This window comes from Symphalangus syndactylus, chromosome 8 (assembly GCF_028878055.3).
Source record: "Symphalangus syndactylus isolate Jambi chromosome 8, NHGRI_mSymSyn1-v2.1_pri, whole genome shotgun sequence".
Classification (NCBI taxonomy): Eukaryota; Metazoa; Chordata; class Mammalia; order Primates; family Hylobatidae; genus Symphalangus; species Symphalangus syndactylus.
In genome coordinates this window covers 20,798,934-20,942,764 of record NC_072430.2, presented here as the reverse complement: position 1 = coordinate 20,942,764, position 143,831 = coordinate 20,798,934, and the positions used below count along the sequence as shown (strand labels likewise).

The window sequence follows — 143,831 nt, the reverse complement described above, 5'->3', positions numbered from 1 at the left end:
CCTGTCCCCAAAGGATGGAGATGATGCGTCTTCGTTCATAAGGTCACGGCAAGTGTCTAATAGACAGTGGAGCCCAGAGCACTTTCATCAGGTCTAAACCAGTGCACAAGTGATGGTCTCTTTCTTCCCATCATGAAATTTAAAGACATCCCAGGTGCCTCCATGTATACATTGTTTGGGATTTTTGTTTTGTTTTTTTCCAATCTGTGAAATGATTTAAGAGTTCACATACAGATCCATAATCCCTTATCTGAAAGTCCAAAAGCTTCAAATTCCAAAAGACTTCCCATATTTGGTGGGACAATCTGACCTCCCTGAGTTTGTTTCCCAGCTAAACCTAACATGAGGCTTTTCGTGGTTTGTGTTTGTCACCTGCTTATGGTTTGCTCCAGAGATACTAGTGTGTTTGGCTTTGGGGTGCTTTCCAAACTCCCCTAGGGGTGTTACATAATGCAAGTTATATGCATACATTATAAGATATGAAAGTCCTGAATTCTGGAATAATCTGGTCCCAGTGGTATCAGAGAAGGGACTGTGGACCTGTCACTCCCCCACTAAAAGTTATGGAATTATTAGCTTTAAAGGGAGTCTTGAGGATCACTGTACGCATGTCAGGAATCTTCTACCACATCTCTTATAGACATCTTCTAATTGCTGTTTGAAATCTTCCAGAACCAAGGACCTTACTGCTTAAGTCCCAGACACTCATTCCATTGTGGATCACTTCTTCGAAGGACTTCCAGTAACTGCACCAGTGCAAAATAAAAACATGGAGAAAAATGCCATTACAGGTACTAAAATATAAAGCTATTCTCTCTCTCTCTCTCTCTCTCTGTCATGGAATTTTTTTTTACTTGCTATTTAACTTTGTAAGCAAAGAAAAATTACAATGTTAAATGATTAGCATAAATTCTGTTCATCTTGACATTGTGCATTTCCAGTTTTACATGCAAATAGAGACATTTAACTTACATGCGGAATCACTGGTATTACGCAATTTGTATTTTGTAGCTTATATGTACATATGTATTTGTTCTTACCAGTACAGCTAAGACAGAAAACCAAATTAGCTGAACTATTCTAATTCAATTCTGTGTGTATGTGTGTGTGTCTGTGTGTGTGTGTGTGTGTATGTGTAGAGACAGGGTCTTGCTGTGTTGCCCAGGCTGGTCTCAAACTCCTGGCCTCAAGTGTTCCTCCCGTCTCGGCCTCCCAAAGTGCTGGAATTAGAGACATGAGCCACCATGCCCAGCCCCTTCATGTCTTGCTATGGGCACATTCTACCCAGACTCTACCTTCATCTTCCTGAGGAGTAAAGCAGGACTGAAAGGAAAGGGACCATTTTTCCTTGTCTTTCTATGCCGTCATCGTCACCCTATATGGTTGGTCAATACAGGGAAACAACATGAATGAGAACGGATATGACAAGATGCCTTGATTGTTCCTGTTTCTTAGAACACCACCGCCTACTTTGTGTCTTCAAAGCAAGTTCTGGTATGAAAGGAAAATGTGACCCCTTGGGGGTGGCAGAGCCCCCTATTCAGTCGTAGCTGTAACACACTTACCTTGTGCTCACTTTGAGTCTCACCGATCACTGACACATCGTGGGTTCATAGAGATTCTTGAACACTCTGTGTCAATGAGCAGCAAGGGACAGAGACACACACGTTGCCACTTCCCTCCTCGGGTCAGTCATGCTCCCGTGTCCCATCAGACTTTACTTACAAAACAGATTCAAAGATAAAAGTGTTAAGAATTTCAAGAGAGCAACAGCACAGCCTTAATCCAAACACTAGGCCTTACTGAGCAAGGGGTCCTGTGGGGCTGCCCAGGCCACTCACCCAGGAAGCTGGGCCTGTGGGGTGCATAGCGGTGGGTTGTTCCTGTCCTCTCTACATTTGGACTACCCAACTTTAGGGCCCCTGAGGGAGCCCAAATCTAAGTCACTTAAGGGTTCTAAGTGGGGGAAGTTCATGTGTGCAGTTGTCAGTGGCTGAAATGGCTTTCTGTGCTGGCCTTAACAGATGAAAATGCAATGTCTGGAAATATGGCTGCCATTTTATGACCATAAGGAGATAAGCCTAAGGACCAAAGATAACATGTCAAAAAAGGCAGAGCAGAAAGGAGTTGGATCCTCATTATCGAACCACAGGACTAAACAACCATTTAGCTTCCTTGCCTCAAGAGTTCTTACTATCCGAGATGATAAATGCCCTTAAAGTTTAATCTACTTTTGGTTGGCTCTTCTATTAGTGCAGGCAATAACATCAAACCCCATAACACAGACACGACCCCACATTTGCAGGAGCTGTGTCAGCCTTGATGCTGCATCCCCTATTCTGGGAGGTGTGTGTTCAGCAACCTGACTTAGACCACCTTCCTGGTGGAGAGGAAAGTCGAGGTAAGTGCCTAACACAGGTCTCTAACTTATCTACCTGTTTTGTTCCCAGGGTAGTAACCACCTCGCTCTTCCAGTTGCATTTCAGGCACTTCAACCAACCTAAGATGAGCACAATCTATGTGCCATTTGCCAAGACCGGGAAGGCAAAGAAAACATGGGCCCTGACCTCAAGTTGCTCACAGCCACCCTGGAAAGAAATGTTGACAAAGATTGTCATTAGTGTCTAAGATTCAGTTCTCCGGAAAGGAACTGTAATATGGGGAACCAGATTCAGAAGGGTTACTGAGTATTGCTCTCGAGGGATTCACCAGTAGGAAAAGAGGAAGATAGAATTGGGAAGAGAGAAGTGACCCACACTGCGGTACAGCTGAGACCTCAGACAATCCCATGTGAAGCTCTGGAGCTGGGGAGGCCCTTCAGAGTTGCCCCAAATTATGGTAAATGGGCTGGATCTTCATATCCCTAATCAGCCAGTCATCAGCCATGGGCTGCCCCTGGGAGACAGTGTAACAGTGGGTGAGACACAGGACGGTTCTCAGTGAAGGACTCAGGGCAGGGCTGGGGGCACCAAGGGGAGGTGGGGCCACAGTCCATGTGCGGTTACAATGGACAAAGGAAGGCAGCTCTGACATGAATGATGATCGAGATTTTTATTTGCATGAATGAGTGAGATAAAAGTGATATTCCCAGCAGGGGGATGGGTGTATTGCCTGAAGAGGGAACCTTGATTAGGTTTTATAATATTCATATCAGTTAGGTTGACCATATAATTTATCCAAACTAGGACACTTTCAAGAGAGAAAGGGAACATTATTAATAATTACATCAGTACAACGGTTTCTGTGCACTGTTCTCATTTTACAGACGAGGAAACTCAGGCACAGAAAGGTTGAGAAACAACACTATTTGCTAACAAGTAGTGGCGAAGAAGCAGGGCCAGGTTTCACACTCTGGCAGTCTCATTCCAGTGACTAATTCTCAAGACACTGTAGAGGTAGAGGTGGCAGACTTTGCAATGGATTGGCTAAGGGGTGTAAACTGGGAGGGCCAGAAGGGACCCTGACATTCAGGTTTGAGCAACTGGGAAGATAGCGGGACTCTTGACCTGAGAGGGTGTCAAAGTAGGGGGAGGGAAGGGAGGAAAAGGGGATCTCAGACCTTCAGTGAGTGGCAGTGCAATCACTCCACTGGCTTCTTTTATTTTTTGAGATAGGGTCTTGCTCTGTCACCCAAGCTGGAGTACAGTGTCACAATCATAGCTCACTGCAGCCTCAAACTCCTGGGCTCAAGGATCCTCCCACCTCAGCCTCCAAAGTAGCTGGACTACAGGCACATGCCACCAAGCCCAGCGCATGCTCCATGCCTGGCTAAATTTTTTTATTTTTTGTAGAGACTGGTCTCAGTATGTTGCTCAGGCTGCCCCACTAGCTTCAGTGTAATAAGTGGAAACTGAAAGATAGCTTTCTCAAATTACTAATGTTTATTGTAGAATCATCCAATATAAAATAATATATTATCTAGAATTATTCAGTCTTTCTAAACCAAAGCTTCCCAGTGATGCACCCCCTGCCCCCACACAAACACTTTTTTAGGATGGGGTAGATAGCCACACTACCTTACCCTTAGGTGAGTATCTCAAGAGCCTGTTGGTGGCCCAATAGCTACGGATGCTGTCACTTCTCACTGTGGACTGCATTTGCTATAAGGGCTCTCTCAGAGCAAGGAGTTTCCAGCCAAAGGCTCACCCTCTAGCATTGGGACAGGAGACACAGCACACAGGTCTGTGGTGGCAACAAGGGTGCCTGGGCTATGAAAGCTCAGAGTTCTGCTCCAAGTGGTACATTTCCTTCTGGGATTGGTCCCCCAGTGACATTGCTGCTCATGTCCTTATGATCGGTTACATGCAAACTTGCAAACCCTCAGGGTTGATCTTATATACTGTGAGTGCACACATTGACTCGGCTACCCCCATCCATTTGGCTGTGGGATTTACTGGCATGCAAATCGGGCAACCCTTAGAACAAGAGCTGATAAAATGTTATGGCCAGAATTGAGACTTCAAGTCCCAAATGATACACTTCAGCATGTTGTAGAAGGCAAGCTGAGAAGAGAAGCAAATTTGGAGAGAAAGACTAAGGATTCAGCCCTGCATATGATTAGTTTGAGGTACCACTGAGGCATTCAAGGGAAATGTGTGCCCATGAGAGGTTGACTTTGTAGTCTGGGTGTTTAGAGAGATCTTGGTTTTCTACAGAAATTCGGGGATCATAAACTGGTTCATGGTCATTATCTTCTGTGTGGAAAGTATTGGCATGGAGAGTACCTAGAACAGAACTATGAGACCCTACAGCATATTAAGGATACAAGAGGAGGAGCTGGCAAAGAAGTCTGAGGAAGAACAGGTCGGGACAGAGGGGACCCAGGAGAGGTGACTGTCAGAGAATGCCAGGGAGTGGGTTTTAAGGAGGAACAGTCAATAGTATAAATGCTGTGGATAGGTGTACAAGATAAAATCTCCAAAGCATAGGTCACATTTAGAGAGATGCAGGTCACCATGGCAAGGACCAACTTCAGTGAGGGAGGTGGGGGACAAAAGCCAGAAGATTGGTTGAAGAATGAGCAAGAATGAGTAATAGGAGTTACAGAGAGTAGATAATTTGTTCAAGTAGTTACCTGTCAATGGCTGGTGTGGGGTGACAAAAAAAAAAAAAAAAGCCCTAGTAGGTGGGGCATGATTTCAAGAGAGACATTTGCAAAGATAAGAGAGCTAGGCCTGTTTTTCGCTGATAGGAGCTAATAAGGAGATAGAATGGGGCAGGCTGAAGACACAGGAGAGGGAGGAAGCATTGAAGAGGCTGAGATCCACAGAAGGAAGACATTACGGCAAGAATGAACAATTCCCTGCTCTCTCCATGAGCTGTGCTTTTGTAGATGTCTGTAAATTCCACAACCTGAAGAATAGGTCAACTAAAGGGACAACTACAGAACCACTCAGCCTGCATCATCAGTGAGGGCCAACTATGAAATAACGATTCTCAGTGAGAAAACTGAGCACAAAGAAGAGCAGTGGGATGGGGGAAGTCCTCCACCTATCCATCCATCTATCTGTCTATCTACCTGTCTATCTATCTATCTATCCATCCATCCACCCCCTCAGCCACCCATCAATTCATCCATCCATTGATCCATCCATCTATTCATCTATCCATCTATGCACCCACCCATCCATCTACCCCCTCACCACCAACCCACCCATCCATCCACCCATCCATCTATTTGCATATGAATGAAAATATGGTGAAACTAAGCAGCAGGAAAGACACAGACCTGGAGGGGTTAAAGACTGGGAGGATGAGTGAGGCTAACTAAGGTGTGAGTGCTGCTGGCTTCACTCTCTGTAGTCATTAACTTGCTCTTAAGTCCCTACCTCCATTAGCTGGGTGATCAGCAAGCCAGATCAATGGGACCATGGATCTACTGCTCTAGAGCTTTCCTTAGAGCCAAAGTCCAGCTGTCTAGACTTGTGATCTGCCCTTGGGTCAAATCTGTGAAGAATAGGCTATGTGGGGTGTCCGGAATTCAGTCAAGAGCTCTGATTTCTTGTCCTAGTTCAGTCATTTATGTGTGATCCTGAGGATATCTGTGCACCTTCCTAGGTTTCTCTTTCCTCATTTGTAAAATGGGAGAAATTTGGGCAGGCAATAGATGATCCCCAAAGCCCTTTTCAGCTCTGAGGTTAAAAACTATTCTAACCCAATTAAAAACTGAGCAAAGGACTTAAATAGACATTTCTCCCAAGAAGATATACAAATGGCCAACAAGCATATGAAAAGATGTTCAACATGTTAGTCATTAGAGAAATGCAAAGCAACACTTCAATGAAATACTACTTCACATGCACTAGGATGGATATAATCAAAGAAATGGAAAATAGCAAGTGCTGACAAGGTTGTGAAGAAACAGGAACCCTTGTATACTGATGGTAGAAATGTAAAATGGTACAGTCAGTGTGGAAAGCAGTTTAGTGACTCCCCAAAAAGTTAAACAAAAAATTACCATATGGCCCAGCAATTTTACTTCTAGATATATACCCAAAAGAACTGAAATAAATTCAATTAATAAATACTTGTGCCCAAATAGTCACAGCAACACTATTCACAATAACCAACAGGTGAAAACCACCCAAATGTCCATCGATGAATGAATAAACAAAATGCAGTACATCCATACAATGGAATAGCATTCAGTCATAAAAAGAAATGAAGCACCCATATATGCTACAATATGGATGAACCTCAAAAACATTGTGCTAAGTAAAAGAAGCCAGGCCACAAATTATATGGCTCCATTTATTTGTCTTTTGTTTGTTGTTTGCTTGTTTGAGACAGGGTATCACTATATTGCCCAGGATGGCCTCAAACTCCTGGAATCAAACCATCCTCCTGCCTTAGCCTCCTGAATAGCTGGGATTACAGGCATGTGCCATAGTGCACAGTAATTATATGGCTGCATTTATATAAATGCAGACTAGTTAAATCCATAGAGACAGAAAGCAGGTTGGTAGCTGAAAGGGGCTGGGGAGAAAAAGGAACAGGGAATAAATTACTGGACACAGAGTTTTCTTTTTGGGTGATGAAAATGTTTTGGAATTGGATAAGGGTGGTGGTTGCACAATAATGTGAATATACTAAGTTCCACTAAATTGTGAGCTTAAACTGATTAATTTTATGTTAGTGTGAATTTTGCCTTAATTTTTTTTTTTTTTTTGAGACAGAGTCTGGCTCTGTCACCCAGGCTGGAGTGCAGTTGCACCATCTCGGCTCACTGCAACCTCCACCTCCCGGGGTCAAGGGATTCTCCTGCCTCAGCCTCCTGAGTAGCTGGGATTACAGGGACACGCCATCATGCCCGGCTAGTTTTTCTATTTTTGGTAGAGACAGGGTTTCACCATGTTGGCCAGGCTGGTCTCGAACTCCTGACCTCAAGTGATCTGCCTGCCTCAGCCTCCCAAAGTGCTGGGATTACAGGTATGAGCCACCAAGCCCGGCCAATTTTTATTTTTATTTTTATTTTTTTTAAAGAAAAAGAAGCAATTCTAGAATCTCTTCATGACAAAACAAAACTTATGCAACTCTTTCAAGTCCCTGTTTTGGAAGTAGTCCTGGCCACTCCAGGCCACCTCTCCCTCTCTCACATCTGATTAATGGGCTTGGAGTTCACAACACCAGACATCACATTCCTTCCTTAATAACCAAGTCCAAAGGTCTCTCTGCTTTCCCTTTCCCCATTTCCATCTCAGGATATCTTTAACCTTTTTTGGAAGACGCCCTTCCCTAAGTGAGTAGAATGGAGACACTTCCTGAGCACCTATTTTGGGAATTAGCCCAGAGTATAGACAAACAACCACCATATAGGGAGACATTCTTGGGCGAAGGCATTCCATGGCCAGAGGTGAGAGGTGAGACCACAGAGCTTTGAGGAAATGGACACTTTAAACACTGGCCAAGGCGGCTGTCCAGGTTTCCTGTGGTCTGAGAAGTGGCGGGGAAGTTGATGTCCCAGCTTTGTGTAGCTGCACGGACATGGATATGGGAATCAGTCACACCCTCGCTTCTTATACAAAAGAGGGGACCCTTGAGCAAATGGATTCATGACCAGAAGGTGTTATTTTCAGCCTTCTTTTGGAGTACAAATGTCAGGCTGGAAGGCAGGGAAAGCAGTGGAGGAATAAAAAAGAATAAACTGGAAATGAGGGAGAGGGCTAAGCAGAAACGGTATGGCTAATTCAGTGGGTGACCTTCAACAAGTCCCTTCACTTCAAATTTAAGTCGAGCTGGTTGGATTAAACTAGAGAAAAGGAAGAAAATTTTAAATGCCAGTGCAGATAAGTTTGTGGTTAAACAGAAGCAGTCACGCAGTTCTGTTGATGCTGAAACTGCAGTAGGCCTTGTGAAGGGAACTGCAGGTCTTATGAACCGAAGGGGGCCAGGGATCAGCGTAGTCACAGACCATAACACTCGTGACTAGTAAAAGAGGATTTCAAGACAATATCATGTAGTAAAAGGCATGCAGTGTGAAAGTCTGGTAGGTCTGGGCTTGAACCACTGGTTTTATCTGTTAAAGATAAAACACTTCCACGCCTTTTACTACCTTACTTGCCCTACCTACAAAATGGGACACACACACATATATATATACTCATATATATACACACATACATATATATATACACATGTATATATACACACATATCACACAAACACACCCACACACTTATTAAGGTTGTGGATATGAAAATAATGAATGTGACATGACTAGAACATAGTAGATTTTAAATAGAATAGTGTCCATTATTTTCCTGGCTCAGCCCTTCACCTTCCCTCTAGGTGAATTTGTCCTAGACGCCAGTCAGACCATGATGAGTCAGACCCCTGGAGGGGCCACCCCCTTAGGCATATCAGAAATGTAGGATGAACAACATTTAGCCACCTTCCCTAGCAACCCTTCTGTACACACCAAGAGCCAAAAAAAAAAAAAAAAAAAAAATACCATAGCATTCCTGTTCACTTTACTTCTGGGAATGTATCCAAAGGAAATTACTGGAAAAGAAATGAAAAAATCACATATATACAGATACTCCCTGACATAGGATGGTTTGACTTAGGACGTTTTGACTTTACGATGGATTTATCAAGGCATAACCCATCATAATTACAGGAGCATCTGTAGCTGTTTCTTGGGTTATTTATCATGCACAACAGAAATGTCTACTAAGAAGCCCAGGAAATATGGCTTGTTGATGCTGTGAAATACTGTTAGGTTAGTGCAAAAGTAATTGCGGTTTTCGACATAATGGCAAAAACCGCAATTACTTTTGAACCAACCTAATATACATTTACAATGATCAATGTGATAACTCTGTAGAAAGATGAAAGCATGTAAATGTCAAGTTTTTAAAAGTTGGCCACAAAACTGCATGTACACTAGGATATTAACTATCCAGCTTGTAGCTAAAGAGTGCAAGGGGCTGTGGAGAAATGTAAACAGTTGATGCACTGGAGGAATAGCATTATGGGTACGATATTTTTGGCATGATAAAACTGTTTAATAATAAATATCTTTCTTATCTCTTTTAATGACATGAACTAGATGATTTCTAAGACTTTTTTCCTCCTTAGCACTCTATAGGTAATTTGCTTCTCTTTATTTCAACTTATGCTTCTTCATCTGTAAGATTACCTGGCAGTTTTCTAGCCACAATCCTTAGATTTGTTATCTAGAGCCACATAACAAATTACCCCCAAATTTAGCAGCTTAAAACAAGCATCTGTTGTCTCATACAGTCTCAAGCATTGGGAATTGAGGGGAGGCTGAGCTGGGTGGTTCTGCTCAGGGTCTCTCATGAGGGTGCTATCAAGCTGTTGGCTGGGGCTGCAGTCATTTGAAAGCTCAACTGGGGCTGGACAGTCCATTTTCAAGCTCACCACATACTGGCAAAAGTCCTCAGTTCCTTGTCATGGGGTATCTCCTTAGAGCTGCTCACAGCATGGCAGCTGGCTTCCCTCTAAGTGAATGGCTCGAGAGAGAGCCCAAGACCAAAGCTGAAGTCTTCTATAACCTAATCTTGGAAGTCACATCCCAGCAGATAGTGAGTTATTGTTACTGCTATGTTGCATCAGCATCCATTTGAATATAAACTGAACTTTCTTTTTTTTTTTTTTTTTGAGACAGAGTCTTGCTCTGTCGCCCAGGCTGGATGGAGTGCAGTGGCTCAATCTTGGCTCACTGCAAGCTCTTCCTCCATTCACGCCGTTCTCCTGCCTCAGCCTCCTGAGTAGCTGGGACTACAGGCGCCACTGAACTTTCTTATACCAGAAGTAGGGTTTGGTCACCCTGGACACACTTTCCAGTTCTCTACTCTCCAGTTCCTCAAATGTGGTCATTCCAGATACCTGCCTTACTAACCACCTCCTGGTGAACACCTCCCCATGGACAGCTGGATACAACCTACTTGACGCACCCCACTGATTCCCGTACCCCATATAGAGAGCACAGATATGCTGCAGTGACCACCCTCTCAGTCACAGTATAACTCCATGAAACCTGTGCCTGTTTCCTCTAAACCCACCAATTAGAACTTCCCAGGAGGAAACCTGCTTGGGTAATGCCCTGGATCCAATAACAGCTTGGACCTACAGACCCAAGTGGGTGGGTGGGGAGCCTTATAGCTCTCTCTTGCTCCCCACCCACTGTTTGAACGCATTATTCTGGATGGCTTCCTGCTTCCCATTGGCCCTGCGAGGCATGCTGCCTTCTTCTGTCTGGGATCTGTGAGTAATAAACTGCTTCTGTTATTTCATGTGTTTTGCTGTGTCATTTCCTCTAAGTCTCATCCAACTACCACACCCAAACCCAGATTCTTTCCATCAGGGATCTTCCGGAGAATGGATATCTTGGTAGGAATAAACTGGACAGAGGTCAGACAAGAGCCACAAGGGTATCTGCCAGTGAAAACAAATTTTCAGTGAGAGGGACACCTGGTCATGGGTCTAGCACTTAGGCATTAGGTCGTCTGCCAGAATAAAGACATATCCCATGGAAGGCACCCTATAAATATCCAAGGCCAGATCCCTGAAGCCACATCACAGCAGGGGTAGAGTTTACAGCCACTCTCATGAGAGGGACCTCAAGACCTAACAGAGGAAAACACAACACACACTTCTACCATGTGCTATTGGTCACAGAGGACACTCCTGGAACAATACAGATAGGGGATTACACAGCTGTGAGCACCAGAAGGTGGGGTCACTGGAGGCTGTGTGTGGGCTGCCACATCACACCACAAAGTCATACTTCCATTCTGCATGAATGGCAGCTTGTTCCTCTACTCCTCCCATAGACTGCTGGCCTGTTGGACATCACATTACCCACCACACTGTACTAAGTAGGTGCCCAAAAGATCCTTATTGATCAAGTGTATGTTTTTCTGCATGTATTCAAGGCATGTGTGTATTAGAGACAGTGTCTATAATGTGTCTGCCTCACCAGATGCACCCCATGAAAAGGCAGATGCACTGCTGTCCCCGCTTCTTACAAATGAAGACCTTAAAGCTCAATGTATCCAAGGTTATTAGCTGATCCATAGGAGAGCTTAGATTCAAACCCAGGTGGATCTGTTTGACTCTTAAGCCCATGCTTTTCCCACTCTACAGGGCTAGTTTCCAAATAAAACCCTCCCTCTTTCAGGCAAGAATTAGGAGCTGTCTGTTAGCTCTCACTGATTCCTACGTGCCTGCCTACCACTCTATCTATTGCCCATTATGTGCTGGTAAATGTTTAACAACCAGCAATCTGGGGAAAAAGAAGTCCTGGTCTGTAGCACTTGCTGATTGCCATGGTGTAAATATTCCCACCATGGCCACTTGCAAACTACCAACCTGATGTCCTTGATCAGAGAGTTGGAAAGAGAGGCATGATCTGCCATTGTAAGCCCATATAAGCCACCTCCAGCACACCACTGCCCACTCTGGAAGTACATGAAACTTCCAGAAAAAGACATAGAACGATCCCCAAACCCATCCTGAACTGTTAACATGTTTTTGCCTCTCTAGTTGTTGCTGCTCTGCCTCGTCCTGTGTTAGCCATCTGGTCCATGACGTGCACACAGCATTTGGAGCCTATAGTCAACCTGTCCCCCACCCCCACCAAGCCTAGTTCAACTCTACAGCTCTGGCCCAGGGCTTGTGTATATGGGGCTTAGAAATACAGACCTATTCCTCAACCCCTCTCATAGTTTGCCCTAGATGAGACCTCCCATATCCCAGCGACCCCCCACCTGACTCCTTTTACATTGCCAGCTGCCTAAAACTCAGTGGGGGTGGCTAAGGCTCTACCTAGACCACCATCACCAAGCCTTCATTCATGGGAGGTTGAGGAGGCATACATTATTAGGCATCCTAGTATCAGGGCAGTCAAGAGCACATACATCACACACAGATGCACTCCAGAAGAATGTATGAAGCTGACTGTGCTTCACCACTGTCTGAATCATATCATCTGACCCATAAAATTCCCCAACCCCACAGGAGCATGGGGTTGGGATTTAGGAGTAGCTCTTTCACCCTATTCAACTCACCTCCCTCTAGCTCCTTAATTTACACAAGCCTCCTCATGTTGCTACTGGGGACAACTCCACCAGGTCACCCACCGCAGACATTGAATGAGCCCCATCTCCCTTCTCTTTACCCTCTGTCCTCATTGCCCTAGGTCCTTCCTCTGAACCTCTGGTCACTCTTAGTGCCATCCAGTTTCAGGCTCAAGGAAGAACCCCCAGGACCTGCTGGTGGAACACTGAAAGAAATCCAGACCTTGTGAGATGTCTGCAGGGGCCTCCTATGATTGTCATGTGCTCTTTGACTGCAAGAGTCTGTGAGTCCATTTTCTGGGTCATGTTCCCGAATGTCCCATCTTAGCTGTGTAAGAGATCTCGACAAGTGGATGGAGTTGGGGGAAGCCAGCCAGCACCCACCCTGCCGCTCACAACCTGGGCAGATTCTTCTGCTTTCCAGCAGCTCCCAAGAATGCTTATCTCCTTCTGAGATCCAACAGAAGGATGAGGAAGCTCACCTTGAAGGCACAGTCCAGTTTCCTACTTGAAGAAAAATCCTGAATCATTTTGTATCTTGAGTTTTCATGTTCTGTTTTTTTCCTGCCGCTTTTTCTTTTCCCTGTAAGCTTTATAAAAATAATTTCTCCTGTAGAAATTCTTATAAGGAAATGAAGAGGTTATTGACTTCAAGATAAAGCTTACTGGAAGCCCTTTGATATTTCATTTAGGAAACCCTTCACTGTCTGATATTCTAGACATCTGAAAACTCTATTGTGGGAAGACTTGTTGGACCTTGGAATAAGTCAGCTTCCCTAAGGATGGTTGCTTCCCCCACAGTCTCTTTTCAGACAATGTCATCCATTCATGCCCTTCTCATCTTGGAGAGGATTGTCATTGTTCTCCTTATCTGCAGTTTTATGTAAAACTCTCAGGGGTGGAAGTGAGTGCCCAGAGGGTGAGCATCCCAGGACATCCGCAAGCAGAGTTTTGGAAACAACAGTCTAAACAAATTAGAGCATCATCGTCTAGACTTTGGCAGGCTTGGGGAAACTGACCAAGCCTGAGCAGAGGCTAAAGGACAGACTAGTGGAGGAAAGAGGATGTCCTGGGGAGGGTGAGACAGACAGAGGGTGGAGGGGGAATAACCAAGGTGGGAAGTCCACATCCCTAGCCAGAGCCCAGATGGACTCTTTGCTATTTTAAAATGTGCCTGGGATCTTGTTATAATGATGGTTAGTTGACAAATGTGGAGATGATGGCCTTGCAAGGAGAGTTCAATATTTCTATTTCTATTTCCTAAGAGAAAGGGATCTGCCACACCATGCAGGGCCATGTCAGGAAGCACCAGTGCTGGTCAGGAGGCAGGAGGAGTGAGGGGCAAGCATGACCAGACCCTGAATCACGGCTTTTGTGGAAAGGAATGGTCCAAACATGGTAAATATTCTAAGTAAGCTGAGGACTGAATGGTTGGAATAATTTCAGTGGGCTCTGGACTATGGGTGTGATCCTCAGTTGTCTAGTATCTGGCCCTGAGATGATTTAGGGTACCGGCAATATTGGCTTGGTACGTAAGGGTCTGATAAAAGAGGTGGTTGGGGTGTGGGCTCTGGACTGGTTGTTAGTATTTCAAAGGTGTGCTGGCAGGCAAGTTGTCTGTTATCTCCAGGAATTAGCTAACCCTGGGAGGGGCAGACTCTCTGAGATCTGCAAGGCCCCAAGACATCAACACATCATAAAATACAGAAAATAACAAGCAAGATTAATGCACTCATCCTGGGATGCATCCTGGGATCCACAGGAAGCCAGGCTGATCTGAGGCTTCTGGACTCAGGCAGACTGGGGTTTGAATACTGGCTCTTCTCTTATCCTTTGGTGTGACCGCAGGAAGCTACTGAATCTCTCTGAGGATCAGCTTTGTCTAGTGTGTAGTGGTAACACTGGTATCCCACTGCAGTGGGTGAGTCCCAGGCGTGGTGTCTGACACACAGTGGGCGCTTGAGAAACAGTAACTGCCACTATGATTTTGGGTGAGGGATATCTCACGTGGAAGGTTTGTATTTATCTCCATAATGTTTCCCCTTGTTAAAACTGACAGTATTGTTTGTCATGGCAGACACCAGAAACAACCTAGATGTTTATCAATAGAGATTTATTAAGTAAGTTATGAAACCATCCATATGTGGAAGGTTAGGCAGTATAAATAGTTGAGGAAATGCAATCACAGATGCCATATATGCTTTGTTATTGAGTAAAAAGGACAGGTTACAGAATCTAAAATGTCATACCATCCCATTTAAAGGTATACACACACGTTCACATGGAATACTGTCTGGAAGGATAGATAACAAATGATTAGAGATGATTCTTTGTGAGGAGTGGGAAATGACTGAGCAGCAGAAAGCTTTCCCGTTTTTAGTTATCATTCTATTCGAATTTTTACAAACAAAATATGTTGCTTACATAAAATCATAAAAAAATCCCCATTTGGGAGAATAAAAGTCAAGTTGTTTGAAAGAGTGCCGTCTTTCAGCCGGCCCCCATCTGAGTCCTTGGTTGAAGACAGAGATTTGCCAAAGTGGATAGAAACTGCCACATGGTGTCACAGGAGCTTAGGTCTCCACTGGCTACCCAGGCAGGTGGGTCCCACTGGTGGGAGCAGCAGCTGGGGGCAGACTGGGTGCTCTCACTGTTCAGGGACTCTGGCCCTCCCTGCCCGGCCAGCCTGAGTCACCTGTGACATTGTGGCATATTTTTATTGTATTTATATGGCAAAAATTCTATGCAATGATACGTACATTTCCCAGCTCTGCATTCAGGAATGTCCATCAGTAATTGGCCATAGGAGAATTTACACCACAGGAATCAGCAAATGCTACAAATAAAAGCTTGATTTGTTATTTTGTTGATTGTCTACTATTAAAAATAATGGGTGTTAACAATGCAGATTCAACTTAAAAGAGTGCTGAGTCTGTACTTGTTATATTGTGAATTGTACAAAAAAGAAAAAGAGAAAATATTCCTCCAGTATTCAAAACCCATTTTATAATCCAGCAAAAAAGTAATTTATGCCATTGATAAACGAGTGAAGTTCTGGCACGTGTCTTCCTTGTTTCACTTTCATCTTACTCATTAACAGAAATGAAAATAACTATTGTTCGTGGCAGGACTATATCCCCTTGTCATTCACAACTGTAGATTGACTATAGCCTGACAAGAGCTTTCTGTAAGAATCTATTGCTATAAAGCTGGAGGTATCAGGTTATCTGACTTCAAACTATACCACAAGGCTACAGTAAACAAAACAGCATGGTACTAGCACAAAAACAGACACATGAACCCAGAAAAAAAAGCCACACACCTACAACCATCTGATCTTCAAAAAAGCCAACAAAAGCAAGCAATGGAAAAAGGATTCCCTATTTAATAAATGGTGCTGGGATAACTGGCTAGCCATGTGCAGAAGATTAAAGCTGGATCCCTTCCTTATACCATACACAAAAATCAACTCAAAGTGGATTTAAGATTTAAATGTAAAACATAAAACTATATAAACCCTGGAAAATAACTTAGGAAATACCATTCTAGACATAAGCCCTGGCAGACATTTCATGATAAAGATGCCAAAAGCAATTGCAACAAAAACAAAAATTGGAAAATGTGACATAATTAAACTAAAGAGCTTTTGCACAGCAAAAGGAACTATCAACAGAATAAACAACCAACCTACAGAAAGGGAGAAAATATTTGCAAACTATGCATCCAACAAAGTCTAATATTTAGGATTTATAAGGAACTTAAATAAATTTACAAGTGAAAAACAACCCCATTAAAAAGTGGGCAAAGGACATGAACAGACACTTTTCAAAAGAAGACATATGCATGACCAACAAGCATATGAAAAAATGCTCAATGTCACTGATCATTAGAGAAATTCAATTCAAAACCACAATGAAATACCATCGCCCATCAGTCAGAATGGCTATTATTTAAAAAAAGTCAAAAAACAACAGATGCTGGTGAGGTTTCAGAGAAAAAGGAATGCTTTTACACTGCTGGTGGGAATGTAAATTAGTTCAGCCCTTGTGGAAAGCAGCGTGGTCACTTTTCAAAAAAACTTAAAACAGAATTACCATTTGACCCAGCTATCCCATTATTGGGTATATATCCAAAAGAATAGAAATCATTCTGCCATAAAGACCCATGCATGTTTATGCTCACTGCAGCACTTTTCACAATAGCAAACACATGAAATCAACCTAAGTGCCCCTCAACAGTATACTGGATAAAGAAAATGTAGTACACATATACCACAGAATACTATGCAGTCATAAAAAAAAAATGACATCATGAACTTTGCAGCAACATGGATGGAGCTGGAGGTCATTATCCTAAGCAAACTAAGGCAGGAACAGAAAATCAAATATCGCATGTTCTCACTTACAAGTGGGAGCTAAACATTGAGTTCACATGGACACAAAGAAAGAAGTAACAAACATTAGGGCTTACTTGAGGGTGGAGGTGGGAGGAGGAAGAGGAAAAACTACCTGCCAGGTACTATGTTAATTATCTGGGTGATAAAATAACCTGTACCCCAACCTCCCATGACATGCAATTTACCATATAACAAACCTGTACATGTACCCCTGAAACTAAAATAAAAGTTAAAATAAATAAATAACAACATAAAAGAATCTATTATTATTACAGAATTTACATTAGAGTCCTGCATATTTTTAATTATTTGTAAATTGTGTCCTACACATTCTTTGTATCACTAGATATATAATAAACTTATGTACATGTATAATTATGCATACTTTTTGTGGATTACTGATTATTAAATATTTACCAGCACATCACTGCTCAGACTCCATTCTTGGTGATAATTGATCAGCCATGGCATTGGTATTTTTTAAATCTATCAGCTGATACTAGCATGCAGAGGAGTTGAGAATCACTACCCTAGAAGGAGGTAGCAAAGAAGAGGAAAGTACTAGCCTCTGGCCAAACATGAGCACCGCTGCTCCAACAGGTGCAGCTCAGATTCTGAGCATTTTCGGGTTAGAGAGAGGGCGGCAGGTTTTAGGGAGAGTAGCCCCTTATTAAATAAGTCTGGCCTGTGGGTTCTTCTCACTCTAACACAGTGGATCACAAGAACTTCCCCCCGGACTGAGAGCTCCTTAAGGGACAGGGCTGTCTTATTTATCCCTGAAGACCTGGCACATGGTGGATGCTTCTTGAATGTTGAGCAAATGAATTAATAAGTTGTATTAAGATATAGTTAGTCCAAACATCCAATAATAATGCTTTGGATAAATCAATTATGGTACCAAATTCAAAGGATTACTCTGCAACCATTAAAAATGATATTTAGTGAGATACGAAAATGCTTATGACATACTGTGATTGCAAACAGAAAGCTACAAAATAACATATAAATTACGAGCACAGTTTTGTTTTACAAGAAAACACACAAAATTTATTCCCGAGTTTGACAGGGTATAAAATCAACTTCTGGCCTGTGTATGATTCATTTTGGAGAAACAAGTGCTTCCTGACTCTTCAGATTTTACTGAAAACTCATTCTCCAAGGGAAGAATTTGTTTAGTTCATGATTATTTTCATAGCCATGGTATGGACTAGAAAGTGGGTGCTGGGATTCGGAGTAATGTTTTGCCACAGGGAGTAAAAGAGTCCTCCCTCAAGGTGGCCCCATGCCCTGTGGTATATTCAGATAGGACATCTCACCACTTTAGATGTTTCGATATGACATCCACATGTTGTATCAGAACATACAGAAATATGATTCTGATATTGAGTGGGTTAGGGCTCATCTGTGATTAATCTTTTAAATTTTTGATCTTTTGAATTGTTAAATGTAATCTTTTAGTTTACATAACATTGATTGCCCACAGCTAAAAGGTTGGGAAGCGCAGTGACCATCATCCCAGAGTTAGGAAGATTGAAAGGAAAGCTAAACTAGCTCCTTGAAAAGTCATGTAAACTCTGTGGAATTCCTCCTGGATGCATCCAGGAACTACTGACTGGGACTGAGCAAAGATAACAGCTACTTAACATGCTTAGCAACACTCTGGAACTCAAATACACTTTACCAAATAAATCACTCACCATTGCTCTAGGCCTGGGGCTCCCCTGGCATTGCAAGACAAACATGACTGCATTCCTGTGCCAAGAATGCGAAAGCACAGCCAGCCAGTTCCCTCTGGAGCAGGACATGAATTGGTGGTGTATGAAATTGGTCTTAGCTCATTCCTCAAGACCTTCCCCGCCCAGTCACTCAGCGTGTGCAAGTGGAGAGTGTTTAACAAACGGGGTAGAATTAACTTCCAAGACAGAGATAAAAACCCCCAGGCCACCCCCACCCTGCATCCTGTGGTGTTCAACTATAGGAACTCAACAAGGGCAAAACACCACCAAGAACTCAAAATGCAAGTAAGAGTTAAGTCTGACCTCACATGTCCCCCAGCATGCAGCAACTCAAGCAAACACGTCCACTAAATCTGAAAAAATATATTTGATAGAATGCTTACCCTTCCCGGTGACCCCAGAAAATGTGAGCCCTTTAAAATGTTGAGAAAGAAATGCACCTTCATGCCAGTTTTACAGTCTAGGTCATTTCATTTTGCATTTTAAACATTTACTTTGTTGGCTTTCTGTCTTAGTGACCTAGTGCTGTCAGTGAAGCATTGAAGTCTCCCACATTACTGTGTTGCCATCTATCTCATTTCTTAGGTCCAGGAGTAAATGTTTTATAAATTTGGGAGTTCCAGTGGTTTTTTTATATACATATATACACACACATATGTATAGCTACAAAATATATGTTATATATATACAGCTACATATATATATAATATGTATATGTATATATATAACATATATATGCCTGTGATATTTTCCTGTTGGACTATTCCTTTTATCATTATACAATGTCCTTCTTTGTCTTTTTTCACTGTTGTTGCTTAAAAGTCAGTTTTGTCTGATATAAGAATAGCTACTTCTACTCTCTTTTGGCTTCTATTTGCGTGGAATATCTTTTTCCACCCCTTTACCTTAAGCTTATGTGAGTCCTTATGTGTTGGGTGAGTATCTTGAAGACAGCAGATACTTGGTTGGTGGATTTTTATCCCTTCAGCCATTCCGTATCTTTTAAGTGGAGCATTTAGGCCATTTACATTCAATGTTAGTATTGAGATGTGAGGTACTGTTCTATCCATTATGTTAGTTGTTGCCTTAATACCTTGTGGTTATTTCCATTGTGTTATTGTTTTATGGGCCCTGTGAGATTTATGCTTTAAGTAGGTTCTATTTTGGTGTTATGTCAAGGTTTTGTTTCAAGATTTAGAACTCCTTTTAGCATTTCTTATAGTGCTGGCTCAGTAGTGGCAAATTCTCTCAGCATTTGTTTGTCTGAAAAAGACTATTTCTCCCTCATTTATAAAGCTTAGTTTCACTGGATACAAAATCCTTGACACACAATTATTTTGTTTCAGGAGGTTGAAGATGGGACCTCCATCCCTTCTGGCTTATAAGGTTTCTGCTGAGAAGTCTGTTGTTAATCTGATATGTTTTCCTATAGATTATCTGATGTTTTTGTCTCAAAGCTCTTAAGATTCTTTCCTTCATCTTGACTTTAGATAATCTGATGACTATGTGCCTAGGTGATTGTCTTTTTGTGATGAATTTTCCAGGTGTTCTTTGAGCTTCTTGTATTTGGAGGTCTGAATCTCTAGCAAGGCCAGGGAAGTTTTCCTCAATTATTCCTTCAAGTAAGTTTTCCAAACTTTTAGATTTTGATTCTTCCTCAGGAATGACAAGTATTCTTAGGTTTGGCCATTTAACATCCCAAATTTCTTAGAGGCTTTGTTCATTTTTTAAATTCTTTTTTTCTTTGTCTTTGTCTGATTGGGTTAATTTGAAAGCCTTGTCTTCAAGCTGTGAAGTTCTTCTTGCTCTAGTCTATTGCTGAAACTTTCCACTGCATTTTGTATTTCTCTAAGTGTGTCTTTCATTTCCACAAGTTGTGATTGTTTTTTTCTTTACATCTATTTCTTTGGAGAATTTTTCATCCATATCTTGTATTTTTTTTTAAGTTCCTTAAGTTGGTTTTCACCTTTCTCTGGTATCTCCTTGAGTAGCTTTAATAATCAACCTTCTGAATTCTTTATCTGGCCATTCAGAGATTTCTTCTTGGTTTGGATCCATTGCTGAAGAGCTGATGTGATCTTTTGGGGGTATTATAGAACCCTGTTTTGTCATAGTACCAGAATTACTTTTCTGATTCCTTCTCATTTGGGCAAGGCAAGCCCTGCTGTTCAGATTCTCTTGTGTCATGGAGTGATCCCTTGGTGTGGTGCTCTTCCCTTTCCCCTAGGGATGGGGCTTCCTGAGAGCTGGACTGCAGTGATTATTATTGCTCTTCTGGGTCTAGCCACCCAGTGGGGATACCAGGCTCTGGGCTTGTGCTGGAGGATGTCTGCAGAGTCCTATGATGTGAACCGCCTTCAGGTCTTCCAGCCGTGGATACCAGCACCTGCTCTGTGAGAGTCTTTGGTTGTAGATATGTTTAGTGTGCTGGCTTTCTTGAATGCTGGTTATGCTAGTGGTGAGGTTTTATATGGAGACCCTCAGGACCTCTGGTTAACCAGGATATTGCAGGCAGCAAAATTAGCTGTTGTATTCTCCTTCCTGGGATCAAGGTTATTCTGTCCTGAGTTGTTATAATGACCTAAGTTGGTTGGCCTCCAGCCAGGAGGTGCTGCTTTCAGGAAAGCAATAGCTGCTATAGTAGTAGGAGGTTCTAAGCTCTCTCAACTTGCCCAAAGATGGCCAGGGTAAGTATTTTGATTTATCAGGCAATGGATAGGGCCATACAGCTTCCAAGAGTTTCTGTGTTTTGTATTTGGCTACGAGGGCAAGTAGGGAAATACCATCAGGTCCAGGCGGGGTTAGGCAGGTCTGGGCTCACACTCTTCTTGGGGAGGGCTTACCATGGCCACTGTGGGAAATAGGGGAGTGGCTCTCAGGCCAGTGGGGTTAGTTCCAGAGGGGATTATGACTGCCTCTGCCATGTCATGTAGTTTGCCAGGGAAGTGGGGGATAGTTGGTAGCGAGAGGCCTCACCCAGCTCCTGTGTAGTTGGCAAGACTAGTCTTGCTCTTGCAGTGCCCCACTCAGAACTTGCCCCAGGCCATGAGCTACCCCACTGAGAAAGCAAGCACAGCTTTCGGTCCTTGCCCCTTGCCCCTCCCATCTGCCCGCTCTGACAGCCACAGCTCCTGTGCTCCTATGCTCCCTCACTCACTTATATCCAGCTCTTGCTCATCCCCTGGACTCCACTCAAGAAAATGTGTGCCCAGTCGAAACCACAACCAATTTCAGTTGGGAGTTTCCTTTGTCCCACGACCCCTCCCCAGTTCCACTGGCTGCCTTCCCCAAGGGCCCCTGTGAGATATAAAAGCAATGGCTTCCCAGGGCTCAACCTGGAGACTGGGAGTGCATTAAGGCTCTTCCCTTGAAGCTAATTGTACTTTTATATTTCTTGCACCTCCCTAAACCTGTTTCATTTCTAGGTAAGGTTAAATCCTTCTCCTGTGATCTGGATTTTCGGATTCCCCAGTGGGGATGTGTGTTCAGAGGTGGATTTTCCCCCTCTCACACTTTGGGAACTCACAGTTTTTCACCTGTTTCATGGAATTTGCATCAGGGTGCCGCTTCTTTCAAAGGATCAGTGGATTCTTTTGGTTTTCCTGGTACATTCCTACAATGGTTCTTGGAGCGAAAGATCATGGTGTGGGTCTCCACACGCTGTTCTGTTCATCCATGTGGGAGCTGCATGTTAGCCCTGTCTCCTATCCACCATTTCTATCCTTAAACATCATTAACCGAGTGGTTACTACATGCCAGGTACATAGTACAACACAGATGGTTCAGGTACAAAAATCAGAGGCAATTTCTTTCTTCTAGGACATTTTAGTTCAGAAAGAGAGATAGGTAAAAATAACCACTGAATTTCAAACAAAGTTAACCAAGTAACCATCATCACCCCATCATCATCACATCTGCTAGCATTGATGGAGAGCCTATTACTCTGGTGCTAGAGTACTCTACATGTTTCACCTCATTTAATTCCCACAATGACTTATGAGGAAGTTCCCATTATTGACTCCAGTTTACAGATAAGAAAACAGAGACTAAGTAATTGCCCCAACATCTTAAAGCCAACATGTGCCAGACCCAGTATAAAACTTGAGTCTGCCTCCAGAGCTTCTACTTATTTCTATTATTTTACATTAAAATGGGATATGAGCAGACTCCCATGGGGCGGTGATGGGCAGAGCGATTCCAAGAAAGAAATCAAGGAAGGCTTTCTGGTGGAGGAGGCACTGAGGCAGAGCTTTGAACGATGAGTTCAATTCCAAAAGGTGAGGAAGAAGGGTAATGGCATCTTACACAGTAGAAGCTGCCAGGGGCTGGAGGCTGGGGTGCCCTGCTAGAGTAACCCAAAAGTTTGACCAGTGCTACAATAAATCAATTTTATTTAACATTCAGTGGCTACTTGATTATTGGTCTTCAAAGGAGGCCTCTCCTGCATGTTCTCACTTGTTATGTAACTCCTACAACTCGTCAAAACATAATCTCAAATTCCTCTTTAGTAATTGGAGAGTACCAGCCAGGTGCGGTGGCTCACATCTGTAATCCCAGCACTTTGAGAGGTTGAGGCAGGCGGATCACGAGGTCAGGAGTTCGAGTCCAGCCTGGCCAACATGGTGAAACCCCATCTCTACTAAAAATACAAAAATTAGCTGGGTGTGGCGGTGCACACCTGTAATCCCAGCTACTTGGAAGGCTGAGGCAGGAGAATCACTTGAACCAGGAAGTCAGAGGTTGCAGTGAGCCAAGATCTTACCACTGCACTCCAGCTTGGCAACAGAGTGAGAAATTGGAGAGTACCATATTGTACGTGATGGCCTCAATGGTGTTACATTGCTTCTCTTTCATTGCCTATTTTTATTTGAAACATTACCAGACACCAAAGGCTGACACATCAGGAGAGTGCTTTTGCCTCGTGAAAGCTGCCAGATAACAGGTTCAAAATGTGGCACTTTCAAAGTGCCAGCAAAGATGCTTGGGGACACTAGGATGTGGCTTGCCTTGCTCGGGGGCAGGCTGAGAGAAAACGCCCTGCTCACTGGCCTCCCCCCTTGTCCACCATGTGTCGCTTGGCAAGGGAGCCTTCGTGGACGCTTAGATCACGCTGCTTGGTGAAGGTGAAGCCAGGGAAGCAGGCAGGAATGGATCCTGGAGGGCCTGGAAAGCCGTGCTGTGGAGTTTGGCCTTGCCCTGCAGACAATGGGCAGCCGTTGCCCGTTTTTGAAGAGCAGGGTATTATGATCCAAAGTATGTTTCAGGAAGAGAACTCTGGCTGTAGTCTAAAGAAGCTTTAACATCCCTCTCTCCACAACTGATGAAACAACTTGACCACAACGTTAACAACTTTGAAACAAAGTTGAGTAAGATGCAGATGAGCTAATGGTATCAATCAGTATGCTCAACAGCTGAAGGCTCTATCGTTCAGTGGACAAGGTCTGTTTACCTGATGCTGGGTCATAAACTAAGTCTCCATAAGTTTACAAAGATTTAAATCATGCAGAGTAGAAGTAAATGGAAATAAATTTAAAATCAATGATAAAACTGTATCTAGAAATTCAACAAGTATTAGCACATTACGCAACAAACTTCTAAATAAGCCAGGGGTCAAAGAACAAATCAAAAAGGAAATTGGAAAATATTTAAAACAGAGAGAAAAATCTGTGCAATAATGCTAATACAGCACTTGGAGATAATTTATAGCTTTAAGTACTTACACTAGAAAAGAAGGAAGGTCTAAAGTTAATAGTCTAAGTTTCTACAGTAAGAAATTAGAAAAAAGAAAAGCAAAGTAAAATCAAAGGAAATAGAAGAAAGAAGGTAATAAAGATAACAGCAGAAATAATAAAATAGAAACAGAAATACTACCGAGAAAAATAACAAATCCAAAAGCTTATTCTGTGAAAAGATACAAGAAAAAACATAATAAACACCTAACTAGACTGACCAAAGAAAAAAATAAATACAAACTACCAGTAGCAGAAATAAAAGAAGGGTTTTTCTGCAGACATAACTAGACGGTGTAACCCTAATATCAAACCTAACAAAGATATTACATAAAAAGAAATTACAGATAAATATACCATATGAATATAGACACACAAATCTTAATAAAATATCAACATACAAAATCCAGTACTATATCAAAAGCATAATGCATTATGACTAAGTTGGTTTTATTACAGGAGTACAAAATTGATTTAACCTTTAAAAATCAAATAATATATATTGCCATATTAATAAGATAAAAGAGAAAAACACATGATAATCTTAATAGATACAAAAAAAGATACCAAAAAAGGCATTTGACAAAATTAAATGCACATTCATAATAAAATTATCAGAAAAGTTTGAGGAAAGGACATTTATTAAAAATACTACAGCCGGACGGGAGAGGTGGCTCACGCCTGTAATCCCAGTACTTTGAGAGGCCAAGGTGGGCAGATCACCTGAGGTCAGGAGTTTGAGACCAGCCTGGCCAACATGGTGAAACCCTATCTCTATTAAAAACACAAAAATTAGCTGGGCATGGTGTCGAGTGCCTGTAATCCTAGCTACTGGGGAGGCTGAGGCAGGAGAATCACTTGAACCTGGGAGGCGGAGGTTGCAGTAAACCGAGATGGCACCAGTTCATTCCAGCCTGGGTGACAAGAGCAAAACTCTGCCTCAAAAAAAAAAAAAAAAAAAAACTACAGCCAAATCATACTTAATGGTGAAGTAGTTAATATTTTTACCTAAAGACCAGGAGTAAGGCAACATATGTGCTATCATCTCTTCTACTGAATCTTATACTGGAGGTTGTAACCATATAATAGGCAAGTAACAATCAACAGACACAAAGGTAGGAAAGAAAGAAATAAAGCATTTTTGCAGATGACATCATTGTTTACATAGAAAATGTTAAGCTACAAAACAACTATGAGAATTATCAAATGAATCTAGCAAGGTCACAAAATACAGGGCAAATATACCTTTAAAAAATCAATCTTTTTTTTTTTTTTTTTCTTGAGATGGAGTTTTGCTCTGTTGCCCAGCCTGGAGTGCAGTGGAGCGATCTCGGCTCACTGTAACCTCCCCATCCTGGGTTCAGGGAATTCTCCCACCTCAGCCCCCAACTAGCTGGGATTACAGGCGTGCATCACCATGCCCAGCTAATTTTTGTATTTTTAGTAGAGATGGTGTTTCACCACGTTGGCCAGGCTGGTATTGAACTCCTGACCTAGATGATCCGCCCGCCCTGGCCTCCCAAAGTGCTGGGATTGCAGATGTGAGCCACCAGGCCCGGCCTCAAATTTTTACATATTAGCAGCAAACAATTTGAAATTTAAATTTAAAAAGTAATGTTATTTATCTCAATATCAAAACCACAAATATTTATAAAGAAATGTTTCTTTAAAAAAATGGGCGAGATCTATACACTGAACGCTAAAAAGTGTTGCTGTAAACAATGACAGAAGACTTACAGACAGAACTAGACTATTGTTCATGAATGCCAAGAGTCGAGTTTTATAGATGTCAGTTTTCTTTTAAGTGATGTATGGATCTAATGCAATCCCAATAAAATCAGTTACAAGCAGACTTTTTTTTTTTTTGCAGAAATTTGACCATGTCGTTCTGAAATTGAATTGAAAAACCAAGAACCTAGAATGTCTAAAGCAATCTTAAGAAGACAGAACAAAGTTGGAGGACTTACACTATCTGACTTCGGACTTCAAGATTTACTATAAAGTTATATTCATTAAGAGAATGTGATATTGACCCAAGGCTTGACAAACAGATCAATAAAACAGAATGGACAGCCCAGAAATAAATCCACACTTACATGGCTATTTGATTCTTGATAAGGTGCCAATATAATCCAACGGAGAAAGAAAAGTCTTTTCAATAAATTGTGGAACGATTGGATAGTGATATGGGGGACAAAATGAACTTAGACCTCTGCTTCACACCAATAAGCAAAGCTAATTTAAGATAAATGGTAAGCATAAAAGCTAAAATAAAAACTCTAAAAGAAAATAGGAAAATATCCTCATGATTTAGGGTAGGCATGAATTTTCTACACAGGACACAGCAACAAGCATAAACTTTTTTAATTGAAAAATCAGAATGTATCAAAATCAAAGCCTCTGTGCACCAAAAGACATTGTCTAAAAATGAATAACTGGCCAGGCACGGTGGCTCACTCCTGTAATTCCAGCACTTTGGGAGGCCAAAGCAGGTGGATCACGAGGTCAGGAGTTCGAGATCAGCCTGACCAACATGGTGAAACCCCGTCTCTACTAAAAATGCAAAAATTAGCCAGGTGTGGTGGTGCGCACCTGTAATCCCAGCTACTCAGGAGGCTGAGGCAGGAGAACCATTTGAACCCGGGAAGTGGAGGTTGCAGTGAGCCGAGATTGTGCCACTGCACTCCAGCCTAGGTGACAGAGCAAGATTCTGTCTCAAAAAAAAAAAAAAAAGAAAAATGAAAAAAAAAAAAGAATAACCCAGCCAAAGCCTGGAAGAAAATATTTTTACAACATATATCTGATGAAGCACTGGAACCCAGGATATATTTTAAAACTTCTATACCTCAATAACAAAAAGACAACACCACAAAAATTTACCAAAAGATTTAAACAAAGACATTTCACAAAAGAAGATATACAAATGGCCGATAAGCATATGACAAAGTATTCAACATTATTTGTCATTAGGAAAATGTGAATTAAAACCACAATTACATACCATTCATAATCCTCGAAGAGCTAAAAGTGTACAAGTCTGACAATACCAAATGTTGGCAAACATGGAACATCCAGGACTCTTGTATACTTAAGCAGTATACATCCACACGCTATAAACTGTTACTGTATTTGCACACACAACTTCTTATAAAGTGCAGCTTATGCTTACCTTATAATTGGGAATTCTTCTCCTAGGTATTTACCTAGGAAAAAAATGAAAGCATATATCACAAAACTTCTGCATAAGAATGTTTTCAGTAGTTTTACTTAAAATATCCCCAAACTAAGGCCAGGTGCAGTGGCTTATGCCTGTAATCCCACCACTGTGGGAGGCCAAGGCGGGCAGATCACTTGAGACCTGGAGTTTGAGACCAGCCTGGCCAACAGGGAGAAACCCTGTCTCTACTAAAAATACAAAAATTAGCCAGGCATGGTGGCACAGGCCCACAAACCCAGCTACTTGAGAGGCTGAGGTGAGAGGATCACTTGGACCTGGGAGGCAGAGGTTGCAGGGAGCCAAGTTTGTGCCATTGCACTCCAGCCCGGGTGACAGAATGAGACCCTGTCTCAAAATAAAATAAAATATAAAATATCCCCAAACTAGAAACAACCCAAATGAATATCAACAGGCAAATAGATAAACAAATGTAGTATTTTATTACAATGGGATATTGCTCAGCAGTAGAAATCACCAATATACACAACACTGTGGAAAATTCTCATAGACATGTTGAACAAAAGAAGCCACACACAAAAGACCACACAATGCCTGATTCCTTTTACGTGAAGTCTGAGGACGGGCCAAACTAATCTATGGTAGTATAAATCAGAAAGTGGTTGCCTTTGAGAAGCTGGGTGCAGTGGCTCACGCGTGTAATCCCAGCACTTTGGGAGGTTGAAGAGGGTGGATCACCTGAGGTCGGGAGTTCAAGACCAGCCTGGCTAACATGGCAAAACCCTATCTCTACTAAAAAAAAAAAAAAAAAAAAAAAAGCTGAGTGTGGCTGTGGTGGCGCACACCTGTAGTCCCAGCTACTCGAAGGCTGAGGCAGGAGAATCACTTGAATCCAGGAGGCAGAGGTTGCAATGAGCCGAGATCATGCCACTGCACTCCAGCCTGGGCGACAGAGCAAAACTCTGTCAGAAAGAAAGAAAGAGAGAGAGAGAGAAAGAGAGAGAGAGAGGGAGGGAGAGGAAGGAAGGAAGGAAGGAAGGAAGGAAGGAAGGAAGGAAGGAAGGAAGGAAGGAGAAAGACGGAAAGAAAGAAGGAAGGAAAGAAAGGAAGGAAGGAAGGGAGGGAGGGAGGGAGGGAGGGAGGAAAGGAAAGAAAAGAAAGAAGAAAGAAAGAAAGAAAGAAAGAAAGAAAGAAAGAAAGAAAGAAAGAAAGAAGAAAGAAAGAAAGAAGAAAGAAAGAAAGAAAGAAAGAAAGAAAGAAAGAAAGAAAGAAAGAAAGAAAGAAAGAAAAATGGTTGCTTTTGAGAGGTGAAAGTTGACTAAAAGCGGCCATGAGGGAAATTTGTGGAAATGAAAGTATGCGTTCTCTTGATTGGAAGTTGGTTTTATATATATATATATATATACATATTTGTTAAGATCCACCAGATTGTACATTTAGGATCTGTGCATTTCGTGGGATGAAAATTTTACCTCAATATAAAAAGAATTGCATATATAAATAAATATAAAAATGAGAAAGGAAATTTATACAGAGAATAAAATAATTGAATGGTTAAGCAGAAAAAGTAAAGAAAATAAAAATTAGAAAGGCATAGCTTCTCCCAGGAATATGGGCCCACGCTGCAGAGCATGGCTTGGAGGATCGAAAGCGAGCTTGATTCTAGCTTAATTCATTCCTGGCTAGACACCCTTGGGCAGGGCGCCACCCGCATGATTCTAGAAAGCACTTGTGCCAAGCTCCCTCCTCAAGTGGAAGGACAAGGATGCACAAACCAGTATATGAAAAGCCCAGTTCCTAGGCTAGTTAGAGCACTAGGACGGGAACGTGCAGACCTGGGCTCTTTTTATGGCATTGCCATAAACTCCCTGTATGTCCCCAGGTAGGTATGTCCCATCTCTCAGGCTCATTTTTGTCATCCCTACATCAGCAACCTTGTGCCTGTGGGAGATCTGTGGCTGGGGAAAAAAATGGGTGCTGGAGCTTCTAGGTTATTGACTCTAATTTTGTCCTTGGAGGGAGTGTGGCATTGAGGCCCAAGAACCATCCTTTGGACCAGCATCACAGGCGACCCTAGGGTAGTTACTCTAAGAGTCAGACTTGCAGATTCCCAAGTTACCCTTCCCAGTTTCAAAATTCTGTGATTTCACCTTCTGCTAAGTGTAAAAGGGCATTTTCTTGAGGAGTCCACGTAGATGAGAAGGCAGCCCTGGCAGTGGGCCTAATGTGCATACAGAGAGATCCCCAGAGACCAGCTGGAGGCAATGATAGCAGAGACATAATGACCTTAGCCTCCGAAAGGCAGCTGCAGAATCCTATCCTTTGCAGGGCTAATCACTTTTGGGACTTATACTTCCTGGATTGCAGTGGGCAGTGGCCCAGGATGTGGGTCAGATAGCTGAGAACTATGTGGCAGGTTCATTAGCTGGAAAACCTCCCCACCCCAACTAATCAGTTGTGCGAGGCCTGAAACCTGGGAATGAGGGAAGCCAGCCATCTGCAGCGCACCACAACGCCTTTCCTCGGTAGGTAATAGCTGGTTCCTGCAGAAACGAGTTGTAATAGCACAAAGAGTGGATCCCACGAAGAAACCAGGAGTTTGATGGAAAAAACTAACTCTATTCCTGTTCACTGTTCATATATACATATATATATACACATATATATTTGTTTTGTTTTGTTTTGTTCCATTTGAGATGCAGTCTTGCACTGTCGGCCCGGGCTGGAGTGCAATGGTGTGACCTTGGCTCACTGCAATCTCCGCCTCCCGAGTTCACGCATTTCTCCTGCCTCAGCCTCCCAAATAGCTGGGATTACAGGTGCACACCACCACACTCGGCTAATTTTTTGTATTTTTAGTAGAGACAGGGTTTCACTATGTTGGCCAGACTAGTCTCGAACTCCTGACCTCAAGATCCGCCCACCTCAGCCTCCCAAAATGCTGGGATTACAGGCGTGAGCCACCACGCCTGGCCATTCACTTAAATATTTATGGCTCCACAAACAATCTTAGTGCTGCCCTAATCATCCAGTCTCCTAGAGGCACATGGAGGTTTTAAAAAACTACATTTTGAAATACGGCAGTGTTGACAAAACTATTTCAAGTCCCACACCGAGGAGTTGAATGAAGCTCAGTTTTGAGATGGGAGCAGGCTGTCCAGCAGGAGGGCCGTAGGTGACAGAGACAAAGGCTTGTGGCCCAATTTGGGGAGAATTGGTTTCTGCTGGGCTTTGACATGGAATTTGACTCAAGAAGAATGGAGTTGGGGTCTTTCCAAACATAAAGCACAGCCAAGGATGAAGATGAAAAGAGATAGGAGGGCTCTGGAAGGCATCTGGTAGACCCTGAGGTTGGTAGCCCATCATTTCACTCCAGTGATGAACCTGATCATTAGCACATGGCATTCCCCTGGTGATGATGATCTGTTAAGGGGTGCACATGTCCCCTAAATTGGCCCAGTCGGATTCAAGAAAAACTTGACAAGACTTGGAAAAGAGGTTTCTCCATCTTCTCCTTGTGGGTGTGGATAAGGCCTTTGGGAGGCCAAGGCAGGCGGATCACTTGAGGCCTGGAGTTCAAGACCAGACTGACCAACATGGCAAAACCCTGTCTCTACTAAAAATACAAAATTAGTCGGGTATGGTGGCACAAGCCTGTAAACCCAACTACTCGGGCGGCTGAGGTGAGAGGATCCCTTGAACCTGGGAGGTGAATAAGGAAGCATACTGACCTTGTTGTCACTGGCTGCCACCCCACAACCACGAGATGGACCAGCCTCAGGGTGACGTCAGTGCTGAGAATGGAAGAGCAGGAGACTGGAAACGACGTGTTCCCTGATGCCAGCATCAAACTACAGAGGGTCCTGTACCTAAAGTCCCCCCTGCCTCTGCACTGTGAGCTATGTGAGATGCATTTCCTTATTGTTTAGTCCCCCTTTTTTTGAGACAGAGTCTTGCTCTGTCGCCCATGCTAGAGTTCAGTGGTGCAATCTCAGCTCACTGCAGCCTCTGCCTCCCGAGTTCAAGCGATTCTCTTGCCTCAGCCTCTCGAGTAGCTGGGATTACACCATACCAGGCTACTTTTGTATTTTTAGTAGAGACAGGGGTTTCGCCACCTTGGCCAGGCTGGTGTCGAACTCCTGACCTCATGATCCACCCGCATCAGCCTCCCAAAGTTCTGGGATTACAGGCGTGAGCCACTGCACCCTGTTTAGCCCCTTTTTAATCAGATGTCTTTTCTTTGCTGCAAAAGCCTCCTGGCTGGTACAACATCCTGCAGAAGAAGTTGCACATGGAAATGTGGACAGGAGCCTCACAGAGAATCCTAATGAGTGAGGCAGGCTAGTGTGTAGGAACCTATCACGTTTGTTTCGAACATTTACAAAATGTCAGTTTTGATGGTGTTTTTTCTGCAAAGACACACTTGATTTGCATATTAAGTGTGAGGAATATTCTTCCATTCCACCAAGAAAAATGTTCTCACCCGTGTTTTATAAAACCTAAAGCTCTCTCAGTGTTCATTTTCTATTTTTGAAAAAAAGTATACGTAGGAGAAATATCTCACATTTGTCTTTAAGAAAAAAAAACTCAGCGTAGGTGCAATGGTAAATTGTTAGAGCCACATGGCCTCCGTGTGAAGGAGATAATAGAGAGTGGCGGGGACTGGGGCAAAACAGAGAGTTCATGGCCCATCTAAAGGGCTTCAGCAGCTGGCGACAGGTAGGACTGTGGGCCTAGGGTCACCTGTCTCTACTAAAAGTACAAAAATTAGCTGGGCATGGTGGCATAGGGCATGGTGGCATAGGCCTTAAACCCGACCACTCAGGATTCTTCAACAGAAGCTATAACATCAAATTTGTATGTGAATTCTCCAGACTTTCCCATTTTAAAAAAAAGTAGATCAACACTGTGTGAGCCAAACATCATAAATCTGAAGTTGTTTATGCTTGACTGAAGCTCGGCATGGCAGCTGTCATGCTTCACGGAACAGGCCCAGCATCTCCAAATATATGGCCAACTAGATACAACGTGTGTCATCACACTGTTATTTATAACACTGGCAATGTGGAAACAACCTTAATTTCTGTAACAGAGATTAAGTAAATTATGGCAAATCCACTTAGTGGAAGATTATGTAAGTGTTTAAAGAAGATATTTACAAAGAGTAACTTGAGAGAAGGGCATATGATACAATGTCAGCTGGGGAGAAAGAGTCTGAAGAACTGTGTACCAACTTGATTACAACTCTGACAAAGAATACAAAATAGAGCAATGCCTTAAAAATTAACTCTGAGAGTAAACAAACCAGATAGTAACAGGAACTGTCTCTAGGTGGAAAGAATATTGCTCAATCTTCATTTCCTTATACTTTTCTGAACTTTGCAAATTGTCTGTAATTTTATAATCATGAAAGAATAAACTTGGTTTTCAGCTTTCTAAAGCACTAGCGTGATGACTGCCCTGAGCCCTGTCTTCATCCACATCACCCTCAGCAGGCCAAGTTCAGTTGGGTTCAGGTCTGCAAACTTTTCCAAACCAGCGATTTTGTGCCATACTCTGGTCCAGGCATGGAGAGTGGAGCCAAGTTAGCGCCAGTCTCTGTCCTGGAAGAGCCCACGGACCAGTTGCACAAACCAGATAACTTTAAAACCAGGTAGTGAGAAGACAGACAGCTCAGAATACCACCTGGAGCCCAGAGATTGAATGGCCTGATCTTTAGATGAGAGATGAGTAGACAACATCCAGGCTGAGTTGGGAGGGCTTCTAAGAGCCCTCTAGCTGAATACAGGTGGCAATGGGGTCCTAGGAGAAGATCCTTGTGGTGCAAAGGCACAGAGGCAGGAACCAACCTGGCCCACGCAGGGGACCAACTTACCTGGGGAATATTGAAGACCAGGCCTCACGTGTGGGCCTCAAACTCCTCAGATCATCTGTCTCGACTGCTGTTGGGGGCGAGTCAGGTTGTGTAAGTCTCTCTCACTAGGGTGTGGGTCAGTTGTCCACTTGAGTCTTGAGTCACCTTTGGGTCACCCAGGTTTAAGGACAGAGGCTCTGCCGTTGTTCAGTTCAACTGCATCCTCGCATCTAAGGGGTGGGGTGGCCTAAGCGCAAAGCAAGGTGCCTGTCCTCCCAGTACACCTGGATATCCACTGAGATGGGTTACAAGGCACTGTTTTGGGGGAGTCTGATTCTGGGGAGACCCTGAGACCATCAGTGTAGTTGCCTCAACCATTGTCCAAGATGGGAAGGAGAGAAGGAAGGAAGTAAACATTTTGAGCACCTGCCAAAATGTAGGAAAGAGAGGAACCACATTTTCTGGCACTTTGCTAATTGCTTTTATACATACTACCTCGCTTAATCCTAACCCAGTGAGGTAGGTATAATTGTCTTTGCTTCAAAGCTGGAAAAGCATGCCTCAGAGAGGGCAGGTAGCTTGCCTGAAGCCACACAACTAGTAAGTGGTGGAGCCAGGACTAGAACCAGGCATCCTGCCTTCCAGGTGTGGCCTCTTCTCACCAGTCCACATTACCTCAATGACAGGGACTGGGTTTATAGCCTTATTGAGCTTTCTTCACTCCATAATTGAGTGTGCATCTGGACTCCTTCGCCAAGCATTTTAGTGCCAGATCTGCTATGAACACCGTCTATCTAAGCAATCTGGACTTTTGAGCCATTTCCACTCTTAATTGCCCCTCCCACAGAGCACCTGTCTTCTGGGGAGGGAAAGAGTGTGTCAACACAACTGGAGAATGTCACAGCAGAGCTGATGCCAGGCTCGTGATTCCTGGGATGCTGTCTCTCAGGCATGGCATAAAGATTCCAGAACTCTCCTTCTCTACTTTTCTATGGGTTAGAGGTAAGCTTCTGATTCGTTAGCAAGGCAACATTTAACCCTTTTTAGAACAGGCAAATGATGTGGCAGTGAGATGGGGAACAGCCACCCAGGGGAGGCAGCCAGGTATGGCAGGCAAGCCATCCACGGACCACAGAGGGAGGCCTTTACATGATGCTGGACAAATCATGGTCCTCTCTGGGCCTTAAGGACTAGGGCTGAATTGGAGCCAAGGCTTTCAGACTTGGGGAGGGAGGAAGAAGTCATCTGTGGCACTTGTTACAAACTTGCAGCCCCTCGCTCTCTCTAGATTGTCCATTTTAAACACTTTGCCCAGGTGAGTCTCAAAAAAGATCATTCATAAAAAATCTTAGTCTGTGGTCTGAGCTCCTCTCGGGCTCCTGACCTGCACACAAGTCAGTCTGCTTGACTCCTTTGCTCTTATTTTCCTTAGAGGTCTCCAACTAGAAGTGTTCTAATCAGAACCTCCAAGTCTTCCAGGCCACCCTCTACCCCCATCCAGCCTCACCTCCCACAGGCTTCCCCAAATCTGCCTCGGTTCCCCTCTTTCCTGCATACTCCACATCTAATTCATCAGCAAACCTCACCACTCTTCCTACGCAATGTATCTGCAGTCCACTGCTTCCCTCACCTCCCCGGCTACCCACTCTGGTGAAACTGACCAAGACTAGAGGCATAACCACATACTTGGTCTCTCAGGTTCTACTCTTGCCCCCTAAAATCCATCCTTTGCACAGCAGACACAGCGATCCTTTTAGAGGACCTAGTAGATTGTCACACCACTGCTTACATTACCTCTGCCCCGGGTGATTTCCCAATGATGCTGGTACAGGCCCAGGCCCTGGGTGATGTCAGGGTCTGCATTTCTATTAAGTTCTTGGCCTTTTCCTCATGGTCATGAGAAGGCAGCCTCATCCAGGTAGGAAATGATTGAGATCTGTGGCTTTGCATCTTCCAATGATATCATGCCCTAAACCGTGCCCAAGGGCACTTTCATGACTTCCATGGGCCCAATGAACACCAAGACAACTCCGCTGGCCTCCTGGAGCTGAGCCCCTTTTATGTGTCAGTGGCTCTACCAGACACTTGACCTCAGCTCATTGTGGTGGAAAGAATCCTAAAGATGCCCTCAATTCCCATCCGCTAGTTCTTCAAGCAAACACTAACCTAGGTGCTGCTGTGAAGGGACCTTGCCAAGTGGGCCTGATGTGATCACGTGTGCTCTTTAAAAACAGCGCATTTTTACCTTCTTCACCCCTAAGGAAACAACCAGATGAGTGAAGGGGCCACCTACAGAATGGGAGAAAATATTTACAAACTATTCATGCAACAAGGGACTGATATCCAGAATATAAAAGGAATTCTAACAACTCAACAGCCAAAAAAGAAATAATCTCATTAAAAAGTGAGCAAAAGATCTGAATAGACATTTCTCAAAAGAAGACAGACAAGTGACCCACAGGCATGTGAAAAAAATGCTCAACATCAGGGAAATGCGAATCAAAACCCCAATGAGACATCATCTCACCCCAGTTAGAATGGCCATTAGCAAAAAGACAATAAATAACAAATGCTGGTGAGGACACAGAGAGAAGGAAGCCTTTATACACTGTTGGTCGGGATGTACATTGGTATAGTCGTTATGGAAAACAGTGTGGATGCTTCTCAAAAAACTAAACACAGAACTATCATATGACCTAGCAATCCCACTACTGGGTATTTATCCAAAAGAAAGGAAATCAGTATATGAAAGGGATACCTGCACTCACATGCTCATTGCAGCACCATTTGTATCAGCAAAGATATGAGAACAACCTAAGTATCCATCAACGGATGAATGGATCAAGAAAATGTTGTATATCTACACAGTGGAATACACAGCCATAAAACAATGAAATCTTGTCATTTGCAACAATGCGGATGGAACTAGAGGTTATTATGTTCAGTAAAATAAGCCAGGCACAGAAAGACAAATCCTGCATGTTCTTACTCATGTGTAGAAGCTAAAATGTGGATCTCATGGAGGTGGAGAGTAGAGTGACAGTTGCCAGAGGCTGGGAAGGATATTGCGGGACCAGGAGAGATGGAGAGAGGTTGGTTTAGGGCTGCAAACATACAGTTCGATAGAAGGAACCCATTCCAGTGTTCAATAGCACAGTAGAATCACTTCAGTTAACAGCATAGTGTGTATTTCAAAATAACTAGAAGATTTGAAATATTACCCACACAAAGAAATGCTAAAGGCTCAAGGCGATACATATTCTAAATACACTATTTGATCATCACACATTGTATGCATGCATCCAAATACCATGTGTACCCCATAACTATGTACAAATATTATACATCAATTTAAAAAACAGAACAGTTTCTCCAGTTGGAGGCAGAAGTCAGAGTTATCAGAAGCACAGAACGAGGTCTATACATCATTGTTGTCTTTGAGGATAGAGGAGGGAACATGCCAAGAAATGCAGTGGCCTCTAAAAGTTGAGAGTGGTCCCCGGCTCACAGCAAGCAAGAAAATGAGGGCCTTGGTCTACAACTGCAAGGAACTGAGTTCAGCCCACAGTGTGAGTGAGTTTGGAAGCAGATTCTTCTTCCGGAGTCTCCAGATAAGAGCCCAGCCTGGCCAGCACCTTGATTTTGGCCTTATTAAAACCTAAGCTGAAGGCTGGGCATGGTGGCTCATGCCTGTAATCTCAGCACTTTGGGAAGCTGAGGCGGGAAGATCACTTGAGGTCAGGAGTTCGAGATCAGCCTGGCCAACATGGTGAAACCCCGCTTCTACTAAAAATACAAAAAAATTAGCCGGGCTTGGTGGCATGCACCTGTATTCCCAGCTACTCGGGAGGCTGAGGCAGGAGAATTGCTTGAACTTGGGAGGTAGAGCTTGCAGTGAGCCAAGATTGTGCCACTGCACTCCAGCCTGGATGACAGGGCAAGACTCTATCTCAAAAAAAAAAAAAAAAAATCTAAGCTGAGAACCCAGCTGGCCTGCCTGGACTTCTGACCTATAGAACTTGAGATGACAAATGGGTTTTCTTTCAAGCTGCTTCTAAATGTAGGGTAATTTCTTATGCAGCAGTAATGAACAAATGCACTCCTATAATCTTCAATCCTTAATCCACCAATCCTGCTGGGTAGATATTTTCATCCCCTGTCTTATGGGTGAGGCTCAGAGAGGTCTAGCCCACCAGGGTTCCCCAGGTGACCCCAGCCTGGAGCCTGACCTCTCTAACTCCCTGCCTCGCCTCCCCCGTCTTCGGAGCACTCATGGTGTGCAGGCCCAGGGCTGGGTGCTACAGACTCAGAGATGAACCTGACAAAGTCTTCGTCCCTGAGGAGCTCACAGTTTGGTGGTGGAGAGTTACTAATAAGATGGGGAGAAGACAGGAAGAAATTAACCAGAGAGAGTCACAGAACAGAACTCAATCACAGCTTTCACAGTTAGTTAGAAACTTAGAGCCCAAAGCCTGCTCTCTAATCCAACACCATTTTCAGACTAGAAAGGGGAGTTGGAAAAAAAATCCAAGCCTAGAACCCACTTCTGACCCCTGTGTCTGCTCTCTCTGTTAAGGGGATGGTGGGCTCTTTCATCCCTTGGAAAACAAGGAAGCAGTGAGGACCAGCTGCCATGCTGCTGCCTTCAGCGCTTCCAACCCCACCCCTCCTCCGGAAAAGCAGAAGACACTGGCATGCATGCCAAGGCTGGGAGGGAAAGAGGAGGTGAGGACGGAGGTGCATCAATCTGCTTCCTCCCCTCTCCCTCCCTACCTTCTCCCCCCTCCCCAGAGGCCAGGACAATGGGGGATGAGTGGGGATAGGGGAGGGGGGGAGGCAATGACAAGAATAAAAGAGTCAGGGGACGGATTGATTGATTGATTTGCCTTCAAGAGCCCAAGGGTAAAATTCCAGTGTGGCAGGAGCCTCATCTCAGGTGTCCCCAAGCTCCCTCCCCAGCTGTAAGCGACTGCCTGTCATAAAGAAGCCAGGGAAGATGAAGCCCAAACCACAGGACTTCGAAAGCACTGCTCTCTGGCCTCACGCACGTTTCCTGTAACACCACATCAAGACACAGGGGAGCTTGAAACCCTGACCACAGGGGTGGCACGGCCAAATACCTTTGCAGCCTGGATCGCCTGCCGGGGGCAGAGGAATCCTTAAGCATGAATGTGGAACAAATGTTCTTGTGGCCAAGGATGGAATGTGACAGCACAAAGAAACACTGGACTGTCACTTCCCTTCCAGGCTGGCACGCTTCTCTGTCCAGGAAGCCAGGGAACACGTGGTTCTATGCAATGCAACAGGAGACTGACGTGGGCTCCGTATAGGAATACAGGAAGCCAGAGAGGTGGAGCTGCCGTTTGCAACCATGTCTCTCTACCAAAGGGGAAAGATCCTATCCTGAGAGGCCTTTCTGTCCTGCAGAGTATGGGGTGGGTTTGGACAGGTAAATGTGGGCTGGAGAGGGGTAGATTGCCCTGAAGACCTGCAGGCAGGGTGGGAAAGGAGGAAGAGAAAGGGAAAGACAGAGTCATGAATGTGTAGAATGGTGGGAAGCCGGGACTCTGGGCTGGCAGGGAGAGACCCAGTGAAAAGTGGCCAGAGGGTTTTATAGGCAGGCACGGCTGGTGGCATTGCTGCAATGCATACCCCCACCACCTTCTCCCCAGACCTTCAAGAGAGTGAGCTACACACTCTCAATGTGCAGGGTTGTCCTGTTTCTTTTGTTTGTGGAAATGGGAGAGTCGAGTTCCACGTTGAGCTTGATACAACACAGGTGAGATGCAGGGCAGTGAGATAAACCCTAAATTGGAAGCAGATGCTTCGGGCCACAGGCATCCACGGGAACTTAAACCCCCAAGACATCTTGGAAAAAGCCAATCGTATGTAGGTTGCAAGAGTCAGGGAAATCTCTGCTAACTGCAGGCCCATGTCATGAAGGTCTGTCTATCACACACGCCCACACACCGGGCCACCCCCTAGTGCCAGGTCAGAGCCCCTCTATGAGTGCCCACTTGCATTGTGCCTATGACTGCCACTGGGCCACTCACCATACCATGTCATCATGACCAGTTCACTTCCCTGCCTCCCTGTTCAGACTCTGGGATCCTCAAGGCCAGGGACTGTATGCTAATCATCTCAGACACCCCATCACCTCGATCAAGCCTCAACAAAAATTGGCGTTGGGCAGAAGAGAACTGGATGGACACTTCTGGCATCTGACATTGTGCCAGGCTCTGAGGGTACAAGTTGACTAAGACCTGCAACCTGTTCACAGGGTGCTCATGGGCTCAGTGAGATGGGTGTCCTAAGAGGCAGTGAGGTCCTCATCCCTGGAGGTAGGGAGGTGGGCTGGGCCCCAGCTTGGCAGGAAACTGAGAAGGGTGATCAAGCTCGCATGGGTGAGGGTCTAGACGGTTTCAGTGTCCCTCCGGCCCTTGGATTCCCTGACTTCTGAGATCTTGGTCCCGTCAGATACTGGCTCCAAAACATTCAGCTGCCTCTCCACAGTCTTCCAGTTTCTAATGAGCAGTCCATGAGCGGAGGGAGGTAAACAAGAGCTGAGTCACCCTGTGGAATCCCCAAATAGAAGTCACCTCCCTTCTTAATAACCATCATAAACACATTACCAGCAGCTCTGTTTATTTGCTCTTTGGAGTTTACGTAGCTGCACGGAATGTAATATGGAGGATGAGCTACAAACATCTGAGCACCCCATATTTAGCCATCTTTGTGTCTGGTCTGTATGTCATTCCACATTCAACATCCTTGTGCTGGCCAAGAAGAGGAGGTGGGGGGGCTACTGCCAGCCCCACCTAGGGAGCCCTCATGGGCCTCACCATCAACTAAATGGTGTCCTCATCTCATAGGAAGCTGAAGGACCCTTTGGGCTGAACCCCGGGGAGCCACAGTTTTCAGCACCTGTCTCGTGCTGGTTTCTCTGATCTTTGACTGCCATCAATCCCTCAGCAAGACTGGGTTCCTCTCTCCTGGCACCTACAAAAATAAATCCATGGCCGGGTGCTGTGGCTCATGCCTGTAATCCCAGCACCTTGGGAGGCCGAGGTAGGTGGATCACCTGAGGTCAGGAGTTCAAGACCAGCCTGACTAACATGGAGAAACCCCATCTCTACTAAAAATACAAAATTAGCTGGGCGTGGTGGCACACGCCTGTAATCCCAGCTATTCTGGAGGCTGAGGCGGGAGAATCACTTGAACCAGGAGGCAGAGGTTGCAGTGAGCCAAGGTCGCATCATTGCACTCCAGCCTGGGCAACAAGAATGAAACTCCATCTCAAAAAAAAAAAAAAGAATCAGCCAGGCACGGTGGCTCATGCCCATAATCCCAGCACTTTGGGAGGCCGAGCTAGGTGGACTGATCGAGACCATCCTGGTGAAACCCTGTCTCTACTAAAAATATACAAAAAAATTAGCCAGGTGTGGTGCACGCACCTGTAGTCCCAGCTACTCGGGAGGCTGAGGCAGGAAAATTGCTTGAACCAGGAGGCTGAGGTTGCAGTGAGCCAAGATCATGCCACTGCACTCCAGCCTGGGTGACAGAGCGAGACTCCATCTCAAAAAAAAATCCATAAATTACTGGGGACCCACAGCATGTATCAGATGAACTTGTTGTTTCTGGTTTTCTCAAAAATTGAGCTTTAAAATCCCATTTCACTGATCAGGAAGCAGAGACCAGGTAGGGTAAAGGATTTTCCTAGGGCCCCAGTTGGCCACAGGCCATCCCGGCTCTAGGTGGCAGGCTCTTTTCCTGCCACTCTGATCCTTCCAAACCTGTTCCTCTTCAAGGGTTCCGCATTTTAGCTGATAGCATCAACCTCCACATGGTCTTCATCCCCACTGTATGTTGTAGAATTGGCTTGAACTGCATGTGTCAGAAATCCAGCTCCAGTGGCTTAACCAAGGAGGGATCTCTGTGTTATGTGGCAAAATATCTGGAGGTAGGCAGTCTGGAGCTTTGCACCTGTGTGAGAAAGCCACTAAGAACTCAGATTCTTCATTATATCCTGCTCCACCCTCCTTACCTCAAAGCTCTCGTCCTCACGATCACAAGGGAGCTGCTCTACCTCCAGACATTGCAAAAACTTTCCCAGCAGGGAGAAAGGTTTATGTCGCCTGAATTTTTTCCCTTTTATATAGGAAACAGCAGCTTTGCCTGGTAGATTTCTGTTTAAGTCGCACGGTCACAACTGGGCTACTTGACCACCTTTAACTGCAAGGCACCTGGGAAAGTAAGCAGTAACTAATCACATTACTTCCCTGAACAAAGCTGCGTTTCTGCTGGGAAGAAAGAGGAGAATGGATATTGGATCAGCAATCGGCTGTGTCTGCCACACCCACTTCCTACATTTACCCAGCCTCTGTGTCCCATGCAGTCTAACTACTCGGTTTCTTAAAATCCACTTCTATTTTTCTTGCCAAGATTTCTACCCCAGTGCAGCCCCCTCTAACCGTGCTGTCTGTGAGGCACAGTAGGGTGACTGGCTGCTGTCCACTCCCACCCTGCCATTATCAATCTTTCCACAGCACAAGCATGTGGCTTCCTTGTTTTCAAACCCACAGTTCCTCTCTGTTGCTTATTAAAGACATCCAGATTCCTCAAGCTGACACTGACGTCCCTTTACACTCCAGCCCTAACCTACTTCTTCCCTTGCCTCCTAGAACTCCCGATGTCCAGCCACCCCACTATCTCCCAATCCGCAGGCAGCGGGTTCTCTCCCAGGCCTCCTAAACTTGGCTCGTGCGGTCTCCCTGTGCTTGGCATGGCTTTCTTCCTGCCTATTCTACTCATTGGAAATTATCCTTTAAGTCTCAGCTCAAATGTCACGTTTCCTGTAACCATTTACTAAGCACCCCAATCAGAATCCACCTCTCCCTCCTCAGCCCTCTCCTTGGATATACAGTTTCACATGGAGTCCAGCTGGTTGTTGCAGAGTCTCTGACGGCTAAGGTTGCCCAGCACCGATCTTCTTCCAGTAATAGCCTTTTGGGGATCTGCCCCTTCCCCATCCTTGGTCCATGGGGTCCTGAGGTTCTGGTGACATCATATGATACATTAACCTGCTTAAGCATCTCCTGACCTAGATGTATCTCTAGACTTTTCAGTTACATTAGACTCTGTAATTCCTTTTCACTTGAATCCGTTTCTTTTGAATTTTCTGTTAGGTGTGGTCAAAGTCTTCCCAGAGAGTGCTGAGCATCTCTCCCTGGCTGGGTTGGAAACTCCTTGATGCACAAGGTCTATAGTTTATTGCACTTTGTTCCCCATGCCTGATACAGAGCACCTTCCTTGGGAAGGAGCGGGGATGGGGGAAATGAACTGAGATACTGATGAGATGAGAGATCCACGCCCCCACCCCCGACACCTGTGTGGCTTCATCCTGGAGCCCTCTGGGTCATCACCTATTTCCTGATGCTTCAATTCTGCTGAACGGCATTAGCCATGTGTGTTCTGAGGCCTTTCCCTGACCCCTGGCATTTGTTTAGCAAAGTCACACTCAGTAATGTGTGCAAAATGAAGTCTCTCTGCTGGCATCTCTGGTTCTAATCCTTGTTCTGTTTAAGCTGGCAGGGCCTGGCTCACAGTAGGCATTTAACACTGTCAGTTGCTTTTATTGACAGGCATTTAATGCATGTTCGTTGTATTTATTGCCCAATTCTTTGGGTAAGCCTTTGAGTGAAACACCTGCCTCCTGTCAGTGCTCAGTAGACACCCATTACCGTAATCACAGTGTGGTGTGAACATGTAACAGTGGCTCACCTTCCTTTTATGATCCCAAGTGATCCGTAGAGATCCAGTGAGCCCCCAGCCTCAAGCCACCATCATCTCTCTCCTGAATTGTTGCAAAAAGCTCATGACATTCTCCACCACCCACCCTTGCCTCCCTGCCATGGGCTATGAACACAGCAGCCAGCATGTTCTGTTGAAAGGTTAAGTCAGATCTGTTGCTCCTCTGCTCAGAACCCTCCAGGGCTTCCTCCCATCCCACCCACAGTAAAAGGCAACATGAATCACTTCTCTGGCCCCCAGGCCCTCCAGATCTGGCCCAGGACCCCTCACCTGTCTCCAGGCTCACTCTGACCCGGCTCCACCGCCTTTCCTTGGATGCTTAGGACATTCCAGGCTCCCTCCCATCCTACGACCTCCCCACTTGTGCTTGCTTCTGCAAAGCTGCTCCCCCAGAGAACGGCACACCTTGTCCCCTTCCCTATCATTTGAGATCCTCTAAAGTGTCATTTAGTCTGAAATGGCATGTCCCCCCAACCCCCATGCTCCGCATTCCCCCTCGTGCTGTCACGCTTTCCAGCATGCCATGCTCACTGCCTGACATAGGGCTTAGCTACATGCTCACTCATTTAGCGTCTGTGTCCAGGGCAAGCACTGTATCTTTTCACAACTGTAGCTCCAGGCCAACTGTGCACAACACACAGGAAGTGCTTTCATCCTCCAGAAAAGTATCAGCAGAACCCCTCACCACCTTTGGCGTACAGTTGGTGAAGCCCTTCTGGGGCCATTCTGCACTTCCTGTCTGAGAAGAAAGGACAGATAGAAAAGTGGCAACATTTTTGGGCATCTGTTATGTGTCAGGCAAAGGGTTAGGAGTTTGCCTTCAATGAACACATGGAAGTGGAAAAATAAGTCTTCACCCACTGTCTTTGTCCGTGTGGGCTGCTATAAAAAAGTACCTTATACCGAGTGACTTATCAACGACAGAAGTTTCTCACCTTTCTGGAGCTTGGAAAGTCCAAGATCAAAGCCCCAGCATGGTCGGTGTCTGGTGAGGGCCCTTCCTGGTTCACAGATGGCAGCTTCTTGCTGAGTCTTCACATGGCAGAAGGGATGAACAAGCTTCCCTTCGCCTTTTTAATGAAGGCACTAATCCCATCCATGTGATTCCACCCTCATGACCTAATCACCTCCCAAAGGCCCCACTTCCTCACATCATCATTTTGGGGGTTAGGATTTTGACATATGAATTTGGGGAGGTGGTGGGGGGGCAGAAACATTCAGATCATAGCACCTGCCCATGCTGACCACCATGAGCCATTATTTAACGTATCACATTCTCTCCCCATCCACTTCATCTCCTTGGGTGCCCCTGCTATGTGGGTGCCTTAGGCCCCCACCTTCATTGCCTATTAGACAATCCAATAGTGACTAACTCCACTTTACAGATGACAAAACTGAGGCACAAAGAAGTTCAAAAGCTTGCTCTGTGATTCAATTCAGGCCCATCAAATCCTAGAGCCCCCCACTAATCATCCAACCCCAGTTGGAGCATCTCTTATGACATCCCAACCTGCCGGTTCCCATTTCACTCCTGACCCTGCTCTTGAGAGAGCCCTGCCAGGGATGATGCCCGGCCCAGGAAGACTGAAATCTAACTCCAGGTGCCAGATCACATGCACATCTGTCGGGTGGGTCTGCTAGATTCGGGCTCAGCATTTTTTTTTTTCTTTTTTTTGAGACAGAGTCTCGCTCTGTCGCCCAGGCTGGAGTGCAGTGGCACGATCTCGGCTCACTGCAAGCTCCACCTCCCGAGTTGATGCCATTCTCCTGCCTCGGCCTCCTGAGTAGCTGGGACTACAGGTGCCTGCCACCACGCCCAGCTAATTTTTTGTATTTTTAGTAGAGACGGGATTTCACTGTGTTAGCCAGGATGGTCTCAATCTCCTGACCTCGTGATCTACCTGCCTTGGCCTCCCAAAGTGCTGGGATCACAGGTGTGAGCCACCATGCCTGGCCTTGGGCCCAGCTCTTAAACCAACCACCCTAATGTTGTTCACCTCTCAGCAGCAGACACATCAGAGGCATGGATGCATGTTGAGTTCTTTGAGTCTGTTTGCTTCTGTTCTCAAGAGCGGCACGTTCTCTGCACTGGGCCTCCCCATGGCTGATCTGGGATGTTGATGGGTGGAGTCCTAAATGTAAAGGTGGGTTAGCATCTCTCAAGGACTTCAGTGTCCTACAGCCCCAGGAGACTGGATTTCACAGGAGGCTGTTCCTCCTGCACCAGTGGCTGCCTTCTTTTCTCTCTGGTTATGAGGGACATAACCACGGCAAAGCCAAGAGACCTCTGGCAGCCCCCGGACATTGCCAGCTCCTGTGTCCCTTGCTGTCCTTCCCTGTCCTGTGCCAGCCCCACTGAAGCTGCATGGGGTCTGCCCTGGCACATCCCTCCTGCACGGCCACAGTCTGTGGACACGCCTGGCCATGCTGAAACAGACCGTTTGGTCATGACTTCTTCCACTCATCTCATGGGCTGGTAGCTGCCTCTGAGAACCTGGAGGCCTGAATCTGTCAGGCAAGATACACTTTCTGAGCCTCCACCATTGCAGGCACCTTCTAGGCACTGGGGACGCAGCCATACGAATGGACCTCTGTTCCCTAGGGGCAGAGTGTAAAGATGTGAGATACACATGAGTAAGACAAAGCCAGAAACCAAGGGTGTCTGAGAAGAAAAGCGGGGCTCATGGAGAAAGTGACAGGGCAGCTCTATAGAGGTGGCATCTGTCTGAGTCCTGAATGTCAAGAAGGTGGCAGCACCAAGATCTCAGGAAGAGGCACCCAAACAGAAGGAGGAGATGCATAGAAGCACAGAGGGCTTGCAGCGTGCGGAGCCAGAAGAAGGTCTGTGTAGCTGCAGCTCAGAGGGAGACCTGGGGACATGAGAGTGCGGGACAGGCAGGTCAGGGGCGCTGGCCCTGTCAAGGGATTGGGATCCCATTGACAGTGTGATGGAAGCCACTGGAGGGCATTAGCCGGGGCGTGGCATGATCTGACTTACACCTCAGCGAGACCACCCAGCTCTGTGAGGAGAGGGCAGGTGGGACATGGGTCAGTGGCCGCTGCAGGCCCAGGGGAGCTGGTGGCAGCCTGGTCTCAGGGGAAAGGTAAGGTGCTAAGGGGCAGTCACCTCAGGATCAGCTTTAGAGGTAAAGCCATCAGCAGTAACTGGGGGGTTGGCAGTAGGGTCTTAGGAAGAGAGGAATCAAGGGTAACGTCTGAGTTTTGACGGAGCCACAAGGTGCATGGTGATGCAATCTCCTGTCTCAGGGAAGACTGGAGAAGCAGCAGCCTTGGCAATGCGCTGAGAGCCAGTTGTTCTACCTTGTCACATTAGTGGGAGGTGTGTGTTATTCATCTAGGAGGAGAGGGCCCAGTGCCGGGTAGACAGAAGGGTCTGGGGCTCAGAGGAGTCCAGGATTCAGAAGGGAATTTTAGAGTGGCAGATGGCATTTGAGCGGTGGGGCTGCGTGAGCTCCCCTAGAGGTTGCGGACAGAGGGAGGAAGGCTGAGGCCGGCCCCAGGGCGCTGTACCTTCCAGGGGTCTTATTGGCGAGAAGGAGCAGAGGAGACAGACAGGCAGCGGCTCGTGAGGCAGGAAGCCTGGAGAGGGAAGAGCTTCCAGAAGGACAAGGCTGGTCACATCACATGATATAGGAGGTTGAGTCAGATGAGGACAGAGAAGTGAGCACTCGCTATGGCCACATAAGGCATCAGTTACCAGTAGAACCATCTCATGGGGTATGATGGGGACAAGAACCCAGGTGGAGAGGTTCTAGGAGAGGGTGAGAACGTGAGCCAGCAGCCAACATGACTCTTCGAGGTGCTATGAAGGAGGCAGAAAAGGAGGTGGTGAACAGGAGAAGATGGACAGTCCAGGGGTGTTCAAAAGGGGCTGCGTGGGCTACTTAGGGATGTCTGGCAGGAAGATGTCATTGATGACAGGGGAAAGAGATGGAAATAAGTAGAGAAACAAAGTCCTGGAGAAGGGGAGAGGGAAAGGGATCCTGAGCCACGTGCATAGAAGCAGAGACCCATCTTCCACGTGGAGCATGTGGAGACCGAACATGCTGGCAGGCTGGGAACTGCTGAGCACTTCTCATCAGAGTACATAGACTCTCTCTATCAAACACGACAGGAGGCCATCGGCCAAGAGGGACAGAAGAAAACACCGTGGAAGATGTAGAGAAAGAAGGAGTGGTGAACTAGGCAAGTGAAAGAGTACATTTCTAGGGAAGTGTGATGGATTTAGAGAAAGTGTTCATTGCCCTCTAGAGATCTGTGCTCCTAAATTTAAAGTGAGAGCAACTAGCAGCATTGTACGATGTTTCCCAACCATAATCAGCTTCCAGGTGAGGGCTGAGGGCGAGCAGAGTTGGGGCAGAGATGTTTTGGAAGGTCATGAGGTGGAAAAATAGGAGATGATAGCAAGATGGATTCTTGGAATCAAGACTGAATGGGGGTTGGGCTCAGTGGCTCACACCTGCAATCCCAGGACTTTGGGAGGCCAAGGCAAGCGGATCACCTGAAGTCAGGAGTTCAAGACCAGCCTGGCCAACATGGTAAAACCCTGTCTCTACTAAAAAAAAATACAAAAATTAGCCAGGTGTGGTTATACATGCCTGTAATCCCAGCTGCTCTGGAGGCTGAGGCAGGAGAATGGATTGAACCCAGCAGGCAGAGGGTGCAGTGAGCCAAAATCGTGCCACTGCACTCCAGCCTGGGCAACAGAGCGAGACTCGATGGGTGGCTGGGCTGGGTGGCAGAGATGATCACTGGCTGTCCCTTGAGATCAGGCAACTGGAAATGCTTGGGATTAGACAGTAGAGTGGCTGCTGGTGGTGCCCTGTCCAAGCCCTTTCCAGACCCCAGGAGGCTGTGCTCTGTGCACTCTGCAGACCTTGGCCAATGCCAGCCTCATGGCTGCCACAAAGGCTGCCCCGGAGACAGACGGCACTAACTCATTGGTGCGCCAGTGCCCCCCATGGGATGAGGCAGAAGCTGGGCTCCAACCAAGATCACCTGCTTAGCTTTTTCCACCTGCCATATCCTGCTTCCTTTGCCCCCCTTTTCCTGGGAGTACTCCCAGTAAATCATCTGAGCAAGAATCCAGCCTCAGGCTCCACTTTAAGATCTATGAATTTTCATGTGCCAAGAAACATGATGGGGGTGGTGGTGGAGAAGGAGCCAGTGAATCCAGTACTAACAATATCGGTGAGCAAGGAGGGTGATGGGGCAGTCAGGAAATGACAGCTGGCAGGAGTCAGGGTCATGAAGAAGGACCATGCCTGTCAAAGGGGCTTTGAAAAGGAAGGAGACGGGTAGGGGGCTGGCTGGAGGGCAAGGAAGATATTGGCCCTACTACTTCCAGATCCTGCAATTATAGAGTGTGATAGAAAGAATTAGCCACTTAAGAAGATTTGGGGGAAAGCAGGAGTTTCAACAGACAGCCAAGTTTGAGATAGTATAAGAAGGTGAAATGATCAGAACTCACGATAAACCAAGAGTTTTGGATGGCTCAGAGGAAGGGGTGGATAAGCAAGGAAGGATGGGTGATGGGGTCAGATTAGGAAATATTCAGGGCATCTGTAGGAAGTGGAAGGTCCCAGATGATTCAGGAGGCTAAGGTTCTGCCAGAAGCTGAGGGGAAGGGACATTTAATTCTTGGTGGATTTGGTCCTGGGGCTGAGAGCTCATACTGACAGGTGCCCCAGGGCAACAGACTCAGCAAAAGGATGTCTGCCATCGTGGATGGGAAGAGCAACTTTCTCAGGCCATTTCTCCAGGTTCCTGAAAAACTAATTTAACTGTTTTGCATACACAAAACCAACAGTTTAGCTGGGGCCTCCCTGCCTCTTGGGGATTTGGAGAAATTTCACCCAAACTCCCAACGTGTGGGCACTGAACCTCCCAAGGATTCCTCCCCACCCCACCCTCCCACCCTCAAAATGATTTTTTTTTTTTTTTTTTTTTTTTTTTTTGAGACAGAGTCTCGCTCTGTCGCCCAGGCTGGAGTGCAGTGGTGCAATCTCGGCTCACTGCAAGCTCCGCCTCCCGGGTTCACGCCATTCTCCTGCCTCAGCCTCTCCGAGTAGCTGGGACTATAGGCGCCCGCCACCACGCCCGGCTAATTTTTTTGTATTTTTAGTAGAGACGGGGTTTCACCGTGGTCTCGATCTCCTGACCTCGTGATCCGCCCGCCTCGGCCTCCCAAAGTGCTGAGATTACAAGCGTGAGCCACCGCGCCCGGCCTCAAAATGATTTTTGTGGCTGTCTGACAGCTTGATTCTCCAGCGCTGCACTCCCGTATCCTGGAGGGACTGACTTTGTTTTCTGGCCTCAGCTCTCTGAACGTGAAGCTCAGGATTTGCTTCAGCTGCCAAATTTTGTGAGTTGAGCAATTTAAGGCACAGAGGAGCAGGGGGAAGAAGGTCAGTGTGCGTGCATTGCTCTCTGCCAAGCTGGGGCTCACCGTTCCTCTCTTTTTCTCACCCCACTGACCTCAGCGTGAGTGCATGTGTGCGCGCACACACACACACATGCTCACACACATCAGAGTAGTCAGCATCTCCTGTGGTCTCAAGGAGGATGTTTCTGCCCACACGCAGGCCCTGGGGGCTCAGCTTCCATTCCAAGTGCCTGCCCAGGAATTTATTTCCAAGACATACAATGCTCTTATTGAAAGAAATTTGGAAAGCACAGTTTTGTCCCTCTGTGAAAACAATGTGGTGTCATGGTCAGGGGTACAAACTCTGGGATCACACCACAGCAAGGAGCTGAACCTTCCTGAGCCTTGATTTTCTAATCTAGACGATGGGGGTGATAATACCACAGTTGACATTTTCCAGCACTTTCCTTGGGCTTGGCACTAGGCTAAGCACTTTATAACCATCATCTTAGTTAATTCCAACATTAGCCTTATGAACTGGGAATTACTCTCACAGATCAAAGGATAAAAATGAGGTTCAATGAGTTTAAATAATTGCCCACCATCTCCTGGTTTTTAGTTGGCTGAGCTGGGATTCCATGGCGGATCTTTTTCACTTTGAAGCCTTTGCTCTTAAACTCTCTTCACCATACAGAGTCAGGAGCCCTCGGAGCACCTGCTGGCTCTGCCACTAACTTGACCCTCCTCCCCTTGGGCCTCAGTTGCCCAATCTGTAAAATGTAAAAAAGGTCCCTTCCAGCTCTATCCCAACTGAATTTTTGAAAAAGGCAGTCTTCGCCTTGAAAGAGTTAACACAGATGCATGTGAGTCAAAAGTCCCTTCTTGCTCTGCTTTGTCCCAAGTTTCCAAAGATAGCTTTGAAGACCAAAAGCGCATAACGGCTTAAGATTGAAGGCAGAGTTTAGGAGGAGGTGAGCGTGCAAACAGCCACTGCAGTTCTTCTGGGAGGCCTGTACATTATCCCTAAATATTGCTTAACTTTTTATAGTGTCCTATTTTATCAGTGATGAGGCTTCCACCATGAAATCACAATACCAGAAACTGATTCAGAGAGCACTTGGGTTTAACAGACGAACAGGCAGGGGAGGGGGGTTTCCTGAGGCCCCTCACGTGCCAGGCTTCATCACAAGTTCAGTACACGGAGGGGAAGCTCAGGTCCTGAGAGGGTGGGGCCTACCCCGCTCCACCCACACACAAATCATGGAAAAGCCAGGACCCTGAGCAGATCTTTGAGCCCAGTGTTTTCCTTCCGAGAGTTCCCCTGCCAGTGCCCGTCCTTTCTCATCTGTGTTTTTCCAGAATTTCTTAAACAACACTGGGGGATAAAGGGGACTGCCCAGTGACCAGGGATCTGGGCCCTACCTGGCTTCAACCTGAGCAACTTTGTTTTTATCAACCTAAGATTTTGTTGGAAAAAGGCTTCGGTTGCTTACAAAAGTTTTTAAAGTTTATGTTCCAGCCTGGGTAACATGGCCAGACCTCATCTCTACAAATAATTAAAAAAAATTAGCCAGGCATGGTGGCTCTCGCGGGTAGTCCCAGCTACTAAGGAGATTGAGGAAAGAGGTCAAGACTGCAGTGAGGTAGGCTCGCTCCACTGCACTCCAGCCTGGGTGACAGGGCCAGACCCTGTCCCCCTGACAAAAGCAGTTTGGAAATACAGCTATACTTTCCACATTCATTTTTTTTCTTGCTCCTAAATTGATTTCAGCAAAAATGGAAGCTCCCTGACACCAGGAATGCAGAGAAGAGAGACATACAAAGCAGCTCTGCATTTGGGGCAAGGAATTCAATTGCGCTGTAGCGGTGTGAGTGTGTTCGTGTGTGATATGTGTGTGCATGGGTGTGCGTGTGCGTGCCCCACACCCACTCACAGCGAGTCAGGGTGACAGGTTTTGCACAGATATCCTGACTGCTGCTAAGAGGCAACCACAGCTGGCACCCATGGCCTTGTTAATGCTCCCAGATGCTGAGAGACACAAATGATAAATCCAAGCAAGTTGTTTGCCTGCAGAGTTCCTGGCCTGCTCCAAAGCCACAGCTGGGGGAAACCCACAGGGCTCTAGACCCAGCCGTGCAGGTTGAGTCCCTCCGTGTACTTGAAGATGGCACGGCAGGAATGTCCCAGCAGCCAGGCCATCTGGTGGCTAAGAAATGAAGTTCCAGACAGAACCCTGGGTTAGACACAGTCTGGTCTCAGATCAGACCTTGGTCTCTAGACCCCTGGCGTGTCCCGGGCTTCAGCGGCCTTCCCCAGATGTCTTCCAGGGCCCTCACCTCCAAGTTCACCCAGCTACAACCATCCCTCACCTCAGTGAGCTTCTGACTCTGTTCCAGCGCACATCTAGGCCAACAGGAAGCCACCCAGATCCCATGGCATGATGCGCGAAGCCCTTCATAGCCTGGGCCCACCAGGAAGGCACTCCCTCAGTTCACTCCTGACTTTATTCCTGAATTCAGGGATACACAAATGCCTGATCCAGGATCTGTCTCCCCTCTGTGCCATCCAGGGCCTTGCCAGCACTTGGCAGAAAGGAGGTGGTATCAGAGCTGATGGAGAATTGAATAAATAAAAGAACCAATGAAATATGCAAGACTCCATTGAACACTATAAAGAACTGAAATCATAAACGTAAGAAATTATTACTATTAAGAAGAACGTGATTATCACGTGCCCCACTGGGCAACTTTTTTGGCCCTGTGACAGGGCTTTATGGAAAAAATAATTTAGCTTTAAGAAAATCAGTCAACCAATTTTAGAAAGTAATGACACCTGTTTTCTCATTGTAAAAAACTTTGAAAACATGATGAAAAGTTTAGTCACATATAGTCCAAACAACCAGATATAGCCCAATGACACTGGGTGTATTTTCTTCCAGTCTGCTAGGCAAGTGTGTGAATGTAAAAAGTAATGTAAGTGGGATGAAATTGCATACTGTTTTATATCCTGTCATTTTCAGGTAATATTTTGTTGTTTATACTTTGCTATGTTTTCACCCCTGAAGTCCAGCATCCCCACTTTCTGGCTCTGTGACCTTGGGCCATTCATTTCACCTTGCTGAGCCTCTATCTCTCATCTCAAAAATAACCACACTCTTACTGAAGCCAATATCAATTTTCTCCTCTTTGCGAACATATTGTTAAACTATATTTCCCAGCCTCCTTTGCAGCTAGATGAGGCCACATGACATTGGCCAGAAGGCCAATGGGATATAGGAGGAAGTGATGTATGCTGCTTTTGTGCTTAGCTCATAGAATCTCCCACCAATGGTCCTCCAATTTCCCTCCTTACCCTCCAGGGCCCCCATGCTATTGAACTGCACTGAGGCATTCAGGAAACCATGAGATGGAAGAGCCACCAGGAGGACCCAGGATGGAACAGATCTGGGTCCCCAAGTCAGAGCCTGGAGAAGGAGAGGAGCCAAGTGGCCTATGATGTGAACAAGAAATAAACCCATGCTGCTTAAAGGTATCAGGATGTCTTTGTTTCTGCAGCCCAGCTTAATCTGCGAGCTACTTACCTTGTAAGGCATGCTGTGCCATTTAAATGACATATGTGACATCAGTAGCCCATAAAAAGCACTTCAAATCTGAGCCATTACAAATTAAAGAACAATAAAGGATAAACAAGCCATTTAGTAAATTGGATAATACACACCATAAGGTTTGTGGGACTTCGGAGAAGAGAGCAATCACTGTGGACAGCAGCGAGCAGTAAAAGGCATGTTGAGGGGAATTTCTAGGATGTGTGTGGCTGTGGGTCAGAAGAAGATTTGGAGATGTTTCATTCAACCAGTGTGAGTTTGCCAACCTCCAGGAGGCAGGAAGAGCAGTGAATGGGGGTTGTGGGGGGGGCCTGTATGATTACAGGAAGGTGAGACAGCACCCGACTGGAGACTCAGGCCCAGCTCCCAAGGCCTGCCCCGCAGAAGCTGATCTCGCCTCACACAGAACTTAGGCTCCTCTCTCCAATGGGCCTCTGTCTGTTCAGCTTCAACACAAAGCCTGAGGACCCCCTGACATTCCAACTCCCTCAGCCACGCCCAGTCCTTCATGAAGTCCTGCAATTCCAGCTAGTAAACACCTCTCCAAACAGAATCAGCATCACTACCTCCCTCCCACCATCTTCGAACAGTCATCTTCATCTATCCCCTGGGCTGCTCCTTCTGTACCTCTCCACATACATGCACACCAACCACACACATGCACGCCAACCACACACATGCACACCAACCACACCCATGCATGCCAATCACACACATGCACGCCAATCACACACATGCACACCAACCACACACATGCACGCCAACCACACCCATGCACACCAACCACACACATGCATGCCAACCACACACATGCACACCAACCACACACATGCACACCAACCACACCCATGCACGCCAACCACACACGTGCACGCCAACCACACACATGCACACCAACCACACACATGCACGCCAATCACACACGTGCACACCAACCACACACATGCACACCAACCACACACATGCACACCAATCACACACGTGCACGCCAGCCACACACATGCACACCAATCACACACATGCACGCCAATCACACACGTGCATGCCAGCCACACACATGCACGCCAACCACACAATGCACGCCAGCCACACACATGCACGCCAATCACACACACGCATGCCAGCCACACACATGCACGCCAACCACACACATGCACACCAACCACATACATATATGCAGGTCCATCTCCCACAACAGCAGAGGGCCCTGGGAAACGCACATTGGATCATGTACCACACCCCATAAATACACACCATGATGATTAATGTAATGTGTCAACTCAGCTGAGCCACGGTGTCTAGATATGTCGTCAAACATTATTCTGGATGTTGCTGTGAGGATGTTTTTGGAGATTAACATTTAAAGGGGCAGACTTTGAGTAAAGCAGACTGCCCTCCCCAGTGTATAGGGGCTTACCCAATCAGTTGAAGGCCCGAATAGGATTAAAAGACTGACCTTGTGCTTAATATTCATCTTTCCCAAAAATCGATGTCCTCCATCAAGGAGCCGACAGAGCCTGCTTTGTTCACATGGAGTCCCCTGTGCCTGCAGTTGGGGCATGTCATGGGCCTGCATACAATTTAAAAGACTAAATAGATGAATATCTATTATAATCCAAATATGTATTTCCAGCTGGACACAACAATGATAACCCCTTCTCGTTTCCGATCACATATTGTTTGGCTGCATGACGAATGCTCACACTCAAAAATGTCTCCATCATTACACAATCCATGATGGGAAACTGACTAAACCAGGTTGCCCGTGGCAGCAACTCCACCCGGGACATTCAGCCACGTAACCAAGCGTCCCTGCTGCCCCTCCTAGCCTTTCCTTCCCCAACCCTCACCATCCAGCCGAACATCCTGATCTCAGATGCCAAGGCCCCCAGGTCTCCCCCCAGCTTCCCTCCTTCCTTTCTAATAAGAGGAGACTCCGCTGTGTGCCTAATTCTCTGTGTAGCCTGGGTCATATTCCTTGACCTCTTTGGCTCTGGATCCTCCTCTGTAAAGTGAGAGGCTGGATCAGAGGGTTGTCGGAGGCCCCCTGGCCCTGACTATGCGATCCGCAATGATCTACGTCTTTCTGCACCTTGGCCTGACTGCCCCTTCTCACACTGCCAGGACTTCCAGTGGCTCAGAGCCAAAATCCACTACTCTACCATTCCAACCCAAGTGATTCTTAAGCCACCGCACCATGCCATGCCAGCCTTGCCAGCCTGGAGGTAAAATCAGGATCACAAATATAAAACAGGATTCTTCTCCCTCTTTCCTTAACTGCAATTGTAGAAGTGGACTCAGTTGTCCTCAATGCGTCTCTCCCACACACTCACACATATACGCACATACACACACACTCACACATACACATACACACACACTCACACATACACATTCACACACTCACACATACACATACACACACACTCACACATACACATTCACACACACATTCACACACTCACACATACACATATACACACACTCATACACATTCACACACATACACATACACACACTCACACATACACATACACACACTCATACACATACACACACTCACACATACACATACACACTCACACATACACATTCACAAACACACATACACATACACACACACACACATACACATACACACACACTCACACACATACACACACTCACACATACACATACACACACTCATACACATACACACACTCACACATACACATACACATTCACACACACTCACACATACACATTCACACACTCACATACACATACACACTCACACATATACGCACATACACACACATACACATTCACACACACTCACACATACACACACACCCACACATGCACATACACACACACTCACACATACACATACACACACACACATACACATTCACACACACTCACACATACACATACACACACTCACACATACACACACTCACACATACACATTCACACACACATACACACACACACTCACACATACACATTCACACACACACACACATACACACTCACACCACATTTTCTTTGTTTCAGGCAGGGTGTTTTCATTATAAGCAACAGAAGCCAATTCTGGCGTATCTAAGGAGGAGGGAGAGAGGAAGCAGAGAAGGACCATGAAGAAGAGGATGAGAAAGAGGAAAAATTGGAAAGTCTCCCAGAATCACAGCAGCCTGAACAGCGAGGTGTCGGGAAGGACAATCAGCAGCCGGGTCAGAGATCCAGGAACAGGAACCAGCCAGCGGCCTCTTCAGAGCTGGACAAGCAGGATCACCAGCCACCACTGCATCCTCGTTTTTGTTATCAAATTATGTCATACATATAAGAGATTACATTCAGAACACATCAGTATCATTTCAAAAATACACAAATAAACTGGCCTCCATAGAGCCAACAACCAGGTCAAGAAATAGAACTTCACCAACAGGTCTGAAGCCCCTAGGAGCCAGTTTAGCCTGCAAAGCCTTAATTCTTGTCCATCCTCACCTACACGCACTCAAGGGTCAAGCTGCTCTTCCAGGAACTTGATTGGCCCAACTCAGTCATATGCCAACCACTTGATTTTAAGTCTCAGTGAAACTTTGTGCACTGGGGAGCCAGAAGGCCACCAAAAGGCAACTGGGGGACTACTATGAGAAATGTGGACCTGAGTACTGGGTGGCACAGCAAGTGTCCCCTGGTAGGTTACCCTTGGAAGACTTGCCCCAAAAGATCCTTCTTTCACCAGTGTTTGAGGATTTTTTTGGTTTTGACTTGCTTTTCCTTATACCTCCTCTTTGACTTAGATGTGTGTCCGTGGGACTGAGCCAGAACAACGTTTAAGTGGCAGACAGCAGGCTGTGTCCAGAACCTCTTCTCTCCTATTTTGGCCATTTTTGTCTTGGACTTAGCAAAAATGGATTATTCCCTTAGAAGGAGTTATTTCCCAAGAAATCCCTGGCTTCTTTATATAAGGACACCACTGATGGGACTGGCCTATGACTTGAATCCTAAGGCGTGCCCAGCAACCCTGTCTCAATAAAGAAGGCAGAGATGAGTTGAAGCCAAAGTAATGGTTTCTCCTGTTGCACAGTGTGATCAGGATTACTAGGTGTCCGCCAAAACTCATTCCCCTGATTTCTTAGTAACAGGCATGTAGCCAGTGATGGCCTGCTCAGTTAGATAACACTCCCCAGGCTATCTTGGATGTGATATGTGCTATTTGCAGGTCTAGAATTTAAGCCTCAGGGCACGCTTCCTTCTCACTCTATTTTTCCTTTTCCCATAAGCTGGGACCTGGACATGGCAGCGACCCAACTCTAATCACAGAAATGACCAAGGTGACCTGGAGCATAATGGAGTGCCACCACCCTGACAAGCTGAATGGCTCGCTCCAGGACTGTTATGTGAGAGCAAGAGATTGCAAGCCAGTCCTCACATAAATGAATACACCTGCAATCAAAAAGGCCTTTATCTCAGTACCTAGAGGAGGCATCCCATGATGTGGAACCAGGAAAATCCTTCTGGTCAACAGATACCAACCCAACTTCTAGCCATTTGCTGTAGGACTTTGGCCTTTTGGTAAAAGCATTTCACCACAGGACACTGACCAAGAAAGTGCACATGAATCCTGAATAGAGTAACGCATTTCTCTATATTTCATTAGCCAAGATAAGAGGGTCTGAAAGAATGATACACAAGACCGACAGAATTTTGGAAGGGAGGACAATAAAAAAAACACTGAGACTAAATTATAGTCTGACGAAGATTGAGGTTCTAGGGTACTGGGGATACCAGAGATTCATTTGTAAGAACCGCCAGGTGCGGTGGCTCATGCCTGTAATCCCAGCACTTCGGGAGGCTGAGGCAGGCAGATCACCAGGTCAGGAGATCGAGACCAGCCTGGCTAACATGGTGAAACCCTGTCTCTACCAAAAATACAAAAATTAGCCAGGCATGGTGGCAGGCAACTGTAATCCCAGCTACTCAGGAGGCTGAGACAGGAGAATCACTTGAACCCAGGAGGGGGAAGTTGCAGTCAGCCAAGACTGTGCCACAGCACTCCAGCCTGGGCAGCAAGAGTGAAACTCCATCTCAAAAAAAAAAAAAAAAAAAACTTTGTAAGAACCATGAAGGGAAAATGAGAAGCCAAAGAAAAGGACACAGAAAAAAACAATGAGAAGCATAGACAAAAAACAGATGAGAAATCTGCTTGCAAAGTAAACCTTAGTTTCAGAGGGAGAACTCTCACCAACAAGACAGAGGGGAAGGCAGATAGAGACGGAGACAGAAAGGGAAAGAGACAGAGAGAGAGAGAGAGAGAGAGCGAATAAGGAGGCTGGTGTTAATGATCGCGTTTATCCACATCAAAGCCCAGGATTTCCATCTGCTCCCTGGTGCCCGAGTTCCATCATCTCCAAGATGGAAACCATCTGGCTCTATGCACGCGGCCCTCCCAGTGTTTTTCCCACAACACTGGTGTTTTTCCAGCTCCCCGACCTCGTGGGGGAGTTTCATGCCTGAGTCAGAGGCACGATGTCAACCGGGCCTCAATCCTCTCCCCCACTGATCTCTCACTGCCGGTGGAAGCCATTGCCCAGTGTGTTGGCCCCGCGCACATTCACTGAGCCAGTCTCCTTCTGAGCCCCTCACTTGGCTGGTTTCTTACAGTGCCATCTGCCCAGAGCATAACCAGAGACCCAGGCATTGTCCCAGGTCAGGGGAGGAGGGAATGTGAAGAGCCTGGGTGGGCGCTGAGATAGGGGACCTGCCCGCAAGAGCTGACCCTTCTGTCTCTCAGTTGTGTAGCCTGAGGCAAGTCACTGCTCCTCTCTGGGCCTCAGTTTCCCCATATGTAAAATGGGACCGGTAATACCTATTTCACAGGTGTGTTTGAGGATTAAATAACTATTATAGGAAGCCTTAAGCCAAGTTCTGTGGAATAGGAGAGGCTGAATCATAGCTGATAATCATGTATTATTATTGGTAGGCAGGTGAGGAGGTAAAATCTTCCTGGCTGGCTCCATGGTTTTTAAAAACATGCCCCTAGACTACATCTTTGTGTGGGTCCGTCCAGGTAAAAGTCTCCCCTGTCAGTGGCCAAGCCCCAGGGCCAGGCATGAATTCCCATGACCCGGAGCCACAGAGAACGAAAAGCCTTGAGCTGTCCTGATGTTGTTGCCCTCATCAGTAATGAGGATGCACTAAATGAGCATAATATTAAGGAAATGTGGTGGGGCCCAGAGTGACCTTGGGGAGGCGGGGGCAGGGAAGGGAGCAATGTCCCTGTAGTGCCAGGATCTGGACATTACACAGGGCACGTAGCTGCCTCTATTTGCAGCCTTTACTAACCTGACTCAAGTATGCCACATTCGCCTCCAAAGATGCAGGAAGGCAGTTCTGGAAGCTTCCTGCTACCCATGGTCATAGATCAATTGCCCAGAACCCAGAATAATAGTTCCGGAGAGATGCATGCAGGCACTGTGCATGCATTAGCTTGTTGAATCCTGGCACAAGCCTAGCAGATAGGTTCTGTTGCACCTGCATTGAACAGATGAAAAAGCAAGCTAAGTGCCTTGAGATTTGCAGCAGAGGCAGAGGCAAAATTTGGACCAGGCAGTCCACCTCCCTGGCTGCTGCCCTGCCTGCCATTCCGGGACCACAGGGGGCCTCTCTTCACAGTGCTTCAGAGGGCTTGGGTGTCAGCACCCGGAGTTCTGGAGGTTTGTCTGACATGGACCCCGGAAAGCTTCCAGGACAGAGAGAGCCCATCCAAGTTCAGTCAGCCCCTCCTCAGGGTCACACGGGCTATGCCCTGGGTTAGCAGCCCCTGGGTCAGATGAGATGGACACACAGCACCTCTGATCTTAGCACCACTGTGTCTGCGAGTGGATTTGAGAATACCACAAACACCCAAGAGGCTGTTTCTTAACCTCTCAGAAGCTTCGTGTGCAATTTAAGGCTTTTATTTCTGAGCTGGGAATGGACTACTTTGTCTGTTGTAAGATAGCTTAGGGCAGCAGTGAGCATAGTGGTGCCGGGCCAGGGGCCACCAAAAGTCCATACTCATTCTAGGAGATAGCCCACTGCATCTACTATGCACCAGGCACTGCTCTAAGGGCTCAGAGTCCACTGGTGAACAAGACAGGCAAGGTCCTTGATGTCTTGGAGTTTCTAGTAAAGGAGCACCTCCAGTGAGCGAGTAAACCCATGGCCCTCAAAAGCAGGACAGCGATCAGGCTATGAGGAAGACAAACAATGGTAAAGAGATAGAGGTCAAAGGCTCTGTGCATGTGTGTGTCTGTGTGCGTAGCATCCATGAGGTGTATACATGTGTTTGTGTGATGTGTGCGTTGGTGGAGTTTGCATTGGTGTGCACACTGTGTGTGGTTTATCTGTGTGATGTGTATGTGTGTGTTGTGTGTAGTCTGTGTTGGTGTGTGTGCGCTGGTATGTGCGATGTGTGTTTCTGTGTATGTGCATATGTGTATGTGTTGTGGGCTACTTCAGATTGGGCGGTCAGGCAGGCTTCTCTGGGAGAAGTGACACTTGAGCCAAAGTGGCCAGGGGACCTGGCTACAGAAGATGAGACAATCAGGGTGACTGTGGGAACTGGTCGCCCCCAGGATTAGGAGGCTCCCAGCTGTGGCGTGTGGTGCCCCATCAGCCCTCCTCTTATGTGGGGTCGCTCCTGGTGAAGGAACATGAAAGGTGTCCTCCCTTCCAGGGTCCACAGAAGGGCAGAATGCAAATCCAGGCCTGAGCCTCCCAACTCTTGAACTGCTGGCAAGATTACAGCTGTGCTGGTGGAGCTTCCCAAACACCTGGAGGAAACCCATGCCCCAGTGGGGCCTTTCTCCAAACAAGTCATTGTTCTTAACTGCCTCTTGCAGGGACCCTGCCCAGCAGGCACAGCCCTCAGGCATCCACTAGTTGTCTAGAGAGCCCGGATTCCCTGGGGGACTTTCCAGGCCTCTGTGGCCTGCCCAAGGTCACTCATCTGCATGGAGCTCGTTCATTTCTTCTCACTCTGGAGTGCAAGAGGCCAGACGTTTTTTTGCGCAGCAAAACTTCAAAACCAAAACCACAAAAGTCCTGTACCTGCTTATCTACGCATTCCATTCCATCCATCAGAGTGAAAATCCAAGCAAGGTTTTCATATGCCTGATACTGGCTGACTGGGTAACCATGCACACATAAAATCATTTTTTCACTCATCCACCTTTCTCCAGTGGCCACAGCATTGGAGACAGTGATGTATAGAAGATGAGATCGCTGTCTCCAGGAGTCCATGGGAGGGAGCAAAGACATCCATCCAAATAATCACTGAGTACCTGCTCAGCTCCAGGTGCCCAGGGAAGGGGAGTAATCTCTTGGCAGACACAAAGTAAGACATGGAGGCACAGGTGCAGTGAATACGCATGGCAGGGCAACAAGCCCCTGCAGGCTGAGCTTCCAGAGAAGGTTCTGTGGGGCATTGACGGTTAAGCTGGGGCCTGAATGATAAATGGGTGTTGCCAGATGCAGGGAAGAGTGATGAAGTGGATGGATTACTTGAGGCCAGGAGTTCAAGACCAGCCTGGCCAACATGGTGAACCCTGTCTCTACTGAAAATACAAAAATTAGCCAGGCATGGTGGTGGGTGCCTATAATCCCAGCTACTCAGGAGGCTGAGGCAGGAGAATTGCTTGAACCCAGGAAGCAGAGGTTACAGTGAGCCAAGATCTCACCACTGCACTCCAGCCTGGGTGATAAAGCAAGACTCCGTCTCAAAAAAAAAAAAAAAAAAAAAAAAAAGGGATGGGGAGAGTTCCAGGACTAGCAAAGGAAAAATTTAGCCAGTACACACTAGATATTAAAATACCAACATACTTCCTTATGTACGAATAGACACCTTCCCACATCCCATCCCAACACTCGGCTCACCCCAACTCCTGCTCCTGGAATCCCCTTTTATGGGATGAATTGTGTCCCCCAAAAAGGAGTTGAAGTAACCCCCAGTAGCTGTGGACATGACCTTATTTGGAAATAGAGTCCTTGCAGACAATCAAGTTAAAAGGAGATCATTGGGGTGGCCCTAATCCAAAGTGTTCTTATATAAAAGGGAGAAACTTGGACACGGATGTGCACACACAGGGAGAATGCGATGTGCAGATGGGAGTTCTGCTGCCACAGCTAAGGAGTTACCAGAAGCTACAGAGAGGCCTGGAACAGATTCCCCCTAGAGCCTTCACAGGGTTCCCGGCCCTGCCCACACCTTAATGTCAGACTGCTAGTCTCCAACACTGTGAGACAATAAATTCCTGTCATTTAAGCCGCTCCATTTATGGTACTTTGTTATGGCAGCTGTGGGTAACTGACACACTCCCTATGATCCAAACGTTAAAGAGGAAACTCATGGTAGACCAAGAGGTCTCCAAGAGGCTGTTCCATCGTATCGCCATTGGTAAAGATTTTAAACATCACTCCTGGAGAAAGCAAATGTAAAAGTCCTGAGTCCAAGATCTCTTTGAAACTGAAAGAAAGCTCCAGGGGACAGGAGAGAGAGGGTGAAAGTGGGAAGAAGACATAGCAGGAGCCAGGCACCACCGGGAGCTTGGTCCTTACTCTAAGAGCAAGAGAAGCACTGTAGAGTTTTAAGTGACAAATGCTGACTTATGCTTTTGGAAGGGCCCTTGGGCTGCCGGGAGGGGAAGGGGCAAATGTGGCCATGAAGACACTTCGTAGGAAGCAGAGCCTTATCCAGGCTGGAGAGGTGGGTGGCAGCTCTGGGCTGGGGGTGGGAACAGCTGGGGGAGTCCTCACTTCTATTTTGTCTGTAAAGTAGCAGGAAAGGTTATTTGCATGGGACGATGGGGAACTAGAAGGTGTCAGGGTGTGAGGGAAAGAAAGCAGGACAAGCAGATGGGAACCCCTGGCAGGCTCTGGGGCAGCCCATGGGGCGCTGCCAAAGCTGGTGATTCTGAGTCGGCAGTGGCATAGGGGCACCGAGCTGGGGGAGGCCCATCGTCAGTGCCCTAGCGAACATGGAAGTGCTCGAGGGACAGGGAGGGGCCGACAGCCATCATGCCAGTGAGGGGGAAGGCAGACGCAGTGGGAGCAGTCGAGTAACTTGTCTGGAAGGCAGGAGGGTTATAAGCAGAAAACAAAATGACAATATTGGCTAAAAGTGGCAGATTCATCACACGTCGGTGTGCTCCCTCTCCCAAAACCCCTTTAAAAATATCAGTAAAGGTGTTGCAATTTTTCAAAAGTTGTTGCTATACAAGAACACAGCACACAGAAGACACTGCAGTAGCAGCTGAGAGTCAATAAACTGTTAGTTGACTGAAAGCAAGCCAGGGATCTAGCCGAGTGGAGACAGTGTCCACCCAAGGGCATGAAGACAGGGTACCGTCAACAAGCCACTTGACCACAGAATCTAGGGGCTCAGTGTTTTGAAGTAGCAGGTGTCACGAAAGGAGGGTGTTAGATATGAGACTCAAGAAAAAGGAGATTGGATAAAAATTTGTCTGCAAAATGATTGTGTTCTCAGTCCCCTCCTTCTAGCCTCTGTTATGCTCCCTCTGACCCAAACATTAAAGAGTAGACCAAGAGGTCTGACTCCAGCAATAGCTTCTTGTCCCTTCCCCCACTACCTCCAGCCCCTACACTAGCTTTACTCTCTGGAAAAATTAAATGGGAGAGATTGGAGGTGAAGCATGAGGCTGAACAGCTTAGGGTTCCATGGAAAGCTGTGTGTGGAGCTCTGGCACCCCAGGCTCCTTCTGGGTCCTGTTCCCAGAAGGCCGATGCCAGGCATATGCTTGTCAGGCAGGGACTGCAGGGCTCTAGAGGGAACACCTGCAGAACTGACATTGCAAGTGTCGACGAAAAGAGTCAAATTCTGTAAAATATTTGAAGAGATTTATTCTGAGCCAAATAGGAGCAACCACGGCCCATGACACAGCCCTCAGGATATCCTGAGAACATGTGCCCAGGGTGGTCAGGGTGCAGCTTGGTTTTATACCTTTTAGGGAGGCATGAGACTTCAATCAAATACATTTAAGAAATACATTGATTTGGTCCAGAAAGGTGGGACAACGCAAAGTGTGTGGCGGGGAGGGGTGTTTCAGGCTATAGGCACATTTAAACATTTTCTGGTTGACAACTGGTTGAGTTTCTCTTTATTTTTTTTTGGTGTTCCCCTTTGTTTAATTTTTTAATTTTAGTTTAAGTTCTGGGATACATGTGCAGAAGGTGCAGGTTTGTTACATAGATATACATGTGCCATAGTGGTTTGCTGCACCTAGCAACCCATCATCTAGGTTTTAAGCCCCATGTGCATTAGGTATTTGTCCTAATGCTCTCCCTCCTCTTGCCCCCACCCACAGACAGGCCCTGGTGTGTGTTGTTCCCCCTCCCTCTGGCCATGTGTTCTCATTGTTCAGCTCCCACTTATGAGTGAGAGCATGCGGTGTTTGGTTTTCTGTTCCTGTGCTAGTTTGCTGAGAATGATGACTTTTGGCCTCATCCGTGTCCCTGTAAAGGACATGAACTCATTCCTTTTTAAGGCTGACTAGTATTCCTAGTGTATATGTGCCACATTTTCTTTATCCAGTCTATCATTGATGGTCATTTGGGTTGGTTCCACGTCTTTGCTATTGTAAATAGTGCTGCAATAAACATACGTGTGTATGTGTCTTTATAGTAGAATGATTATTTAATGGGTGCAATATTTTATCCTTGTGAAGTTTTAATAATAATTTAATTTTTTTGATAGTCTTCACTGCTTATTCTTGGTCTGTTTCCTCTTTGCTTGCTTTAGTGGGTTTCTTCAAATGGCCAGTGCCGCTGGCCACCTGCTTACACTGCATAGCGAGCTGGCCCCAGGGTCTGCACAGCTAGTCTGGCCTCAGTGTCAAGTGTGCTTCATGGAGGAAACATCCAGCAGCAAGCTGGGAATGCTGCTGAGGGTCTTTCTGAGGACTAAGCTCTGATTTTTTAATCTTGCCCAAATTCCTATCTAAGGGGTTTTGGGAGTCATGCCTTACAAACCATAAATTCTCATCAGATGGGTTTTATTTAACCCTATATATCGTGACCTACTTTCCAACCTGACTCTGGCATAATATTATAAGATAAGGAGGAAAATCAAACTATTTTACCCCAAAACATTTTTCTTTGCCGTATCTTGAAATGGCCCTGCAAAACTGTCCTTTGCAAGGGTAAATTTGCATCTGAAATGAATCTCTATTAACATAGCTAGATCTTTTTCTTCCAGGCCCTCCCAATCCTAAGGAGATTAACTAAGAGTCTAGCACCTTTTAAAGATCTGAATAGGAAATACTTGTCATCCATTGTCTCTAAGGGCAGCCAATATAAGGCTTCAAAAGAACCTTGGTCTCCGCAATCTTTTAACCTGAACATTTCCTTTCTGTTGATCCCAGGTCTTTAGACCATTTGACCCAGCAATCCCATTACAGGATATATACTCAAAGGATTATAAATCATTCTACTATGCAAACACCATCCTTGGGGATGTCAACGTTTTGCCAAGCAGGAAGAGCAGCAGGGATAGACATCAGAAGGGCTCTTACTGTCCTCATGGGGTCCAAAGGGCACAACAGAAAGGCAGCGAGGAAAGGGAGGGTAGCTCTAGGCTCAGAGTCTGGTGGGGCTGCCAGTGTGGGCAGTGACCATGCAGTGGGGATGGGACCTGCTGGATGGAACTAAGTCACAGAACCTCACTGGATGAAACCTGTGAGGAGGGGCTCAGACGGTGGGGAGGGGGAGGAAGCGGTCCTCTTGCCCAAGGACCCATGGCACTGGTATGGGTGAGCAGCTCAGGGCACCAACTCTGGGGCAGGCACTGCAGCAAGCAGCGGCCGGAGTGTGAGCAGAAGTTTGCTCATCTGACACCTGGGGCTGGGCAGAGCCCCTCCCAGGGCAGCTCTGGGCAGCCTGTGGAGAGACTGATGCAAGACGGGCAAGTTCAGAGGACGAAAGATTCCTTCCAGCTGAGGGACACCTGGAGGAGGGGACACTGGCACTGAGACGTTATAGGAGGTGGGAGTTGTCACGTGGAAAGATGGGGAAATATACAGAGTGGATCTTGCTAAGTGCCAGGGGCTGTGCAGGCAAAGGCTCAGTGGCGGAGAACGCCAGGGACATGTGGCCCAAATGCGGGAGGTCTGGAGTGGCGTCGTTGTGAGTGTGTTGGTTCTTGTGGGTCTTTCCTGCGACTCTGAACACCGTTTCTGGGTGTGGGGATTCTCCACCTGATGAGGGTGGCAAATGCTCTCCCACCCTTTTCTGCACCTGGGGTGCAGGTGGTAACCAGGATTCCCTCATAGGATGCTCCCACATGGGCTTTTGAACCAGGAGCCAGTGATGGGGAGAGGTGAGCGCACTAGGAACCCGTCCAAGGAGGGTGGCAGAAGCTGCAGCCAGCTCCCAGATGCATCGGGGCAGCGTGGGACTGTCCAGTGTGGCCTGGGCTCTTCAGCAGTGGCAACTCCAGGTCTGTGCCCACAGAGGCAGCGGCAGTGTCCACGCAGCAGCAGCTCTGAGGTGACTTTTGGGCACCAACGTTCCTGGCTGTTTGTCGCCCAGAGTTCCCCCGACCCCCGCCAGCCAGAGAAGGACACTGACCCAGGGGCAGTGGAGTTTCTACCCACTCGAGGTGCCAAATGTCACCTTGAGCATCACCATCCTGTCCGTCCCTGTGTTGGGAGAGTATCTCGTTGTGCACCAAGGGGCGTTCCCATGTTCTACTCATCTGACCTTATAAAGAGGCGGAGGCGAGTGACCTTCCCAGGGCTGCTCAGGTAATGCATGGCCATGTTGAAGCGGGAATCCAGTCCTCCTGACCCCAGTGCCCTGGTCTGCAGCCTGGAGCTCCAGTCCTGAGCCTGCACCTTTCCCTGGGAGCTGCCTACCCTGCACCTTCCCCCTCCCAAGGCTGGTGTTTCAGTCAGATCCTGATTTGGCCCCCACGAAAATGCTCAGACCTCCCTGGGAGAGAGAAACCCTCTAAGTACACAACATTCTGGGTCACATTCCTGTCTGTAGGTGGGGGCAAGAGGAGGGAGAGCATGAGTCCTTCTCGGGTGGAGGAGATGCACAGACCGCCTGGGTTTCTATTGTTTGTCTCGAAGCACTCCGTATTCAGGGGAAGAAGGCATTTCAATCAATAATTATTCACGACACACTTCCCTTTGCCAGGCACCGTGCCAACCTCCGTAACAATGTAATTCACTTTTGCTTCCATTAGATTGCTAAAAATGTCCCCCAAATAAACCCTGGAATCAAAAAAGGGACCTTCAGGAAAGGAAAGGTCACCTTCTCACTTTCTGAATCATCTGGTCTGGGAAGAGAGCCTAGCTCGGTGCCCGGAAGGGCGGCCAGTCTAACAGCCTCCACCCACACGGGCTCTGCTGCAGGGGGCCCTGGCTATTCCTGGCAACAGGGGACTCTGGATCCTGCTCCCACCTCTACCCCTTGGGGTTCGTTCCAGGGCCATGTTTAGGAAGGTGGTGTCTATTTATGGGGCAGGAGCGACAGGATGTTGCTCAGGGCCACCTTGATGTCCCGGGGCTGGCTCCTCCCTCCGTCCAGCACCCCTCCCCCAGGACTGCCACATCTCCCAGGACTGCCACTCTCATGACTCGCCAGGAGACCAGGGGACCCTTTGCCACCTGCGAAGTGTAGCGGGTAGGGGGCTGGCGGTGTTCATCTTGACAAGGAGAAAGCGGGAACAGCTTCCCAGCTCAGGGAGTCCTAGGCTGGCACATGGGACAGAGGTGGCCTCCATGGCCATTTCAAGGGCAGGTGAGTGAGAATTCTGGGGGATCCATGAAATGGAATAGGAAGGGTGTAGACTGAGGAGTCAGCCAGAAACAGGGTTCACAACTGGCTGTAGCCTCTCTTTCTCTGGCCAAGGGGCATTTATCGAGCACCTGGCATGTGCCTGCCTGCGGATCAGTGGATGGCACAAACACAGCTCTTGCCCTCTGCACGTTCATGGTGACATGGGAGAACAGCAAATCAACAAGCTCACCACTCCACAGAGGAGGTGTGCTGCGCACAGAATGATAGGGAGGGCAGAGGGCACCGTCTTCGTCAGGATGGCAGGGGAGGCCCCTGAGGAGGAGCCATTGAACCTGTGCCTTGGGGAGGAGAGGCGCTGGCCATGGGGGGCAAGGGGAGAGCTTTCCTGACATAGCCAGTGGTGCCAGTGGCCCGTGGCAGCACGGGGTGGGTGAGGAGGCCTGCAGAGAGTGGTGATGGGGGCTGGGGATTGCTGAGAGACGGTCGGAGGCGTGGGGCACTGGTGAGAGACGGTCGGAGGCGTGGGGCACTGGTGAGAGACGGTCGGAGGCGTGGGGCACTGGTGAGAGACGGTCGGAGGCGTGGGGCACTGGTGAGAGACGGTCGGAGGCGTGGGGCACTGGTGAGAGACGGTCGGAGGCGTGGGGCACTGGTGAGAGACGGTCGGAGGCGTGGGGCACTGGTGAGAGACGGTCGGAGGTGTGGGGCACTGGTGAGAGATGGTTGGAGGTGTGGGGTCCTGGGGTTCACACCCGCCAAGGCGAGAGGGTGTTTGGGTTTTATTGTGGGTGCAGTGGAAACCAAAGGATGGTGTACCTTCTTAAAAATTCCTCTGGACAGTGGTTGCCAGGGGGTGGGGGGTTGGGAGGACTTTGACCACAAATGGGACACACAGGCCACGAGGGTGACTCACTGCTCCAGGGGGCTGGAGCTGTGGTTCTGCACCTGTCAAAACCCACAGAACTAGACACCACAAAAAGTGAACTGTACCGTTGTGCAATGTTTTCTAAGTTCTTTAATTGAAAAAGGCCCCTCCAGCAGCTGTATGAAGGTGTGGCCAAAGTGTGGAAGGCAAAGGAGGGGAAGTGAGAAACCCGCCAGAGTCCGGGAGGAGACCCTGGTCAGAGTGTCTGGGTGAAATGGGTGATGGCCGTGGGGATGGGGCTATGAGCTCAGGTCCTCTGGGAGCCTCTGAGGGGTCTCAGTTTCCTCATCAGGGACACTGTGCAGCAATTTCCACTCAGGAGCTGTCCATGTGGTCTGGGGATGGTGCCTATAACCTGCCTGGCAGGGCCTGGCTGGAGCAGGTGCTCAGCCCTTAGAAGCTGGATGATTGACCTTTTTCCAGAGGGTGGCTGTGGCTGGCCTCGGGGTACCTGGAGGTGAGCCATCCGCCCAGGGAGCAGGGAGGGGCCACCTTCAGAAAACAGACCTGAAGGGGAACTGTTCAACAGTGAAGGACACCTGGCTGGAGGCCCCTGGCCTACGGATCAAGTGACATCACCCCAAGCCGAGGAATGTGACCCAGAATGTTGTGTACTTAGAGGGTTTCTCTCTCCCAGGGAGGTCTGAGCATTTTTGTGGGGGCCAAATCAGGATCTGACTGAAACACCAGCCTTGGGAGGGGGAAGGTGCAGGGTAGGCAGCTCCCAAGGAAAGATGCAGGCTCAGGACTGGAGCTCCAGGCTGCAGACCAGGGCACTGGGGTCAGGAGGACTGGATTCCTGCTTCAACATGGCCACGCATTACCTGAGCAGCCCTGGGAAGGTCACTCGCCTCTGCCTCTTTATAAGGTCAGATGAGTAGAACATGGGAACGCCCCTTGGTGCACAATGAAATAATCTCCCAACACAGGGATGGACAGGATGGTGATGCTCAAGGTGACATTTGGCACCTCGAGTGGGTAGAAACTCCATTGCCCCTGGGTCAGTGTCCTTCCAGAGTCAGTGAGCTGTGTTTGAACCTGAGAGTGGAGAGCAAAAGACAAAAGGGATATTGCCGGTAGGAATGTGCGGCAGCCACTGGGTAAACAGTCCGGCCACTCCTCAAAAAGTTAAGCACAGAGTTAACCACGTGACCCAGCAATTCTCTGGGTCTTCCCAAAAGAACGGAAAACAGACTCAGGCAAACACTTGTACGTGATTGTCCCTAGCAGCATTAGCCACATAGTTAAGAGATGGGAATAGCCTGAATGTCCATCAGCTAGTGAATGGATAAACAAAACATGGTATATTTAGACAGCCTTAAAGAGGAATAAAGTACCTACACATGGTGCAATATGGATTGTGTTATTCTGTTTGCATATAAATACCTGGCCGGGCATGGTGGCTCATGCCTATAATTCTAGCACTTTGAGAGGCCGAGGCCAGTGGATTGCCTGAGCTCAGGAGTTCAAGACCAGCCTGGTCAACACAGGGAAACCCCGTCTCTACTAAAATACAAAACAATTAGCCAGGTGTGATGGCATGCACCTCTAGTCCCAGCTACTCAGGAGGCTGAGGCAGGAGAATTGCTTATACCTGGAAGGCAGAGGTTGCAGTGAGCTGAGATTGCACCACTGCAATCCAAACTGGGAGACAGAGCAAGACTCCGTCTCAAAAAAAAAAAAAAAAAAAAAAAGAAAGAAAGAAAAAGAAAGAAATACCTGATATGGGGTAACTTATAAAGACAAGAGGTTTGTTTGGCTCACAGTTCTGCAGACTGTACAGGAAGCACAGTGCTGGCATCTGCTTCTGGTGAGGGCTCAGGAAGCTTCTGATCGTGGTGGAAGGCAACTGGAAGGTGGCGTGTCACGTGGTGACAGAGGAAGCAAGAGAGAGAGGGAGGAGGTGCCAGGATCTTTTAAACAACCATCTTTTGAGGGAGCTCATCGAGTAAGAACTCATTACTGTGAGGACAGCACCAAGCCATTCCTGAGGGATCCACCCCCATGACCCAGTCATCTCCCCCTCAGCCCACCTCCAACACCGGAGGTCACATTTCAACATGAGATTGGAAGGGGACAAATATCCAAACCATATCACGGATGAGCCTCAAAAGCGTTTTGCTAAGTGAAAGAAGTCAGACACAAAAGTTCACATATTGTAAGGTTTCATTTATATGAAATGTCCAGAATAGGCAAATCCATAGAAACAGAAAGTCAGCTGGTGGTGGCCAGAGGCTTGGGGTAGGAGGGGGTTATGGGAGCAACTGCTTAGTGGGTAATGTGGTCCTCTTTGGGGGTGATGAAATGTTTTGGAACTAGATAGAAGTGATAGTTGTATAATACTGTGAATGTACTAAATGCCACTGAATTATACACTTTAAAATGGATAATTTTATGTTATGTGAATTTCACTTTGATTTTTTCAAAAGGGAGGAAAAGAAGGAGTGCTTGTGGCCACTGCCAAGAAGAGAGGAGTAATCCAGTGAGGATTGGGCTTTATGCAGATTCCCACCTGGTCATCCCAGTAGCCCTGTGATGGACCTGTTCACATTAATACTTCCATTCTACTGGTGAGGAGCCTGGGCTTGTGTGGGTTGTGAGTGGCGGCGCTGGGCTCGAAGGCGAGGTCTGTGGCTGTCTTGTGCAGTCCTTGTCACAGGCCTGCCGCTCTGCTGCTTGCCTTGTAGCAATCGTCTCATCTAATTTTCACAAGCCATGCAGCAGGTGCTATCTCTGTGTTATAAAGGGCATGGGTGGACAGGGGGGTTATAGCCAGCCTGGTGACAAGTGATCAGAGGACAGGAGGACCCTGGCCCAGGGCCTTGAAGGAAGACAAGTCATGGGGCACTTGGGAAGGCACAGACACAGTAAGAAGCTGTGACAAAGCGACTCAGAGGGAACGCAGGCTTCGGGAGCAGGCACATCGTGCAGGGCTGGGGAGCAGTGGGACTGGGTCTGCAGCGCTGACAGGAAGGAAGTCAGGGGGAGGAACAGCACATACCAAGCACAGTGTGAGCCAAAAACAGGGCCCCAGGGGACTGGAGGCCTGGTCGGGTGAAGGAGCCGATTGGTAGACAGGCGGACCAGGTGGACATGGCTAGATCATGGAGGGCTCCTGCCAGGTGCCAACCCCCACTCCTGTGTCTCCTCGGAGGCAAGGGCCCCTTGTGCCACCTCTGGTGGCCAACAGGATGGAATATGAACTTGGGATACGGAGGGCAGATAGGGGTGGGGAGGGCAATTCTATGGGCAGGCCGAGCGGGCAGCCTGGGACTCTGGCTCAGCTGTCAGTCCCAGGAGAAGAGGGGCCTGAGGAATTCCAGGAAGCGAGGGGAGGAACCAGTCCCCACTGCCCCTGCCTCAGAATCCCCCAGGCGGATGTCCCAGCACCAGGAAGTGAGTAACTGCCTCTCCAGACCTGCAGACGACAGCCCCACTGCCAAGGACAGAATTAGGAAGCGTGGCCAGGCCGACTGCCAGGCTGAGGGCTACTTCCCGCCAAACCTGGGGATGATCGATGATCTGCCATCCCCATCAGACCAGGACCCACCGTCACCTCCCAGGGCAGCAGAGGGATAGACGGACAGAGGAAGGACTGGCCTCTTCTTCACCTTTCTCCCACCTCAGGTCCCTCTCCATCTCACTTCTGAAAGTTTTTGCACCAGGAATAGCCAGGACTTTGCTTGCTTTAAGCATTTATTTCTTCCAAACGCATTTCATAGACCCTTCAGAGGACTTTGCATATTTCCTTAACACTAAGGACCTCTATTTATAAGACACCAGCTTTCAAGGGAAAGAATAATGGCAGATTAAATCTACCCATTTCAATTTCTTAAGTGTTAGAATGGAGAAAAGTCTCTGAGTTGGGGAAGTCCCTGCCAAGCCCTGGGCGAGGAACTGGGCATTCCCTCTCTCCCTTGTTTGCCCAGCAACCTCCAGAGGTGGAGGGTAGGGCTCATTTCTCCAGAGAACTCACTCCAGGTCTCTCTGCTGGAAGTGGTGGTGCCCGGTTCAGAGACGCTCAAAGTGAGTCCAAGGTGTTCCATCCAGAGGCCATGCTTTCCATTCAAACCAGGACTTGCTTCAAAGGCAGAAAGAAGGCAGCGGCATTCCAACAGATACCAAGGCAAGAGACCCTGTCACATCCTTCCTTACTGATGTTGTTTCCCTACATTGGCCAACCACACCCACCGAAAAGGGGAGGGCAGGGCCCCAGAGTTCCTGCTCCTTTGAGTCTCCCCACTCCCTGTGAGAGGAAGGTAGAGAGTGCTGATGAAACATGCACATACCAAGAAGTGAAAGGAAAACAGATGAGCTTGTTTTCTGCAGTGTTTCTGCTGTCCTGGTAAAAACAAAATACACGTGCGCCTGCAAGCTGTGAAATAGAAATTGCACAATTCTGGTGGTTTTAAATAAGAGCTAAATGCAGTGGTTTTTGTGTTTATAACTGGCATTGAGTGATATCAAGGTGAATGGTAAATGTATGCTGATAATTTAACGTTTTAATTTTTCTATACTTAGAACAACATTAAACAGCAAATTTTAAAAACACCATGACAGGCCAGGAGCAGTGGCTCACTCCTGTAATCCCAGCATTTTGGGAGGCTGAGGGCAGGAAGATCACTTGAGGTCAGGAGTTTGAGACCAGCCTGGCCAACATAGTGAAACCTCATCTCTACCAAAAATACAAAAATTAGCCGGGCACGGGGGCACACACTTGTAATCCCAGCTACTCGGGAGGCTGAGGCAAGAGAACCCAGGAGGTGGAGGTTACAGTGAGCCAAGATCACACCACACCACTGCACTCCAGCCTGGGGGGCAACAGAGTGAGACTTGGTCTCAAAATAACAAAACAACAACAACAACAAAAAAGAACACTTGTCATGACAAGTCAAAAGAGAGACCACAGAAGAAAGGAAAAAGCCTTATGGCTTAACACCTTTACCAACACTTCTTTCCTGCTTTTTGAGGAATGGGCCCCTTTTTCACTTTGTACGGAGTCCCACAGATTCTGTAGTTGGCCTGGCTGTCATACGTTTTCGTGAATGCTAAGGAAAGGATGGTGGCTGGAGGCAGAGCAGTGCAAGAAGAAACAGAGCAATAGAAAAGGGAGAAATTCGGCCGGGCGCGGTGGCTCACCCCTGTAATCCCAGCACTTTGGGAGGCCAAGGCCGGCAGATAACGAGGTCAGGAGGTGGAGACCATCCTGGCTAACATGGTGAAGCCCCGTGTCTACTAAAAATACAAAAAATTAGCTGGGTGCGGTGGTGGGCGCCTGTAGTCCCAGCTACTGGGGAGGCTGAGGCAGGAGAATGGTGTGAACGCGGGAGGCGGAGTTTGCAGTGAGCTGAGATAGCGCCACTGCAGTCCGGCCTCGGCAAAAGAGCAAGGAGAAAAGGGGGAAATTCCGCTCACAACAACAGCATATATAACACGATCCTGTTCACGTAAAGTGGGATATATTGAAGTACAGACATATATAACACTATGTAACGAATATATGTAAACACACAGAAACATGGCATCAAATTCTTTTTTTTTTTTTTTGAGACACAGTTTCACTCTGTCGCTCAGGCTGAAGTGCAGTGGCGCAATCTCGGCTCACTGCAACATCCGCCTCCTGGGTTCAAGCGATTCTTCTGCCTCAGCTTCCCAAGCAGCTTGGATTACAGGCTCCTGCCACCACACCTGGCTAATTTTTGTATTTTTTAGTAGAGAGGGGGTTTCACCATGTTGGCCAGGCTGGTATCAAACCCCTGACCTCAAGTGATCCGCCTGCCTCGACTTCCAAAGTGCTGGGACTACAGGCGTGAGCCACGGCACCCAGCCGGCATCAAATTCTTAATCATCTCCCAGCTGCACACTTTTCAGTTGATTTTCACTTTTTATCATACACATTAAGTTCAAACAATAGAGAAACAATACATCTATATTATGTATATGATCAGCATTTTTTTTTTTTTTGAGACAGTGTCTCACTCTGTTGCCCAGGCAGGAGTACAGTGGCGTAATCTTGGCTCACTGCAACCTCTGCCTCCCAGGTTCAAGTGATTCTCCTGTCTCAGCCTCCCGAGTAACTGGCATTACAGATGTGTGCCACCATGCCTGGCTCATTTTTTGTATTTTTTAGTAGAGACGGGGTTTTGCTATGTTGGCCAGGCTGGTCTCGAACTCCTGACCTCAGATGATCCGCCTGCCTCGGCCTCCCAAACTGCTGGGATTACAGGCTCGAGCCACTGCACCCGGCCATGATCAGCTTTTTTAAAAAGCTGCATTTTCATTTGGGGAAAGGGAAGACGTGCCGATGGAGTCAGACTTGGACTCAGCTCTTGGCTCTGCTATTTCCACTCTGCAGGATTTAGGCCAAGTTAAGTAACTTCTCTCGGCCTCTGATTCTCCATCTGTAAAATGGGGATACTGACTGGTAACCATCTCCTCAGGCTGTTGTGAAGGGTCGTGTGCTTATGTAGGGCCTGCTACAGAGATCACTTGGCAGCAAGTTGCCACGCGAGGCTAGGGCTGGGGGGCTCATGCCTGTGCCAGAGGACAGTGCCCCCACAGGCTGTGCAAGAGGCCTCTGGGAAGGGAGGCCAGAGGCAGAGAGGGCAGGCCGGAGACGGCAAGCATGGGCACATGGGCTGGGAGGCGCTTTGGGGACACAGAGGCTCTGTAGGGTTCTTAGGTGTGAGCATTAGTGCCAATCAGGCAAAACTACAGGCTCTACATGGGTTTTGTCGTGAACCCAAATCAGCACTTATCCTCTGACCCTGCTTTCCAGTTTCCCCGCTGGTCTGTCTGACCTGTGTGTAACTGATCAGCCTTTTGCAGGGCAGCTGCTGATTCACAGAGGACCAGGGAGTGCCTTTCTGGTCAGCACTGTGGCGTTCTGGACAAAAGCACAGCCCACTCCTGGAGGCCGATGAATAGAATAGTGGCCTTCCCGGGAGCACCTGTGCCTCACACACAGACATGTGGAGAGAATGTTCTGGAACATCGGGGTGGAGGGTGGACTTTCATAAACAAACATGTACATACATGTCTACAGCCCGCTTTTATGCTGTTCTATTTGGCCCAGTCTTTCCTTCATCCCAGTAAGGTTGGATCTGGGCACTTTTCCCCCATACGCTGCTTGTGCTCCTTGCAGAGGGCACCTCCTATGTGCCGGGTGATAAATAGCAATAAGTAAGACGGGGCCCCTGCCTAGTGGTGTTCTCAGACCACCAAGAAAAATTCCGGGGTGTGTTAGAAAACAGGCAGGCAAGAGGTGTGGACAAGACCAGGGGCTTCAGGAAAGGCCCCCACGAAGCCTCCCAAGAGAAGAGCAGGCTTGATTCAAGCGAGGGCGAGTAAGGGCATTTCAGGAAGAGATTGTCACATCAAAGGCCCCAGATCAAGTGCAATCCTGCCCCACTCAGGAGTGTGAGGGGGGGTCTGTGGGGCTAAAGTACAGAGGGCTGGCCATGGCTGGGGAGGCTGCAGTGGCTGGGGAGAAGAGAGCAGGAGGAACAGCTTCTCACCGTGCCATGTGAAGGAGCCCTGCTTAGTGGGGCAGGGTTTTGCCAAAATAACTGGATCCCTCCTGTGGTCCTTGCTGAATGCATTTGGGCTGACTCGAACCTGGAGGCTTTACAGGGCTGAGCCACCCCCTGCAGACCCCAGCCAAGCAGACAGAGTGGTGAGGAGTGTGATGAGGCTGCCGCTGCAGGGACTTTGCAGGGGCGTTGAGGCAAACCTTCTCATAGCAAAAATGCAGTGCAAAAGCGTGCCGCTCCAGATATAAACTGGGTGCTACTGAGTCCTCAAGGAATGCTTCGAAATCCTCAGCCTGGCTCTGCCCATAGGCCGGGGACTGGCCTCAGGAAACTCCTCCGAGGCATGGCAATGTCTGATTCATTCACTTCTGCTTGACAGTGCACTGCCTGGCTATGTGGGTATCTGATAAATGAGTGTGTGGGTGGATGGAGGGAGGGAGGGAGGGAGGGAGGGATGGATGGACGGACCGACAGACGGATGGATGGATGGACGGATGGATGGATGGATGGATGGATGGATGGATAGATGGATGAACAGACAGACAGGTGAATGAGTAAATGAATGGTTGGATAGGTGGATAGGCAGGTGGGCAGATGTGTGGGTAGATACCAGTGTAGATGAATGGAAGAGTGTGTAATTGTTTTATAAGATTAAAAGATTCTTTTGATGGCAGGACACAACACAGTGACACTCAGATAAATGAAAGGTCGAACTTTTGTTTCTTACAGCTCCAAATGAGAGGCTGTCAGGCTGGGCCACACAGGATGTGCAACTGGGGACAGGGTCCCAGCAAGCTGGAGCTATAGGCGGCCGCTATGTGTGGCACATGGGGTGGTGTTAACGAGGTTTCCTTGGCTCCCTATGGATTGGCTAACTTGAAGAAGTTTGTGAGTTCCAGATGATGGGAGCTGTCCATTATTGTTTGGTACCTGGCTCCAAGGCCATCAGGGCACGTGCCTAGTGGCCCAGAATGTGAGAACCTGGCAAGAGAATGGGCCAGAATGTGAACTGAATCAGCTGCTCACAAACTGGCTGGCCTCCAGCCAGGACCTCAAAACTGGTTTAAAGTAGCCTTTTCAAAAAACTATATGACAGAGATGGAAGGAGACGTGTGCAGATGGACAGATGTCTTTTGGAGATTTCTGTCAATGATATTTACAGAAGCATCAACATTGGATTCAGATCCTTGAGGATTTTCAACTCATACATACAGAGCCCTACAATATCTAAGTTGGAAGAGACTTCAGAGGGTCTCTAGACGCTCATGCAGGTCTCAATATGCTGTGGATCTCAGAGCTCTTCAGTATTTTAGTGAAAGCTATAGATGAGGCTCCATAGGGGATAAAGCACAGACACAACTTTTCGGAGGGCTTGTGGTCTCTGGGCAGCCTGTCCACAGACCTCTGTCCCCAACTGGGAAGTCAGGAAACTCCAGATTAAGGAGCCCCAGTGTGGTTGAACAGGCAGGTGCACAGATGAGTCAACCACACAGCCAGGCCAGGGAGGGCCTTCACTCAAGGGCCTACAGCCAGTTCACAGCCAAGCCAGGGCTAGCGCCCAGGCCGCCCACAAACTTATCTGAGACTCTGTTTCCCTGTCCCCATGATGATGGGATCCGACTTGATTGCTGGTTTGTAGGCTTGTTATGAATCAAGTCACAGGGAAGAGGAGCTGATGGGCTGGGGGGACGTCCTCTGGCCCTCTTGTCTTCCCCAGATCCACTGGGCCCACTCTTATCTGTTCTCTTCTGAAGGAAAGGTTTTAAGGCTTCAAAAAAAAAAATGTTTTGAAAGTCCCTGCCCTTTCCAGCTCCTACCGTCTCAGCCTTGGGAGTGTAAAGTGATGCAGATCGTTAGTAAGTCTTTGAGCAAAACCGAGAAAGCCAATCTGAGCGTTGACATGGGAGAAACCTCTGCCATACATCTCCGAAGAAACGGCCACGTGTCTCAGGGGAGCGCAAACACCCGTACCCAGGAAACAGGACAGCTTCTGCCACTGTTGCCCTTGGGAGCCATACATGGCATACAAAGAAATCCCAGGACTCCGCCTGCCCACCTGGCCAACCTCTGTTTACACCTTCCGCGTAAACGCCCACTGTTTACATCCAAAACTCAGACACAAAATAACAACCACAAGAAAATAAATAATGATAAGAAATAAATGTTACGTGAGGCAAATTTATTCACATGGGGCTTCCCAGGCCACTTTGTGGTCAGCCGGGAGGGACGTTTTTGCCGTCCCACGACTCCAGTGGGCAGCCGGACTACGCAAACATGGAAATCTTCCAAGTGCCTCGCTGGCCCCCAGGGCTCAGAGGGTGGCAGAGCGGAGAGCGAAGGTGGCCGCAGCCTTCCCAGCCCCACAGCCAGCCTGGCTTGGGCTGGGCAGGAGTGCAGAGCTCGGCTGGAGGCGGAGGGGGAAGTGCCCAGGAGGCTGATGACATCACCACCCAGCCCTTGAAAGATGAGCTGTTCCCGCCGCCACTCCAGCTCCGGCTTCTGGGCTCCGAGGAGGGGTGGGGACGGTGGGGACATCAGGCTGCTCCCCAGTACCCAGGGAGCGACCGAAGTGCCCATGCCGCTTGCTCCGGAGAAGGTGGGTGCCGGGCAGGGGCTGCTCCAGCCGCCTCACCTTTGCTGGGAGGACAAACTGTCCCAGCACAGAGGGAGGGAGGGCAGGCAGCGGGGAGAAGTTTCCCTCTGCTGGTGGGGAGTTGGGAAAATTCCCTTCCTTGAGGAGGGGAGGTCTGACAGGCGATGGGGAGGAGGGTTCCCAGCAGGAGGAATCGCCCTGTTTGTCTGTTGTAGGTTTCTCTTCTCTGAATCAAGGTGACAGACAGGCTTGTGTGTGTTCAGTGTGTGAGGGATTTCGTGATTGGATTTTCACGTACTTTGGGTGGACATCTTGGAGTAAAGCAGCGAGGTGTGGTGCAGCAGGGACAGGTGCCAGGTGGAGGCTCCAGAACCTGGCTTTTCACCCACAGCTGTGCCACTCGTTGGCCCTGGGCAAGCTACTCAACCTCTCTGAGCCTCAGTTTCTCTGTCTGCAAAGCAGCCTGCTCGCTGGCTTCCTGGGGATGGCAGGGTTAAATCAGAAGCAGGTGGGAGGGGTTTGTGAATGTTGGCTGATGCGCCTCCAGGAGGCAGGTGGTAGTGACTATCTCAGATGGGCTTACAGAGCCTCTTCCCATGGTCCTGGCTGACCAGGGCAGGGAGATAGGATGGTGCAGGGGTTCCAAGCACGGGCTTTGCATCCAGCCCAGGTTGCAGTTCCAGCTCTGCTCTCACCCTGTGGGTGACGTTTTTGGGCGAGTTATTTTGTCCCATCTCCTGAGCTATAAAGAAGACCTGGCAGTTCCTCTTTATGCAAAGATAGAGGTAGGCTCTTGCCTGTGAAGCACCACGTGTGTCATAGGCACTAAATAAATGGCAGCCGTGATTCGAGTTCTGACAGTAGGTCGTTTCCGCAGCCTGGGTGGAGGTGGGTGGAGGTGGGTGGAGGTGGACAGCAGGTGTTGCTGTTCCAGGCAGGTCGGAATGTGCCTCACTGAGTCACAGGCCGCCTGTGGCTCCCCAGCCTATAGGAAGTGGGAGCCCTGGCCCGGGTGTGGGGTGATGGGGGTCTCCCTGGCCAACCCCACCCCTAATTCCATTTCTGAGTTGGAGAAGGGCTTAGATGGGGGGGGGGGGGGACAGGTGAGCAACCCCAGAGGACATTGCCAAGAGCCCCTGCCCAAGGTTCTCTGGAGAAAAAACTGTGCTGCGTCCTTCGGACCCTGGCAGCAGCAAGAGACATTCCACAGATGTAAGCCCCACAAGCTTGGAGGAAGCATTTGCTGTTTCCCCTGCTTGGGGTGAGAGCAGGGGACAGCCAAGAGAAGGCGTCTTTGGATGAAAAAGAGGGAGCATGCGTGCTGTCCCCACAGGCAGGACCCCAGGCCTCATCCCAGCTCTCCCTGCAACCCTGCGCTCCAAGCCTCTCACTGCACTGATGAGGAAACTGATTCTCAGAGGGGGAACATGACCTCAGCCAGCCCTTCGCTCAGTGTCCAGGGAAATGCCTCAATCTTTTTGGGTTTCAGTCTCTTTGGGATTCCCTCCCTTGCAAATGGGGAGGTTCCCATGGTTGGGCCTGCACAGCGGGTCTGAAGACTTTGAATTTGGTCGTTGCCTGTCAGTGGGACCCAACATGGAAATATTAGGTTGGTGCAAAAGTCATTGCGGCTCTTGCCATTAAAAGTAATGCCAAAAACCACAAAGACTTTTGCACCAACCTAATAGCTGTGCCTCATGGTTTCTGCTAACACAATGACTGGCTCAGTAACAAGCTCGGTGGCTCCAGAGGTAACATTAGGGCGGCCTCCTCACCTGTGCTGCTTGTGGTCAGGGAGGGGCCCACCTGGGCGCGGCGGGGGGAGCCCTGCAGACTTGCCCAGTGTCATAGCCTTTTTGAGCTGCTATAAGAAATACTTTAGACTGGGTAATTTATCAAAAAACAGACATTTATTGCTTTCAGTGCTGGAGGCTGGGAAACCCAAGATCAAGGCACTGGCAGATTGGGTGTCTGGTGAGGACCTAGTCGTCACAGATGGCACCTTCTATGCGTCCTCATATGGTGGAAGGGTGAACACACTCTCCCAGGCCTCTTTTAAAGAGCACCAATCCCATTCACAAGAAGGGGGACCTCATGATCTAATCACCCCCCAAAAGCCTCACCTCTTAATATCACCACCTTGGGGATTAAGTCTCAACAGGTGAATTTTGGAGGGACACAGGCATTCGGATCATAGCACCAGGGGACTCTGGTTTTCAGAACGAAAGTAGGGGCCTCGTCTATCCGCTCAAGCTGCCTCCTCTGCACTGAAAACGATGCCTAGCCCAACATGGATCAGTGTTTGCTGAAATGCTGAATGGCTAAATGAATAAATATTGCTCATATAGCAGGCAATAAAAAAGCATACAGAACCTATCACTAAGTAAAGGAAGCCACTCTGAAAAGGCATATGCTGTATGATTTCAACTATATGTGACATTCTGGAAAAAGGCAAAACTATGAAGACAGTAAAAAATAAAAAAATCAGTGGTTGCCAGGAATTAGGGGAGGGAGGAGAGAACTGGAGGAGCCCAGAGACTTTTAGGGCAGTGAAACTTCTGTATGACACTGTAATGGTAGAGGCATGTCATTATGCGTTTGTCCAAACCCACAGAATGTCCATCACCAAGAGTGAACCCTGATGAAAACTATGGACTTTGGGTGATGATGATGTGTCAACGCAGGTTTATCAATTACAACAAATTGACTGCTCTTGTGGGGGATGTCAGTAACGGGGGAGGCTATGTATATGTGGGCACAGGGGATATATGGTTAAGTCTCCGTACTTTCTGCTCAATTTTGCTGTGAATCTAAAACTGCTCTTTAAAAAAAAAAGGCACACAGAGCAGATCTGCATGTTGCTTTGAGGATTCAGAAGGCACTTAGGACAATTACAGTACCTCAGGGTCATGAGTCAAACAATCAGACCTGCCAAGACTTGACGCCCCAAATGCATCACTTCTGACATCCACTGGGTCCAGGAATCCCCTGCCTCATGAATATCCATGTTAGTGTGCATGCCTCCAAGAACGGGGAGCTCACTAGTTTGCGAGGCAGCCCGTTCCATCTCAGAAGAGTTCTACTGTTTAAAGGCTCTTCCTCCAACTGCCCCCACTGAGCAGTGGGTCCACTTTCATTTCCTTGGGGTTTGTACCATTCTAGTCCTATTGCTTCTCTCTGAGCTAAATATCCACAGCTGCTAAATCTGCCCCCCACGAAAAGTGTTAAATCCTCAATTCCTCCTCTGAGCTCCTCTGGTTTTCCTGGGGACCTCAGGCTCTGCTTCCCCAAAACACCCACTCCAGGGTTGCTTTCTAGAACAAACCTAAGGCGTGAAGTATTTCTTTGACTCTTTCATTACAGTGGGTTCTGGAAGATTCTGGAGGCTGGAAACATAAGTGCCTCCCCCTCCCCACACACATTCCAAAAAAGTCATCACAGCAGACAGCAGGGTGGAACAAACAGCTCTCGGTTCGAATTCCAACCCTGTCACTTACCAACCAGGAAAGTTCTCTAATCCTCAGTTTCTTCTCCTGTACAATGGGGGTCATCATTCCTATTTTTGAGGACCACGGGGAGGCTTACCTCTGATTGTGCTGATGTAGTGAAAGGGGATGTCAGGAACACTGCAGGAGCTCAGGTACAAGATGGACGGTCTACAGAGGCAGGAGTGAGGGCCTGGGGTGGTCACAGAGGTTGCATTTACTCTGCAGTAAGGCCATGGCCGCTTGAGGGTGTCCAGAAAAAAGCCCTTTCCGATATGCACACACTCCTGTGTCCAGGCAATGAGCCTGTGGGCACTGACAGCAAGAGTCCTTGTCATGCTTCTCTTCAGGGCTCAAACTTTACATTTACTCCTGCCTGTTCCATCCCATTCACTGCCAACTCCTCTGAGCCTCTCTGATCTGTGCCACCGGTGAAGGGAAGTGGCGGGGCATAGAGAAGTGGCCCAGCTGAGTGACATCTGGAAATGAGCAGTGCCTACGGGGACGTCCGTGGGGTGTTGTGACCTGTACAGTGCCAGGCTCCAGCACAGCCCCGTCGCTTCTGTGGTTCTTATCATGGTCATGAGGTCGCTTCTCCTCTTCCCTGCCGGTTTCCTAAGTGGTCACACTCCAGTGGCAGGGGTGGTCTGCCGGAGAAAGACCAAAATTTGTTGTACTTTAGAATCACCTGGAGGCTGGTCACCCACGCAGGTGCGGGGGTCCTGCTCTGGGGACTGTGGTTTGAAGTCTGGGTACTATTTACTGAAATGACAGACTGCGACAAGTCTCAATCAATCAAGGTTCATTGAGTTGATAAACCTCGATTGACATTTATTGAGAGTTTGAGGGTGCACCTGGGAAAAACATGAGCCACAGAAAATGTGTGTGGCCTATGCTCTCCGAAGAGGTTTTCATGAGACTTAGTATTGTAAATCAAAGAGAAACTGACTGAGGCAGGTCTCAATTATTTTTGAAGTTTATTTTGCCAAGGTTAAGGACGTACCCAGGAAAGACGGACACGAAATCACAGGAAACATCTCTGGCCCATGCTTCTTTCAAAGAAGGGGCTTCACTATTTAAAGGGAAAAGAGCAGGCAGTAGGGGAAGAAGGAAAAATGAGGGGAAGGTGGCCAAAAGAGGCGAGCAGTTGCACCCCTTGGAGCCTTTTCATTAACTTCACTGAATGCACATTTTTCATGTGAAAGAAGCAGGTGGAGGAATCATCAATTCCACATTCACCTGGTGCTCAGTCAATCTGTATTTTTATATAAGATAAAATAATCATAGGGCTGGGCACGGTAGCTCACGCCTGTAATCCCAGCAGTTTGGGAGGCCAAGATGGGTGGATCCCCTGAGGTCAAGAGTTCGAGACCAGCCTGTCCAACATGGTGAAACCCTGTCTCTACTAAAAACACAAAAACTAGCCGGGTATGGTGGCACATGACTGTAGTCCTAGCTACTTGGGATGCTGAGGCAGGAGAATCATTTGAACCCAGGAGGCAGAGGTTGCAGGGAGCTGAGATTGCACCACTGCACTCCAGCCTGAGTGACAGAGCAAGACTCCATCTCAAAAAAATAAAATAATAACAATCATCATCATCATCATAGCATATAGGAAGCAGCCAGATATGCACTCGTCTCAGTTGAGCAGAGGCATGACTTTTGGTTCTATCCTTTGTCCCGTATCTGTGAAGCCAAGCTGTTGATTTATATCATGAGGGTGAAATACAACAGAGCTGCTTGAAGGCAAAGATCCTGGGGCCCACAATGAATTTCACTGTGAGCAAAACATGAGGGAAGTAAATAGTTATCCATTTAGACACAAAACGGGAGGCAGGTTGCGTGACCCAGCTCCCAGCTGGACTTTTCCCTTTGGCTTAGTGAGTTTGGGGTCCTGGGATTTTAATTATATTTTTCTTTCACAGTATTTACACATGGCCTTGAAGTGGAGAAAGCATGTAGGAAGAGGAGGTTAGGCAGAAGGAGGACTGATCTCATCTTGCCTTTGTCTTGTTTTTGTGCTGTACCTGGGGAGATCAGCACCATCAGCGTGACTCTAACAGACTTGAGTGTGAGGAGCTAGGCTTGGATTGCGGACCTCAAGTTACAATTGATGTGTCCTTGTTCTGTGGTAAGATCCACATCTTGAAAGGTTTCACCGAGCAAAGAACAATTTGTGGGGGCAGTCGTGGGGAGATATCCGAGGCCTTTTCCTTTCTGTGGGTGTCTGGCTAATGTCTAAGGTTGTGGAGTAACAGCTGTCATTAGGAATAAGGATGACAGTGTTGCCTGACTCAGTCTCCAGGCTTAACTTTCCCTTTGGCATAAAGAGTTTGGGGGTCGCAAGATTTCTGTTTTCCTTTACAGTATTCAAGGACTTGCTAATATCTCTGGGGATTTTGGCCACACTTTGAGACAAGCTACCTTAGCAAATGATCTGTCCTGGACCCAAAACCCACTCTCCTCAGGCCCTTCCTCCTAGTGCCACCAGCCAAAAACTTGGGGTTCCCAAACCTGTTCTTCACTCTCTGGCACCTGTGCTCATGTGCCTGCTGCCTCAGGAAAGGACAGAAACTCTCCCTGATCCAAGTTATTAGCAAACTGCACATCTCCACAAAAACTTAAATGGATAGATTGTTAAATGCACACAGCTCACAGCCAGCTCCCTTCAAGGTAGATTTGGGCCCAAACATTTTGGGAAGCATCAGGCTGTGCCCCACCTCCCCTACCAAACAGGAATCCTCTTGAGGGAAAAGACTGGGCCTTTCCTTCAGCCCCTAGCACCCAGGCTCATGCTTGGCACCTGCTGTGCTCTAAGAGTGCAGGGGTCACTCCCTGACCACAGAGGGAGGCTCTCTGGGGTTCTCCTGTAGCCTCGGAGATTGCACCTTGTGCATGCGCTGCTGCACCTGGGGCACATCACCCCCACTCTGGAGCCCACTGGCCAGTTAGCAAAGTGAGAGGTGAGAGAAGGACCTCTTGCATCTTCTTTGAACAGAAAGATCCAGAAAGCAATGGCCAGAATACAAGAACAGGGCAGGGTAGGCAGGAAAGGGCCTGCACACCTGATACAGGTGTGCTCACATGCTGGCCAGGGCCTGCAGATGAGGGATCTGTGCTGATCACTTGTGATAGCCAAAAATAGTGAAAACTAGGGGGGACTCTTCAAATGAACTGTAGCTTGAGCACATTAGGGAGATGGACTCTGTGAAGATGATTCCTCTCTCCACCCACTTCCTTCCTCCCTCCTCCTCCCACTCCTCCTCTTTCGGAAGCCAGGCACAGGGATTGAATCCCACCCCATTCCTCCCCTGCTGTGTGACCTAGGGCAAGGGATGTGGTCTCTGGGATCCTTCGTTCCTTCAGCTACAAATAGTAGTAGAATTGGAAACTACCTATAAAAACCGGGAACTCCCTGTGGAGGCCGGTGCATTACACGGCAGTCCTACTCTGAAACACTGTGAGGCCATTGAAAAGCAAGGTGGGTCGACAGACCTGTTAAATGCAAAGAGGTGAGGACACAGCCAGTGGTGCATTTGGGGTGCTTCTGCAGGCATCCTTATACATGGATACATGCACATCTGCTCCTGAAAGCTCAGAAGATGTCTGGAAAGCAACAGGAGACACCAGTGAGCCTGGCTGTCTCTTGAGGCGACAGGCAGGGACAGAAACTGGAGGGAGACTTACCCCTCACTGTATTCTCTTTCACACTCTGAAATGTTACCATGAGGATGCATATCTCTTTGCAAAAATTTAAATATAAAAAGCAAAACAAACTTGAATAGAAATGAACTACTTGAAAATGTTAGAAAACACTGTTGCATCAAAGAGACAGATCATCAAAAACTGAAATTACAGATATTTGAGAAACAACTAACTGTAAGAACACTGCTTACCAAACTTACGGGATGCAGCCAAAGCCATAGTCAGGGGATGAGTCATGCCTTTAAATTTTTAAATTATTAAACCAAAAAGATTGCAAAAAAAAAACTGTTCAATTCAATAAACTAGACAATAATGACCCAAAAAAGTAGAAGAAAGAAAAGAATTACAAAAACAAAATGACAAGTTAGGAAGATAAAAAGCATTAGTGTCAGTAGGCCATCTAAGGATGGCTCTTTGAAGAGCAGACAGGAGAAGGGCAATCTCAGGAAGTGCTATGTGCTATGCAGAGAATTAGAGTAAGTTGATGGCAGAGATCAGTGGGTGGCAGCTCGCTTGGGTGGTAAAGAGTAGCCTGCAGCCAAAGTTGGGCACAGCAGTGCAGCCCTTATTGGGGGAATGCCTGGAAAGCAAGATTTGCCTGGGAAGGAGTTTCCATCAGCATCCGCAGAAAGGTCTCCTTTCTAACCTGGCCCCCAGTTCTTGGATGGGTTTTGCTAATGCTCCTGTGTCTCTGAACAGCAGGCGCCTCACCTATAGAAAGGTAGGATAGCAGGAGTTAACGCCCCCTCCTCCATTACGTGGCCCCTGCCTGGGATTCTACCATCTCTGCTTCATATCCTTTATAGGAGCCCAGTCTTAGCCCACAACCCAAACAGGCTCACAGATGTGCTAGCTATTTCGCCACCAGTATTTTTTAATAGTCAATATTTAGAAATTGGCACCAACTGGCCCGATTGTTCAACAGTCTTGGGTTAGGTTACTAGGCCAATTACTTGCTGAGTAACCCAGGGCAGGTCACTGACCTCTCTGAACCTCTCCTTTCTCACCTGTATGATAAAGACTACTGCTGTGCCAATGCAATAGGACTGTGTATGAAAGTACCCAGACTGTGCCCAGACTCAAGAAGCTAGTTTTTTCCTTCCTCCCTTAACCATTTACTGAGAGATTGCTCAGGGCTTCCCTCAGCTCAGAGATCTTTCCCCACAAGGAGCTGAGAGCCTGCTGGGAGAGACAGGCAGAGACCCAAGTGGTTCTAACACAGCTCTTTGAATCTGTAACCCCAAGTCCCATCCCCAGAGGACCCTGGGACAGTCACACTGATGGTTTGTCCCTAAGCCTCCAGCATCAGGAGCCATGTGGCGGGATCTCCACTCTTCTTCTTCCTGGGCCTCTGTCTGGACCACCCAAACACACACACAGACACACACACACACACACAAACACACACAAACAGACACACACACACACACACATGTGTACACACACAAGCTGCTTCTTTGCTAACTGCATGTCCCCACACCAGCTTATGACACATCTACAATGTCTGATGTGTCATTGTGGGCAGGCTTCAAGTTGGAGACCTAGACCCAGGTAAAGTAGAGGGTCTGCCTAAGTGAGGGAGGGTGCTCAGTGGAGAGAAATGTTAGGGGAGACTGCCCAGTGCCATGGACGTATGCCTGAGCCCCAGGGCACCCTTGGCCCCCCAAAACGATCACAAGTATCCCCCACGATAAACCTGCCAAATAGGTATTGTGTCTCCACTTGACAGTTGAGGAAATGGTCCCTAGAGGTGAGACAGAGATAGTTAGAGACTGGGCTGGCCCTGGGGCCTGGCCTGGGTCTTCCCATCACATCCTGCCTCCCTACATAAGCAAAGGTCTGGAGGTGGGAACTCCCAAAGCTGCTCAGGCAGGGCCAGGGGAGACCAGTGGGGCAGGGAGGGGACAGGAGGGGAAGGAGGAGCTGGGGCTGGAGAGGTGGGTAGGAGCATGAGTCCCTTGCCTGGGCCTCCCCATGGTGGGCAGTGATCCAAAAGCCCCAGCCAGAGCCCTCTGTCCTGTGACGAGGGCACCCTGCATGTCCCCTCACTCCCTGCCCTCTAGTCCCCGCCAGTCCCTCATGTTTTCCATGAGGATGAGTAGCAGCCGCAGGGACTTTCCTTGCAAGTGGCCTGGGCCGTATCTTCCAGGAGTCTGTTTGGACTGTGGTGTCTGTGGCTGAGGGGGTGGAGGTGAGGGCACTCAGGGCCATCACTTGACAGAACAATCTGTGGATTTGGGGGATAGCGGAGGCGACCGTCATTCCTGAGGGAATGACAGTCATTCCTGAGACAGGACGGGAAGCAACAGGAAGCATTCCTGAGTGCCAGGGATGATCACACTGGATCCTCACAACAGCCCTCCTGCCCGAGACAATGCTCCTTATCCCACAAGCGGGGACCTGGGCTCTGACAGGGGGCCACACATTTACAGTCCCGCCCTTAGTGACCAGCAGAGCTGGGATTTGAACACCCCTGGTGAGACTCCCTCGTCCAGGCTCCTTCGTTGTATAGCAGGTTTGCCTCACATGCCAGAGTCGGGGTGGCCTCAGGGCACAGCCAGGGGATGTCCCCAAATCCCCAGATGTGGTTTGAGTCCCAGTCCCTCGTCTCTCCAGCCTCGAAACCCTCACCTATGCAATGGTGCCTTGCCCGGCTCACAGGTTATGAAAATAGATGAGACGAGACAGTGTCCCCTAAATACATCTGACAGCACTTTTGAATGGAAAAGAGAAAAAGAAAATACTATAAGCATCCAGATTGACTGGAGGTTGGAGAGTTGGTGGAGGTGGGGACAGGCAATCCATAAAGCAAGAAAAATCAGGCTGGGTTCAGGCTTTTCTGCAGCAGCGAATGCATCAGAGCCTCCGGGGGGCAGCTGTAGACCTAAAAGAGAGGCACGTGTGATGCTGAATGGTTCTTCACAAGAGAAGGCAGCAGAAAGACAGGCTCAAAAGTGAGAGGGTGCCCAGAAAATGCCATGCCTGCAGCTTCGTGAAAAAAAAACACTCAAAGTGATAACCCAGTCGGCAGAGATGTGAATCAAAGTGAAGACTGGAGGCTGGAGAACAGTTTGTCTCTGTCCTTGTCCCTTGATTCACTGGGACACCAAATTATGGAACCAGGCTGCATTTTGTGAGAATGAGTGGATTTTGCAGCCAGGAAGAAATCTCATCTTCCCAGAGCTTCTCTCCACTGGCTCCCAGCTGGTTCCTTTTTTTTTTTTTCAGGTTATTAGAAGCCCCCTGATTCTACCTGCTCAGGAAAGGTGGTTGGGTGCTATGGGCATCATTAAACAAACAGTTCATAAATAGTTTAAACATTTCATTTTAAATTCAAACGTGATTGTGCATTTCTTTACCAGTTTTTATGTAAGCAAAGCCTTTCTTTAAGCACAAATTGGCTGATTGTCTTTCTTATGTAAATAAACCCACAATTCATTCCAAACACTTGGCTTATTTAAATATTTGTATTGCCAAAGGAATATATGTTCTTCACAGAAAACTTGGATACCATGACAAACAATAAAGAAAACCCAAAAGCAACCTATGATCCCATGCTCAAAGACAACCAGCGCCACTAATAATTTGGTATTTTGCCTTCTCAACTTTTGAACTTTATTGTATATACAATTTGGTTGCCCAGCTTTTTGTTCCCTTAACATGTTATCAGAAATATATTCTCATTTTTGGTGAACTCTTAGAAGCATCCTTTTTTCATGTCTGCTTGACATTGGTTGAATGGATATAAGATCATGTATTTAACCCACTCCCTGGTCCTAAACATGTAGGTTGTTTCCTGTGACCCTCCTTCTACATGATGAGGAACATCTCTGTGCATAAAGCTTTTCCTGCCCTTTTGATTATTTTCAAAAATGCCTAACCAAAAAAAGGGAGGGGGTTGAAGGTTCTGGGTTTGCTTCACTGAATTATCCAAAAATTAAATGATCTAGAGACAGGTTTGGGAGCCACTAAACCCTCTCCTCCTGTCTGACCCTATTCAGAGAAGACATTGGAAGCTGCCATCTGCTTTCCTCTCTCAGTCTGTAGGTGGCTCATTAAATGCTTGCAAACTAGATTATTTTTCTGTTGTCTTGGCTACAGGAGTTTCTGCAGGAATCAGAAACAGGAAGCAAAGGCAGGTCCTTGGAGACAGAGGAGCTGGCATCTTATCAGATGCAATTTCTTATTAATAGTCATCCCTAACATTGATTGGGCACCTGCTAATAATCAATCCCATCTTACAGATAAGGAAACTGAGTAGCAATAATCTATCCCATCTTACAGATAAGGAAACTGAGACTCAGAGAGGTTAAGGGCACTGCAGTAAGTGCAGACACAGAGCTATGACTCTGGTTCTCCCTGTGTCAGCTCCTGCGCAGTGCGAGTGGGAGGGTGAGCCACTGTGGCGTGCCCTCTGCCAGGCACAGGCCTGCAGGTCAGACTCACAGGAGGCAAGCACGGCATCTGGGAGGATTTGGCTCCAAAAATGAAATACCAAGGAAAGTAGGCAAGCTCATGCATGTCAGAATCCTCAATCTCAGCTCAGGAAGTAGGAATTTTCCACCTTTGTTAGCAGCAGAGATGACAAACCCCAGGGCCCTACATATAGCCTGTGCCTTAGTCAGGGTCTACAAAGGCCTCCCTGCCCCGGGCCAGGTTGCAAGACCCCTCCTACCAACTGAGCTACAAATCACAGTTCCTGGAAGGTGGGCATTTATATAACAGGGAACAGAACTCTTCTGTACCTCCCACCTCCCCACAAGAAGTAGGCCAGGCATGGTAGCTCATGCCTGTAAATGAAGCATTTTGAGAGACCAAGGTAGAAGGGTCACTTGAGGCCAGGAGTTCGAGACAAGCCTGGGCAAGATCCCATTTTTAAAAAATATTTTAAAATCAGTGAGCTGTGGTGGCAGGAGCTGTGGTCCCAGCTGCTTGGGAGGATGAGGTGGGAGGATTGCTTGAACCCAGGGGGCAGAGGCTACAGTGAGTTATAATTGTACCACTGCACTCCAGCCTGGGCAACAGAGCAAGACCCTGTTTCAACAAAAGAAAAAGAAGAAAGAAGAGGAAGAAAGAAGGGGGAGCAGAGGAAGAAGAAGAAAAAGGAGGAGGAGAAGGAGGAGGAAGGAGAAAAAAAAGGAGGAGGAGGAGGAGGAGGAGGAGATCCTACAGCACTGTTTGGAGGATTATGGGAAAATTAGGCCCACACATCTGATGTACAATCAGCACCTCCAGTAGCCGCGCATCCTACAAATGTAAAATGTGTGTCTTGAACCAGAAAGCCCAAGGAGTGAGGGGCTGTGGCATTGAGTGGGGCAGCTATACATAGTCCTAGAGCTCAAATCTACAGGATTTAAGTAATCCTGGTCCCAACTCACCAGAAACATTGCCTAGACTTTACTTGAATACCTTTGGTGACAGGGAACTAACTACTGCCAAAGGCAACTAACAGCTCAGCAAACATTCAGTGATCAGCTCCGCTTCCCCAGGACCAGAGATTCAGATAAGCAAACACCCTGCTCTGTGCTCAAGGGACTGATGGTGTGTGACAATCGAGATAGTGTGAAGAAAAAGGACAGCATGTGTGTGTGCATGTGCAAACACCGTGTGCAAACAGCATGTGCAAACACTGACACTGCAGTATGTATTCATAGGAAGTCACTACAATGGTGAGGCCCACCTGGCACCAGAATGAACAGATTTAAGAAAGCTAGTCATCACAGACTGTCACAGCTGGAATGATTGTACAAGATAACCTATCTTATCACCCTCCTTTGCCATAGGGATGGGGAAACTGAGGCCCAAAGAGCCAAAGCCACCTGCTCAAAGGCATATTGTTGAGTCTAATAATAAAAATAACAACAGCAATAGCAACACTGAGGGCAGCTGTCCTAGATGGACGCTGGCTCCGTGCCAGCTCCCGGGCTAGGCGTCTGGTGGCACTAGCTCATTTCACTGCCATAACAACTGTGTCCCCCATCTTGCAGATGAGGAAGCCCAGGTTCAGAGAGGTGAAGTGGGGGGCTGGGGGTCTATCCCAGATCTTGCTGTCACCTCCTCACTCCTCACCTTTGGCCAGCCAGAGCACCTGTCTTGGGAGCCCCGAGGCAGGGACAGACCATGCATCCAGGAAGCCCCCAGGCTCTAAGGAGGCGGCCCTATAACGGCTGGATGACCAAAAATCAGGCAGGGATCCCTAAGTCCCTTCTGAGCCCCAGTCTCCAGGCTCCTCCAACCAGGTCTGCCTTACACTCTTGACCACAATCAACCCGGCTCTTTCTAGGTTCTTTTAATCTCTCTGATGGTTTTGTATGTAGAGTCACCCAGGTCCCCACTTATGAGCCTGTGAGATGGGATAAATCACTTCCCTTTGCTGAGCCTAAGTTCCTTCATCTGTAAATGGGCACAACAAGTTCCTCCAGGACAATCGTGAGGCTCAGGGAAAGGACTGTCGTACAAACCCACCATGGCATGAGCTGTCAAGTGCAGGGCCTGCTGCCACTGAGGAATGAGTGCCACTCTGGGATTGTGGAAAATGCAGAGGGGCAGGGTTGAGATGCTCGTGCATGACTTTGGACAGGTCACCTCCCTGTCAGGGGTTCAGTTTCCTTGCCTGTTAAGCTTGGACTAAAAATCTGTAAATGGTGAGATTCTTCCAACTTCGTTGGCTCTAGCATGTCTGTGGTCCTTGATGGTTTACAAAGTGCTTTTGCACTTGAGACCCCTAAGTGCTAATTCTACCACATCCCCATCCACTTAATAGTGGGATGACCTTAGCCAAGGCTCTTTACCTAAACTTCCGTAAGCCCCTCGCTGGAATTTGAGCCTGTTTTGCTTTTTTAAAGTGAGGGCAATGCTACTGGCCCCACCCATCTTACAGGACAAGGGAAGCCCAAGGACATGAGAGCGTTCTGAGCTGCATCCCAGGCCCTGCTCTCCCACTGACTCCCTGAGGCTGGGTTTCCCCATCTGCAAAATGAGGACCTAAAAACCCATCTAGAGCTGGGCATGGTGGCTCGCGCCTGTAATCCCAGCACTTAGGGAGGCCAAGGCAGGCAGATCACTTGAGGTCAAGAGTTTGAGACCAGCCTGGCCAACATGGCGAAACCCCATCTCTACTAAAAATACAAAATATTAGCCAGGTGTGGTAGCTCATGCCTGTAATCCCAGCTACTAGGGAGGCTGAGGCAGGAGAATCGCTTGAACCCAGGAGGAGGAAGATGCAGTGAGCCAAGATTATGCCATTGCACTCCAGCCTGGGTGACAGAGCCAGACTCTGCCTCAAAAAAAAAGAACCCAAAACCCCATAAGAGGAATGGGGTTTTCTCTTATGAGAAAAGTAAATATCCCCGGTGTTTCCCCTGACTTGCCCAGGGCCGCACAGCTCACAGGGGAGGGGTGGGGACCGGGACCTGGTACTTGGGTCCCTGCTGCTCTGCCCTATGCCCTTGGGGACTTCTGGACAAGGGTGGGCTTCTCTGGGCTGACAGAGGAGACAGAGGCAGTGGTGTACTGGTAAATGGTTAACAACAGGCTCTCTGGAAAAAAATGCCCTAATGGTAGCAAAAAAAAAAAAAGAGAGAGACTAGAACTGGCACATTGCATATGATATAGGCATTTGCTGTCAATATCAGCATCAGCATCATTACTTGTCCTTTCAACAAATATTTCCTGAGCCCCTGTCATAGGCCAGGCCCAGTGCTAAGAGGTGGGGACACTGGAGAGAAGACAGAAAGTTAAGTGTGCTGTTTCCATAAAGTGTGCTGACAGTCATATAGGAGCAATGGGGTTGAGGTGTCTCTGCAGAGCCTGGGAGGGCCCCCTGGAGAAGGTGACATCAAGCAGTTTCTGAAGGATGAGTAGGAGTTGGAAGGGCTCCTGCCTTTTGTGAAGCGGGAGAGGGAGGTGATCCTGGGACCTTTCTGGCCGACCAGGCCTAGAGCCAATTGTGACATTGGACTTGAAATTGGTCACTGCGAGAGTATGTATACCATAGAAATTTGCAAATGCTGGCCGGGCGCGGTGGCTCACCCCTGTAATCCCAGCACTTTGGGAGGCCGAGACAGGTGGATCACGAGGCCACGAGATCAAGACCATCCTAGCTAACACGGTGAAACCTCGTCTCTACTAAAAATACAAAAAATTAGCCGGGTGTGTTGGCGGACGCCTATAGTCCCAGCTACTCGGGAAGCTGAGGCAGGAGAATGGCATGCGGGAGGCGGAGCTTGCAGTGAGCTGAGATCGCACCACTGCACTCCAGCCTGAGCAACAGAGTGAGACTCCGTCTCAAAAAAAAGAAAAGAAAAAGAAAAAAAAAAGAAATTTGCAAATGCTACAGTTAGGGCATTTTTTTCCAGAGAGCCTGTTGTTAACCATTTACCAGCACACCACTGCCTCTGTCTCCTCTGTCAGCCAAGAGAAGCCCACCCTTGTCCAGAAGTCCCCAAGGGCATAGGGCAGAGCAGCAGGGACCCAAGTATCAGGTCCTGGGCCCCACCCCTCCCCTGCAAGTTGTGTGGCCCTGGGCAAGTCAGAGGAAACGCCGGGGATATTTATTTTTAAAAGTGTCTATCAGGAGTCTACACCACACCAGGAGTCTCAAAGGTGAAAGAGGCATGAGTTTGTCCCTCAAGCATCTCAGGAGGAGCTGGAGGAGATTTCCTGGGCACGAGCTTATCCACACCATGACATATAGACCCTGAAGTGTTTTAAATCAACTACAAAAAGCAAAACTACAAGGAAGCAGACAGATCTTTGCTTTGGGAGAAGTGGAGGCTTGGGAACAAATGAGATCATCAAGGTCTTTTTGTCCATTTTCTAAGGAGTTGGGGTCACTGCCTGAGATCCTGCAGATCTGGAGGTACCAACATGAGACTCCAAGGGCCACCTCCTCTGCCCCTCCCTTCCAATCCCCTCTAAGGCCCTCTCTGGAATCCATCCGTTTCTCTCCCTCTCCCCAGACCTGGCTCAGGCCTCCATCGTGACTCTGGTCTTGTGCCTCAGTCCCCTCGCTTCCTGCCTCCAGATTTTGCCAACTGCCCCCAACCTTTGGCCATGTCCAGGCATCCTGGCACAAAAGCCAAGATGAGAGCTATACTTGAGAGCGTATACGAGAGGGATGCAACTGAGGCTACCTGGAGTGCATGGACACAGCCATGGCCTCAGGTCATCATCTCCCCCATGAAGCCTCCGACACCTCCTGTCCCCATCTTGGGCACACTTCCCACCACCTGGGAGATCCCTGAGGACAGGCACCATCTGTCCTTCACCACTATATCCCCCTATAAAGACAGATAATGCAGTGAGGTGCCGGGGTTCAAATCCCAACTCCACCCATCACCAGCTGTGTGACCCTAGACAAGTCACCTCACTGCTTTATTCCTCCAATTTTTATAAAACTGGGATAGTACCAGTGCCTCCATCTAAAATGGATGTGGATTACATGAATTATTTCATGGAAAGTGCTTAGAACATTGCTTGGCATTCATAGTAAGCCTCCAAAAACTGAAGCTATTATTATTCCCTGGCTCCTGGCCCAGAGTAAGCGCTCATAAATTTGTTGAATGAATGCAAGGTAAACAGGAAAATGCTCTGCAAATGCTGGTGCAAGCTCGTCAGCTTCGTTGTTGTCGTCAACATTGTCCTGATGCTATTCATAGTGGGTGTCCTGTCTAGAGCCCTGCTGGCTATAGACCACCAATGTGGGCACAGTCCTAGCCCCTCGCTCAAGTAGGGTATGCGAGGACTCAGGAGACGTCAACAGACATTCACAATATTTACACTGGGACCTTGGAACCAGTGTGGTTGAGTAGACACCCGGAGGACAGAGTTCTGAGTTTATTTGGGAGGGGTTGCAGGGGACAGTCAGCTGTCTGGAAAGGCTCCCTGGAGGAGGAGGATTTGCTAGAGGTGCTTGAGTGTTCGGTGCAAGGGGGCTTGTGGGGAACCGGAGTGTCCTGGTGTTTAGAGCAGCAAGGAAGAGGCTGGGGTAAGGACAAAGGACATTGGGACAGACAGAAAGCTTGACTCTAGAAAGAAGGGGCCAAGGTCACTGGAAAGGAGAGAGAGGAAGGATTAAGGACTATTGAGTGGGTCATAGGGGTTGAGGGCTCTGTGTAGGAAAAACAGTTTCCCACTCAATCCTTTCGATGCCACTGTGATTAAATGTGTGGGTTTATTTCCTCAGAAATTGTCTTACAATTCCGTTCAATTCCGACATTATCTGCCCGGAGGCAGCACAGACCCCACAGGATAAGAGCTCAGTCCCACAAGACTGCCCCCACTTCAGAACCCATTGCAAGCCTCAAGTGGCCTGCACTTCTGACCAACCACCTGTAAGGCGGGGGTTCCCACAACCCCCTCCACAGGTTCAGTAATTTGCTAGGATGGCTCACAGCATCAGGGAAACATTTACTTACATTACTACTTACGATAAAAGATACCACTCAGCCACAGCCAGTTGGAAGAAAGGCACAGACCCACACGTGGGGCAGAGGCCTGGAGCTTCGGTGCTCTCTCTGGGGGCACCACCACCTCAGCACCTCCCTGTGTTCACCAACCCGGAAGCTCTCCCAATCCTGTCTTTTAGGGATTTTGATGGAGGCTTCATCATATAGGCATGATAGATAATAAATTCAATCTCCAGCCCGTCTTCCCTTCCTGCAGGATGTGGGGTAAACGTTTCAAGCTTCGTATCATGGCCTGGTCATTCTGATGACAGCCCCCATCCTGAGCCTATCCAGCTACCACCAAGAGCCACCTCATTAGAACAAAAGATGCTCCTATCATCTAGAAATGTCAAGGGAGTTAGGAGCTCCGTGTCAGGAACTGGTGTCAAAGACCAAATATGTATTTCCTATTACATCACGATATCACAGGTTGTGAGAAGAATGCAATCAATGGTCAAACTCCAGAGCTGCACACTCTCCAGTATGGCAGTGACCAGCCACATGCAGTCACCAAGCACTTGAAAGGTGGCTGCTTCAAACTGGTATGCTAAGTGTAAATACACACTAGATTTTGAAGAGTTAGCAGGAAAAAATAATAATATAAAATAACTCAATGACTTTTTGTACTGATTACATATTAAAATAATGTTTTGGATATATTTGATTATATCAAATATATAACCAAAATTGATTTCACCTATGTCTTTTTACTTTTTTTAATGTGGCTACTAGAAAATTTGAAGTTACTTCTGTGGCTAACTTTATAGTTCTATTGGACATCACCGACCTCTCTAGCTATGGAAAATTCTGTAGAACAAACAACTGGAAGTTGGAAGAAAAGACAGTAAGAAATAGCAGGGAAGGGCGTGCTGTTTGGACTTGCTTGGAGGTTGGTGGCGCAGGGCGGAAGGCTAGCAAACCGAGCAATCACGTCACACAAATTTACTATTCGGACAAATACAACTACGAGGAGTTTGAGTATCGACATGTCATGCTGCCCAAGGACATAGCCAAGCTGGTCCCTAAAACCCATTTGATGTCTGAATCTGAATGGAGGAATCTTGGCATTCAGCAGAGTCACGGATGGGTCCATTACATGATCCATGAACCGGAACTTCACATCTTGCTGTTCCGGGGCCCCCTACCCAAGAAGCCAAAGTAATGAAGCTGGAGAGCTACTTTTCAGCCTCAAGCTTTACACAGCTGTCCTTACTTCCTAACATCTTTCTGATAACATTATTATGTTGCCTTCTTGTTTCTCACTTTGATATCTAAAAGATGTTCAATACACTGTTTGAATGTGCTGGTAACTGCTTTGCTTCTTGAGTAGAGCCACCACCACCATAGCCCAGCCAGATGACTGCTCTCTGGACCCACAGCCTCAGCTGAGTGTGACCCTAGAAGCCACAATGTGCTCTGCATCCAGAACGCACTTGGCATCTGAGTTTGAGACCATGGCTGTTACAGGGATCATGTAAACTTGCTGTTTTTGTTTTCTCCTGCCTAGTGTTGTATGTATGGTGACTTGTGGATTTATGTTTCAATGTACTGGAAACTTTCCATTTTATTCAAGAAATCTGTTCATGTTAAAAGCCTTGATTAAACAGGAAGTTTTCATAATCTAAAAAAAAAAAAAAGAAATGGCAGGGAAGGCTGTAGGTGAAAAGAAACTTAAGAGACCTTTCAAACAACCCAATGCATAAAGTCATTTGCATTCTGACTCAAGAAAATCAGCTGTGAAAAAAGTAGCATGAAATTTATATGATTGAAAGTTGTAATACTTCACGGATAGTTGATGTTATTAAGGAATTATTGCCAGTTTCTTCGAGATGTGATAATGGTTGTCTAGTTATGCTTTCTGAAATAAGAGTCCTTAGCTTTTAGAGAAGAATAGTGAAATATTTACAGATGAAATGACAGACATGCAGGATTTACTTCAAATATTACAGGAGGGGTAGGGTAGGTATGGGCATAGAGAAAAAGATTAGCTGCGAGTTGGTAATTACTGAAGCTGGGTGAAGTATGTGGAGTTTCATTATGCTAGTCTACCTACTTGTAGGTATATTCCAAATTTTCCATAATAAAAAGTTAAAAAACAAAAAAAAGAACCATCATCACCACCTGAGGTTCTGGCCCAGACTGCTTATGTTCAAATCCCAACTCTAGTCTTGCTAGCTGTGCATCTGTTCGCTCATCTGCAAAATGGGGATGATAGTATTAGCCCCTACATTGCAGGGGTTTATCTGTAATGTGCTTAAAAATGTGGAAACAATATAAATGAAATGAAGATACGTTGCAGGCACTTTGCACATTGTCACAGTGCTCCCAATGCCTTGTTCCAGGGAGGTTATCCTTATTTACCAAGAGGTTAAGTCACCTGCCCTAGGTCATCCAGTCAGTGGAGGCAAAGCCAAGACATGTCCCGAGTTCATCTGACTTCTGAGTTCAGGCATGACCTGAATGTTCTTGCCTCGGACTCAGGGCTCAACATTTCCTGTCTTCTCTGCTTCTCCAGTCGTGAGAGATTCTGGACCCATTTCCCTGCAGATCAGCTCTAAGGAACATGCTTCTCTCCTGCTCCTTTCTAGAAAAGGCATTAACATTGGCAGAACCAGGAACTCTGAAATTCTGAAGGTTGACTCCCTCAATTCCAAGGGGCTCCACCTCCTGAGCGGAACTGGATAGAAGACAAAGGTCACATGGCTATGGTGAGGCTTTGAGATGGGCAAGACTGTGAGCAGGACTGACAGGTCAGGGCCAGGACCCAGGATCTTCAGAAGCCACAGGGAGCAAGGCAGGGAGCAGCCTCCTTTGTGCCACACCCAGTGAAGGGGAACTCGCTAAGACAGATTTGTTCCTCCCATCTCCAGAAGAGCCTTTGGATGCCAATGGGTGAGGAGCTGAACCTCTGCAAACTCAGTGTGCTGATCCCATTGCCTCTGCTTACATGACTCTCAGGATGGGGAGTTCACTGCATCCTCCTCTTTAAGGACATTATGGTTGTACAAAGGTCTCCAGAATCATCTATTACATCCCCTCATTCTCCCAATGAGGAAATTAAAGCTCAGAGATGCCGAGGCATTTACCCAAAGGCACACCTGGTCCTGGGCCTATGACCCCTAGACAATACTCCTTCCACCTCTTTGCTATAGAGTCTCAGACAAGGGAGGGATCTCGGCTGGCTGAGATAGCAGGGAAGGCTTCTTAGAGGAGGTGAGATTGGAGGTGGCCCTTGTAGGGTGGCACTAAGATGTCGCTTGATATCCTAATTTTTTTTTTGTCCTGCCCACTATGTCTGTGCCTGTGCTGCCATGTCACACTAAGCAGAGTAAAATGAAGGAAGGAAGGGATGAAAGGGGCAGGAAAGCGACTCCCAGGAGCTGAAAGGGCAATAGTATAGGTCCCTTTAGCACCTAGGGTATGTTGTGGGAAGCCCTTAGACCCCAGATACTACCCTGTGCAGATGGGGATAAAACTCCACCTGTCCCAACACAGTGCTCTCCCCGGCTCCTCTGGCCTGCGCGCTGGGCAGGGCCCAAACCAGTTCAGGATTCCTTTTTCTCTGTGACTGACCAGTTAGGGTTCTCTGTTTACTGTGTCTCCTCCTCCTTGTTTTGTATACTGAGCTGAGTGGGAAGAAGGTCACAGCCCAGGCTTGCACGTGGTGGAGGAGCGGGGCCAGTAGCTGTTTAGGCAGAGACCCCGCCTACCACCCTCCGCTCCCAGCAGGGCCTGTGCCATCCCCAGGACACCGGAGACCAGCAGGGGGCTGGTGAGGTTGTGGGAGAAACAGCCTTCCTGGACACACCCAGCTACGGCTCACTTCCCAGCCTGAGCTCTTCCTTAGGAATTGCTTTTCTGGGAAACACATCCTCTTCCAGACCTGCAGCCTTCCTTTCTATGTGGTTTTTGGTTTTGCTGTCTGGTTAGGGTTTCTATTTTTTCCTGATATACATGAATGGCATGAAGGAAAGTGGAATGAAGACATCGTGACCACCACACAAAGGCCATTGCTCTTAAGGTTTGATGTAAGCTCCCCACTCTCCACCCCACTACCGCTCTGCCTCGGCCTGGGGTATGAGGTCTTGGTTTTGACAATCAGAAAATATTAGCACACCGCTGTGTCTTCCACCTGCAATGGAGCACTGTAGAATGATTTTAAAAAAGCAAAGTGGCAGGCCGGGCGCGGTGACTCACGCCTGTAATCCCAGCACTTTGGGAGGCTGAGGTAGGCAGATCACCCGAGGTCGGGAGTTAGAGACCAGCCTGACCAGCATGGAGAAACCCCCGTCTCTACTAAAAATACAAAATTAGCTGGGTGTGGTGGTGCATGCCTGTAATCCCAGCTACCCGGGAGGCTGAGGCAGGAGAACTGCTTGAACCTGGGAGGCAGAGGTTGCAGTGAGCCGAGATTGCGCCATTGCACTCCAGCCTGGGCAACAAGAGCAAGACTTGGTCTCAAAAAAAAAAGAAAAATAGCAAAGTGGCTGAATACCAAGATTCTAGGAACTAGGTTCAGCCAAACTGGCTGTGTGTCCTGGTAGAATGCCTATCCTCTGTCTCTGGGCCTCCATGCCCATCTCCGTCTCCGTATCATGAGGGATTTTGATGAAATAACGTCCAAGAGCCCTTCCCACACTAATACTCCAGGATTCTGTAAGGTTAATTTGGCAAGAATTCCAACAACGGAAGAAAGACGGAGGGAGGAGTATATCCAGTCTAATAACTCTATGCTCAAGTCAGAGGGCCCCTCGGGCAGTGTCCCCCAGGGCTACAGCCCTGGCCCCAACCCTGAGTCCCTCTAACCTGGGTCGAACCCCTAAAAGCCACTCCAGCAAGAGACAGGCAAAGCCTGGGCTCTTGCTGCAGGCTGGCATTGCCTTGCTGTGTGGCTGTAGACATCGCATCACCTCTCGAGGCCTCAGTTTTCCCCTCTACAAAAGACAGGGTGGGGTAGGGTGGGCATTTTCTTCTTAACTACTAGGACTCCTTCCTCCAGTAAAATTGTGATGGAAACCGGATATCACACAAAGGGAAAGGAAACACTGGCATTTCTGGAGTGTTTGAAGCATGTGAAGTATTGTTTAAGAGCTTTGCAGTCATTAATGTACTTTGTGCTCACATCAACCCCACAAAGTAGGTGCTATTATTTTCCCCATTTGACACATGAAGAAACTGAGGCCCTGAGGAGTTAAGCCACCTGTCCAAGGTAAAGAGTGGGAGCTGGGCTTCTGATAGGGAGTGGGCCTCAGTCATGAAACCACAAGACTTGTGTAGTTCCAACCCCCTGGGGACATCTCCAGGCACTTGACCCATGCTCTTCCAACATTCATGTATGCACACACATACACACACACACGTGTACACACACATGTGCATACACACAAACACGTGCATGTGTGCACACACAAACACATGCATGCACACACAAATACACACGCACATATACACACACCAACACAAACACACATATGCACAAACACACACGTGCACACACACACATGCGTGCACACACACACACACAAATTCACACACATGCGTGCACACTGTGGCTACTCCTCTGCAGCCTGCTGGCCAAATTTGGCTCAAGCCCAAAATCAAAGGTGACTGGCAAGACTGCTAGATGGATTTCTGGAGATGGGAAACTCTGCATTATCAAATTGTGTCAGGGACAGAACACCCATCAGAGCCCTGGGGGAGAGAAGAGACACGGGAGGGGCTACCAATTTTGCTGACCTATGCTGCTGACTCCCCAGCAACCCCTAACTCCTATGGCCAGCTGAGCCCAGGTCCAAGCTGCCCCCTGCATGGGGCTTGTTCCCTGCAGGGCTATAAGCCACAGCATCCCCTCCAGGACAGCCAGTCCTGTGAACCCGCTCAATCCCTCACTATTCCTTGGGGCCTGCCCTGGGAGAAGGGAGAGTTCCCTGGACCCCTTCTTGGGACTTGCAGTGACAGGGGCGTGGCTCACTTGCTCAAATCCCTTGTGTGAGGGGAAGCATGCAAGCGAGTGGGTGCTGGGGCCGGGGCAAGTGCTTTTGCGCTCTGGCCCTACAGTACCGTCTAGGGATGTGTTACAATTAATGCTCTTTTAGCAGTTGCCATCCACTGATGGCTAAGTGTTAATCAAGTCAGTGGAGAGTGAGGGTGACAGCCTTTTACACCCTGCCCTCTTGGTACCTGGGTCCTTGTCTGGCATCCAGGAAGAATCAGGTCACACAGACTTGAAGGATGGTGCATGCAGAGGTTTTATTGAGTGATGGAGGTGGCTCTCAATGGGATGGGGAGCTGGAAAGGGGATGGAGTGGGAAGGTAATCTTCCAGATGGCTGAACTCTTCTCCAATTGTCCAGCTGCCTCTTCCACATTCAGACACTTCTTCTCTTCTCTCCTTCTCTGTCATGCTGCTCTGCTCCTCTGCCAATGGAGTTTGGGGTTTTTATGGGTATAGGATGGGGGGCATGGTGGGCCAGGGTGGTTTTGGCAAAAACAACACTCAGGTGGGAAAACAAGAATGTGAAGTTCTCATTTAGGGCCGTGGGCCCAGGCTTGTGGGTGGGGCCTTTGCCAGAGAACTGCCCTCCTCTACCCAGTATTTCCCTGCCTTCTGTCCATATCACCTGCACCAAGAACCTTGCTGAGTGGGAGCCAATCCAGAGCCAGAGAAAGGACTTGACACTTGGCCTCAGGCAGACCCAGGCTTGAATCCTGGCCCTGCCTCTGATGAGCAGGGTGACCTGAACTATCTCAGGTTGCCTCGCTGACTCTCCTTTCCCATCTGGAACATGGGAATAGCAACGCATCAGCCACTCAGTGCAGTGTTGAGGCTGGAACGGGTGGGGCACACTGTAAGCTCCATTTCCTTTTGCCTCCACCCAGCAATTATGTCTGCTGGGGAGAAGAGGAGGAATAAGGATCACACCCTGCCCTCTATCAGTCAGTCAACAACGATTTATTAAACACCTACTATGTGTCAGGCACTTGACAGAGAAATGAAATAACAACACAAGCAACTCTTATAGCTGTGCCCCATAATAAATGTTATAGGAGCAGGAGGCAGGTAGAGGTGGAAGAGAACCTCCTGCTTGCAGGGGGATATCAGTCAGAGAAACAGAACCAGTAGGAGTCACAGATTAAGAGATGTATTGCAAGGAATTGGCTTATGTGATTGTAGGGATGACTAGGCAAGTCAGAAGTCCCTTGGGAATGCCAGAACACTCAGCCTTGGACCGAAGCTCCTGCCCACAAGCTGAATTTCTTCTTCTTCCAGGAAACCTCAGATCTGCTCTGAAATCCTTTTAACTGATTGAATCAGGCCCATGCAGGGAGTCGAGGACAAGCTTCCTTAGTGAAAGCCAGCTGGCTGTGGGCTGTCACCACACAGACAAACTGCTTCACACCAACACCAAGATTAGCATGAAATGGAATAACTGGGGCCTGTGGTCCAGCCAGGTGGACCCACAGACTCACTGCAGCAGAGCACCTAGAGGAGGCCACGGAGGGTTAGTGACAGAGCAGAATCAGGCAGGGCACCCAGGCAGAGGGCAGACCCAGCAAAGGCTCCCCGGGAGATTGTAGAAGAGGTCCTTGGAGATCAGGGAGTACAGCAACGTGGCTGTGGCACTATTAAATTAAATTAAATTAAAAATTAAATTAAATTAAAAAGGATTGGTGGCTCACGCCTGTAATCCCAGCACTTTGGGAGGCCGAGGCAGGCCGATCATGAGGTCAGGAGATCAAGACCATCCTGGCTAACACGGTGAAACCCCGTCTCTACTAAAAATACAAAAAAAAAAAAAAAATTAGCCGGGCATGGTGGTGGGCGCCTGTAGTACCAACTACTCGGGAGGCTGAGGCAGGAGAATGGCATGAATCTGGGAGACAGAGCTTGCAGTGAGCCGAGATCGTGCCACTGCACTCCAGCCTGGGCTACACAGTGAGACTCCGTCTCAAAAAAAAAAAAAAAAAAATTAAAAAGGATTGGAATAAAGGAATGGTTTAATAAACATAAATAAACAAATGCAATGCCTTTTTTGAAGGCATCATTACTACAGCCATGATGGAGCAACATGGATACATTCCCATGACAGGAGGTTTCATGTGAAACCACAGTGACAGAACACAGTTGGATGTGGCATACGTAAACAGCTGTGTCCAGGGATGGAAGTCTGGGAGATCTTCCCATTAGTTTTAAATGCTCTTTCACGTAGTTTTTTTTTATTTTTATTTTTTTGAGACGGAGTCTCGCTCTGTCGCCCAGGCTGGAGTGCAACGGTGCGATCTCGGCTCACTGCTACCTCTGCCTCCTGGGTTCAAGTGATTCTCCTGTCTCAGCCCCCCCAGTAGCTGGGATTATAAGTGCCCGCCACCACACCCACTAATTTTTATATTTTTAGTAGAGACGGGGCTTAATATTAGTTTTAAATGCTCTTTGTTGTAGTTTTTTTTTTTTTTTTTTTTTTTTTTTTTTGAGATGGAGTCTCACTCCATCACCTAGTTTGGCGTGCAACGGTGGGATCTCAGCTCACTGCAACCTCTGCCTCCCGGTTGAAGCGATTCTCCTGCCTCAGCCCCCCAAGTAGCTGGGATTATAGGCACCCACCATCATGCCCAGCTAATTTTTGTATTTTTGTAGAGGTGGGGTTTCACCATGTTGGCCAGGATGGTCTTGAACTCCTGACCTCAGGCGATCCACCCACCTTGGCCTCCCAAAGTGCTGGGATTACAGGCGTGAGCCACTGCACCCAGCCTAGTTATCTTTTTTTTTTTTTTTTTTTAAAGAGAGAGATGTTATTTTTTTTAAGGGGAATGAGTGGTGGTAGGATGTCAGATGAAATTGCTTACTTATTAAAACTGAAAAACCCAGTGTGGGGAAAGAAACAAAACGCACTGAGCAGAATAATCTAACCACAGTGAACAGGAAAAAAGGCCAAGAATAAAATAAGTTCTGGGGTATCCAAGGGCGAGCAAAGCCAGGCCGGCAGGCCTCCTCCTCCCTTGCAGAAAGCAGGAGGGATGAGGGCTCTGCTTCTCCAGGCTCCCTCATGTCCCCACTGAAAGTGTTTCCAGAACATTCCAGGCCCATAAAGTGTCCAAATGCTGGAAGGACTCACATGTATATGTCTGGGATTGAATCAAATCTTCTCACTCAGTTCTCTTTGGGAGTTCTGAGAATGGAGGTCACTTCCCAGAACCCCGTCCTCCCCCTACAGACAGCTTTGGCCTTCTTTTCAGGGAGGAAAAGAAAAGGGACTCGGAAAGCCTGCTGAGGGCCACGTAGCTCCTGCTGTTGAGGCTGCTGTGGTTTATGAGGCGCCATCACCCCCTTCCGCCACCCCCTGCCTGCTGTGGCCTGAGGCTTTCCTTCGTGATTCTCTTATAAACAGCATCCAGACTCAGTAACCACGTCAATCAGCTTTTAGAGGAGAACATTTATTCTGGGGAGGTGTCAGGGAAAGGATTCAGGAGATCTTGGTTCTTTCTAGCGCTGGCCTTGACATTGACTTGCTGGGTGGTCTGAAGGATTTCACTTATTTGCAGAGCGAATGTTGTTCAAGAATTTGGGATGTACAAAACTCAGCCGCAGGCGCGGTGCGGGGTGGGAAGATGAGCGAGGCAGGGTTCTCCTCTCCGAGTACAGCGAATATGGTGGGACAGATGCACACGCACTTTATGCACGCATACATGCACACCATGAGCTCAGCTGCCACTGAGAGGAGATAGGAGATGCAGAGGCAGAGGGAGAAGAGCCACCCTCCGACTGAGGATGGAGCCCAGCTATCTCAAGAGCTCTCCTGGATGGACAGACTGGTGGCGTCCCAGTAACACCCCCCATCTCTCCATCCAGCTGTGTAATGAATGACTGGAAACCTCAGCTGGACTGTGAGCAGGAGATCTGGCCAGATGGAAGGGAATCCCTGACATCCTACAGCCCCTGGTGTAGCTAAAGCAGACGGGCCTCCCGGGCTGGTGCAGGAAGAACAGCTTACATTCTGGAACACATTGACCACGTGCTCCATGCGTCTGACACACACAGACTCGTCTACTTCCCACAGCGCCGTAGGAGATGGGGCTGTTTAAAATACCATTCCCCACTGTACAGTTGAAAAAAATGAGGTGCAATGAGGTTAAATGAGTCCTAGAGAGGAGGACTCAATTCACAGTCAGCTTCCAGAGCCCATCGGCCTAACCGCCAGGCTGGCTTCCCGTCCATAATGCATGTTTCTAACTAGAGGCTTTTAGGCTGGGTTTCCCACACTTAGCCGTTTACATTCACGTTCACAGTTTTTGCCATATCCATGTCAGCTGTACAACTGTATCTTTGGTAGTGACTTACTTTTGAACTGTAACTTCATGTCACCAATTTAAATGGAAAATGAGTATCATTTATCCTTTTTTTTTTTTTTTTTTTGAGATGGAGTCTCGCTCTGTCTCCCAGGCTGGAGTGCAGTGGCGTGATCTCGGCTCACTGCAAGCTCCGCCTCCCGGGTTCACGCTATTCTCCTGCCTCAACCTCCCGAGTAGCTGGGACTATAGGCGCCCGCCACTGCACCCAGCTAATTTTTTGTATTTTTAGTAGAGACGGGGTTTCACCGTGTTAGCCAGGATGGTCTCGATCTCCTGACCTCCTGATCTGCCCGCCTCGGCCTCCCAAAGTGCTGGGATTATAGGCTTGAGCCACCGCACCCGGCTGGAAAATGAGTATCATTTATCATAAAAAAGATGATAACTAAAAAAAAAAAGCAATAGAATGTAAACAATGCTATTAAAGCCTGGGTAGACTTGGGGACCAGCCAAGGCTCTGAGCCTGCTCAGTCTGTTGAAAGAGGAGATTATGCACATAGAAAGGTGCTGCAGAGGCGTGAACACCATGCTGAGACTTTCTTATTGGCCTAATCAGGAGGAATGACTCAATGATTCAAGGTTATTTACCAGCCAAACTACTTCCCTTGCTGGGAAATGCTTCCCGGCTCTAACATGCAGTCACAAAATACGGGACACAAGTTGACATCAGAAGGAAAAATATCTTTTCCTTCTCCACTTCCGAGTTCTTGATTGGGGGCCCTGAAACAAAAAACAGATGAACAAGAGAAAAGTGAACAAATTAATTTAATGTAAGTTTAATGTGACATGGGAACCTTCATAAGGAAATGAAGTAATTAAGCCTGAGTGCCTTTTTATTTTTTTGAGACAGAGTCTCACTCTATCGCCCAGGCTGGAGTGCAGTGGTGCGATACGGCTCACTGCAGCCTCGATCACCCCGGGCCCAGGTGATCCTCCCACCTCAGCCTCCCAGGTAGTTAGGACTAGGACCACAGGTGTGGGCCACCACGGCCACCTAATTTTTTTGTACTTTTTGTAGACACGGTCTCACTGTGTTGGCCGGGCTGGTCTCCCACTCCTGAGCTCAAGCGATCCGCCTGCCTCCGCCTCCCAAAGTGCTGGGGTCACAGGCATGAACCACTGTGCCCGGGCTGAGTGTTTCCATTAGATGTGATGAAGAGTGGAGAATCGTGGGGATGTGGTGGGACCAGGGGGCACGAGCGAAGTACAGAGAACTGGGGAAACAGCAAGGCCTGTCGGGGCTCCTCTCAGTGTCTCCAGTGCTCGGAGGGGACGGTGCCCCTTTCCTCTGGGTGTGGAGTCTGGTGACCTGCTTCAGGGAACAATCACACAGTCCTTCCTGCACCTGCTGTTTCTTGGATTCTTTCCACTTAAAATATTCATCATTCGAAGCTGCCACATTTTGGGGTAGCGTGCCCTGAACTCCATCATTGACTACAAGGTCGGGGGCCCCACATGAGGCACACTTGGCCCTTGAGACAGTGACACTATGTATTTCGTGGAGGCCACTGCTTCAAAGGCCCTAAGGTGTGGATTCCTGGGAAACCAAAACAGGCTGTCTCCGGGGCTCAAGTGGAATTGATTCCTGACAGCGCCAGGCCCACAGTGCCTGCATGAGCAAATGAAGAAAGTGTTTTTACAGTAAGTCTTCTTGGACAGAATTCTGAGGGAGAGAGAGAATGAGTGAATCAGAATGTTGGATGTTCCCTCTAAGGCATCTGTTTAAAAAATTAGGGGGAAAACCCAGGAGCAGAGTCATCGCCTGTCCCCAGCTCTGAGGATCAGCGTCTGTGAGGGGCACGAGTCCACCCTCCCAGCTCTGTAGACAAGGAAACTGTGGTCCAGAGAGATGGAGATCCCACAGACAGCGGCCCACCTGGAGGACCCCCTCCCCGCCTGACTTTATATTCCCAGGATGTGTTCATCAGGGTCTCAGTAAAAAAGAGAGGGCACATTCCAACTGGGTAATAGGAAGAGGAGGTTAATGAAGCATTTCTTTACAGTGCCGTAGGCAGCATACTGGGGTTCTGCGAGGAGCAGGCAGCACCCTGGGTGCCTCAGGGCTGGTGTGGCAAAGCCTCAGCACCCTCCCTACCTCCTTCCCCCTTCGAGATCAAGCCCCTGATAAAAGCAGTGAACTCTGTTCCAGGCCCAGCCAGCATAAAGGTCCCCAAGAGAGGAGCCAACAACACCCCATCCGCCCTCTCACCCTCCCTCAGGCTCCTGCTGGGGCTCCCACTGGCCAAACCCAAAGAGAAGCCAGAAGGCAAAGAGCCCCGTGGTACCCGTCGGGGCTCCCAAGCAGGCGCCACAGAGGAGAAGCCAGAAGGTGACCTGGAGCAGGATACAGCAGCTCCCTGACAGGGATCCTCACCCAGGGCACGCCTCTAGAGCAGATGGAGAAAACAACTCTGTCAACTTCAGACTCCCAAATTCTCCCAGTTCCTTAACCTGCCTGCCCTCTGGACTTCGGGAGAAAGTTGAGAGGGAAAGCCCTCAACTTTGTTTTGAAAATGAGAGCAATGTTTACAGCCACCAGCAAGCAATTAGGATCCAGCTGGGCTGATGTGGCCAGATCTGGGGACACCCAGCCAGGTAGATGTACAACAGACCCATAATGGAGGTCAGCGAGGAAACGCTGGACAAGCCCCCCATGACTGAGCTGTGAGGACCTGAGTTACCTGTGCGGTGGTCACTGTCATGTAGAAATGGAAGCTGTACGTGCAGGCTGAGGCCTCTCAGCTGGACAGTTCAGCCCGAGTGAGCCCCAAGAGGACAGGGGAGGCTGGTCTTCATTCTTCCCCTCTGAATCACGAGCACATGATAGACCGTCAATAAATGGTTAAATGCTTTTAAAAATGAATGCTTTAAGCCAGGTGTGGTGGCTCACATCTGTAATCCCAGCACTTTGGGTGGCCGAGGCTGGTGGAGCGTTTGAGGTCAGGAGTTCGAGACCAACCTGGCCAACATGGCAAAACCTCATCTCTACCAAAAATACAAAAATTAGCCGGGCATGGTGGCAGACACCTGTGATCCCAGCTACTCAGGAGGCTGAGACAGGAGAATCGCTTGAACCTGGGAGGCAGAGGTTGCAGTGAGCGGAGATTACGCCATTGCACTCCAGCCTCGGTGACAGAGCGAGACTCCGTCTCAAAAAAAAAAAAAAAAAATTATGCTTCAAACACATGATCTCTCACCACTGTTGAATTTTCTTTCTATGAGCCCAGGAGGGCCTCTCAGAGAGGAAAGCTCCCAGGTCTTCCTTTCCCTCTGCAAACTCCCTGCCTTGAAGGATCAGAAGGACTGTGCTGCTCGTTGCATCCTTTGCAAGTTCCAAACCCTGATCCCAGCTCTGCTTAGGAGTTCCTGAAAACCTTTTCCGGGTGTTAATTACCTCCCACTTCATTTCCTGTTTACCAGCTCAGCTTTTTGTTTTAATGTGTTTGAATTCCCTGAACTGACCATTGTCTGATCTCCACCTCCCAACTGAATTAGGGGAGCTGGGCTTCTGGAAACCCAGGTGCCGGGTGTTGCAGAGTGGCTGAAAGCTGGGATGTGGCAGATCTGTGGCTACATTCATGCACACACACACCCCCGCATACCCACACATGCACACACACACACACACCTGCACTCACACACTTGCACATGCATAGACCACAGCTTTCCACACCCTTCCTAGACATGGGTCACTTGGTATCCTGGAGAGAGTGTGAAGTCTGGAATGGAAAGAGAGGGGGTTAAGCCCCACCTCTAGCCATGGGACTGAGACAAGTCACTCCCACCCATCTGCGCCTCGTTTCCTCCTCTGTGAGGCAAGCACAGAGCCCATGCCTCCCTCCCTGGATGGGAGTGATGTGAAACTTGAAGAGGGGTGGAGACAAGGGTCATCAATGGAAGCCCCTCGGGCAAAAAGGCCCTTTCAACCAGGGGCACAGAGGAGGCCCTGGGCTGAGAAATTGACAGCACCTTGTACTGGTAACCAGCTCAAGGGACTGGAAATACTCAGATGTGTCTGTCTCCCTTATTAGGTTCAAAGTCCCTCAAGACCCTGTCTCCATGACAGTGCTCCAGTCCAGACCCCTCCTCTGAGCTCCAGACCCTGCTGGACCCAACAGCCATTCCCATCCCCACCCGCCTGGAATTCTCCAAAGAACCTCCCCTTTAACAGTTCCAGTCTAAACACATGAACTTTCTCCTCGAAATCAGTCCCCCATCTCTGCCTTTGCAGGAGATGGAAGCCATGACACCTGCCTCGCCCCTGTCCTCACCCCATCCATGTCCAATCAAGCACTAGGCATGTCAGGTTTACCCTCTAAACTCCTCTGGAATCCAGCCTCTCAGTCTCCACCATCCCAGGTGGAAGCTAATGGGCTGACTGGTCCTTGCTTCCACTCTACCCCCACTGCAATCCCGACTCCCTGAGCAGCAGCCAGGGCCTAATCCATATTCACACCAAGCGCCTTCCTGACTGAGATCTCCTCCTGCACCACCGTCCCTCCACCCTGTTTAGTTCTGCTCACCCTCAGAGTTATCGTCAATATCCACTCGCCCTCGCAGGCGGGTTTGGGACCCCATGTTCTATGCTGTCACAGGACCTTTTGTTTGATTTCACTGTACTTAGGTCAGTTTGCAGTTATTACGTGACTGAGCAATATCTGGCTTCTGCAGTAGACTGTCAGCTCCTAGCCATTGTATCCCTGGCACCGCTGTGTGGGAGCACTTCACAAACGTCCATTGAGTCAGGGACTCAGCAGTCTCCATTTCTCCTCCCTGCTGGAGAATGCGTGTATTTTGCAGTCCCCAGCCCCTGTGCCATCTAACCATCTTTTCTTCTCTGTTCAGCCAAGGTGTGGCCCCACTCACCTCCCACTCTGAGTCCAAATGTTCTCTCCCTGGAAGATACCAATGTTTCTGTCTGTTCGTGAGGACTCCGTGCCCACCACGGCCTCTTTCAGGTGAGTCAAAGGGATTCCTCAGTTCACTAGTTAGGGGTGGGGGACAGACACCCTGGAGAACTCCCTGGAAAGCTCAACCCTCATGCCCTGGACAACAGTTGAAGGAACCAGTGATGTTAAGCCCAAAGACAAAACCTCTCAAGTGTCCAAGTCCCTGTAGGCCTGTTGGGAGCAGAGGGAATGTTCTGTGGAACTAGAGGAAGAGGGGCTCGGGGAGGAGAAGGGCACATTCCCGGTTGTCATATGTAATCTATCCCAGATGAACTTGGAAGTGAAGGTAAGAGAGTTAAACATTAAAGTAAATACCCGTGGATCAGACAGCAATGTGCCAGATTGCCTTGGAGACAAAATATCTCCAACACATGTCTGACATCTGGTGGAAGATCAGAACACTCTAAGGAGAGAATTTAAGTGGAGGGGGAGGAGGACTCGAGCCAGAGTAGAAGCAGAGGATAGGGAGATCTGTTCTGGGGGCAGCACTTGCAAGAAACAAGGCTGAGGGGTCCACTCCAACCTCTCCACCCTGCTGCAGGTGCGGCCTACGATAAAGATGAGCAGATGGCCATCTCAGCTGAGGCCACAGTGCACTGGACCTATAGTTTCCAATTCTGCACTCACCAGGCATCTTTCTGATGATCCTATGGCTTCTCAAAGCCAGGGACGGGCCAGGATCCATCCCCTTGGCTATTGCCTTGCTGAGAAATTAATAAGCAGCATCTGGTGCTATACTTTGGTCTCTAGTGAGTTAGCTCATGAAAGATGATAGATTCTCCAAGCCAGGGGTATGGAGGAAATGGGTTTTCTGTAGCTACAGAAATGGGGTTGAGGGTTGGACCAAGGGGACTACCCAGGGGAAGTCTTACCTTCAGAGGACTCTGGAAAGGAGGCTGCAAGTTTTCATGGGTCAAGAATTCAGAGCCCAGTAAAGACAGCTTATCTCTGTTCCAAGATGTCTGGGGCCTTGGTTGGAAGATTCAAAGGCTAGGAAACCAGGAGCCACCAAAAGCTTAACAGGGGCCAGAGGATCCACTTTCAAGGTGGCAAGTTGGTTCCCCGCTATGTGGCTGCTTAAGTATCCTCACATGGTGGCTCACGTCCTTCCAAGTAAGCAATGCAAGAGGCCAAGAAAGATGCTGCAAAGCATGTTATGACCTAGCCTCAGAAATCACACACCATCCCTGCCACCATTAGTAAGAAGTCCAGCTCACATCCAGGAGAAGGGGAAGCAGATTCCTCCTTTTGAAAGGAAGAATATCAAGTAATTTGGGGGCATATGAAAGCCACCACGCACCACAGGGATCTTTTCAGAGCATACTTCTTATACCATCACTGTAGTTCCTTAAGACTCAGGGGCAAAGCCTCACTTCCTTAGCACCCAGTGAAGACCATGCTTACTCCCTCACTCAACCTCTTGCTACTTCCCACCTCTCCTGTCCAACATCTAGTGTCACTGTCCAGAACATATCAACTGCTTCCCCAGTTCTGTGCCTCTGCTCAGGCTGTTCCCCCTGTCTGGTCTGCTTGTCCTCCTTCTTGTTCCCTGTCAAAATGCTTCTTATCCTTCAAGACCCAGCTCTAGAGTCACCTCCAACCCATTACCCACCAGCCCCCACTCCAAGTCTGTGTCCCTCACCCCTCCTGCTCCCTCCAGGGCACCCTCCACACTCTGGGCCACAGTTGTCAGGAGTGGGGCAGGGCAGGGGCCGGGTGGTGTCTTTGTGTTTTTGCACTCAGGGCAGAGCTTAGCACAGAGCAGATGCTCAAAAAACGTTTAAAGGATAAAAGCATTGATTTGTGGGTCCCCCAGTCCGGCTCCAGGATGCCAGCCAGCTGCTCCTAGAAGCAAAGGGACTTCTCCTGGGAAATCCCAGAGGTGATGATCAGTATCTCTCCTACAACTTGTAGCTCAGCTCTTCCTCCATGAGCCTGACTATCAATGGACCTCCCAGAAAGAGCCCCCTTTCCTTCTCTCACCCACAGCACAGGGCACTGGGAAAATGCCCAATGAGTCCTGACCTTTGGGTTGTGCTTTGGACTTTTCAGTGTGTCTTCGCATCCACTCTTCGACTTGAATCTTGCAACAGCCATGAAAAAAGAAATGCAAAGCGAGTCAGGATGAGAGCAATACCCTACTCCAAAGAAGGCAAAATAGAAGCTCAGAGAGGTCAAGCAATTTGCCCAAGACCACACAGCTAGGATTGGAACTCATGGCTGTCCAAGCCCCATGCCTCTGCTGAAGGTAGAGATGAATTACAGCAACAAGTCTAGAAAGGTGCCTGCCCTGTGGTCTGTGAGTCTTGCCTAAGAAAGAAAGTGGAGCCAGGGGGTTAAAGATGAGGTCACCAACAAACGGAGGTGTTGGAGTTTACCGCTGGTTATTTTAATGGGTTTGCAAGAATTGTTAATTATTTATGTTAATTGTCATACAATTATGACAATTGTAAGAATTGTCAGTTGTTAATGTTTATTGAGCCAAGTGCAGTGCTTGGGGCATTTTGCACATTGTCTCAGATCCCTATCACGACCCTGAGAGGTAGTTTTTTTAACTCCCATTTTATAGGTGAGGTCATTGTGGTTCAAGGACGTTAAGTAACTTCCCCAGCATCACACAGCTTATAAGTAAGGCAGCCAGGATGTGAACCCAGTAGGACTATCTGGCTCCAAAGTCCCCACTCTCCCTCGCCATCTGCATCCTCTGATCATCTTCAGTGCTTTGCTGATAGAAGGTATGGAAATACGATGCCACAGACTGTCCAGGAAGACAGAAACTGGGCAGATGGGCTGGCCATGGTCTCCAAGCCACACTGGAATCTCCAGGTCTGGCATGATATCATTTTTCTCTTTTAATAAATTAACTCACCCACCACAAGGCTTTGAGAGGCTGCAAGGTGACCAACTCCCTTGGGAGGGGCCCGGTTGATAAGGAAGGAATGTCAATCTCCCATCGCGGAAGCTTCAAGGAGGTCAAGGGTCCAAGACTTGAGATTGTTAGTGCTGTTGATGGACACTGGCCAAGGAAATAGCCCAGTGGAGCCTCGAGAGGAAGAACATGAGGCCCCCGTTTAGATCCAAGGATCACAGGGGGATCTGTAAGACCCAGGAGAGTCAGGTGCACCTAAGCGCTGGCTGCAGAAAACAGCCTGGGCTCCACCTTGACTTCTCCATGTCCTGGCTGGTTGTCTTTAACCCCTGTCTCCTTCTGCACCAGTTTTTGATCTTCCCTTGTGACCCTGAGGGGTAACAGCCTCTTTTCCACTTTCTTTCAGCACCGACATGCTCAATGTCACCTTGCAAGGGCCCACTCTTAACGGGACCTTTGCCCAGAGCAAATGCCCCCAAGTGGAGTGGCTGGGCTGGCTTAACACCATCCAGTCCCCCTTCCTCTGGGTGCTGTTCGTGCTGGCCACCCTAGAGAACATCTTTGTCCTCAGCGTCTTCTGCCTGCACAAGAGCAGCTGCACGGTGGCAGAGATCTACCTGGGGAACCTGGCTGCAGCAGACCTGATCCTGGCCTGCGGGCTGCCCTTCTGGGCCATCACCATCTCCAACAACTTCGACTGGCTCTTTGGGGAGACGCTCTGCCGCGTGGTGAATGCCATTATCTACATGAACCTGTACAGCAGCATCTGTTTCCTGATGCTGGTGAGCATCGACCGCTACCTGGCCCTGGTGAAAACCATGTCCATGGGCCGGATGCGCCGCGTGCGCTGGGCCAAGCTCTACAGCTTGGTGATCTGGGGGTGCACGCTGCTACTGAGCTCACCCATGCTGGTGTTCCGGACCATGAAGGAGTACAGCGATGAGGGTCACAACGTCACCGCTTGCATCATCAGCTACCCATCCCTCATCTGGGAAGTGTTCACCAACATGCTCCTGAATGTCGTGGGCTTCCTGTTGCCCCTGAGCGTCATCACCTTCTGTACGATGCAGATCATGCAGGTGCTGCGGAACAACGAGATGCAGAAGTTCAAGGAGATCCAGACGGAGAGGAGGGCCACGGTGCTAGTCCTGGTTGTGCTGCTGCTATTCGTCATCTGCTGGCTGCCCTTCCAGATCAGCACCTTCCTGGACACCCTGCATCGCCTCGGCATCCTCTCCAGCTGCCAGGACGAGCGCATCATCGATGTAATCACACAGATCGCCTCCTTCATGGCCTACAGCAACAGCTGCCTCAACCCACTGGTGTACGTGATCGTGGGCAAGCGCTTCCGAAAGAAGTCTTGGGAGGTGTACCAGGGAGTGTGCCAGAAAGGGGGCTGCAGGTCAGAACCCATTCAGATGGAGAACTCCATGGGCACACTGCGGACCTCCATCTCGGTGGAACGCCAGATTCACAAACTGCAGGACTGGGCAGGGAGCAGACAGTGAGCAAACGCCAGCAGGGCTGCTGTGAATTTGTGTAAGGATTGAGGGACAGTTGCTTCTCAGCATAGGCCCAGGAATGCCAAGGAGACATCCATGCACGACCTTGGGAAATGAGTTGATGTCTCCAGTAAAACACCGGAGAGTAATTCCTGCCCTGCCCAATTTTGCAGGGAGCATGACTGTGAGGATGGGGTGAACTCGTGCACAGCCAAGGACTCCATAAACACGACAGCATTACTGTTCTTATTTGCTGCCACACCTGAGCCAGCCTGCTCCTTCCCAGGAGTGGAGGAGGCCTGGGGGCAGGGAGAGGAGTGACTGAGCTTGCCTCCCACGTGGTCTCCCTCCCTGCCCCAGCAAGACAACTTGGATCTCGAGGAGAACCGCCATCCAGCTTTGGTGCAATGGCTGAGTGCACAAGTGAATTCTTGCCCTGGGTTTCTTTAATCCATTCAGCTGGAACTTTGGAGGACAATTTCTCGCATTAATGAAGGTTAAGCCCTGAGGGGTCCCTAATAAGAACCTGGAGACCAGGATTCTATGGCTCGCCTCACTGATGGATAAGGAGGTCTGTGCCAAAGAAGAATCCAATAAGCACATATTGAGCACTTGCTGTATATGCAGTATTGAGCACTGGAGGCAAGAGGGAAGAAAGAGAAGGAGACATCTCCATCTTGAAGGAACTCAAAGACTCGAGTGGGAACGACTGGGCACTGCCACCACCAGAAAGCTGTTCGATGAGATAGTTGAGCAGGGTGCTGTGGGTGACACGGACAGCAGAAGGGGGAGACCAAGGTTCCAGCTCAACCAATAACTATTGCACAACCACCTATCCCTGCCTCAGTTCCCTCTTCTGTAACATGAAGTCGTTGTGAGTATTAAAGGCAGTAACAGGTATAAAAGTACTTAGAAAAGCAAAGGGTGCTATGTACACGTGAGGCATTATTATGCAGATGTAACTGGGATATGTTTACTGTAAGGAAAAGACACTGAGGTTTAGGAATAGCTCTGTGGAGCAGAAGCAGTATTGGGAGCCGGAGGCGGTGTGAAGCACCAGTGTCTGGCACACAGTAGTTGCTCACTGGCCCCCTTCCACCTGTCAATCCCATCACCCTGAGGCCCCCACCACCACACACACATGAGCATTTGGAGAGAAGGCCATGTCTTCAAAGTTTGATGTGTGATGAGGCAGAGGAAGATACTTCGAATCGGTCTTGCCCAGAGGATCACAGTGCTGAGACCCCCCGCCGCCAGCCAGTACCTGGGAAGGGGGAGAGTGCAGGCCTGCTCAGGGACTGCTCCTGTCTCAGCAACCAAGGGATTGTTCCTGTCAATCAATGGTTTATTGGAAGGTGGCCCAGTATGAGCCCTAGAGGAGTGTGAGAAGGAATGGCAGTGGTGTTCACCATCGGCAGTGCCAGGGCAGCGCTCACTCACTTTATAAATGAATATTTATTAGCTGGTTGGAGAGCTAGAACCTGGAGAACTAGAACCTGGAGGGCTAGAACCTGGAGAGGCTAGAATCTAGAGGGGCTAGAACCTAGAGAAGCTAAAACCCTGAGAGCTAGAAGCTGGAGACCTAGAACCTGGAGGGCTGGAATCTGGAAAGCTAGAACCTGGAGGGCCAGAACATGGAGGGCTAGAACCTGGAAGGGCTAAAACCTGGAGGGCTAGAACCTGGAGGGAATGAACCTGGAGGGCTAGAACCTGGAGAATGAGAAAAATTTACATGGCAAAGAGCCCATAAATCCTGACCAATCCAACTCTGAATTTTAAAGCAAAAGCGTCAAAAAAAAGATTCCCTCCTTACCCCCAACCCACTCGTTTTTCCCACCACCCACTCTCCTCTGCCTCAATAAGTATCTGGAGAAAGAAAACAGGTGAAAGAAGAAGTAAAAACCATTTAGTATTAGAATGAAGTCAAACTGTGCCACACATGGTGAATGAAAAAAAAAAAAAGAGGCTGTGTTTTGTCACACAGGGCAGTCATTCATCAGCAGAGCACGTGATGGTCTGAGACTCTCTTAGGAGCAGAGCTCTGCCGCAATGGCCATGTGAGGATCCACACCTGGTCTGAGGGGCAAGTGAGTCTGTGGGAGAAGAGCTGCCCTGTGCATGGTGTAGATGCCCTGATAAAGAACATCTGCCCTGTGAAAGACTCAATGAGCTGTTATGTTGTAAACACGAAGCATTTCACATCCAAATGAGAAAATCATGTAAACATGCGTCTTTTCTGTAGAGCATAATAAATGGATGAGGTTTTTGTGTAGCTCTAGCATTTGTTACAACTCCCGAAACCCCCGAGTTTGGTCCCTGGGGTACCGCCTTGCACACTCAGAAGCCTTTGGGACGGGGTGCTATTTATTTCTGCTCAATCTGTTAACAGGCTTCTGGCATGTAGATCAGTGGTCTCCAAGCTTTTGTGATTGTATATTCCTATAGGAAAAAAAGAATTGATTATGCATACCCAATATGTATACTTATTAATATGTATGAAGATGTACATTCTAAAATATAATCAACCAATAGAAATTTAAGAAAGAAGATGTGCAAAAAAATATTAACAGTGCTTGAATATTTCCTTCCATCTTACATTTCTACAGGGATAACTCATTACCAAGTTCCCACTACGTGAGTGTGAGACCCTCATGAGGCCTAGAATCATAGGCGCAGCAGCGATTCAATCATTTATTCATGCAATATAGACTTACTGAGTGCCTACCACTTGACTTCCCTTCAAATCAGGAGTATCTTCTACCATATCCTGATGAAAAGCCACTTGTTTCATACTCCCAGTGATGGGGAACTCATTATCCATTCCACTTTGGGATCCCTTCATTATTCATGTATTCATTCCTTCACTCATTTACTAAACAAAACTTGACTAGTCTGTCTCCATAAATGCCCCTCCTCCATCCATGCATCCATCCATCCATGCCAGAAACCTGGGGCTCATCGTTCAATGTACTCTCTCCTTCATCCGTTCCATCTAGTAGGTCAGCACCTCTTTTATTTTTTTCTAACTTTTAGTTTGAGTTCAGGGGTACACGTGCAGGTTTGTTACACAGGTAAACTTGGGTCATGGGGGTTTGTTGTACAGATTATTTCATCACCCAAGCATTAAGCCTAGTACCCATTAGTTATTTTTCCTGCTCCTCTCCCTCTTCCCAACCCCCACTCTCCACTAGGCCCCAGTGTCTGTTGTTCCCTTCTTTGTGTTCATGTGTTTCATCATTTAGCTCCCACTTATAAATGAGAACATGTGGTATTTGGTTTTCTGTTCTTGGGTTAGTTTGCTAAGGATAATGGCCTCCAGCTCCATCCATGTTCCCGCAGAGGACATGATCTCATTCTTTTTTATGGCTGCATAGTATTCCATGGTTGTACATGTACCGTATTTTCTTTATCCAGTCTATAATTGATGGGCATTTACGTTGATTCCATGCCTTTGCCATTGTGAATAGTGCTGCAGTGAGCATTCATGTGCATGTGTATTTATGATAGAATGATTTATATTCCTTTGGGTATATACCCAGTAATGGGATCAGCACCTCTTTTAGATTCTACTCACTGTTTCCTAAATCTGTGTTTCCTTCTATGTCCAATCATCATCCGTCATGGGTGCCTCCAATACTAACTACTACCATCTCCCAGTTTTTATTCTCCACCCTGCAGCCAACATGGTCTTTTAAGAATGCAAATATATTCATGGGGAGGCTATAAACACAGAGAATTGTGTTCCGGAGCCAAGACTTTAGGATTAGGTAGACCTGGATTCCACTTGTGGTTCAGCCTTGGGCTCTTATTTGCTGTGTAGTCTTGGGTACCTCAGTTATCCTTTCTGAGTCAACATTTCCTTGTCTGTAAAATGGGGATAATAATGGTATCTACCGCATAGAATTGTTAATAGGATTAATGTATGAAAGCATCTAGCACAGTGCCTGGTACCTAGTTGGCACTGAACATGTACTAGCTTTGATGATGATGATGATGATGATGATGTTGGCAGTGAGTGTGATGGGGGCATCTTCCAAGGGAAACCCTTCCATAGTGTCCCACCCCTCTTGCGATAAGGTTCTACAGCTGTAACATGGCTTGCAAGACCCTTCATGATCTGGCCCCTGTCTTGTCTCTATGTCTCCCTCTCTCTGCCCCAGGCTCATTCTCTACCCTCCAGCCTTTTGGACGCAAGAACCTAGACAGATCCCAGAAGATATTTCATTCTGCCTCCAGTGCCCATTCTTCCCACCCAGGCTGCACCCCCTCACTAAGTGCCCTGAGCTTGGAGGAAGTCGTCCACAAGTGCCTAAGGGAGCTCACTCATCCAGGGAATTTTGTTCACAGATGCCTGCATTACTCAAGGGAGTCTGTGATCCAGGGGAAACCACATGCCTGGAAACCTGAGCAGGGCTCTTAGCAGGCACAAAAAAAAAAAAAAAAAAAAAAAAAAGGCTGGGAGAGCCTCCCCAGTGAGGCAACAGGAGCAGCCCCTTGACTCCTGATCCTCTCTGGCTCCAGCAAGCTGGCGCAATGAGAAGAAGCCCAGGTGGGCTTGGGGGACCAAGCAAGGGGCCTAGCTCCTGAGTCTTCCCTGGCCAGAGAGGGGTGAGAATAGGATGCAGACATGCAAACTGGACACCAGATGACCTCATGGGAATTCATGCTAGTGCTGGAGCCGCTTGAGCACAGCCTTCATGACTCAGAGGGGGGCATCTCCATTTTGTAGGCCCCAGCCATGTGCTGCATTATTTCTTTGTTACCCAATTCCTGACCCTTACGTAGCTCTGATCCTTCACCAAGGATGAGGGTGGGGAGCAGGGATGAACAACAGAGGTCATGATTTGGCAATAGCAATGGCCGAAAGTTTAATCGTTTGTTCATGAGAATTTTATTCTGGTTTTAGTTTTTTATTTTGTTTTGTTGACTGAGGCAAAATAGTCCCAGGTCAAAGGGACCCCATCAAAATACTTCATGCTCACAACCACTCTGGGAGTTTGCATGATCACTGGTTCATGGTATGGAAGCTGAGGCCAGAGAGGGAAGTAACTTGCCAAGGCCATGCAGTTCTTAAGGAGGGTGCTCTGGAAATTCTCTCTGTTCTTGGGGTGTTCATACCTTAACAAACCGAGGATACAAATTCTGTCACAGGAAAAGTCCTCGAAGTGCCTTCCTGCATAAGGAGCTTACGACCCAGGGCTTGGGCTATTTCTGCCACAATAAAATCTTTGCATCTCGTAGGCCTTGTGCATACTTGCTTCCTGCAGATCACCTTCCCAGAGGCTGGTGGATGTAATTCACATGCCATACAGTTTACCCACTTCAGCTTTTACTTAATAACTGATTCATGCAACCATCACTACTGTCTAATTCCAGAACACTTTCATCATCCCCCAAGAAATTGCATATTCATTAGCAGTCACGTCCCATTCTTCCTTCCTCATGGCTTTGGGCAACCACTAATATTTCTGTCTCTAGATTTACCTGTTGTGAAAGAAGCCAGGCACATGTTGTAGGACGCTGTCTCTGTAGAGCCTATAACACAGGCCTTTTGTGTCTAGCTCCTTTTACCTCCTTACACTGAGCTAGAATGTTTAATTGTTGGGGGAGAACTTTGGGGAACCAGGCCATGGGTTCCCTACCATGCCACTGTGTGATCTCAGCAAGCCACTTTAAATCTTCCCTCCCACCATCTTTGGCCTTAGTTTGCTCGTCTGTCAAACGGAGAGATAATAAATCATGACTCTAATAGGCTTCTGGCATGTAGATCAGTGGTCTCCAAGGACTGCCTTATGTGATGTTGATGCTGTCCTCTATAGTTTACGAAGGCCCCAGCACCAACAGTACAGGGGCTTGGAGGCAGGTTCCTGGTTCACATCTCACCTCTGCCACTTCCCAGCTGTGGGAATTTGAAGAAGGTCATTGAATTTCTCTGAGTGTCTCTTTTCTCATCTATTAAATGAAGATCCAAGTATTGTGAAGATTCAGTGAGATAAAGATGTTGTGATGAGTTAAAGAGTATCCCTCCACCCCAACTCATGTCCACATGGAACTTCAGAATATGACCTTATTTGGGAATAGGGTCTTTGCAGAAGTAGTTAAATTAAGATGAGGTTACACAGGTTGAGCATTCCTAATCCAAAAATCTGAAATCACAAATGCCCCCAAATCCACAACTTTTTGAGCACTGACATGATGCTCAAAAGACATATTACTGGAACATTTTAGATTTTGGATTTCTGAATTAAGGATGGTCAGCTGGTATGTGTTCTGCAAATATTCCAAAATCCAAAAACATTCAAAATGCAAAACACAAAAACTTCTGGTCCCAAGCATTTCTGGATAAGGGATCCCCAGTCTGTACTGGACTAAGGTGACCCCTAAATCTAATAACTGGTGTCCTTATAAGAAGAGGAGAAAAACACACAGAGACAGAGAGAGAAGGCCATAAGAAGATGGAAGCAGAGACTGAAGCGATGCTTCCACAAGCCAAGAAATGTGAAGGATTGCCCAGAATCACCAGAAGTGAGGAAGAAGCAAGGAGTGGCTTCTCCTTCAGAGTCTCCAGGAGGAACCAACACTGCCAGCACCTTGATTTTGGACTTCTGGCCTCCAGAACTGTGAGAGGACAAATGCTCGTTGTTTAGGCCACTTAGATTTTGATACTTTGTATGGCACCCTGAGCAAATGGATACAGGTGTTTTAGTCTTTTTGAGCACATGCTCACCATCAAGTTGCCCATTAAGGTATCTGCAGGCCCCTTCTCTCAACAATGAGAGAGCACACTGGATGTTTTTCTCGGGTCTTTTTAGGGTTAGAGATACTTGTTAGCACAGATTTCCTAAGAAATAATACAAAATGCCATCTTACTGAATTGTAGAGGATTTTTTTCAAATGGAAGATACTGAGGCCTTTCCCACATTGCGGGCCAGCCCAAGCCCCCAGAGCGTGAATCATGGGCCCGAGGTGCTGAGTGTAAATGCCCATCCTTGCAGACCTATGACCTGGGATCTGCTGATTCTTTCTTCCTTCTCCAGAACCAAAAGGCAGGCCAATTCAAGGAGTCTCAGACCAGGATTTAAATAAATAAATAAATGGCCTCAGGGCCCAGCTCCCAGCTTCCAGACAGCCCAGCCACCAACCCCACCCAGGTGGGAGGCTACTTATAGACAACCCTGAAAGATGGTCAAAGACGGGGTTCCGAGACTCTCTGGATGCCTGCCTTCATGCTGAGTCATCCTTTGCAGTCCACTCAGCCGGCGAGCAATGAGCGTCTGTTTCCTCTCCTCAGTTCTGACCAAGACAGAGCACAGCGTGTGTGGGCCCTCCTCATAATGACACTACCATTGTCTTGTGCAATAGTACAATGATAAAATCAGGAACAGTTACTGTGGGGTGCCTACCAAAGGCCAGTTGCATCACCACATTATCCCATGTGATTCCCGAACTCTGCAACGTGCTCCACTTTACAGACCAAGGCTCCGGAAGGTGGAATTGAAAATGGTCCAGATTCTCCAATTGCACACAAAAAATGTGTTGCTTTCTTCCATAATTTCCCATTAAATTGTTGTCTCTTTCACAAAAAAAAAAAGAAGAAGAAAGAAGAAAGAGAAGAAGAAGAAGAGGAAGAGGAAGAAAGAAGAAGGAGAAGGAGAAGGAGAAAGAAAGAAGAAAAGAAGGAGAAGGAGAAAGAAAGAAGAAAAAGAAGAAGAAGAAGAAAGGAAGAAGAAAAAAGGAAGAAGAAGAAGAAGAAGAAGAAGAAGAAGAAGAAGAAGAAGAAGAAGAAGAAGAAGAAGAAGAAGAAAGAAGAAGAAGAAGAAGAAGAAGAAGAAGAAGAAGAAGAAGAAGAAGAAGAAGAAGAAGAAGAAGAAGAAGAAGAAGAAGAAGAAGAAGAAGAAAATGGTCCAGATTCACCTTCTCAGCAGTGATGGAGCTATGGTGTCAATCCTGCTGAGGCAGCTCCACACCATACACCTGCCTGCCTGGACTTCCAAATCAGACCTTAAGAACCAGGGACGGGACTTGCTTTTGCAGTCAGATTTGCTCACTGTCTCCCTGACCTCCCTAAGTACAGTAGTCCCCCCTTTATCCATGGTTTCCATTACCTGTGGCCAATACAGTTCTGAAAATATTAAATGGAAAATTCCAGAAAAAAACAACTAATAGTTTTTAAATTATGCACCATTCTGAGTAGTGTGATGAAACCTTGCCCCGTCCTGCTTTGTTCCACCTGGGACATGAGTTGTCCCTTTGTCCAGTGTACCCATGCTGCATAAGCTACCCACCATTACTGTATAGCAAAAAACATAATGTTATAAAGTTTGGTACTATCTGCAGTTTCAGGCATCCACTGGGGGTCTTGGAACGTTTTCCCCATGCCTAAGGGGGAACTACTGTACAGAGCCTCATGCCTTTCTGTTTTGAAGACCACTGGCTCCTGTTCTGTTTCTTCATAGAACTCACCATCACAGTCCTGTACAGGTTTCTCTGTTAGTCTGTCTCTATCCCAAGTCTGTAGCCCCCATGAGGGCTGGGACAGTCAAGAATGACCCCAAGTCTTCAAGAAAAGGTATGGTTATCTTCAGCAATTTCAGTTCCCCTATACTCAGAGTTCTGCAGCTCACAGAAGCAATTTCAGTTTCCCTGGATCTGGAGTTTTGCATCCCCATCATGGGGACCAATATGATTTATATGAAAGATAAATGCTCACAGCATCAACTTTATAATATGGTAATCCAATTCTATCTCTTTAAAACATCATAAAGGAACTACTAGTTTCTAAGGAAAATCTTATTCCATACCCCCATTCTTTGCTGTACACATGGGTTAATTAGGCATCTAGGCTGATTGAAAAATGATGTAAGAGCTTTTCCATATGGCACTTGCTGCCAGATTAAGAAGGAAAGGTCATAAAACTGAGAAAAGATGCATCAACATGTACATATTCATCTTATCCTGGGAACATCTATACAGCACAATACTGACATTTCCCACACAGTTATTTGATCCACACAACAACTCTCAGAAGCAGGCAGGACCAGAGCATTCCAGGACCACTGGCCCGGCTCTCTTCTGGAAGCCCTGCAGGTGGGCTCCACCTGCTGTGAGCATTTATCTTTAGAATAGATCATGTAGTTACAGCTATAAAACTCCAAGTACAGAGAAATGGAAATTGCTTCCGTGAGCTGCAAAACTTTATGCACCTGCTCTCTCAAAGCACCCTTACTCTGGGCTGAAACTATCATTCAATTCTCTTCCCTGAACCAAACCAAGAGCTGCACAGGGCCTGCTGGAGGGTAGGGGATACGGGATATTCACGGATAGCGTAAGTGGGGTGTGGGGCTTGAACCCAGGCTTTCTGACTCCGAGTTCCAAGTAAGCCTTCCACAAAGGCTTATGAACATGTGTGTGTTATAATACACATGCTGGTCCCCCGACCTGCGATGGTTTTCTCAGCTTGCTTGCCTTCCAAACAAACTCCTATTCCGCCCTGAAAACCCAGTTTAAATAATCCTCTGCCATGAATTCTTCCCCAACTCTGCATAATAGTCTAGGTTCTCTAGAGAAACATAACCAACAGAAAATAATAAATATAGATAGATTTGTTATAAGGAATTGGTTTATGCAATTATGGAGGCTGAGAAATCCCATCATCTGCTGTCTGCAAGCTGGAGACCCAGGAGGACCAGTGATATAGTTCCAGTGGGAGTGTGAAGGCCAGAGACCCAGGACGGCCAGTGAGAAGGTGGGAGAAGACAGATGTCCCAGCTTGAAAACAGCCAAGCAGAGAGAACCAATTCTCCCTTGCTGCTCTTTTTGGTTGTATTCAGGCCTCCGACAGGTTGGATGCTACCCACCATGTTAGGGAAGACAATCTGCCTTACTCAGTCTACCAATTCAAATATTAATCATTCGAATTAATCTACGAAGGTTAAACTCGCTCACGGACACCCCCAGAAACCATGTTTAACCAAATATCTGGGCACTCCATGGCCCAGTCAGCATGACACATAAATTACCCATCCCACTCCACCTTGAGCAGAACTCGTTTTTTTCAAACCTCACACTCAGACACAGTCTCAGAACTTCATTGCCACTCTGCTTTCTACAACATGTTGTCACCGGATGTCAACTTGTCCTTGTCCTCAGCCATCCCAAGAGCTCCTTAAGTGGGCAGGGAGTGGGCTGTGTTCATCTATGCACCCCCTGTGTCCACACAGGGCCTGGCCCCCACAAGGGGTTTGGGACATGTTTGTTGACATAAGATGAGCTATTGCTATTATATACTTATTTGTAATACATAGTTATGAATACACTCAGCAAATATTTGAGCACCTGCTACATATCAGCCCTGTCGTACGAGTTGGGAAGATGAACCTAATCAAAAGAGATAAATCCGTTGCCTGGTGGAGCAGGTGGCAATAGGGCTGTGAAGAGCAGTGGAGCAGGCCAAGAGGAGGAGTGGTTATTTCGGGAAAGGTCTCTCTGACAAGGAAGGATTGGTGAGGACCAGAAGGACCTGGGGGAGCACGCGTGGGGCTTTCGATGGGAAGGTGCTCCGTGTAGGGGAATGGACAGTGCAAAGGCCCTGAGGTGGGAGAAGAGGTGGCACATTCAAAACAGAGAGAGGAAAGGCTGGGCATAGTGGGGAGTGCCTGTAATCCCAGCATTTCGGGAGGCCGAGGTGGGAGGATGGCTTGGGCCCCCAGGAATTTGAGACCAGCCTAGGCGACATAGTGAGACCTTGTGTCAAAAAACAAAAAACACAGCTCGAGGAAGCCAGGGGAGCCAGGCACCATGAGACGAGTGCTGTGGCAGGCAGCTGGGTCTGCGCACGTGCCCTGGGAGACAGCTGGGTTTGCGGGTGTGGTCTCGGAGACGGCTGGGTCTGCGCATGTGCTCTGGGAGAGAGCTGGGTCTGCGCATGTGCAGACTTGCCAATGTAAGGTCTCTGTTTTCCTGGGCCTGAGACAGCAACAGAGGAGTTCGAGAAGAGACGTGACACGGCCTGGCTTCGGCTTCACGAGACAGAGAAATGCAGCTGATTGTCCTGGTACAAGCCCCTGTCCTGGTACAAGCCCCTTCTGAGTGCGTGTGCACTCCTGGGATTCCCGAGGCTCCCTAAGGAGGAAGGTCTGGTGATCCCTGCTCTGCCCGGGCGAGAAGGCCTTCATCTCCCAAAGCAGGGCCACACAAGGGTGGGGAGGAACCCCTGGCCCAATGGAGCTTTATCTGCTAAGTGAGCACCTTCCCACCCCAGAGCCAGCACCCAGGACCCTTCACTTCTGGGCTGGCTGCCAGGCCATGGCAGCCCCTGGAGCTGCCTGAATGCCCAGGACGTGCTCATGTCCACCCTGTCATCCTGTAGATCTCCAAGTGTTTGTGCTTTGCTAAATGTACTTTTGGGATTTTCTGCTTACCTCCCCCCTTACACTTAGACACCCTCTGTTCACCCCATCCATTCCCCGCTTCCTGTGTGCTAGACACGCATGCTTTTCTAGGGTGGCATTTGCCTGGCACCAGGTGGGTGCTCCATATGTGTTTTTAGAATAAAGGGGAAAGCACTCAGGCCCCGTGCTTAGAGAAGAGCAGAGGATTACACCAGGACTTGAGTGATGGATGAGCACTGAACAGAGTGAGGAGGGGGAGGTCATTTTCAGCAAATGCTCACAAGCACGATGCATTCAGAGCCCATGAGTCACTCACTCAGCATGGAGGGTGGCTCTGGGTGTTACAGCAAGACTGTGGGGGAGCTTGTGAATTCCAAGGGGTTGGGTCGTTGTCCTGTGACATGACAAAATCTAGGTGTTTCCAGAATGTTAATCCAGCAGAAGGATAGACTGAAGGAAAGGAATCAGAAAGCCAGGAGATTGGTTTACAGTCCTTTGTTGCAGACTTGTATGTACGTTGCATGAGTTTCTAAACCCCGGTGATGGGAAGAAAGGTGTGACCGCCAACAGCCTTGGTCGGGGGGTGAAAGGATACGAGCTGGACCACAGTGAGGGTGCTGCATTTCATCCTGGCAAGAATTCTGCCCACCTGTGGCTTTCTGTCCTCCGTCTACAATTGGGAGAATGCTGGAGACATCACATGTCGTGTAAGGACTAAGAACGAACCCTGGAGAGGCTTAGCGTCTGGGTGCTATTTGGAGAGGTGCGCTGGGTGACGTGCACTGGAGTCTTTCATTTTGAGGAACCTGCTGGATACGACTAGAAAAGTAAAGGAGAAAAAAACTCCAGGACTGATCGATGAGAGAACTGGAAAGTGGCCCTTGATGTCACAGTGGGCACTGGGACTGCATGTCCCCAGGGGCCTCAAACTCCAGAGCTCACCTTCCCTTGGATACACATCCAGTATGGCCCAAGCCCACGCACCCTACAGGGAGTCCAGCCTGCCTGGAGTGCCCCCTCACTAGTATTAAGGACACCCCAGGGAAGGTTGGCCTGTCCTCTATTCCCAGAGGCAGCCCTTTATCCTCTGGGGCCACCTCTTCACCCAAGTACCCAGGGGACTTCATCAAGCACAGCACACATCAGACTGTAAGGTTTAGCCAAACCTTACGGAGGCTGTGGGAGTTACAAACAACTAAATTCAGAAAAGGCAAGCGTCAGCCGGGTGCAGTGGCTCACGCCTGTAATCCCAGTACTTTGGGAGGCCGAGGCGGGTGGATCACCTGAGGTCGGGAGTTCCAGACCAGCCTAACCAACATGGAGAAACCCCATCTCTACTAAAAATACAAAATTAGCTGGGTGTAGTGGTGTGTGCCTGTAATCCCAGCTACTCGGGAGGCTGAGGCAGGAGAATCGCTTGAACCCAGGATGCGGAGGTTGCAGTGAGCTGAGATCGCCCCATTGCACTCCAGCCTGAGCAACAAGAGCAAAACTCCATCTCAAAAAAAAGAACAAAGAAAAGGCAAGCAAAGCCTCAGAAGAGGGTCCTCAGTGCCTTCCCACTTCTTAGTCCCCTGCTATCTTCTGCCACACTATAGGGACCTGCTTTTCTTTCACAGATTTGGGGTCCCCTCCCCCTGCCCTCAGCCCCACTCCCTTGGCCCCAGAGACAGTAGGAGACGCTCTGCTCCCCTGAGCCTGGGCCTGTCTCACATTTCCCATGGAGATGAGCAACAAGGGGAAACATGGGTCTTCTTAAAGAACTTTCCATTCCACCCCCCACCACCTTGGCAAGGCGGCCAGATGCATCTCCGAAGTCCAGCTCACTCAGGCCAGCTCTCTTCACAGCCTGTCTTCCAGCGAGAGGCAAAGCAGAGATCAGACCTGCATGTGCTCTTTGTGGCAGAGCTGGCCTTATACGCGCTCCTGGGTGAATAAAAAGGGAGACATCTCCTAAGAACAAATGCTTCTCAGAAACAGTATAGTCTAAACTCATATTGAAGGGAGAATAAGCCAGCCATGGGCTGGAGAGACCCCTGCCTACATTGCTAAGTAATAGGAAAGGCTAAGATTTGGAGCCTTCCTCCAGTTCAGATCTATCCCCAGAATGATGGAAGATGCTTGCCTGTTGACAATTTTTTTTTTTTTAATTAAAAATCCCACCCAGGAGGTCTCTCCTGATAGGAAGGGACCATCCTCTAAGGCAAATTCCAGGTTCTTCCCTGAAATATACATCCGCTACTGAGCCTCAGAATGCTATTTGTTCCACCTACTTCCACAATTTTAAGTTATTCAGCAACAGGAGAAGACAGCAGGAAAACTTGAAGTGCAGTTGGCTCCCACTGAGATGTTACTAGCAGAAAACGGGAACACAAGGAAAACGCAAGATTCTAAAGACAGAGGTGACACCTTCTGCTCCAAACATTTGGAAGGTCACCTTTCCAGAAGTCAGACTCGAAGTCCTGAATTCTGGCATGAATGAGTTCTCCTGCATGTAGGGGGTGGCCTGGAAAGATCTTAATTTTTAAGATGGCAGGTAAGGGGCCTTCAGTTGGAGAATCTTGCCACCTGATTCTCAAAGAAAGCCAAAAATATCTTACTGTCTGAAACATGAGGTCTTGAGTGGTTCAACTTGACCCATGCAGACATAATTTCAGAGCTGCCAAGGAGGATTAGGAAAAAGTGTATCTGGTCTTACTCAACTCTGAACATTGCATGAGTCAAACGTTTTCCTAGCTCTCTGTTTGTGTAATGAGTCTACTCTGATGGATTCTTGGCGATGTATGTTTCATGACCAAAATTCAAAAGAGGCCATTCGAAGTAGCTCCCACAAAAGCTGCTGCAGAGCCCCGAACATTTAGAAGCCAATAGTGAAGGGGCCAAAAGCCATCCCTCAATGTTCACTGACACTTTGCGAGCCTTGGGGCAAGTTGGCGATGTCAAAACGTGTTTTTAGGGCATGTTTGCCAACATATGTGTCTTGGGCAGGATTGCAGGCCTCTGCAGATGGTACCAAAGTAAAGGGGGAGATGGTAGCTGAATAATCTCTCATCATCCCTAAAGTGCAAAGTGAAATGAGAGTGGATTTTTCCTTCCAAATCCACTTGGAGTGAGTCCCGAAAGACTCACTTTTGCGGCAATCCCCACAATGACATCACTGGAGCGGAGGTTATATAATTTAAAGCAACCACATTTCCACAGCGCTTCCCAGAAGAGAAAACTCCTCCAAAAGCAGCTCTCACTATCAGAAAACCCAACTAAAGTTGTGAACGCCTTCATTTTCTGCCTGAGTAAGTAAATGACCACCTTTTTTTTCTTTTATGAGAGTACAATATGAGAGGAAATCTGTGTCTCTTAGAAAAACAAAAAACTTCCTTTTACACCTACCTATTGGCAAAATTTTCTATTTCTGTGAGGGTACTTTTTAAAAATAATTCTAAATCAATTTAAGAGACTTTTATTTCATGCCTAGTTTGGGTCTTAATTGCTTTTCCAGAACAGGAGGAGGAGGGAAAGATTTTAGAACTGGTGGGAAGGTTCCAGTAGCTCCTTATATCAAAGTCAAGTGAAACATATCAGGGCTGAATGCAGCCACCAGAGCTCGCATGGACTCTGACCAGTTACAACCTGCAAATTCTGAATAATAAAAATTAAATTAGTCTCTCTGGGATGGCTTACAAGATTTCATAAGACCAATAACTGGTTGGGTTATTCGTGGCTTCAAAGTAGCATCTTATTATGTGACCATGCTGATGGTCTTTAACATCTGTGGCTGAATTTCCAATGCCTTTATCATCACCATGCTGTTGAAATTGGAGTTAATTTGAAGAATTAACTAATTTGTTGAAGAAAGTCACACTCTCTCATAGCCAAGGTTAAAATGTGCAGAATTCAGAAAATACCACACAGGAATTACAGAATTGCCATCTCTCGTAGACTTGCCCAATGCCCCTTCTGAGTTCTTCAAATAGGGTCACATATTACTAACAATATCCAGAGATATTGTTTATTGAGCACCTACTATGTTCCAGGCAAATATCAGAGCTAAAGCTAAAAACTGGCAAAGGAAGATTTCTCCTCTGTGGCCAACTTTATAAACACAGACAGCAGCAGGTGAGGACAATCCCTTTAAAAATAAGCCCCATGTGAGCAGACACATGCTGTGGCTGCAGTGGCCCCAGCCACCTCCTGGTCCTGGGGATGGGGGCAGTGCCCACTGACCTAATCAGATTCGAGCTAAATTCCCTGCATAGCTGGTTGTCTCTGGCTTCCTGGGCAGGGTGCAGCCTCACCCCCTGTGCTGGTTTTCTAAGACTGCTGTAATTAATTATCACAAAGTTAGTGGCTTAAAACGATGCAAGTTATTATCTTACAGTTCTGGAGATCAGAAGTTCAAACTCAGTCTCACTGAGCTAAAGTCAAGATATTGGCTTGGCTTTGTTCTCCATCCCCATGATTCGATTATCTCCCACCAAGTCCCTCACACAACACAAGAGAATTATGGGAGCTACAACTCAAGATGAGATTTGGGTGGGGACACAGCCAAACCATGTCAGTGCTCAACACCCTCCTGTCTCTTCTCAAACTCTCAATGCCCCAGCCCCTCCACCACAGGTCAGGACCTCGCCTCCTTTCTCCCTGAGAAATCCCAACCAATCACAGGGGAATTCCACAGATTCCCACCTGTCAGCCTCTGTCACCACAGACCTCAGCTTCCTGGCCATCATCAGAGATAGCTAGGAGAGGGATGGTCAGGCCATATGTTGTGCACACTGCTAGGGCACCCCAATAGTCAAAAATTATTTCCCCAAAAAATTAGTATTTATAGGTAGAAAGAGAGAGGAAAGAAGGAAGGAAGGGAAGGAAAGAAGGAAGGAAGGGAGGAAGGGAGGAAGGGAAGAAGGGAGGGAGGGAGGATGGGAGGGAGGGAGGATGGGAGGAAGGAGAGAGAGAGGGAAGCAGGATAGGAGGGAGGGATGATGGGAGGGAGGAAGGGAGGGATGGAGGAAGGAAGGAGGGAGGGATGGAGGAAGGAAGGAAGGAGGGAAGGAGGGAGGGATGGAGGAAGGAAGGAAGGAGGGAAGGAGGGTAGGGAGGGAAGGAGAGAAGGAGGGAATGAAGGGAAGGAAGGAAGGAAAGAAGGAAGGAAGGAAGGAACGAAGGAAGGAAGGAAGGAAGGAAGGAAGGAAGGAAGGAAAAAGTCCAACCAAATGGTTATATTATATTGATGGTGTTATAAAGTACTTCTAGGTAAAAACTATTTTCAAAAAAAGTCTTTATATATACATACACCTATGAATATTAAAGCAAAATAAAACATGTTTATGTTAATTAACTGAACATTTAAAAATAAGATAAGCAAAATAATTGTTCTTGTGTATATTCACATGCTACAGTTTCCTGTACCTGACTGATACCATGTCATTGGCATTTTTCACAAGAATGTATTTTCTTCAATGGGGTCTTGTTATTTTTAATTTTCCATATAATTGCCTGAAATCTTTTTTCCACAAATTTTACAATTAACAAATTTTAATTAGTGCCTTCAATTGACTCTTCTCTTGAACCATAATATATTGAGAAAATCTTCCCTGTGCAGGTTCTGAGTGATAAGCTCTCAGCAAATTCTGCCAGGCAGAGGCTGTTCTCAAGTCCAATTCTTTGCATATGGAATTGCATAAATATTTTAGCCCAGATATTTTCGCAGGTGCTGTCTTTGTGCCTTAGTTTGGAGTGCAGTGGTGCGATCTTGGCTCACCACAAGCTCCGCTTCCCAGGTTCAAGCGATTCTCCTGCCTCAGCCTCCCATGTAGCTGGGATTACAGGCGCTTGCCACCATGCCCGGCTAATTTTTGTGTTTTTAGTAGAGACGAAGTTTCACCATGTTGGCCAGGTTGGTCTTGAACTCCTGACCTCAGGTGATCCATCCACCTCAGCCTCCCAAAGTGCTGGGATTACAGGCATGAGCCACCGTACCCACCCCACACGTATTTTTTTTTTTTTTTTTTTTACCAGATTAAACCTTTCAAATAAGTTGTACCTACTTATAAGTTTTGAATGTTTTGTCAGATTCAGATACTGCAAATCACTGGCTTTCTCAATTTCATCTCATTTCCATGCAGAACATGAATTTATCCAATTAAAAAGATTCTTCCCACAAACTGAAATATTCCAGAGCTCATTTTAGAATTTCAAAATTAACTCTTTTACAGCATTTGATTTTGATCATTTTCTGATACATTTTATAATTTTTCTGCATACCAGCTTTGTTTTCAATACTTATAATTCACTAAAAGCTTTGAAATCTGACGTTTTCGTGCTCTATTCATTGAATAACTTGACTAAATATTTCCAACTGATTTGGAACAAAATTCAACAAAAATTTAGAGATCTGTTTTAATACACTGTTTAATAACATTTTAGGATTCTGTCTAATGTCCTCTAAAATTGATTGATAATGGGAAAATAAAAGAGAAAACACATGCGAAAATCCAGTTTTTAGAAAAAATTCATGAACAACTTTATCACAACAAGTTTGTAGTTCAGTAAATCTGTGCATATGTTTTAACATTTTGTAAATTTTGTCACATACATCTATTTCAATTTATAGAATATTGACATTTATTTATATGCAATAACAAATTGTGTGTGCACCATCACCTGTTCCAATCACATTTCTGTTTCATTAGTGTCTTAATTTAGTAGCAATATAATTGTTACCATGATGCTGGACTCCACCACAATTTGTGTTTTATCCTCACAAAAATGCAATGACTTTATTTCCAATGTGGAAAATTTAATCAACTTAAATAGCATTCACAAAAAGTCAGTTGTTTCACTTTGCCAGAATGAATGTCCCAAAGCCCTGCTTTGCTTCCATGAGCCGAATGAAAGAATGAATTGTGATTGGAATTAACAGGTTTTTCTGTCTGAAGAGTCTGAGGATACTGGTGTTGAGTTGGCACCATTTTGCTTTCTGTGACGTTCTTCTTGTGGAGCCAACGCACAGTCAGCCATCACTTCCACTGTTGCACGTGCACAAGAAAAGCTGGAATTAAATGTGAGCTGAGTTACTTAAAGAACAGTCATTTGATCTAAGGGAAAAGTCATGCCTCTCAGAATGATCTTATATCAGCATCTTTTGCAGTGACATGGATGAGAACCATGTCTTAGGGTGCAATTTTTTTTTTTTTTTTTTTTTTTTGAGACAGAGTCTTGCTCTGTCACCCAGGCTGGAGTGCACTGGTGTGATCTCAGCTCATTGCAACCTCTGCCTCCTAGGTTCAAGCAGTTCTCTGCCTCAGCCTCCCAAGTAGCTGGAATTACAGGCACCTGCCATCACACCCAGTTAGTTTTTGTATTTTTAGTACATACAGGGTTTCACTATCTTGGCCAGGCTGGTCTTGAACTCTTGACCTCATGATCCACCTGCCTCAGCCTCCCAAAGTGCTGGGATTACAGGCTTGAGCCACCACACCCAGCCTGGTGCAATGTTCTTAAAATTACTAATTTCTAAAGTAGCAGCTCTGTGTCTTAGGTTTTCTTATCAGTGAAATTGCTACAGACCCCATAGTGATGCAAATGTCAACAAACGTTCTATGCAAGCTATCTGCTCATCAACAACTTCCTTGAGCAACAGAAGTGCAGTACTTAAATTTCCATTAAATACTTGTTTTTTAGCTCATCACTCCAAAAGGATTTATTGCAAATTCTTTAAGTATTGCCAAATGATAAAATAAACATAGTTTTGGATTTATGCCCTGCAAAAAATGACCAAACTATTGTAACAAGAGCCTCCAGCCTCCTCCATATTATGCTCTGGGTGGGGACTGCTCGGCTTCCATGTGCCATGGACATTTCACAACCACTAAATCATAATTTCCCATGTCTCCTGTTGATCTGTCAAACAGCAGCTGTGCAACTTCTGCTCTTTTATCTACTCTCTCCCTTGGTGACTTCATCCAGCCTGTGGCTTTAAATGCCATTCCTGTAGTTACAACTCCCAGTTATGTCTCATCATCCCAGATCTTGTCCCTGAATACCACACTTGTCTATCTAATTGCCTGCCGGATGTCCCCATGTGATGTCCAATTTATATCTCAACCTCAACAATTCCAAAGTTGAACTCCTGTTCTTCCCCACCCCCCACAAAAAAAAACTGCTTCATCTTCATTCTGTCACCTTCATTTCAGCTGATGACAACTTCATACTTCCCGGTGTTCAGTCCAAAAACCTTGGCATTGTCCGATTTCTCCTTTCTCCCACCCAGATCCAACTGAAAATCATGGTGTTACTACCTGCAAAACACCTCTAGAGTTTGATCACTTGATCACTTCTCACCACCTGCACTGCTACTCTCCCCAGCTGTCACCCGCCAGCATGTTTATTTAGTGTGTGTATTGTTTATCAACTCCTTCCTCCTACTAGGCTTATACGCACACTGAGAGCAGGGATTTTTGCCTGCTGTATTCACTGCTTTGTCCTAAATACCTAGAACAGTGCCTGGCACGTAGTACATTCTCAGTAAATACTTGTTTAGCAAATAAATGACTGGAGGAACCAGTGAATTATACCCCGGTGTGAATAACTCCATGTGAGTGACATGACAGAATGTCACAGCTAGAAGGGCCTCTTGAGGACATCATGTCTTCCTTAGATGAGGAAAGTCAGGCTCAGAGACATGAACTGACTCTTCCAAGGTTCCACAGCCAAATATGCTCTTCCAAGGTTAATTCCGTGCTACACAATAGCTTTTGTTGGTATCTGTGAGGCTTTGCAAGTTGAAGGAATCTCAGGTGTCACCCAGTAATAACAATCATGATGGTGCCAACTAACATTTGCCATGTGCTTACGATAAGTCAGGAACCCTGCTAAGCACTGGGTGTATATTAACCTACCCAACCTGGGGAAGAATGTTTAGGCTCTGAAGATCATCTGGGGCCCCATAAATCCCACAGTGTAGGCAGCTGCTCACTCTGTGGATAGTATTCTGTGGATCCCTGAGCTGGCTGTGGCCAGTTTTGCTGGCAGGAGGCCACAAAGCCATGAGCACAGGATGGGATCTACCCCTCGTGGGACCACAGAGGGCTGGGAGACACAGTCTTCCCTGTGGAAAGAGACAGAGCTTTCTATCCCTATCCCGGTGAAACTCAGCATGGGAGCATGGGAGGCAGGTCAGCTGCGTGGCTATGAACATGAGCTATGGGTGCGTGCAGACCAAGATTCATAGTGTATACTGTACCCACCAGCTGTAGCTCCTCCAGCAAGCGTGGGAGGCCAGTCAGCTGCATGACTGTGAGCATGGCCTCTGGGGTTCATGCAGATCAAGGTTCCTAGCGCAGCACTGTAACCACCACCTAGGTCTTCGACAAGCTGGTTAACTTCTCTGAGCCTCACTTTGTCATTCACCAAGTGGGGACAGGTGCAGCAGAAGCAGACAGAAGCACAGGATCTCGATCAGGCTCTTGAATCAGACTGCCTGGGTTTGAATCCAGGCCCTACTGACCAGCTGTGTGACCTCAGACAGGCGACTCCGGGTCTCAGCACTCAATTTTCTAATTGGCCAACTGGAGATGACAATGGCCCCTACCTCGAATGGCTGCCAGGAAGATTAAATGAGAAAATACTTAAATGTGAAACACTTAGAATGGCGCCTGGAACACAGAGACCATTAATACCATCTAACAGATGTTAGTTGTTATCCTTATTTATTACTCATGCTTTTCTTTCTAACTTTTCTCTCTCTCTCTCTCTTTTTTTTTTTGTTGTTGTTGAGACAGGGTCTCAGTCTGTTGGCCCAGACTGAAGTGCAGTGGCACAATCATAGCTCACTGAAGCCTCGACCTTCCAGGCTCAAACGATCCTCCCACCTCAGCCTCTCAAGTTGCTGGGACCACAGGTATGCACCACCATGCCCAGCTAATTTTTGTACTTTTTGTAAAGACAGGATTTCACCATGTTGCCCAGGCTGGCCTTGAACTCCTGGGTTCATCTGATCCATCTGCCTTGGCCTCCCAAAGTACTGAGATTACAGGTGTGAGCCACCACACCCGGCCAATACTCATGTTTTTCAAGCCCATAAGAGGAACCTCCTAGCACTGTCCCCACCCCAGCCACCACACTGGTCCCAGCCCCAACAGGTCACCTTCCTTTGCTGTTCCTGGGCTTCCCTCAGTTCTGTCTCAAGCCATGACCTCTGCCTCCATGTCTGCAGCCCCATGAGGCTGGGGCTGCTCTGTCCTGCATATCTCCAGTGCCTGGCAAGGGGCTGGCAAGAGGTAGATGCTCATTAAATGCCTGTTAAAACCCTAATAGTAATAATAATAATGGTACAGTTGTTACTAAGACTAATCACTACCTTCCAAAGTCTTTCCTCTATGTGAGGCACGGAGCTAAGCACCCTGGAGATCCTAACAACAGCCCTCCCATGATCCCACAAGAGAGACACGATTCTCTCCACTGTTTAAAAAGGAAAGTAAAAGTCAATGGTTCTAAGTAGCTCACACTGAGTGACTGTACCAGGATTTGGACTCAGGCACCGTCCCTTAAACCAGAGGTCAGCAGACTTTTCCTCTGCAGGAACAGATGGTAAATATCTTCAGCTTTGCAAGCCAGACAGTCTCTGTTACAAGCACTCGACTCACCCTTGTAGCATGAACACAGCTGTAGATAATACGTCCGTGAATGGGTGTGGCTCTGTGCCAATAAAACTTTATTGTCCAAAAACAGGTGACAGGTCGGTTTGGCTCATAGGCTGTAGTCTGCCACTTCCTGTTTTGTTCTACCTTCTGTTCATTTCAGGTCACTGTGCATGGCATCATCCTGGCCTCCTCTAGAGCTCCAATCCTCCAACCAGAGCCAGCTCTTCCCTCAAAATGCTACGGCCTGTGACAATGCTCCAGAAGCCTGGGACCTGCTACACAGAGTACTGCCGACATTTATCATCTCCATCTGTTTCTTCGGCCTCCTAGGGAACCTTTTTGTGCTGTTGGTCCTCCTCCTGCCCCGGCGGCGACTGAACGTGGCAGAAATCTACCTGGCCAACCTGGCGGCCTCTGATCTGGTGTTTGTCTTGGGCTTGCCCTTCTGGGCAGAGAATATCTGGAACCAGTTTAACTGGCCTTTCGGAGACCTCCTCTGCAGTGTCATCAACGGGGTCATCAAGGCCAATTTGTTCATCAGCATCTTCCTGGTGGTGGCCATCAGCCAGGATCGCTACCGCGTGCTGGTGCACCCTATGGCCAGCCGGAGGCAGCAGCGGCGGAGGCAGGCCCGGGTTACCTGCGTGCTCATCTGGGTTGTGGGGGGCCTCTTGAGCATCCCCACATTCCTGCTGCGATCCATCCAAGCCGTCCCAGATCTGAACATCACCGCCTGCATCCTGCTCCTCCCCCATGAGGGCTGGAACTTTGCAAGGATTGTGGAGTTAAATATTCTGGGTTTCCTCCTACCACTGGCCGCAATCATCTTCTTCAACTACCACATCCTGGCCTCCCTGCGAGGGCGGGAGGAGGTCAGCAGGGCAAGGTGCGGGGGCAGCAAGGATAGCAAGACTACAGCGCTGATCTTCACGCTCGTGGTTGCCTTCCTGGCCTGCTGGGCCCCTTACCACTTCTTTGCCTTCCTGGAATTCTTATTCCAGGTGCAGGCAGTCCGAGGCTGCTTTTGGGAGGACTTCATTGACCTGGGCCTGCAATTGGCTAACTTCTTTGCCTTCACTAACAGCTCCCTGAATCCAGTAATTTATGTCTTTGTGGGCCGGCTCTTTAGGACCAAGGTCTGGGAACTTTATAAACAATGCACCCCTAAAAGTCTTGCTCCAATATCTTCATCCCATAGGAAAGAAATCTTCCAACTTTTCTGGCGGAATTAAAACAGCATTGAACCAAGAAGCTTGGCTTTCTTATCAATTCTTTGTGACATAATAAATGCTGTTGTTATAGGCTAAATAATTACTCCCATAGATTGGGGAGTACCTAATCCCTGGACTTTATGAATGTTACCAAAGTAAGGGTCTTGAGATGGGGAGATGATCCTGAATTATCCAGGTGGGCCCTATATAATCACAAGGGTCCTTATAGGAGGGAGGCAGGAGGCTCAGAGTCAGGAGATGTGAGTAGGGAAGCAGAGCCCATAGGAGACAAGGATTGCAGGCACCCTCTAGAGGCTGTAAAGGGCAAGGAAATGGCTTCTCCCCTGGAGCCTCCGGAAGGAATGGGTCCTGCCAACTCCCTGTCTTCAGCCCAGGGAAACAGATTTAGGATTTCTGGCCTCCAGAACTGTTAGAGAATACGTTTGTGCTTTGTTGTTTTGTTTTGTTTTGTTTTGTTTTGCTTTGCTTTTTTGAGATGGGGTCTTGCTCTGTTGCCCAGGCTGGAGTGCACCAGCACAATCACGTCTCATGGCAGCCTCAATTTCACAGACTTAAGGGATCCTCCCACCTCAGCCTCCTGTAGCTGAGACTACAGGTGTGCACCACCATGCCTGGCTAACTTTTCTATTTTTTGTAGAGATGGGGTCTTCCTGCGTTGCCTAGGCTGGTCTCAAACTCAAGGGCTCAAGTGATCCTCCACTTTGGTCTCCCAAAGTGCTAGGATTATAGGCGTGGCCACTGTGCCTAGCCCCATTTGTATTTTAAGCCGCCGAGTTTCTGGTAATTTGTCATAGCAGCAGCAGGAAACAAATAACAAGTATCGGGTAATGGCCTCTCTTATTACACTTCCATTTGTCTATTCAAAGCTTTCTAGGCTAACTGCCAGGAATACAGGGATGGTATAGCTAGAAGTTCTATCTTCAAGGAACTTACATACATCTAAATATTATAATATAAAAAACGAAATGAGAAATTGCATGAGTACACCACTGATCCAGCGTCTTGCGCCTTCAGAGAGAAAGGAGATGGGTTCCCTCTCAGGTTAGCAGAGAAGACGCTGTGAAGGGAGTCAGCTGTAAGCCTGGTTTCCACAAAGGGTGCAATCTGGATACGTGGAGACAGGGAGGAAGGGCTGGCGGAGGCGGGAAAGGGTGAGCTGCTCACGAAAGAATGCTTGTGCATGCTCTTGTTGAACGTGTAATGCATTGGTGCGGGTCTTGCTATGAGAGACCCAACGGTGAGCCTAACAGTGTCTCTACCCTCCAGGGACTCACAGCAACCAGGACAATAATTAAGAGATTGTCATAGAGCAGGATGCCCGCCACCATCAGGGTGAGGGGTGCCGTGAGAACCAGAGCAGGGCTCCAGTCTGGGTGGCTGGGAGGGATGGTTAGAGAGGGGTTCCTGGAGGAAGAGACACATAAACTGAATCTCAAAAAACAAGAAGATGGCCAAGCAAAATGGGGGAAAGGAGTGTTCCAGACAGAAGGAACAAAGCAGGCCCAGAGGCAGGTGGGGTTACAGGTTAGGAGGGAGAGGTTGAAGGACGGCAGAGGAGGAGGTGGGTCATGGAGAGAATTGGGGCTGGAGGAGAATGGACAGGCTGGGTCCACAATGGTCAGCTGGCAAAGACATTCCATCCAGGAAGCATGGTGGGCACCAGGGGGCTTTGAGGGCCCCATTGAAGCTGGAAAGCGTGGCTGTGTTGTGTGAATTTATTCTGATGATGCTCGACAGACCCAGGAAAGAATTGCTCTGGAGTAGGGTTTAGCCAGATAGATGGCCATACGCCATGGGAGTTGGGGATCCTGGTCAGACTCTGGGGAATGATGGAGAGGGAAGGAACGAGCACAGCAAGAGAAGGAAGTGAAGTGAGATCAGCGTGGTAAAGGACGGGTGTAGTGAGAGAACCTGGGTGACAGCCAGAAAGAGAAGAAGGGTCAGGCATGATCTTCTGTACCCTGTGAAGGGAGTCAGCCGTGAGCCTGGTTTCCACAAAGGGTGCAATCTGTAATCCCAGCACTTTGGGAGGCTGAGACAGGTGGATGGCTTGGGCCCAGGAGTTCAAGACCAGCCTGGGCAACATAGCAAGACCCCGTCTCTACAAAAAGTACAAAAATTATCCAGGTGTGGTAGTGCACACCTGTAGTCCCAGCTATTCGGGAGGCTGAGGCAAGAGGATCATCTGAGCCCAGGAAGTCAAGGTTACATGCAGTGAGCCAAGATTGTGCCACTGCATTCCAGCCTGGCTGACAGAGTGAGACCCTGTCTCATTAAAAGACAGAGAGAGAGGAAGGCATAGCCACAGAGCAGGAATATTTGAATAGAACATTCCAGAGGCAGAGCCATCCCAGGAGATGACAAGGACCAAGTGTATCCCTGGCACCAGGTGGCTGAAGTAGAGGGAAGAAGAAGGAGGTTGGAGACAACATAGAGAATGGAGAGGTCAGGTGGGCCCTCCCCTGGGCCCCCGCAGGCAGGTAGGACACTGTCAGGCCCTGGGGAGGAGAGAGTCCGTGGGCCAGGCCGTTCCAAGGTCAGTTTCCATGGAGTGGGGGAGAGGGCGTAGTGACTGGACTCCAAGACCCTTGGGGGAATGGGGAGAATGGCAGTCCCCACAGCTGCATGAGAAGGGCTGGTCCTCACAGAATAGCAGCAAAGACTCATTCATTCGAGGAATGGAAAGAATGCCATGTTCTTGGAGCCTGGAGACAGGGTGCGAGAGGCTGGCAGCGGCTGGGCCACCGGGACCTCATCAGTGATAACCTTGTGATCAGTGCTCCAGCCCCTGCAGGTTTCCTGGAGAGCAGAGTGTGGTCAGAAGGCCTGGAGCTGAGCCAACAGGCAAGATCCAGCCTGCACATGTGTTTAATTTGAACCACATGGTATTTTGTTAAAACTCCAAGCCCCCAGGCTCTTGAGTTGGTTACCAGCACTGAAAGTCCCCATAGGGAGCCAGCTTTCCCGTTTCTCTTGAACGTTTGGAAGATCCAGCACCACTGATTCAATTTCATTCATTCAGCAGATGTTTATTAAGCATCTACTTTGTCAGACACTGTTGTGGGCACTGAGAATATGGCAGTGAACAAAAGAGAGGAACATGCCTGGGTCCCTTGGAGTTGACCTTCCGGGGTCCCCGCAGGGCTCCAATTCTTTGGTGCTGTGTAGCAGAGACCCCGTGAACAGTGCGCCCTCCCATCAGGTTCCACACGCATGGCAGCTATGGGAGGTTGAGTTTGCAACCCCTGATCCAGACCATCCCTTCACGTACAGTCTAGGAAACAGAGCAGTAAGACCTGCCCAGGTACACCCAGTGCGACTCACAGCAGCCACACACAGGAAGAGGCTCAGTCATCTCATTTAATCGCCTGACTCCCTTGTGTGGTCTGTTTCAGGATGTCCACTTTCTAGGTGAGGAAGAGGAGGCTAAAGAAGGCAGTGCTTGCTTAGACTGCAGAGGCTGGATTCACCCAACTCATCTGACTCCAACACTGATGTGATTTCCAAGCCCCCAGGCAGGAATTCATTGGGCAAAGCCTCTGTGGCAAAGTGGCAAAAGTAGGCAGGAACAGGCAGGAATAGAGAGTGGGAAAGGGAAAATAGTACCTGATTCCTCTTCTACTCCGAGTGAGCTGACCCGCATATGCCCTCCTTTCTTCTTTTTCAGCCAGCCTTAAGCTGGTGGCTTATCAAAATCCTTTCTAGGGCTTGCGAAAACCAATCCCACACTCAAGAAGAATGTGCTGGCCAGTGAAATTGGACAACATTGCTCACAGGATGTAATTCAATGGTAGACTGCGGCCACAGCCTGAGAAGTCAGACACCTGATTTATGAGATGCACATAAGTAACGTTTACCGAAGCCCAGCAAATGGCCCCACAGTGGGAGAGAAACTGGCAAACCCGTACAGTAGAATTCTGTTGCCCTTCTATGGGGAAGGCCATTTATTCATTTACAGAGGGAGAAATTTCTGCCTTGACTAAAAGGATCAATGCTGCGGGAAAAGGTAATATATCTGAGTTCCCATGGATCTGGTTGATAGGTTCGCCTGGCGTGTTCCATATGGGGCCAGGCCCAGGCCACACCTGTGGTGCTGACACCTGGGGTGGAGGGAGGAATTAGCAAATAGTCTTCCAGCATCCCCAGCTCTAGCACCCTTGTGGGCTTCCACGCTCTCCCAGAGAAGG

At 47.8% G+C, this 143,831-nt stretch overlaps 3 protein-coding genes across 5 annotated transcripts; all 3 read left to right on the top strand.

Annotated features, from left to right (window-relative positions):
* The first annotated feature begins 78,912 nt into the window (after positions 1 to 78,912).
* Positions 78,913 to 137,634, top strand: BDKRB2 (bradykinin receptor B2). Of its 2 annotated transcripts, XR_008659333.2 has the most exons (4): positions 78,913 to 79,084; positions 111,908 to 112,020; positions 115,287 to 117,256; positions 137,552 to 137,634. XR_008659333.2 is itself a non-coding variant. In XM_055288265.2 (3 exons), exons 2-3 carry the CDS (start codon positions 111,947 to 111,949, stop codon positions 116,386 to 116,388), a joined length of 1,176 nt encoding a protein of 391 aa, XP_055144240.1. In that variant the 5' UTR covers positions 78,913 to 79,084; positions 111,908 to 111,946; the 3' UTR covers positions 116,389 to 118,654. The 2 variants fall into 2 exon arrangements, 1 of the variants encoding a protein (XP_055144240.1); XM_055288265.2 differs by lacking the exon at positions 137,552 to 137,634 and having other exon boundaries at positions 115,287 to 118,654.
* Positions 95,858 to 98,840, top strand: LOC134737419 (uncharacterized). Its single transcript, XM_063645406.1, has 3 exons — positions 95,858 to 96,000; positions 96,129 to 96,259; positions 97,487 to 98,840. Exons 1-3 carry the CDS (start codon positions 95,858 to 95,860, stop codon positions 97,879 to 97,881), a joined length of 669 nt encoding a protein of 222 aa, XP_063501476.1. The 3' UTR covers positions 97,882 to 98,840.
* BDKRB1 (bradykinin receptor B1) lies at positions 126,973 to 139,663 on the top strand. 2 transcript variants are annotated; one of them, XM_063645488.1, is made up of 3 exons: positions 126,973 to 127,435; positions 137,552 to 137,670; positions 138,573 to 139,663. In XM_063645488.1, exons 1-3 carry the CDS (start codon positions 127,418 to 127,420, stop codon positions 139,642 to 139,644), a joined length of 1,209 nt encoding a protein of 402 aa, XP_063501558.1. In that variant the 5' UTR covers positions 126,973 to 127,417; the 3' UTR covers positions 139,645 to 139,663. The 2 variants fall into 2 exon arrangements, with proteins under 2 accessions (XP_063501558.1, XP_055144237.1); XM_055288262.2 differs by lacking the exon at positions 126,973 to 127,435 and having other exon boundaries at positions 134,961 to 137,670.
* The last annotated feature ends 4,168 nt before the right edge of the window (positions 139,664 to 143,831 follow it).

What these genes read in the sequence shown, in the direction of transcription:
- LOC134737419 (XM_063645406.1), top strand. Translation starts at nt 95,858, where the DNA reads ATGCTCTGCAAATGCTGGTGCAAGCTCGTCAGCTTCGTTGTTGTCGTC. An exon ending in AGTCCTAGCCCCTCGCTCAA is followed by an intron (nt 96,001 to 96,128) that starts GTAGGGTATGCG and finishes GAGGGGTTGCAG; the next exon opens with GGGACAGTCAGCTGTCTGGA. An exon ending in GCAGCAAGGAAGAGGCTGGG is followed by an intron (nt 96,260 to 97,486) that starts GTAAGGACAAAG and finishes CTAACTTTATAG; the next exon opens with TTCTATTGGACATCACCGAC.
- BDKRB2 (XM_055288265.2), top strand. Translation starts at nt 111,947, where the DNA reads ATGTTCTCTCCCTGGAAGATACCAATGTTTCTGTCTGTTCGTGAGGAC. An exon ending in CCCACCACGGCCTCTTTCAG is followed by an intron (nt 112,021 to 115,286) that starts GTGAGTCAAAGG and finishes ACTTTCTTTCAG; the next exon opens with CACCGACATGCTCAATGTCA.
- BDKRB1 (XM_055288262.2), top strand. Translation starts at nt 137,489, where the DNA reads ATGCTTTTCTTTCTAACTTTTCTCTCTCTCTCTCTCTTTTTTTTTTTG. An exon ending in TCAAGTTGCTGGGACCACAG is followed by an intron (nt 137,671 to 138,572) that starts GTATGCACCACC and finishes TGTTCATTTCAG; the next exon opens with GTCACTGTGCATGGCATCAT.